Source organism: Myxine glutinosa, chromosome 1, assembly GCF_964187855.1.
Source record: "Myxine glutinosa chromosome 1, kmMyxGlut1.1, whole genome shotgun sequence".
Taxonomy (NCBI): domain Eukaryota; kingdom Metazoa; phylum Chordata; class Myxini; order Myxiniformes; family Myxinidae; genus Myxine; species Myxine glutinosa.
The window spans coordinates 19818073-19930843 of NC_136261.1; the positions used below are offsets into that span (position 1 = coordinate 19818073).

At 47.2% G+C, this 112771-nt stretch overlaps 1 protein-coding gene and 1 long non-coding RNA gene across 3 annotated transcripts; one reads left to right on the plus strand and one right to left on the minus strand.

Moving 5' to 3' along the window:
* Positions 1 to 7290: 7290 nt before the first annotated feature.
* Positions 7291 to 109859, minus strand: LOC137421662 (uncharacterized). 2 transcript variants are annotated; one of them, XM_078787148.1, is made up of 10 exons: positions 109699 to 109859; positions 95020 to 95238; positions 51860 to 52009; positions 51593 to 51688; positions 48752 to 48875; positions 43560 to 43792; positions 39544 to 39699; positions 28623 to 28711; positions 25323 to 25434; positions 7291 to 8063 (listed from the first exon to the last, which is right to left on the minus strand). In XM_078787148.1, the coding sequence occupies exons 2-10, from the start codon at positions 95084 to 95086 to the stop codon at positions 7975 to 7977; spliced, it is 1116 nt and encodes a 371-aa protein (XP_078643274.1). In that variant the 5' UTR covers positions 95087 to 95238; positions 109699 to 109859; the 3' UTR covers positions 7291 to 7974. The 2 variants fall into 2 exon arrangements, with proteins under 2 accessions (XP_078643274.1, XP_067964044.2); XM_068107943.2 differs by lacking the exon at positions 109699 to 109859 and adding an exon at positions 105723 to 105934.
* LOC137421672 (uncharacterized) lies at positions 105942 to 109843 on the plus strand. Its single transcript, XR_010983385.2, has 3 exons — positions 105942 to 105986; positions 109515 to 109618; positions 109707 to 109843. It is a non-coding gene; the product is annotated as an uncharacterized LOC137421672 (long non-coding RNA).
* Positions 109860 to 112771: the final 2912 nt, after the last annotated feature.

Below are 112771 nucleotides of genomic sequence, written 5' to 3' on the forward strand. Positions count from 1 at the left end.
CATTTTCACAGATCCCACTCAAAGTCGTCTTGACAGGGTGTATTGCTGTAGTTTGGTTAAGCGGCGCTGTGGTTCTGTTGTGTCCGTGCTGTGAGGATTTTCAATAAAAATGAAATATTAAAATAAAATTGCAGCCTTTCAGAAAAATTAATTTATTCTGTAAATAGAGAACAGAATCATTTATTTTTCCTCAACAAAATGAATGATTCAGCTTTAGATGCAATTCATATTTTTGAAATTGATGCAAAACGGGTTTCATGCAAGGTTTTCTGGTGTATGAAAAATTTCCATTGTTTTTCACATTAAATGAAATTCGCAAATTAATCTTCAAATATATTTTATAAATTGATGCAAAGAATTTATCTTCAAATGGCATAATGGTTTAGTGGCTGCTCTCAATCCAGGAAGTCGTTGGTTCCAATCCCGGCCGAGTCATGCCAAAGACAAAGTACGTGCTCCTTCCTTGGTTAAAACAACCATATGTTGGCAATCGTAGCACTGGCTTCGGGCCCAATAACTTCCTGCTTTTGAAGTTCATTGTAATAATGTAAAATAACATAATCATATTACAGTACAGTCGAGATACAGTATTAAGTACAATACAGTAGTATTCAGTCGAGTTCAGTATTAAATTATTCAGTACTGCACAGTTCAGTATTAAGTACAGTGCAGTATTATTTAGTGGCAGTACAGTATAATATTCAGTACAGTGCAGTAGGCCTTTTTTCCCCCTTTTCTTTTTTTTGTACACAAGATCGAGGCTCGTGAAAGAGCGAACATTAATCACACAAAAAGTCAAACCAACACATAAAACACAAAAAATAAGGGGAGCGGTAGACAAGATGGGGAGAGAGGGAGAAGGACACAAACACAACATTTGAGAGCAACGATTAATTTATGAAAGATAAACACCGAGAAACTTCCAAGGGACACACTTTCGGTTCACACACCGAAAGATAAATACAGTTTCCACAAAATACAATTGTGAACAGACTTAACTTTGAAAACTTGCAGACCGTGTGGAGCTTCGAAAATCCGTGACGTCGTCTCCAAGATCTCGCGAGATCTCCAATACAGTATTATGTGCAGTACAGTACCGGTACAGTTTAAACCACTATTAAGTACAGTACACAATTATTAACTACATTATTATTAAGTACAGTGCAATATTGGTAAGTACAGTATAGTGCCGTACAGTGTGTTGTGTACAGTACCGGTACAGTGTTAGGTACAGTGCAATGTTAGTAAGTACAGTATCGTACAGTATAGTATTACTAAGTGTCGTACATTACAGTGTTATTATGTACAGTGCTGGTACAGTATTATTAAGTACAGTACAGTACAGTATTATTGAGTGAGAAGGAAGTGAGAATAAAGATGATTCTTGCACCTTCTAGCGAAGGAAACCAAATTGTTTTATATTTAAAACCAAAACGAGTAATTGGCGTCCACAACCATCCTTGACCGTGTTGTTGAACAAAGGCCGAAGCCCTCACTTTGCCACCTCGATTCACATTTAAATTCGTTTTGTCCGTAACAGCTTGAGCGATCGACACGAAACTTTCAACACATGAGCATCTGGACATGGCGAATTATTTTAACAAAGTTACACCTGATGATTGGATGGAAAATGTGCCCGTTGATGCAAAAAGTCCGTTTTCTGTCGATGTGGCCGGTTGCCGTTGAAGGGTGTTACCCTTCACAGGTAAAAGACAGGTGTTTCACATACGAGAAATAAATGGCCTCAACCTCACTTTGCTCGGCCGAACCAAGGTGAAGGCCAAATGTGACCCGACTTGGTGGCCTGATGGGATCGAAGATAATTTAAAGTTGGTTCTACAGGTGGGAAAAAAAAGAGTAACGAGTAAGTGTAGGTGACCAGTGATTCTGGATTTAGGTAGTCTCACCAGAAGGGGTTGATGGTGGACCGTGTGTGCCCCGCAGAAGCTTGGGGAGGGGTTTTGGGGGGAAAGCACAAAGTGGAGGGTGCAAGACCAGAAAGGAGGCAGTAGAAGACAGAGACCACCGACGGGTCAGGTTCACCATGTTTTTTCGTTCAAAATTTTTGGAGATTAGCAAAATTATACATTTCTGGAATATTCAGAGCGTGAGGAATCCAAAAATTAATGTTGGCATTTGCGTAGACACCTTTGCAAAAATGACACTCAGGACAGTGATGAAGATCTGTAAAAGCATATTCCTGAACGGTGTAGACCTAGTAGATCCTCTGTATCGGACTTATAGTTCAATCTGATACTAACAAGGCTGCTTTCTTGCTTTATAAACCCATACCTATAACTTCAAAGGACTTGCAATATCATGTATTATGTAATACAGTTATATCACAAATATAAAGACAATGGTTTTCAATTACCTTTGTTTGTTGCTTTTCTATAATCCTGAGCACTATTTTGAGGCCTTTATTGGATTCCTTGACCCAGAAAACATAGGATTGGCATATTTAATTAAGTTTCCAGGTTGACTAGAAGCCGAGATCGCGCAAAATATCTATTTTATGGCGGCCATTTTGAAAATCCAAAATGGCGGTCATGCAGGTGTATGTGCAAATGCCAAAATTGATTTTCGGATTCTCCATGATCTGATGATTCCAAAAATGCACAGGTTTGCTAATCCCAAAATTTTGAACGAAATTATATTTGTTAACATCGTGAACCTGACTGGACCTGTCTGCGATGGCGAAGTGTAAAAGCCTTCATCGTGGGAGATTCCAATGATCTTGAAGACCTTGGTTTCCACGTCGTCGAGCTGAGCAAGGTGTGAGGCAGGAGCACCAGCCCAGAGGAGAGAGCAGACCTCCATCAAACTGGGGATGAAAGCCTTGTATGTGGACAGGCGTTCAAGTCTGCGAAGGAAGGACTTTGCACGATGGAGGATGTCCAGTCGGCGACTGGAAGTTCTAATATTTTTTGCATTTTTTATTAGTTATTATTTACATTAAAAGACAAGCTGTTGTGTTTCAGATCCAAGTGGTTGTGATCTGAATTGCTCTTCACAGGAAGCACATAATATTAGCCTGCCATTTTCACACTCACTAGAGGAGTGGGTATTGCATTTGGGTCCGTTTGTTTCTTTGTCTGTCTGTTTGTCTGTTTGTCTGTTTGTCCACACAGATTGAGTATGTTTTCTCTGCAATGGTTGGTCCGATTACCAAGAAATTTTCACCATAGGTGAACCTCCTCCTGTAGAATTTTTTAAATGATAACTATGACGTCATAGGTCACGCAGTACAGGCGCCATCTTGAAAAAACCGAAAACATTTGCACCTCTTTCTCTCCGAAACCGCTCCATGGAAAAAACTGAAACATGTCTCATTGTGAAGTACGCCCCATGGGGAACAACATATATTCATGATGATGTCATCAGTGCATTCAATATGATGTCATAATTAGACAAGTAGAACGCTTGATCCGATGACTTTCAAATTTATTGAGCATGATCGACACAAAAATGATATGGGAGAATTATATTGATGAAGTCATTGGTCACTTGTTTTGGCAGCCATCTTGCATTGAACATAAATCTACATAGTCAATAAAACACACAAACACAGCAGCACATGAACACCCCACAAAATACACCACACAAACACGTCCTGACTAGGGTCTGTAATCTCTGATTGCCCTTTTCTTGTTTATCGTTGCAACTGGGAAACCCTTTCCCAGGTAGCACACCAATGTTGCCACAACATAATTTTGTAATTTGATGTATTTTACACCATGTTGCCAACGCTAGCCAAACGTCGGATGGCTTTTACACCATATTGCCAACGTTGATGCAACGTCGGATGGCTTTTACACCATATTGCCAACGTTAGCCCAATGTCGGATGGCTTTTACACCATATTGCCAATGTTAGCCCAACGTTGGATGGCTTTTACACCATATTGCCAATGTTAGCCCAATGTCGGATGGCTTTTACACCATATTGCCAACATTAGCTCAACGTCGGATAGCTTTTACACTATATTCCCAACGTTAGCCCAATGTTGGATGGCTTTTACACCATATTGCCAATGTCAGCTCAACGTCGGATGGCTTTTACATCATATTGCCAATGCTAGCCCAATGTCGGATAGCTATTACACCATATTGCCAATGCTAGCCCAATGTCGGATAGCTTTTACACCATATTGCCAATGTCAGCTCAACGTCGGATGGCTTTTACACCATATTTCCAATGCTAGCCCAACGTCGGATGGCTTTTACACCATATTGCCAATGCTAGCCCAATGTCAGATGGCTTTTACACCATATTGTCAATGTTAGCCCAATGTCGGACGGCTTTTACACCATATTGCCAATGTTAGCCCAATGTCGGATGTATTTTACACCATATTGCCAATGTTAGCCCAATGTCGGATGGCTTTTACACCATATTGTCAATGTTAGCCCAATGTCGGATGCCTTTTACACCATATTGTCAATGTTAGCCCAATGTCGGATGTATTTTACACCATATTGCCAATGTTAGCCCAATGTCGGACGGCTTTTACACCATATTGCCAATGTTAGCCCAATGTCGGATGGCTTTTACACCATATTGCCAATTTTAGCCCAATGTCGGACGGCTTTTACACCATATTGCCAATGTTTTTACAATGTCAGACGGCTTTTGCACCATATTGCCAATGCTAGCCCAATGTCGGAGGGCTTTTCACCATATTGCCAATGTTCGCCCAATGTCGGATGGCGTTTATACCATATATCCAACATCGTCCCAACGTCGGATGGCCTTTGCACCACATTGCCAATGCTAGCCCAATGTCAGATGGCTTTTACACCATATTGTCATTGTTAGCCCAATGTTGGATGGCTTTTGCACCATATTGTCATTGTTAGCCCAATGTTGGATGGCTTTTACACCATATTGCCAATGTCAGCCCAATGTCAGATGTATTTTACACCATATTGTCAATGTTAGCCAAACGTCGGATGGCTTTTACACCATATTGCCAATGTTAACTCAACATCGGATGGCTTTTACATCATATTGCCAATGTTAGCTCAACGTCGGATGGCTTTTACACCATACTGTCATTGTTAGCCAAACGTCGGATGGCTTTTACACCATATTGTCATTGTTAGCCCAATGTCGGATGGCCTTTACACCATATTGTCATTGTTAGCTCAACCTCGGATGGCTTTTACACCATATTGCCAATGTTAGCTCAACGTCGGATGGCTTTTACACCATATTGCCAATGTTAGCTCAACGTCGGATGGCTTTTACACCATATTGTCAATGTTATCCAAACGTCGGATGGCTTTTACACCATATTGTCATTGTTAGCCCAATGTCGGATGGCTTTTACACCATATTGCCAATGTTAGCTCAACGTCGGATGGCTTTTGCACCATATTGTCATTGCCAGCCCAATGTTGGATGGCTTTTGCACCATATTGTCATTGTTAGCCCAATTTCGGATGGCCTTTACACCATATTGTCATTGTTAGCCCAATGTCGGATGTCTTTTACACCATATTGCCAATGTTAGCCCAACGTCGGATGGATTTTACACCATATTGCCGATGCTAGCCCAACGTCGGATGGCTTTTACACCATATTGCCAACGTTACCCCAATGTCGGATGTATTTTACACCATATTGCCAATGCTAGCCCAATGTCGGATGGCTTTTACACCATATTGCCAACATTAGCTCAACGTCGGATAGCTTTTACACTATATTCCCAACGTTAGCCCAATGTCGGATGGCTTTTACACCATATTGCCAATGTCAGCTCAACGTCGGATGGCTTTTACATCATATTGCCAATGCTAGCCCAATGTCGGATAGCTATTACACCATATTGCCAATGCTAGCCCAATGTCGGATAGCTTTTACACCATATTGCCAATGTCAGCTCAACGTCGGATGGCTTTTACACCATATTTCCAATGCTAGCCCAACGTCGGATGGCTTTTACACCATATTGGAATGCTAGCCCAATGTCAGATGGCTTTTACACCATATTGTCAATGTTAGCCCAATGTCGGACGGCTTTTACACCATATTGCCAATGTTAGCCCAATGTCGGATGTATTTTACACCATATTGCCAATGTTAGCCCAATGTCGGATGGCTTTTACACCATATTGTCAATGTTAGCCCAATGTCGGATGCCTTTTACACCATATTGTCAATGTTAGCCCAATGTCGGATGTATTTTACACCATATTGCCAATGTTAGCCCAATGTCGGATGGCTTTTACACCATATTGCCAATGTTAGCCCAATGTCGGATGGCTTTTACACCATATTGCCAATTTTAGCCCAATGTCGGACGGCTTTTACACCATATTGCCAATGTTATTACAATGTCAGACGGCTTTTACACCATATTGCCAATGCTAGCCCAATGTCGGAGGGCTTTTCACCATATTGCCAATGTTCGCCCAATGTCGGATGGCGTTTATACCATATATCCAACATCGTCCCAACGTCGGATGGCCTTTGCACCACATTGCCAATGCTAGCCCAATGTCGGATGGCTTTTACACCATATTGTCATTGTTAGCCCAATGTTGGATGGCTTTTACACCATATTGCCAATGTCAGCCCAATGTCAGATGTATTTTACACCATATTGTCAATGTTAGCCAAACGTCGGATGGCTTTTACACCATATTGCCAATGTTAACTCAACATCGGATGGCTTTTACATCATATTGCCAATGTTAGCTCAACGTCGGATGGCTTTTACACCATACTGTCATTGTTAGCCAAACGTCGGATGGCTTTTACACCATATTGTCATTGTTAGCCCAATGTCGGATGGCCTTTACACCATATTGTCATTGTTAGCTCAACCTCGGATGGCTTTTACACCATATTGCCAATGTTAGCTCAACGTCGGATGGCTTTTACACCATATTGCCAATGTTAGCTCAACGTCGGATGGCTTTTACACCATATTGTCAATGTTATCCAAACGTCGGATGGCTTTTACACCATATTGTCATTGTTAGCCCAATGTCGGATGGCTTTTACACCATATTGCCAATGTTAGCTCAACGTCGGATGGCTTTTGCACCATATTGTCATTGCCAGCCCAATGTTGGATGGCTTTTGCACCATATTGTCATTGTTAGCCCAATTTCGGATGGCCTTTACACCATATTGTCATTGTTAGCCCAATGTCGGATATCTTTTACACCATATTGCCAATGTTAGCCCAACGTCGGATGGATTTTACACCATATTGCCGATGCTAGTCCAACGTCGGATGGCTTTTACACCATATTGCCAACGTTACCCCAATGTCGGATGTATTTTACACCATATTGCCAATGCTAGCCCAATGTCGGATGGCTTTTACACCATATTGCCAACATCGTCCCAACGTCAGATGGCTTTTACACCATATTGCCAACGTTAGCCCAACGTCATTTTGATTTCTTCAAAATGCCAACAGGATTAGAACAGCGCACTGGATAATACCGAGTACCCCTACTAATATAATATATAGATGACCCCCTTCAAACAAACGCACACACCACGTTTTTTGGTGCAAATAATGCAGGCATTTGAAAACATTTATCTCAAGATTGGCAACTTTAAGATTCCGTTGCACAGATGTTCATCCATAAAAGGAAGCAGATGACTATTGCATGTCACAAGTAAACACAAGCAACAACAAGGTGGATTTGCGAGTTGGATGCAAAACCATCCATCGAGTTGGCAATGCTTTTGCGGTCGGATGCCGGCTGTGGTTTCACAAGTTCATCGCACAGATATTTTTTGATTGCATCGATTTTATTTTGTACCCATCACATCATCAATATCAAAATAATGTACACGTAAAGATCGAAATTGAAACTCGTATTGTGCATCTGTAGAACGTTAGTCATGATTTTGTTTCCAACGTTTTGCACAACTCGCTAAATTTACCAACAAAATATCATTTACAGTATCAATGGAAAGCCCTGTGATCGACAATGCTGTCAGACAAGCTCAGACTCTGCCTCCTGCTTTTTTCTTCCTTTCCACAGTGCCGTAGATAAGGTCACCGGAGGAGTTAAACACTGGAACGCCGGTGTCCGCTGGTGAGGGGGAGGACACAGATGAGAATACACGTAAAGTAAGTATTGTGATCCATAAGCCTTGTATCAAACATTGTCTTACTGAGCAAGTTGTTGCTAAATGTGCCAGAATTTGGGGCCTATTGACAAGACAACATATTGCTTAATAAAAATGATTTATTTATATCTGATCAACAGGGGCTCGCTGGATATCTTAGAGTTATGTACCTTGGCCTTTGAGATGTCTAGCTTAGGTTTACGGGGTACGGATTAGGATGTCGCCTGTACCACATAACCTATGACGTCATGATTATCATTAAAATATTCTACAGGAGGAGGCGCTCCGATGGTGAAAATTTCGTGCCCATCAGATCAACAGTTGCAGAGAAATTTTTTTCACAATGATCGGATAAGTGTTGTACTTGTCGAATTATGACGTCATAACGAAGGCACCGATGACATCATTAACATATTGTTGCGGATATGAGGACTGTATTTTTTTGATTGTGTGTATTATTATTAGTGTTTATTCTGCGCCTCCTGCCTCCGGAGCTGTGTAAAGGTCAAAGGGCGTCCCATAATTCGTCCATAAAGCATCCACACCACAGCCAATCATAGAATACCCCTGTTCAATAGTTATATCTTATTATGTGTTTTAGGGTAAGGCTGTGTCTCCCATTAATTGAAATACTCCATTGCACCAGTGAAAGAGATAGATTCCCTTCATTCCCATTCCCAAAAAAACTTTTCATTCCCCTTTTCGTCAATTGCCATTCGCATTGCCAACCAACAATTGCCGCCATTGGCCACGAGGCAGGGTTGGGGAAGAAAGGCGGGTCCCCACCTCGTCATAGAGGGGAGGAGTGAGTCAGCCCCACTCAACCAACCACGAACAAGGGGTTGGACTTGGAGAGGGTGTGGAGAAAAACATCGAGGAGGTTCGCGAAGGTTGAGGGGCGGGGCCTATATAACCCGCAGCTAGGGCGTTTCCTGAGGAGATGAGCTTGTACAGAGAGATGGGAGGGAGTCCAAGCAGTTGGGTCCAAGAGAGGCGCTTTGAGTTGAGTCCGAGAGAAGTCCAGAGTTGAGCTGCAGCTCGAGCCACCGAAACTGCATTTACTGCAGCTCGAGCCACCGAAACTGCATTTACTGCAGCTCGAGCCACCGAAACTGCAGCCACAGCAGCGTGAGGCCTGGACGGCAGTTTGGAGCAGGGCCGCGAAGGAGCGGCGGCTGCCCAACGAGTCGATCGGCTGCAGGACCAGTTGCACCTCCCTATCCCGCCAGCCATCCATCTCCCGCCAGTCCTATCATCATTCCCCGTGTGAGTCTGTCCTTGTTTGTTCTGTCCCTGGGTTAATTAAGACTGTAGGTAAGCTAGCGTTGCACTGTGTATCTAATATCTTCTGTAAATTATTTTCTTATCCTGCTTTCTTCCTGCTTATGTGTGTAAATAATAAATCCAATTACTCTGCTGTACGTCTTCTTCCTCTTTGCATTCGGTCGCTTTAGAGTTTTCCAGATTGAGCAGCCGCGGTGCGATACGGCCAACGTTTGGGTTGAATCGGGTTCTAGTCGGGGAATAACTGTTCGGTCGCGGTAATACCACCGCTCGGTCAAAATAACATCTTAACCGCGTCCGTAACAATTGGTGTCCGGGAGTGAGATACGAGGCCCGGAGCGCGCTTAACGCGCTCAAAATTACAAGCTGCTGGAAATTTGTTTTGTGTTGTAAAGAAAAACCCGAATTTTGAAATCGCGCCATGGCTGGTCAAGGCGATCGGATGCCGGTGGGTGAGCTAGAGGAGGGGTTAGGAGTAACCCAGGATCAGAGGGACGAAGTAGAGGAGAACTTTGGCAATGTGGTTGAGGGAGTATCAGACGCACAAAATGGCGTCCTCGCGCACGTGGGTGTAGCGGCACCAAATAGAGCCGCGCCCTTTGTACCAACGGTGGAAGACATGCAATTAATTATGGCTGAAATGAAGGCCCTTTTGGACAGGAACAGTGAGCGATTGGGAAACCAAATTGAAGCAATAACGAACGGAATGAGGGCCGATATGGAGCGAATCGGCAAGATTGGGGACAGAATGGGTGACCGCATGCAAAAATGTGGGGAGACCATGGATCGCATGGTGGGCGAAAGGGTCCCAGGGGTGCACGACGAGGTAACGCGGGTCGAGAAGCGCCGGTTGAGCGAAGCGGAGGAAAGCGCGGGTACAATGACGGGGGTAGAAATCGCGACACGGGGTTTGGAAAAGCCGGCGACCGATGAGGTAGAGGGTGTTTTATTAAAGCCAACGGTCGTCAAGGGGAACAAAGACAAAGCAGTGCTGGGAATTAAAATTGAAGAGATGACGGAGGTAGCCCGGGAATTGCAGGGAGAAATGGAAAATGTGCAAAGTCCCTGCTCACATCACGATGCTGTGCTTAACCCGAATGGAAGTTTGCAGGTTTTGGTGCGGGGAGGAAGAAGAACCCCGAAGGTGAGACGTGCTGTGTATTGTGCGGGGAGATTTTGTAAAAGGATGTTTAGCGACAAAAGAATTGTCGCGCGATTGGGATCGATATGGCACCCGGGCGTTGGTGAAGGGTCCCGTGTGAGTGGAAATGGCACGCGTGTGAGGAAAAAGTGTGCGTCGGCGAGTGGGTGTGTTATAAAGTGTGGGAGTGAAACCGAGTGCGAGCGAGAATGCACGTCGGGGTGTACGGAGTGTGACCCGGGGAGTGAGTTGGTGGTGGAGCGGGTGCGAGAATGCACACTTGGAATGGTTGAGGGTGTGCGAGGAAGCACACCTGAGTTGGTCATGGCGCGAGTGTGGGAGAGCCCATCTGAGCGCGTTAGTGGGTGGATGCCAGAGTGCACGCCCATGGTGAGTGTTACGGAGGACATAACGGGGGAGAGGTGTGGACCGAGGTGTGCGCAAGAGTGTGCGCGAGAGGTGTGGTGTGTAACAGGGAGAGCGTTGGTGGAATGTACGGACGGCGTTGGAACGCCAGGTTTTGTGAGGGTAAAAGGGGTAGCGTATGCGTGTGAGCATGCAGGTGAAGCATTGACGGTAACCGGGTTAGCGGTTAGGGCGACGGATAGCCGATGCGAGCACTCGGGGCGCGGGGTGCTTTGTTGGGTGCGAGGCCCGGCGCGGATCGATGCTGCGTCGCTTCTCTTCGAAGCGTCGTTGCCGATTCGGGCTTGGCCCCGCCCCGCACGGTCGAGTCCGGTCCGGGCCTTGTCGGGCGAGGTGACCGGTCCAGTTCAAGGGCGAGTGGGAGGAAGCGGACGGTGCCCCCTCGGGGGGACGGGGTTCCGACCGGGGGAGATTGAGCCATCGGGCCCGGGACCGCAAGGTGCCGCGCCGAGATGGTGCGTGGAATCTCGGCCCGACCAAACCACCTCCCTTGAACCGAAAGCCGGACGGATTCAACCTGCAGGCGACCAAACCACCCAAATTCATTGCTCGGCTTTACGAAGCCGAGTTTAATGATGTCACAACGCACTGAGGCTAGGATATAGTGGACTGTGATGATGGTGATAGTGATAGTGTTTTGATACGAAATTTAGAAAAGTGAATAGAATTGGCAGATGATTGGAAATTTTTGATTGGTTGGAATTTGGTAAGCAAAATTTATAGTAAGAGATGCCCCATGTGATGGGATGGCCAATCCACCATCCCTCACAAGGGGGGGCAAAGGAGCACTAGATTACGGGGTTGATGGCAGTGAAAACTAGCCCGGGTGGGTTAGGATATTGTGTGTAGGGATCTGGAAGAGATTGACATTAGGTAACGTTAAGGTTAGTTAGTGACAAGGATACCTGTAGTGGGGATGCAGGTAGATTAGTGTGGATGATAATGACGTGGTATGTGCTTAGTTTAAAGGGAAGACGGGGAGCACTAAGTTAGCAGGGCAACAGGTAGTTCAGATGATGCCGTGTGAGTGTTGGAGGTGTATTCAGGTGTATTGAGCAGTGTGTGAGGAACAGGTGTGACTGAACAGGTGTGATTGCACAGGTGTGCAACTGAACAGGTGGATGGAGCAGTGTATGAGGGAGTGATAGTGATGAGTCATGCTGACCAAATGGTCCAGGAAGAGGAGGAGGGTGCAGGTGGCACCAGGTGTGAGTGCACAGGTGTGCAACAACAGGTATGGAGAATGGTTGTGTGGAATAAATGGGAGTGCGGAATATATGGAGTATTGGCATGGATGGTCGTGGAGTGAGTATGATGGAAACAATGGAGTGGAGTGGATGGTGCGAAGGTGTGAATGGGGGAAGAGTGGACCCCCATCACGAATACCCGGGGCGGGTAGTGTAAGTGTTAGGTAGGGGGTATAGGTAAATTGTGGTTGGATATTGGCATCTGTGGTGCGGGTGGAAGAATGATGATTGGATGGGTGCATTAGTGTTGTGGAAATGGCTGGGCGTGTAGCCTGTTAGTGTGTGTAGTTGGTTTGGGCACTCCACCACTGTGAGGATGTCGGCCAGGTGAGGCCGCAGGTGGGCTCTGGGAGCCGGTAGTTGTGGATGGGGCCCGAGGATCCGGAGGACGGACCCGGGTAGCCCAATGCCAGAGGGCACCAAGGGGTGACAGAGCCAGGAGGGGCCTTCCCCAGTAGATAGGTTAGGTTAAGGAGCAGGTAAGCTCGGGTGGCAACTACAGTGGTGGAGGTGTGCAGGTGGGTAGACCTGCTGGGAGAGCTACACGCCCCAGCCCAGAAATTGTGCAAGGGCACCGGGAGATGAATCGGGGGAGTGAGACCCCAAATTGAGAAGCACCACAGTTTGGTCAATGGGAATTGGTTTTAGAACCCATAGAGTAAGTTGGCCAATGGATTGGCAGGGAGAGACCCCGGGTAGTGTAAAGTGTGTTAAAATCATTTAGAGGATAGTTAGGAAGAAGGATCTCCTCGCACCATCTGCATCCACTCACCTGAGGTGACAGGTACTCCGCACCATGCCATGTTTAATTATTTTTGATGCAAATGTTTTGGATTGTGAGACGCATCATGACGTGGGTGTGACATTGTGCCTTGATGTTCCATCTCTTCCTCCTTATGAGGATTGATGATGAATTGGGTGATGGTAAATTTTGAAATAGAGGGAGTGAAGACAAATTTGGTATTGGGGAAATATGGGGAGGACGTGACAGTAGTGACGGATTGGTAAATGTGTAGATTTTGTAAATATGGGGTAAGGGCAAGGGTAGTGTAGGTGACAGGGGGGGTGACATACGGTAGGGACGAGCTTTCTCATTTCGCTCTCCGTACGCATTTCGCCTTGCATTGCCTTATTGATGTGTACCCTTGTGACCTTACCCCTTGCTCATTTGTCTTGTCCCCCTTTTGTCTCCCACATGACCTGTGCGCCATTGGGCGCCGAGGGGAGCGTGCGTGAGTCGGCCATTGTGCGCCCGGAACTCTCAGAACCAGCTGTCTGCATCGATGCACCACATTATGGACCACATGCCTGTGGCCGAGCACCACTGATGGACCCCATGGGTTGGGGCATGGCCCCTCTGCTGGAACCGGCCATGAGGGCCCGAAATCTTGCTGGCGGACCTTGGCCACAGGGCACCGATGCCCCACAGGTGAACCACACGTAGTCAGCCCTGTGGGCCATAAATAAAATAAAATAAAAAGGACACATTGGGTGCAAGTTTTAATACAAATAGGCCGCCAGTAAGAAAATGAAAGAAAGACAACAACTGGAAGACAATAATAATAACCAGCAGAGGGAGCCGAAGAGCAAGAGACCACCTGCAGGGTTAGGGGTTGTTGAGTTTATTTTCATGCATTGAACACTGATGAACTGTGGTGACTGCACCGATTGGTGCTTGAGGGTGTGTTGGTGCGTTATAGGTGCTTTCATGGTGCATTGATGCAGAGCAGACTGTCTCCCCCCCCCCCCCCCCCCCAGAAAGAACAATTACAGGTCCTGGGTTAGTTTTGTAAATAAAAGCAGAGTCATTGTAAATAATGCTCCCCACCATCAGTGTGTAGTTTGAAGACCATTCCGCAATTCGGTTAACTGTGGGCGTAAGTCTGTTAGGCAGGGTGCAATGGAGCAGCGGGACACATTTATTTATGTTTTAAAACTGTCGCACTCAGGGTCAGGTTAAAAGTAGAGGGAACTACACCTACGTGTCACACTAAATAAAAGTTGTAGGCCCGGGACGTGCCTAAGAGGAGGAGGGTGCAGTGTTGTGGATATGAGGACTGTATTTTTTTGATTGTGTGTATTATTATTAGTGTTTATTCTGCGCCTCCTGCCTCCGGAGCTGTGTAAAGGTCAAAGGGCGTCCCATAATTAGTCCATAAAGCATCCACACCACAGCCAATCATAGAATACCCCTGTTCAATAGTTATATCTTATTATGTGTTTTAGGGTAAGGCTGTGTCTCCCATTAATTGAAATACTCCATTGCACCAGTGAAAGAGATAGATTCCCTTCATACCCATTCCCCAAAAAACTTTTCATTCCCCTTTTCGTCAATTGCCATTCGCATTGCCAACCAACAATTGCCGCCATTGGCCACGAGGCAGGGTTGGGGAAGAAAGGCGGGTCCCCACCTCGTCATAGAGGGGAGGAGTGAGACAGCCCCACTCAACCAACCACGAACAAGGGGTTGGACTTGGAGAGGGTGTGGAGAGAAACATCGAGGAGGTTCGCGAATGTTGAGGGGTGGGGCCTATATAACCCGCAGCTAGGGTGTTTCCCGAGGAGATGAGCTTGTACAGAGAGACGGGAGGGAGTCCAAGCAGTTGGGTCCAAGAGGGGCGCTTTGAGTTGAGTCCGAGAGAAGTCCAGAGTTGAGCTGCAGCTCGAGCCACCGAAACTGCATTTACTGCAGCTCGAGCCACCGAAACTGCATTTACTGCAGCTCGAGCCACCGAAACTGCATTTACTGCAGCTGGAGCCACCGAAACTGCAGCCACAGCAGCGTGAGGCCTGGACGGCAGTTTGGAGCAGGGCCGCGAAGGAGCGGCGGCTGCCCAACGAGTCGATCGGCTGCAGGACCAGTTGGACCTCCCTATCCCACCAGCCATCCATCTCCCGCCAGTCCTATCATCATTCCCCGCCAGTCCTATCATCATTCCCCGCGTGAGTCTGTCCTTGCTTGTTCTGTCCCTGGGTTAATTAAGACTGTAGGTAAGCTAGCGTTGCACTGTGTATCTAATATCTTCTGTAAATTATTTTCTTATCCTGCTTTCTTCCTGCTTATGTGTGTAAATAATAAATCCAATTACACTGCTGTACGTCTTCTTCCTCTTTGCATTCGGTCGCTTTAGAGTTTTCCAGATTGAGCAGCTGCGGTGCGATACGGCCAACGTTTGGGTTGAATCGGGTTCTCGTCGGGGAATAACTGTTCGGTCGCGGTAATACCACCGCTCGGTCAAAATAACATCTTAACCGCGTCCGTAACAACATCTTATTCCCCAAGGGGAGTACTTGACAATGAGCCATGTTTCAATTTTTCCATGGAGCAGTTTCGGAGATATGGAGGTGCAACATTTTTCCGTTTTTCCAAGATGGCGCCTGTACCACATGACCTATGACGTCAAGATTATCATTAAAATATTCTACAGGAGGAGGTGCTCCGATGGTGAAAATTTCGTGCCCATCAGACCAACAGTTGCTGAGAAAAAAAATTTCACAATGATTCGATAAGTGTTGTACTTGTCGAATTATGACGTCATAACGAAGGCACCGATGACATCATCATTAACAGATCTTAATTCCCCAAGGGGAATTACTGACAATGAGCCAGGTCTCAATTTTTTCCATGGAGCAGTTTCGGAGATATAGAGGTGAAACTTCTTTTGATTTTTTTTTCAAAGATGGCGTCTGTACCACGTGACCTATGACGTTATAATTATCATTTTAAAATTCTACAAGAGGAGCTGCACATATTCTGAAAATTTTGTGTCCATCAGACGAACAGTTGTAGAGGAATTTTTGTTTTATTCATACTGATCAGATCAAGCGTTGTACTTGTGTTCTTTTTGCTTCGTGAGCGTAGGGTAATAACAACCTCGGGTGCCCATATCATTACCCTGCGCTCACGAAGCGAAAAGCAGGGTTAGGCATTCAGTTGCATATACGTGTGGCGTACGTGTGCAGTGTCTGCATTTTAAAAAATCATTTTCTCGGCAACCGTTGGTCCGATTGACACGAAATCTTACCATAGAAGCGCCTCCGCCTGTATAATTTTTTTCTTCATAATTATGACGTCATCGGTCACGTGGTACAGACGCCATCTTGGAAAAATTTTACACCTCTTTTTCTCCTAAACCTCTCAATGGAAAAAGTTTAAACATGGCGCATTGTGAAGTACTCCCCATGGGGAATAAGATATGTGAATGATGATGTCATAGATGCCTCCATTATGACGTCATTATTCGACAAGTACAATGCTTGATCTGATCAGGATGAATTTTGTTGTATTAAGTGCATTTTATTTAACTGGGCATGTTTTTTAATTTTTTGGTTTGTGTTTATATTTCATCTCAGGATTCCCCGTCCGTGTTGTCTTGTGGTTCCTTCAACAAACCTGTTATTTCCTAAGGATACATGTCGCCCGATTCCCGGCATTCTCACGTGTGCATGCAGACCCTTTTCTGGGGAGGGGAATGTACGCCATCCGCTTGGGTGTGATCCGACCATCTGCGAAGAATATTGCTTCGGCATGGCGGATCCAAGTGAGTCCACTGGCCTTTAAGCTACTTCGCTTGAGCTTGTTGTATGTCGACCCAGCTACACTATCACCGTGGACTTTTCCATACAGGACAATGCATCAATGTTTGTTCCGTCCATCAGAAGGATCTTAAGCCAGAAGTCTTGTCTGCCAGCACTGGAGGTGTCTGTGAACAATCAGTTTTCTCCATTGTCTTTCGCGAAGAGTACTGCATATGAATTATCGCCGGCACCATGAACAAATTACAAATTCCTGCACCTTCAGTCGAATTTCAGGCCGAGCCAGCTGGTGGAATAAATACTTGGGCCACAAGCGGTCTCCCCAGCCGACCCCACATGGTGGGAATAATTATGTCAGTTAAAGGAAAAGAGGAAGATTATGGAGCAAACAAAGATTCAAATATAGATTTGCTTTGCTGTTTGCTTCATTACAGGGAGATCTGATGGCTAATCCATTTATTTACTGGCCCTCCAATCTGGAGGATGTTCTGGGAATGATTTCACAAATGTTTTTGGAGAAACACATGACTGGCAAAGGAATGTCTTGTAGACACGGAATGCTGTCAGTACATCTGGAGAGCTGTCAGAAACAGCCCGGTCATGGTAGATTTTTAAAAACCTATTCAAGAGCAATGTGAAGGCAAGGCTAGTGCAGCTTTCCAAAAATATTGCTTAAATAGCGAATGAATGACGTTCGGGGCACATTTTAACGATTTTTCCAAAAGCTGTCCGGTTTTCTCTCGCAGTCATGTCTTCAGTCTGGCTGGTTTCCCATCCTGGGTTTGGAACTTGTGCTTGATGTTTGGAACGCTCCATGTATTTAATGTTTCATTACATCAGCGCTCTATCTTGTTATCGGTGGCATTCTGTGATACCGACTTCCCTCCTGCTTCCAAACTTATGTAAACAGTTCTGGATCTGTGATTCCACCATATACACACCAACCTGTCTGAGATACAAAAGTAACAGGCCGTGACACTCGGCTTCGTCGTGGGAGATTCCAATGCTTTTGAGGGCCTCACTTTCCATGGAATCAGGAAGGGAGAGGTGAGAGGCAGGCTTGTCAAACCAAAAGGGATTACTCCATCAAGCTTTGAATGAAGGCCTTGTAGGTTGTTAAAGGTTCAGATTGTGCAAGGAACGACCTTATACGATGGAAAATTCCCAGATTGTGGCTGGCTTTGGAGGCCATCTTGCAAATATGGTCTTCCCAAGAGAAATCATGGCTGATGGTGAGGCCCAAAAAGTTTGCTTAGGAAGTAGATTGCAGGTTTTGCAAGACGCTCCTTTTGGAGAGAGTGTGTGTGTGTGTGTGTGTGTGTGTGTGTGTGTGTGTGTGTGTGTGTGTGTGTGTCATTTCTGCTCCTTATTCTAGCTCCTTATTCTAGCTCCTTATTCTATCAAAGGTCTGCACAGAGGGAAGAGGCTGCTGCTGCCTGTTTGCCTGAAGGATGTAAAATGATACGGCAGAAGATTAAATCTTCAGCAAAAAGGATTTTCCAGGGATTTCCAGGCAGGATTTTCCAGGGAGTCAGAAAAATAATTGATGAAGATGAGGAACAAGACGGGGCCCCAGACACTGCGTTGAGGCACGGCAACCTTGGCAGGGACAAAAGTGAAAAATTGAAAACTGAACACATCTTGCAATTCTCAGTTTTTCACATTTTCAGTTTTGCTTCCATTTTGTAATTCCAAAGGCCCAAATATTCCCACCTTCTGTAGTTGGCTTAGGGAACGTTTCCAGCACTGGTTGAATTCCAGTCATTCTTGAACTAGCTCGACTGAAGGTGACAAGGATTTGTTCAGGATGTCGAGGACATGTCATCACTATTCATAAAACACATGGAATTAGAAATGTTTACCAAGAACAAGTGACTTGAGGAGGTCTGTGCTGCAAACCCCACCCGAGTCATATCAAAGACTTTAAAATGGTACCAGTGTTGTTTCCTTGCTTGAAGCTCAGCATTTAAAAGGATAGAGCATGGACAATCCCTGGGATAGCAATGGCAAACCACCCAGTATAACCCTTGCTGAGAAACTGCTCCGTGAGCACCAACTCTCTATAAAGACGAGCCCCTTGACTTTACTTGTATCTGAGCAACGATGTACACATTGATGCTTCACTTTGTACGTGATACCTCAGTGTAACAGTTTATATCTGGGTCGGTATTCAAATCCAGGCCAGAGAGCTCAGTGGCGACTGCGTATACCTTCAAGTTGTCCTCCCAGCCACTGAAATAACATTTTATTTTCTCAAGAATAATCCTCCATTTTGGTGTTGTTGAATAGTTTTGAATTTCTGTAGTGTGCCTTGAATCCCAGTAAGTTTATGCACATCAATATTCAATATTCAATATTATATATATACAAGAACGTTTGACCCCAACAAAAAATTGTCAATAAAGTTGGCTCAATAAAAAATTGACCCCAGATTAAACCAGATAATGGCCCACAGGCCTCGATTGGGTCTTTTACTTGTACATTACCTGCGTTTTTATCCCCAGGAGCGATCAAGTAACATGTATTGTGAAGATCGTATGTTGTTGTTTTGATTTGTTGTCAACGACACAAATTTAATTATTATAGTGTTTACACATGCACCTGTCATTAAAAAGATTGCTTTACACAGGTTTATTATAACACCTCTGTGTTCAGGCCTTGAGTGAGTATGTTGCTTATACACTGCCTGGGTTTTTCCTGGGAGTGATCGAGTAATATGTTTTATGAAGATTGTATGTTGAGGTTGTTTTGATTTATTGTCAACGACACTAATTTAACTAGAACTGCCACTTTAAAACTGCTGGCAGTGATGACCGGTTTACTCGCACCCACTTTTGATACAACCCCACTTTTGATACAACCCCACTTTTCATACAACCCCACTTTTGATACAACCCCACATTTGATACAACCCCACTTTTGATACAACCCCACTTTCATTGGACATGCTTTGACACAACCCCCTTGGATACAACCCTGATAAACACACACACACACAAACACACACACACCGCCCCTTCACACACCCCCCCTTCACACACACTCACACACACACACACACACACACACACACACACACACACACACACACATCCCCCCTCCCCCCACACTCACACCCCTCCACACATACACACACACACATACACACATACACACACACACACATCCAACCCCCCCTCCTTCACACAACTCCTCCCCCCACGTACACACATATCCACCCCCCCCCCCACACCCACACACCCACACACAAACACCCCTCCCCCCACACGCACACCCCTCCACACATACACACCCACACACACACCCCCCACCTCCACACATACACACACACACACACACACACATCTGCCCCCCATCCATATGCACAACCCAACCCCCCCACCCACACACACACACATATTCACCCCCCCCCACCCCCACACACACACACATCCACCCCTCCGTACTACAAATCCACCACACACACCCCTCCACACATACACACACACACACCTGCCCCCCCCCCATACGCACACCCCAACCCCCCCCCCCACACACACATATCCCCCTCCCCCCCACCCACACACACAGACATCCACACACACACACATCCACACGCACACACACATCCTACCCCCACCCACACACACACCCTACCCCCACCCACACACACACCCTACCCCCACCCACACACACACTCTACCCACACCCACACACACCCCCCACCCCTCCCCCCACACACACCCCTCCAAACACACACACCCCTCCAAACACACACACACACAACAACCCCCCCCCCCACACCCCCCTCCCCTACACACACACACACACCCCACCCCCAACACACACACACACACACATATCCACACAAACACCCGCACACCCCTCCCCCCACACGCACACACATATCCAGCCAAATGCACATCCCCCTCCCTCCACCCCCCAAGACACATTCCCCACACGCATCCCCCGACACACACCCCCACCCCCCCCCCCACACACACACACCCCTCCACACATACACACACCCCCACCCCCCCCCCACACACACACCCCTCCCCCACACACACACCCCTCCACACATACACACACACACACACATCCGACCCCCCCTCCTCCACACGCACACACGAACCCCCCCCCCGCCCCCCACATACACACATATCCACCTCCCCACACACACCCACACATATCCCCCCCCCCCACCCACACACACACACATCCAAACACACACACACACACACACACACACACACACCCACACAAACACCCCTCCCCCCACACGCACACCCCTCCACACATATTCCCCCTCCCCCCCACACGCACACCCCTCCACACATACACCCCCCCCCCACATACACGCATATCCACCCCCCCCCCCCCACACACACACACACGCCCACACACACACGCCCACACACACACACACACATCCACACACACACACACAAACACACACACAAACACCCTCCCTCCCACCACACCCACACAAACACACATACCCCCACCCCTAACACACATACACACGCACACATCCCTCCCCCTCCCCCACACCCACACATCTCTCCCCCCCCCCCCCCCCCCACACACACATCCACACGTGTCAATCCATGCACTGATTGCAGAAAAAGCCATTTAAAAAAGAAATTTAACCTGAAATTGCAGACAGAATTATTTATTTTATCTGAGAAGCTAAACGATTCTTCTTCTTCTTTCGTACCTCAAACTTTAGGTGAAATGCGATCGATTTTTAAAAAATCAGAATTTGAGCAAATCTGTTTCATTCCTTTGTTAATATGCCTGCCCGATTGATAAATCTGCAATTTGAATTTCATTTGAGGTTGAAATGATCGCGGGAGATCGCGTTATAGTGATGACGTCTTGGATGGACATCTTCTTCTTCAGTCGCTCACAACTTTGAGTGAAATACGATCGAGTTAAAAATAGTCAGAATTTGAGCAAATCTGTTTCATTCGTTTGTTAATATGCCTCATCTATTGACAAATCTGCAATTATAATTTTTTTTGAGGTTGAAATGACCGCGGGAGATCGCGTTATAGTGATGACGTCCTGGATGGACATCTTCTTCTTCAGTCGCTCACAACTTTGAGTGAAATACGATCGAGTTAAAAATAGTCAGAATTTGAGCAAATCTGTTTCATTCGTTTGTTAATATGCCTCATCTATTGACAAATCTGCAATTATAATTTTTTTTTGAGGTTGAAATGATCGCGGGAGATCGCGTTATAGTGATGACGTCCTGGATGGACATCCTCTTCTTCAGTCGCTCACAACTTTGAGTGAAATACGATCGAGTTAAAAATAGTCAGAATTTGAGCAAATCTGTTTCATTAGTTTGTTAATATGCCTCATCTATTGACAAATCTGCAATTATAATTTTTTTTGAGGTTGAAATGACCGTGGAAGATCGCGTTATAGTGATGACGTCCTGGATGGACATCTTCTTCTTCAGTCGCTCACAACTTTGAGTGAAATACGATCGAGTTAAAAATAGTCAGAATTTGAGCAAATCTGTTTCATTCGTTTGTTAATATGCCTCATCTATTGACAAATCTGCAATTATAATTTTTTTTGAGGTTCAAATGACCGCGGGAGATCGCGTTATCGTGATCACGTTCTGGAAAGACAATTGGTGTGTTTCTTCTTCTTTCAACAATAAAGACTTATAGCTTCGAGACCGTACATCCAATCATCTTGAAATTTTGCACACTTGTTCCGCTTGATGAGAGCTAAATTGCATTAAAAAGTCAAGTCGATGCATGCAGTGGTTCAAGAGTTACAAGCTTTTTAAAATTTAATTTCCATTATTTATTGCGGCCAAACCATGCGACTTATCAAAACGTCTCAAGTAACGTTGAAACATACCCCCATGAGGAACATGTGTGTAAAGTTTCCACTCGATATCTCCACAAATTATGGAGGTGATTCCATTTCTAGTTTGAGCTTTAAAACGTCATAACTCTGAAACCATGTGTCGGATGACGTCGTGCTCGCTGACCTTTTTGTTCGTCATGGGTATGCGAATATGCATGCCAGGTTTGGGCTCGATCCGTTCAGCCGTTGCGGAGAAAAAGGGGTTTTTGTGTTTTTTCACGAAAAACAAGATGGCGGCCGAACCATGTGACGTATGACTTCGAAAAGTTTTGCATTCTGAGTTTTTTTAACTAAGCATCTGGGGAAAAAATCCCATTTTCGGGGGAGAAAAGTTTTTGTTTGACGAATTCTTACCTCTTAACGTTAGCATTTTTAATATACTCGATACACATGTCTTTTGTTCCCGTTGAAGAGTTCTTTAGAATGAGCCATTCCTCAAATTTTTCCATTGAGGCGTTTCGGAGATACAGAGGGGAAAAGTTGAATTTGTTTTACAAGATGGCGCCCATACCATGTGACCTATGACGTCATAATTAGCATTATAAAATTCTGGGAGCCGAGCCGATCATTTGATGAAAATTTCCTGTCAATCCGACCAGGGGTTGCTGAGAACATTAATTATGAAGTTTTCGGAGGTGCAAAATAGGGCGGAAGAATAATAATAAGAAAAACTCTAGCAGTAATAATAGGTTACTCTCCATTTCATGGAGAGTAAACCTAATTATTATAGTGCTTACACATGCACCTGTCATTAAAAAGATTGCTTTACACAGGTTTATTATAACACCTCTGTGTTCAGGCCTCAAGTGAGTATGTTGCTTATACACTGCCTGGGTTTTTCCTGGGAGTGATCGAGTAATATGTTTTGTGAAGATCGTATGTTGAGGTTGTTTTGATTTGTTGTCAACGACACAAATTTAATTATTATAATGTTTACACATGCACCTGTCATTAAAAAGATTGCTTTACACAGGTTTATTATAACACCTCTGTGTTCAGGCCTTGAGTGAGTATGTTGCTTATACACTGCCTGTGTTTTTCCTGGGAGTGATCGAGTGATATGTTTTGTGAAGATCGTATGTTGAGGTTGTTTTGATTTATTGTCAACGACACTAATTTAATTATTATAGTGCTTACACATGCACCTGCCATGAAAAAGATTGCTTTACACAGGTTTATTATAACACCTCCGTGTTCAGGCCTCGAGTGTGTATGTTTCTTATACACTGCCTGTGTTTTTCCTGGGAGCAATCGAGTAATATGTATTGTGAAGATCGTATGTTGAGGTTGTTGTGATTTGTTGTTAACGACATTAATTTAATTATCATAGTGCTTACACATGCACCTGTCATTAAAAAGATTGCTTTACACAGGTTTATTATAACACCTCCGTGTTCAGGCCTCGAGTGTGTATGTTGCTTATACACTGCCTGTGTTTTTCCTGGGAGCAATCGAGTAATATGTTTTGTGAAGATCGTATGTTGAGGTTGTCTTGATTTGTTGTCAACGACACAAATTTAACTATTATAATGTTTACACATGCACCTGTCATTAAAAAGATTGCTTTACACAGGTTTATTATAACACCTCCGTGTTCAGGCCTCGAGTGAGTATGTTGCTCATACACTGCCTGTGTTTTTCCTGTGAGCAATCGAGTAATATGTATTGTGAAGATCGTATGTTGAGGTTGTTGTGATTTGTTGTATTTAAAAAATAACATTTATAAAAAGAAGTTAAAAAGAAGGGAAACTGGTCCGGGTGCATTTTGCAACGCCCAAGATTGGTAAGTCATATGAAACCATAAGGCCAACACTCCCCAATTTGTCATGCAGGAAATATTTAAATGCCTATTTCATTGAATTTGCCTGGGCAAAGCCGGGTACTTCAGCTAGTTTTCTATAATTGTTGATTGTCCAACAATTTATGCGTGATCGAATAAAAGCTTGAAGTCTAATTAGCAATTATCTGTCGCATTATTCTATTGAGAAGCGTGATAAGTGATGTAGTCAGCTCTAAACTGTTTGGTATTAAGTTGAGCTTCCTAAAAATTGAATCTGACTCGAACTGATAATGGAGAAGTGCTAGAAAATGCAGTCGTATCATAAAGCAAACCATAATGAAGTAGGGAAAGAAGAATGAAGTAAGTGAAGTAATGAAGTAAGCAGTCCTTTCTTCAATGCGGACACAAATATATCATCTGTTTTGCAAGATGGGGTATTTGACTGGTATACTGCTTGAATTCCAATGTGTGGTTGTCTTCTTCTTTGGTTTTATGCAGGACAAGACTGTGGGGTGTCATTGGGTACTTGGGTATTGGGTACTGTGGGGTACTCAGCATCATTGGCTGAGAGCTTGGCTATGATACCTTCTGTAGGTGAGGGCAGGAATTTGGAATTTGGTCATGGTGCTGGCGATAGCTTGCCCACTCTTCAGGAATGGATCTTCAACATCCATCAACGAATGCTGGCAGACGCATTGATCAATCACCTTGCCTGTGAAACACCAGGATGATAATTTATAGCTGTGTCGGAATTCAAACCCAGGCTGGACAGCTTTGAGGTGAGTGTGCGTACCTCCAGGCAATCCTTCCATCTAGTCTGTATGAAACCACCAGATGACAAACTATCCTACCTTGCCACCTTTGACCCCTTTTCTGATGTGTAGCCATTCCGCGCTCCAACATACAACTCATGGAAAGTGCCAGACATACTCACTTAGAATAGCTTCATTGTCAGCAGAGAGACAGAGACGAAGTGGATATCCTTGTTTGTCATACACGACGTTTCCATCCGGGGTGAGGAGCACTCGATTCATGATATCCACACGCTGGGAAACAGGGAGAGGGAAGATGTGCCTGAAAAATGTTGAAGTGCTCAGTATATCCTCATGTGTCATTTTATCCACTTGTATGTTAATGTAATGTCCTTGTCTGAACATTTAAATGATACTGAGGGCACTTAAAGGATACGTGAACACTGAACAATGTTTAACCAACAGAGGCTTTAGCAAAGGAAACAACAGTAGAAATGCTGAAGTGAAAAGCTTGAATGCAGGAATTCCAGAAGCTTGCATTTTGTGATTTAAGAGCAGATCTGTGGCCTTGGAATCCTGGCACAAGATACTAATGCCGGCAAATTTCTGCAGGGCAATAGCCTACATGTGCACTTCTCTGCAATGCTTTTGTTGAAGGATTGCTACTGTCCAATGAAAAATTCCTCATACTACACGACAAAGCCACATTAACGAAGTTCATTCTTTCACATTTAACTGATAAATATACACACAACTATCTTCATTAGAAGCAAACTTGGTACATACTGTGATCATGATCACTCAAGCTATTTGTTTGATGTTTTTGATCAGTGGCTCGTGGAGGAGCTCATACATATATCAAATGCAGAACAAAGACATTAGTAGACATCAGTGTAGTTTTATGTGAATCACAAGCATCTTTGGAGACAATGGACCAACACATGATATATGGGATTTGAACCAATGTTCCCTACATGGCAGACGGGACTCTTAGCTCTACACTAGCCTCGATCTTGTATACAAAATTTTTTTTAAAAAAGATGGTGAGCCAGGATTTCAAGTGGGAACACGGAGGCCAACCTAACAGAAACATTAAAACAGGACTTTAGTACAAAGGCGCTCTTTCATGAAAAAAAAATTGTCATAAAAAAGTGTCAGTGGGATGTATAGCGGAAAAGCCTATCACTAATGAAATACTCAACACAGGCTATCTAGATAAATGAAGTAAAAAACAAAACAAAAAAACTACCGGTTATATTCATGATCTCTCATAACTCTCTCAATGAAGATAATGGCATTTCATTAATTCAGGCCAATAATTATTCATTACGATTGCAGTCGTTCAACAGATGAGTCCAGAAACCGCAGTTCTGAAAGATATCTGCGATCATAAAGCGGTCGCCAAGGGTGTAAGACTCCCCCGACCGGAGGCTTACCCTTGCCGATAGCCCGCGACTTACCCTTGGCCCGCAATCCAATAATGGCCATATTTTGTTGGGACCACCATATGACCTTGACCTTCAACATTCATGGATACAATGTAGATAAAAACAAAATAATAAAAATTTAAAATTAAAAAAAATAAAATTAATTAAATTAAATAGTTTATAATTAAAAATTTTTAATAATAATAAAAATAGAAAATCGGAGGAAAAGTATTCAAATTATGATCAAAAATGTGTTTTTGTTAATTAGGTCCCAATCCCAAAAAAGTAGGTCAAGGACGCTAATCAAATATCAAGTGCACGACTTCAGTGCAGGTACACTTATGATGCAAAAACATCTTGAAAGGCCAACCGGTCTTTGAGATTCCACATTTGAAAAAAATGAGCGATGACAAAAAAGTGTTTTTTTTCTTCTTCTTTTTTTCAGACTGCCACTTGACCTTGACCTTTAACTTGGAGGGGCATGATATAGATTAAGCATAAATGTGACTTGCTCCAGCCTATCTAGAGAGGGCCATTAACAACCATTAGTCGATTTCTGGTGGAAAATGTTAAAATGTCTATAATTGGGTCATGACCTTATAATTAGGTCAATGTCAAAAAAGTAAAAAAAAGTTAAAAAAAAAAAAGACCTTATAATTAGGTCAAGGTCAAAAAAGTTATGGCAACCATGAAATCCTTTTTTTGACATTATTAATGCAAAATTACATTTAGAAAGTCCCAGCCGGATCTGAGATACAGCCCGGACATTGGCAGAAAAAAGGAAGAAAACTCAAATGGTGGTTTTGTACTCCAAGGGGTGTAATACCTTGACCTTTACACCGGAGGGGTATGATGTCAATTAAGTTTAAAAGCGGCTTGCTCTGGGCTATCTAGTGAGGGCAATTTCATTCTGATCGGCCAAAACTTAGTCGCGTTTTGGTGAAAATGTCGAAATGACTATAATTATGTCATGACATTAAAACATAGGTCAAGGGCAAAAAAAACGTTATATTCCCATTATTGATGCAAAATGTCATTCCGAAAGTCCCAGCTGGCCCCGAGATACAGCTCAGGAATTGATACAGTTTGGAAATATGGAGTTTTGAGAGTGCAGGAAGAAGAAAAATCATAATTTTTAAATGGTGGCTTTGCACTCCTGGGGGTCCAACAAACTCCGTGTTACCATTAAAAACTGGGGGCACCAATTGTAGAAGCAAACCCTACAACAGCAATAAGCCTCTATCGGGGAGGCTTAATTAGAAGAGGCTGATATGATAGACCATATGCTGGCGAGATAGCATGGATGTATGCACACTGACTTTGAGCCTGAGTTTATATCAGCAGGGTGATGTCATCCCGGTGTTTCACATTCATGGCGACGTCTCAATGCGTGCGCCGTCCATCGGAAGGACATGAAGCTGGACGTTGGCATATGTAAAAGATCCCATGGCAAATTGTGAAGAGTAGGAGAGCTGTCGCCAGCAGCCTGAACAAATTACAAATTCTCACCACAGGTGAACGTCTGGTCTGCCAGCGGGTTCCGGAAAGATTTTGGGTATGATAGACCATTTTGGGTATGATACAATCACTCCACCCTGCCAACTCCACATCCCCACAATGCCGGCATAATTAAAGTGGATAAAGAAGGGGAATATGAGATGTACTTTTCTTCTTTTGTATGCTGCACATGGCGGCGAGTAGCATAATTTGCTCGTGGTAGCATAAAACGCAGTTGCTCATGTAGGTTAGAGCAGGAATTTATACTTTGGCCGGTTATGGCTCAGCTACTGATCGGGAAAGACACCGTGGGATATTTGATGCCCACCAACTAATGCCAGCAAACAGCACGTCCAGTTCAACATCCATCCAGAGGACGGCACACACATTGATGAATCACCCAGCCTACGAAACGTCAGGGTGACAGTTTATAGCTGGGTCGGCCACTGAAACTCACGCTGGACAGCTCGGAGGCGAGTGTGTGCATACCTATAGGATATTCTGCCACCTCCTATCGAGGTGAAATAGAGTTACTGCATTGGAGGTTTCACAAATTACCCATAAATCTGCAAATGTGGAGCTGGGTGATGGATTGTTTTTCCAAGTTGCTTTTCGAGTAACTTTGTTTCTATTTTCTTCCTGTGATTCTGTGGGACAAAAAGTACAAATGTCAGAACCTGTGCTCACACTAGTAGACACATAGAAATATTTTCATTTCAGGTGAGATCACATTGTATGTTGGAAGAAATTCCATAAGGATTTACCGATTTGTCACAAAGCTTTTTGGGGTTTTGGGAATCATGGTAAAATTATGGCATTATATTTGCCTCTACCACGTTGTGGTTTGTCTCACCCCTTCCTCTTCTGTGAGGTCATAATGTGTGGATAAGATTATGTATCCCCTCTTGGTTACCTGTGGTTTTGCGGAAGCTGTGTTGTAGCAATTACCATTTGGTCAGCCTCCGATATATATGAAATTTCTGATGTTGTATTTTTGCTTTGATTTCATGGACAGGAGATTCAATCAGTCCAAAACACAAGGCCATACAATAAACCTCAGACACAAGAGCCCATCATAACTGCAATTACCTGATCCCAGCATTCCCCCCCAATTCGGCACTGACCAGGTGTTGGGACGGCACATACAAATTTGAAATGGAATTATTCCCAATATCCATGCACACATCTTTCACACGAAGGAAAGTAGCATTAGTGCTTTATTAGCAGCGTCATCGTCATCGTCAATGTACTATATATACTCTGTGCAGAGCCTTGGCGCTGCCGATGAAGATTCTTGGCATGGGTCATGCTTGTTAGTGTGCCGTTGCCTTCCCAGGAGTCCGGCAGGAATTTAGCCAGGGTGCCGGCGATTACTCACTTGGTCTTCACAAAAAGACACCGTGGGATGTTTAACGAATCCACCACTTAATGCTAGCACATGTGACGCCCACTTTGATTCGGGGTTCATAAATATTGACATACTTTATATATATTTATACATACATATTTCTTACATACATATACAGTCATATAACATACATATTTCTTGTGTTTGTACATATTTGCATCCTGTATTGTTCCTGTAAATACGTGCTTCATAATTTCAATTGGTAAATTGTTTTCCAACCTGCTCAGTTGTCTTTTCTTTCATTGGTTTGGCATAGCACGTACATAATAAATAGACGGCAAGTTGTTCCCCACTAACTTGGTGTCCGAGATAGCCAACGCCCCACCTACAGTGTCGCTCGGCCGTACCTAATAAGTAGACAGGTGTGATGTTGAGAACATGATCCCCAGTTGAGCTGACAAGGTCACCAGGTAAGATAACGTGACACAGGGCATGGGGACCCGACTAGATCTAGCTGCACCAACCGGCGTCCGCGATTGCTTAGCAACCCGTCTGGCTGTGGCGTTATCTGTGGCTTGTCAGCTTCAGGTTCGAAGGTCAGGGAAGCGGGTCTGAGAAACCCTGTCATGAAACTCACCCCAACCGACCCCAAAACCGGAACAGTATATTATATCGCAAATGTGCAGGCCATGTGAACGTCATATCTCCCCATGGGGGAGTGGTAGAGTTTATTTTACTAGTACACCCGCAAACTCCGGGAGGGGAGGAAGGGTCATTCCTCTTTGGGGTATATAGATTACAGTCGATCTATGGTCGGGTCTCAAGAACATTGCCATTGGGTGTGTGTCTACTGTTACAAGTGGTTTAAGCATTCGAGCAAGCACTCCATTCAAAACCGTTAAGGAATGGCTGACTTGACAAGTGCTAGCTAGCTGCTTGGTAAAGGAGCACAACCTTTTGTATGAAACAGCAGGAGAAAGTTTCAAAAGTTCGCGACGAAAAATGCCACGGTAGCGGTAGAAAGGGCCATGTTATGAACACAACATTTGTGGGTTATATAGAGTACAGGAGATCTTCGCTCAGTTCTGTAAGTAAACCTTCCTTCACGGATGTCGGGATTCCTCCAAATTTCTTAATTTAGTGTTATAAAGAGCATTAGCGACTGTTTAAAGAGCTAAGCATACGTGTTTGTGGTTTATAATATTTTTACTTCCTGTAAAAGCCGTTGCTCCCACGGAAACGCCATTATAACTATAAGCTATTTATACACGTTATCACTGCAGGAAAAACGCCTTGGGGGAAGTGGGACATTATTAGTATTAAAGCGCGGCGTTACGCGCGCTGCTTGTGAGCAAGGAGGAAGCGGACAAGCGGAAACATATAAACGTCTTTATTGTAAGACTACACTGTAACACTGTACTGTCCCGGGCTGGGCGCCCGGTGTATACCATGAGGCCACGCCTACCCCTGGTGCGTGGCCACCGCCCACTTGGTGCGCGGAATGATGTCACCACGCCAGTGGGCTTTTGTGTCCGCCACACGCGCCCCCCCAGAATTCCCGCGCACCTGGAGGGCCAGTTTGCGGGGCAGACGAATGACCCGGCCGAAGCGCCCCCTGGCGATCGGCGGCGTCCGGGGTGCAGGGATGCCAGGTGGGATGCCCCTGGCTGCCCCTGGGATGGGTGCAGGACCGGGGGGCGGCGTGGCGGCGGGGCTGGGCGGTGCCGGGGGTCCGCCCGCAGGAGGGCGGCCCCGACGTGGGGGTCGGGCCACTGGCGGTGGATGGTCCACATCGAGGTGGGCCGGCTTGAGGCGGTCTACCGAAACGCGGTCAGGAGTACCGCCGATGTCCAGGGTGAAGTGCTTCGCCCCGGTCTCCAGCACGCGGAAAGGCCCGTCGTACGGGGGCCGCAGTGGTGTCCGATGGGCATCGTGGCGGACGAAGACGTACTCTGCCGTGCGAAGCTCCGGGGCGACGTGCGTCGGTGGGTGCCCGTGGCATGCCGTTGGCACCGGGGCGAACCTCTGGGCGGTCTCTTGTAGAGCGGAGCGCTGCTGTGCCGCGGACCATGGTGCCGTGGAGTCGGGGAGGAACTCGCCCGGCACCCGCAGCGGTTGCCCGAAGACCAATTCCGCCGCGGATGCGCGCAGGTCCTCCTTGGGCGCCGTCCGGAGGCCCAGCAGGACCCAGGGGAGCCTGTCGACCCAGCCGCCGTCGCGGAGGGTGGCCCGGAGCGCGGCCTTCAATGAGCGGTGAAATCGCTCACACAGGCCGTTAGCCTGGGGATGGTAGGCCGTGGTTCGGTGCAGCCGGACCCCGAGCCCCTGCGCAACCGCCCCCCCAGAGCTCCGAGGTGAACTGGGGGCCGCGGTCGGATGAGATGTCTGAGGGGGCGCCGAACCGGGCGACCCAGGTGGCGATGAAAGCCTGCGCGACATCGGCCGCCGTTGTCGACGCCAAGGGCACGGCCTCCGGCCACCGGGTGGTGCGGTCCACCATGGTGAGGACGTAGGTGAAACCCCGCGAGGGGGGCAGAGGTCCCACCAGGTCCACGTGGACGTGGTCAAACCGGCGTTCCGGCACCGTGAACGGGGCCAACGGGGCCTGGGTGTGCCGGTGCACCTTGGCGTGCTGGCACGCGAGGCACGTCCTGGCCCAGCCGCGGACGGCCTTCCGGAGGCCATGCCAGACGAACTTGTCGGCGATCAGCCTTTGGGAGGCCCTCGCGCCCGGGTGGGACAGGCCGTGGATGGCATCAAACACCTGGCGCTGCCAGCCTGCGGGCACGATGGGGCGAGGACGCCCGAGGGAGACGTCGCACAAGAGGGCCGCGCCCGCGCCGTCAAACGGCACCTCGGTGACGCGGAGGCCCGTGACGGCGGTCCGCAAGGCCTGGACGTCGGGGTCAGCGGCCTGGTCCGCTGCCATCCGGGCATAGTCGATGCCGAGGTGGACTGCGTGGGCGACGGCCCGGGAAAGGCAATCCGCCACCGGGTTGTCCTTCCCCGCGACGTGCTGGATGTCCGTCGTGTACTCGGACACGGCCGAGAGGTGACGCTGCTGCCGGGCCGACCACGGCTCGGTGACTTTGCCCATCGCAAAGATCAGCGGCTTGTGGTCGACGAAGGCAGTGAACGCCCGGCCCTCGAGCAGATGGCGGAAGTGCCTGACCGCCAAGTGAAGTCCGAGCAACTCGCGGTCGAAGGTACTGTAACGGCGTTCGGGCGGGCGAAGCTGCCGGCTAAAGAACGCCAGCGGTTGCCAAGCTCCACGCACCCATTGCTCATGCACTGCGCCCACCGCGTAGTCCGAGGCATCGGTGGTGAGGGCGATCGGTGCATCGGGCGCCGGGTGCGCGAGCATGGTGGCGTTAGCCAAGGCGAGCTTCGCGCCCGTGAACGCCGTGTCCATCTGCTCGGTCCAGGTAACGTCGCCTTTGCCCGGCTTACCTCGGAGAGCTTCGTGCAGGGGGCGCAGGAGCTGGGCGATACGGGGCAGGAACCGATGGTAAAAGTTCACCATGCCCAGGAACTCCTGCAGCCCTCTGATCGTGCGGGGGCGCGGAAACCCCTTCACCGCCTCCACCTTGGCCGGTAGGGGGACGGCTCCGTGCCTGGTGACACGGTGCCCCAGAAAATCGATTGTGGCGGCGCCGAACCGGCACTTTGCGGGGTTCACAATCAGGCCATGCTGGCCCAGGCGTTCGAAGAGCGTGCGGAGGTGGCGTAGGTGCTCTTCGCGGGACGCGCTGGCGACGAGGATATCGTCCAGGTAAACGTAGACAAAATCCAAGTCGCGCAGGACGCTGTCCATCAGTCGCTGGAACGCCTGAGCCGCATTCTTCAGACCGAAGGGCATGCGCAAGAACTCGAAGAGTCCGAATGGCGTGATGACCGCCGTCTTCGGGACGTCCTCCGGCCTGACGGGGACCTGATGGTAGCCGCGTATGAGGTCCACCTTCGAGAAGAAGGACCTGCCCGCCAAATGGGCGGAAAAGTCCTGAATGTGGGGGACGGGGTAGCGGTCGGGAGTCGTGGCGTCATTGAGACGGCGATAGTCCCCGCACGGTCGCCATCCCCCGCCGGGCTTCGGCACGATGTGCAGCGGCGACGCCCAAGCGCTCTCTGAGCGCCGAACGATGCCGAGTCGCTCCAGGGTAGCGAACTCCGCTTTTGCCACCGCCAGCTTCGTCGGCTCGAGGCGGCGTGCCCGGGCGTAGACCGGTGGCCCGACGGTGGGGATGTGATGGGCCACCCCGTGCTTGACGGCCCCCGCCGAGAAGGTGGGCCGCGTGAGGGCCGGGAAGCCGGCGAGGAGGCGGGTGAATGCGTCCGCTGCCGGAAGCGTACAGACCAACGTGGCCGGAACCGAATCGTTCGGCAAGCCGCTTGGCAAGCCGCTCGTTGAGCTGGGCAACGCACAAGCGAGCGAGCTGAATGTCTCGGCCTGGACAAGCCGTCTGCGCTTGACGTCGACCAGGAGCCCATTAGCGCACAGGAAGTCCGCGCCAAGCAGTGCCATGGGCACGTCGGCGGTGACGAACGTCCATCGGAAAACCTGCCCTCCAAACCGCAGAGAGAGGCAGCGTTTTCCGTACGTACGGATGGGCGTCCCGTTCGCGGCAAGCAGCGCGGGGCCCCCACCCGCGGCGTGCTTGTCTGACGTGCCGGCGGGAATGACACTCACCTGCGCTCCCGTGTCGCACAGGTAACGGCGCCTGGAGAAGGTGTCCGTTATGAACAGCAGGCTGTTCGAATGGCCGGCGCTCATCGCCACTATTGAGCGCCGGCCCGGGCGTTTCCCGACCCGTTGAAGGAGCACGGCGGATGACACCGCCGAGCTTCGTGGCCGAACTTGGCATGGAACCAGCACCAGGTGGTGGAGCTGGAGGAGCGCGGCTGGCTCCGCCAGGCCGGTGGAGTTGGCGGGTTTCCCCGCGGTGGCGGTTTTCGCCGCGGCGGTGGGCGGGGCGTGGCGGCGTTCACGAGGTGCGTATCAGCATGCTGCTGAACATCAGCGTGCTGTAGAAGCTGATGCTGTGGAACATGCTGCTGAACATCAGCGTCGAGGGCCGTGACGGCCACGCCGACGCTCGCCCGCATGTCCGAAGCGGCGAAGTACCTGTCCGCCTCGGCCGCCAATGCTCGGGGTTCCGTTAGCTCGGTCCCGGCCAACGCGAGGCGGACCTGCGCTGGAAGTTGGCGCCGGAAAAGCGCCCGGAATAGCGAACCGGGGGCTTCGTCGCCCAACAGTGACAGCATATGGTCCATTCGGACCGACGGGCGCGTCTCACCGAGCTCGGGGAGATCCAGGAGGCGGTCGGCCCGTGCGTCGTCCGTAAGGCCGAACGTGGCTAGGAGTAGCCGCTTGAGTGCCTCGTACTTGTGGCCGTTCGGTGGGTGGCGAAGGACGGACACAACTCGAGCGGCCGTGCCGGGCCCGAGGGAGGCGACGACGTGGCAATAGCGCGTGTCATCGCCGGTGAGGCGCCGAAGCTGAAATTGGGCTTCGGCCTGGACGAACCAGACTTCGGCCTGAGCCTCCCAAAATTCCGGAAGTTTGACGAAGTCGGCCATGGTGATGGCGTCGCGTGTGGAAGGATCGCTCCAGCAGATCCAACGTCGAGGGTCACCAGTAAAGCGCGGCGTTACGCGCGCTGCTTGTGAGCAAGGAGGAAGCGGACAAGCGGTAACATATAAACGTCTTTATTGTAAGACTACACTGTAACACTGTACTGTCCCGGGCTGGGCGCCCGGTGTATACCATGAGGCCACGCCTACCCCTGGTGCGTGGCCACCGCCCACTTGGTGCGCGGAATGATGTCACCACGCCAGTGGGCTTTTGTGTCCGCCACAGTATTAATATTGTTTTGTAATAACATTAACAATATGCGATGATCATTAATTTTGTTATTAAAAGCGTCTTTGGAAAAACTTCACGATAAATCCTCTTTTTCGGCCAAACGCCACGATAAAGCTAATTTAACATTTATATACACCTCAACGTGCAACCCCATTGAGGGCAATGGCAGGAAAACCCCGCTCGGGAGAGAAAACCCCCATGGGGAGGGTGGGCAGATGAATGCGCTACAACCTTCATTATGTAACCCTTGGTCATCCTGTCAAGTTTGGTTGAGATTGGATAAGCAAGGACGGAATGTATTGGCGTCAAAAATTCATCAGACAGACGGACAGACACAAATGGCGTATTTTAGTATGATTCAGCTACTTATGCCGCCACTGGCCCAGGATTATCTGCACGGCAGCTGGTGATAGTTACCAGCGTGTGACGTCATCACTGACAAGCAAAACCAATGATGCTGTGCTCTGTACAATGTCTACTGTTACACAGAATTTCACGTCGTACTTGTAAAATCACTATCACATCATGGTTTATTGTTGTGCCGTCGATTGCAACAGTGGTGGCTATCCCGGGGAAAAGTTCATCTTATGCTATTATCATCACATTCATCTTATGCTATTATCATCATTCGTGTTGTTGTTACCTCCACCACCGAAGGTAGATGGACGTTGTGTTTTCACCCCTGTCTGTCTGTCTGTCTGTTTGTTTGCCTGTGAACAAGATATCTCAAAAAGTTGTGGACGGATTCGGATGAAATTTGGCAGAGATGTAGCGTATGTCACAAAGAAGAAACGATTCGATTTTGGTGAAGATCCGGATTCGGATCCGGCTACTAAATTTTTTTAAAGTGATTCCTCACCATTAAGAGATCGGACCAAAAACGATACATAGCAGGATATCTCAAAACGTTGTCGACGGATTTGGATGAAACTTGGTGGACCGGTTGCGTGTCTGACAAGGACGATTCCATTCAATTTTGGTGAAGATCTGAATATGGATTCCGATATGAGAATTATTTAATTTCCTAAGTGATTCTTCACCATTGAGAGATGGGGCTAAAACCAACATATATCAGGATATCTCAAAAAGTTGTGGACGGATTTGGACAAAATGTGGCAGAAATGTAACATATGCGACAAGGACGAAATGATTAGATTTTGGTGAAGATTCGGATTCGGCTACTAGAATTTTAAAAGTGTTTCTTCACCATTGGGAGATAGGGACAAAAACTGTGTATAGCAGGATATCTCAAAAAGTTGTGGATGGATGATTTTGATTAAATGTGATTCTGTATTGTGATTTTTCTGGTCTACTCTGGGATACAAAACGTAAACTGTTCACCTCGCGGAGGTATGCTCTCTACCCAGTGCCGTTCTAGTTGTTTGTCTGTTTGTTTGTTTGTCTGTTTGTGAACAAGATATCTCAAAAAGTTGTTGACGGATTTGGACGAAACTTGGAGTGGAGGTTATGTGTGTGACAAGGACAAATCGATTTTGGTGAAGATCTGAACATGGATTCGGATACGAGAATTACTTAAATAATGGGATGCAAAACATAAACTGTTCAGCCTTGTGGAGGTACACTCCCTACTGAGTGCTGTTCCAGTTACTTTTGTTATTATAAGCGGACTTGGTAAAATGCTATGATTAGCTATCTTAACACGGATATACACCTTAACACGGATTTCGCCCAAGATGGAAACCCCCCTTAGGGAAGGTGGCAGATGCAGGCGCTACAACCCCCATTATGTGACTCTTAATCCACCTGTCAAATTTGATTGAAATTGGATGAGTAACGACCGAATGTATCACAGTTATAAAACTAAATGGTATTCATAGAATACTTACCCTGCGCAGTCAACTTGGTGCGAGCCAACTCTTCTGTTTTTGAACGTTTCTTTTTTTTTTTTTGATCCAATATGGCTGCCAGACCACGGCAGCGATGACATCACAAATTTATATTCTCCAATGTAATTGTTGCATAGATCACGCTCAATAAATTTCAAACTGATCAGACGAAGCGTTGTCCCTGTCGAATTATGACGTCATAATTATGGCACCAATGACGTCATCGTTAACAACACCTATTCCCCAAATGGAGTTCTTTACAATGAGCCACGTTTCAATTTTTTCCATAGAGCGGTTTTGGAGATATGGAGGTGCAACGTTTTTCGTTTTTTTCAAGATGGCGCCTGTAACATATGACCTATGACGTCATGATTGTCATTAAAATATTCTAAAGGAGAAAATTCCTATGGTGAAAATTTCGTGTCCATCAGACCAACAGTCGCTGAAAAATCTTTAATAATGATCGGATGGATAAGTGTTGTATTTGTCGAATTATGACATCATAACGAAGGCACCGATGACATCATCATTAACATATCTTATTCCCCATTAGAAAACACACACACATAGATAGAATTGCGTATTATAGTATGATGATGACCAGGTCTTATCTGAAATAAAATTGTTTGATGGTTCCACATGTTCTTGTTTCCAACTCCCTGTTTTTTGCTTCATCAAACCGACATGTCTACGCCTGCATGCAAAAATTGTCACATAATGTGAATATTTCTGTTGTGAACAGGCCCACACCCTTCATATGTAACTAGAACGCCACTCAGTAGAGCGCATACTCCCGCCGTGGGTTTAGTTGGAATAATACGTTTTGTTTAACATCCCCTCTCCCAAAAACAATAAATGAAAAAGAAAGTTTCACCAAAACTGTCAGATAATTTATTTTGATACATCTCGGAATTGGAGGAGAAAAACATCATTTCGGAATAAGAATAAAAGCTTTAATGCAGTAAAGCAGAAAAAATCTTTCCCAAAAAAATTCCCCCAAAAAATTCCTGGATCCGGAATAATACCCTGAGCTTCACCAAAAACTAATCAATTCTTCCTTATCCCAAGGGCAATCATCCCACCAACTTTCATCCAAATCCGTTCAGAACTTTTCCAGATATCTTGTTCACAAACACACGAACACATGAACATACCAACACACACACACACGGACGGACACGATCGAATGCGTTACTCCCTGGCGGGAGTAATAAACCTGAAAATCGCAGAGCCAGAACCAGAATTATTTATTTGGTCTGGGAAGCCCATGCGAGGTTTCTTCTTCTTCAGCCTCTCACAACCCTGGGTGAATATGCGATCTTTTTTTTAAAAGTTGGAATTTTGCCAAATCTGTTTTATTCTTTTGTTAATATACCTCAGCCATTGACAAATCTGGAATTATAATTTTATTTGAGGTTCAAATTAACCCGGGAGATTGTGTCAAACGATGCCTGCAAGTCTGTACATGTGATAAATAATTAATCGTCCACAGTCGTACACTCTTCTTCTTCTTCACGCAATAACAACTTCCAGCTTCCAGACCGTACATCCAATGATTTTCAAATTTTGCACACTTGTTACTCCTCATGACTTCTACTACAGTATGAAGTTTCACGGCGATCAATGAAGTGGTTCAAGAGATATAAATGTTTTTATTATTTGCGTTTAATTAACGATGTCTGCCAAACCACGTGCCCTATCACAAATTCAAAAAGGACATGTTAGTAGACTGATATGCTGAACAGATCTGTGAAGTTTCCCCTCGATTGGATCACAAATGAGGGAGGAGCTAGGTTTTAAATGTTTGTGCTTAAAAACGTCATAACTCTGAAACCATGTGATGCATGACGTCATGCTCACTGACTTTTTTGTTCGTCGTGGGTATGCGATTCTGCCTGCAAAGTTTGGCCTCGATCTGTTCAGGCGTTTTGGAGAAAATTGGATTTTAGTGTTTTTCACTCAAAAACAATATGGTGGCCGAACCACGTCACCTGTGACGTCATAATTACCATAAAAATATTCTACAGACCGAGTACCTCCTATGGTGAAAATTTGCACACACACGGATACGATCGAATGCATTACTCCCTGGCGGGGGTAAATATTATGCAAATTCCAAGCATGCTTTACCAATATTGCATCTGTGTCAAAAGATTAACAAACTAACATTTGCCTTCACAAACTCAAAGAGCTTTGATTCTTGGAAAAGATCTGGTTTCATCGTTTCTTTTTTTAAACAGTTGAACATGTTCTTTCAATGCATTTTCTCTATTCACAATTGCTATCTGTCTTATCAATTATGGAGCATCAAAAGGGTGTGAAGTCTGGGCCTGTGGGACAACAAAATGGTAAACAAGAGCCAAAATGGGACATTGTGTCGGCACTCCTTCAAGTTTTACTTTTATTGAGTGTTTATCTGACCTTCATCCAATTCCTCCACGATCACATTGAGCTCGTCAGCATGCATGTCGGGCGCCAGGTCTCCACTTCCTGGTTCCTCGGGAGATTGCACTAGTTCAGTCATCGAGTCAGGCTCAGTGGGTGGAGGAGACTGAATGGTGTATAATGGAGGAGACACTGCAAACATTTCCATGAGTAATCGATCTGCTGGTGCATCTTATTCATTAATATAAGCCTACTTGTTTTTATACATCCTATGAATGTGTCACAGAATCTACTCCTTTTGAATAATCTGGCAAGCTCTTCGTTTATGTTTATGGCGTACGATCAACACTAAATAAAAACTAGAGCAGACTTAGTATCTTTCTTGCAATACTTCAGAAAGATTGACTGAATTTGATTGCGGCTATCCTGCCCAAGCCCTGTCTGTTGTGAAAGTAAAACTACAAATGCTGAACATGTTTCCTGCAGCAATCAATGTCTGACAAAGCAACTGCACCTTGCTGTTTTGTATTTGCATCTCTTCAAATTATCCCTGTAGTTTTCAGACTGACATGATTGTTCTTTGTGATCCAAATGTATTCTTCTTCCTCGTAAAAAAAAAATTGGCACTGCCCAATCCAGTTATGTCAAGAAAAGAAATAAATACAAAGAAATATATATATATATATATATAAAGTGCATTCAGAAAGTATTCAGACCCCTTCACTTTTTTCACATTTTGTTATGTTGCAGCCTTATGCTGAAATTGTTTAAATTCATTTTTTCCCTCATCAATCTACATTCAATACCCCATAATGACAAAGAGAAAACAGGATTTTAGAAAGTTTTGCAAATTTATTAAAAAGAAAAAACTGAAATATCACATTGACATAAGTATTCAGACCCTTTGCTATGACACTTGAAATTTAGCTCAGGTGCCTCCCATTTCTCTTGATCATCTTTGAGATGTTTCTACACCTTGATTGGAGTCCACCTGTGGTACATTCAATTGATTGGACATGATTTGGAAAGGCACACACCTGTCTATATAAGGTCTCACAGCTGACAATGCATATCAGGGCAAAAACAAAGCCATGAGGTTGAAGGAACTGCCTGCAGAGCTCAGGGGCAGGATTGTGTCGAGGCACAGATCTGGGGAAGCCTACAAAAAAATTCTGCTGCATTGAAGGTTCCCAAGAGCACAGTGGCCTCCATAATTCTTAAATGGAAGAAGTTTGGAACAACCAGGACTCTTCCTAGAGCTGGCCGCCCGGCCAAACTGAGCAATCGGGGGAGAAGGGCCTTGGTAAGAGAGGTGACCAAGAACCCGATGGTCACTCTGGCTGAGATCCTGTGTGGAGATGGGAGAAACTTCCAGAAGGACAACCATCACTGCAACACTCCACCGATCTGGGCTTTATGGCAGAGTGGCCAGACGGAAGCCTCTCCTCAGTGAAAGACACCTGAAAGCCCGCTTGGAGTTTGCAAAAAAAGCACCTAAAGGACTCTCAGATTGTGAGAAACAAGATTCTGTGGTCTGATGAAACGAAGATTGAACTGTTTGGCTTCTGTCTGGCCACTCTGCCATAAAGCCCAGATCGGTGGAGTGTTGCAGTGATGGTTGTCCTTCTGGAAGTTTCTCCCATCTCCACGCAGGATCTCTGGAGCTCAGCCAGAGTGACCATCGGGTTGACATTTATGTTTATTTAAATTATACAATGGACTACAAAATGTAAATGTTTCATGATATTTGTTATATTATATCACCTTTACCTATCAATGTTGTTGAAATGAAGATCAAATAGCTGTATGTTGAAATATGTTGAAAAAGTCAAAACTTTACATGGGGTGTACTTACTTTTTCACGTGACTATATTCCATGCAACATCAGCAACTTAAATATCTTGCAATAAAAGTTTTATAATGGATATTTAATATCCATTGAGGACTTGAGGCCCTTGAGAGACAGACACACTAGATATTTAATAACGAGAGCTGCACTCGGTAGAGCGCATACCTCCACCAGGCTGAACAGTTTACATTTTCTATCCCCCTGATAGAGCTGACCTGGATCCTGATCTTAACCAAGGTCTAATCACCTTGTTCTTGTCACCTACCCAACTCGTCCACCTTGTTTTGTCATAACCCGTCCACAACTTTTTGAGATATCGTGCTATATATAGTTTTTGGTCTCATCTCCCATTGGAGAAGAATCACTTAAAATTCATAGGATCCAGATCCAAATCTTCACCAAAACCAAATCAAATCATCCTTGTCACATACCCTACCTCTCTGCCAAATTTCGTCCAAATCCGTCCTTAACTTTTTGAGAAAACCTGCTCACAAATACACACACAGGATGTATACATATAACCTCTGTCCACCTTCAGGATTGAGGTAATAAGTGAAATTAAGCTCGGCAATGGGTTTATTATCCCCAGAATGTTGATTTTAATGGAATTGACAAACCTTGAGAACACATATTTCCCATAAGTAATTAATCAACACTGTTGCACCATTCTATCTTGATATTAGCACTATCCCACTGTAATCCACAGCTTGAGATGCTGTTTGTGCTTCCACATCATTTTATCCATTCTTGCACTAAAAGCAGCATGTAAAGGCTAATTTCCCAGTCTGATGAGCACAAACAACATCATTCAGATAAACCCCTGGAGATTTTAATTCACACTCCCTTTGTGTTCTCATCAGAAGTGTGCAATTTCCCACCTCATATTTATTGCACTGATTTCTCTCACCATGTGCATAATTGCAAAATTCCCAGTTTAAGCCTTCTGCTGTTCTCCTTTGGAGATGCTTTGAAACTTACCTTGAACCACGCGCGTGCAGGTGTGGACCATAAACGGAATTATCAACTTAGCTTGCTTCTGCTCCTGGGAGCGAAAATGGAGTGCATGGGATGATTAATATGGGATCTTCGGAGGCATTTTGACTGATGCAGACCGACATAACCCTGAAATTGGGAAGGCGAGCGGTGAGGAAGACAGAGGGGGAATCTGCTCCAAGCTGGTGGTGACGTGTACATGGATGATGACTCCCTCGATTGAGCAGGTGAACTTTGTATTTTGCACACAAAACTTTCCTAATCCACAATCATGGGTGGAAATGATGTGCCAGAAGTTGTAGGGAGATGAAAATCTCGTTTCGTGTATTTATTTTACCTCCGCCACCGGAAATGGACAAATTTTATGTTTTCACCCCTGTCTGTATCTGTTTATTCCTCTGTGAGCAGGATATCTGAAAAAGCTATGGACGGATGCAGACAGAACTTGCTGGACAGCTTTGGTTTGTGCCAAGGATGAATTGATTAGATTTTCATGAAGATCCGGATACGGAACTGGATACAAGAACTTCTTAAGTAATTGTTCTCCATTGTGAGTTGAGGCCAAAAACGATATACACCACAATATATCAAAAAGTTGTGGATGGGTTGTGATTAATACTTGGTGGATGAGTTGGGTAGGTGACAACAACCAGCCAATCAGATTTTGGTTAAGATCGGAATAAAGATCCGGCCTATCAGTGGGGTACAAAACGTAAACCGTTCAGCCTGGCAGAGGCACGCGCTCTACCGAGTTCCCTCCTTGATAATCGGAATATCACGATGGTTCATCAAACCGTGCATTCATTCTCGGGAATACCATAAAAGAGCAACTGCAAACAAACCTTTCGTCAGTGTGGTGAATGCAAGGCATCACGTGGTTTGGTGTAGGAAATGGAGATTCTCGGACCTCAAAAAATCCAGGTTCACATTGTTCAAATCTGATGCCAAAGTATTCCAGTGCCATGTAGAGGCTTGACAACACGAAATCTGAACTAACTAGAACAGCACTCGGTGAGGTGACGGAGGTAACTAGGGTAAATGCGAAATAATATAAATTACCACCTCCAACCTATTTTAAAAAAACAGTATCAGGTGTTGGAGGTACCTACAATATCAGGTTACCACAAAGGTCCAGGCTCTGATGAGTACACAAGTTGGCATTGTCAATGAAATAATGGCTCTTGGTAAGATAGTGTAAAGACAAACTTACATGGCAGGACTGTTGTTCTTTCTTCTCTTTCCCCTTCTTCTCCAGGAAGTCTTGGAGTTCTGTGTACTATGGATTCACACCACGCTCCACTCTTCTCACCCTCAGCCACACGTGAGGAAAACTCATACATGGTGCTCGGGCGCAAGTACGATACCAGTATGCGAGGAGATGGAGCTGTACGGTATAACCACGCTCCACCACGCCATTGCTCCCGGTATCGTACCATGTACACACTGTCAAAAAGTTTATAGTTAATACGCGGTATTCTATATTGTCATGCTCATTTGCACGATATAAATATTCTACACCGACATAGCATCAATCGTAGAAGAGCTAAATGGCAAAGGGCAATAAGTTTACAGACTATCGAAGGGTTTGGGAAAAGAGGGATAGGGTTTATTTTGCGGAATGCTGTCCTGATGAGCCGGAGTAAAGAATCGTCAATGAGTTCTAAGAAGGTGTCCTGATGAGCTCTAACAAGGGCGAAATCATGGTCGATGTCATGTATGAAGGTGCAAATATTCCCCGTTTTATCCGGACACCGTGACCGCAGGTTTATTTACGTTTCTGGAAGTTACGGCTCAGCTCGGATGGTGCTGAGGTGAATCAGGCCTGTATCTGCAGAGTCAATAAACGTGTGCTACAATCATTCGTAGTCTGTCGAGATACCTAACATGGCGACGAGGATGGGATATCTAGACCATGACTTCTTTCGGCCATATCAATGAATTCACCCCACCTTACAGTCGACGACTCCATGATCCTTCACTTGTGACCTTAAATCCTCGGTCTTTAACATATACTGGAGTGGGCGTTGCTGAAGCTATATCCGGGTAGGAAGTGAAGCGGATGCATGCGCTCGTGGCATTTAACGCCATTATGCATTTATCAGCTCAGAAGGGCCTTGTTTGGATTATATATACGAGCAACGTCACCCGCCCTATGGGTGGGGCTTCAATTGGGAGGCCCTAATGAAAAGGCAAAATATCAGAAATTGAAGGATTTTTTATTTCAAACGATTCATATAAACATCCATGGAATCATATCACACCCAAATCATCAAAATCTAAACAGTACATGGCGCCCATTTTGAAAAAAGATTTAATTCTACAAAACGGAAGCAGCCGCTACACATCTTTCTCAGTCGCACGTTTATGTGTGAAGAGTGCGCGCCGAATCTGTAACACTGAAGCGGCCGCTACACCTGTTTCTCAGTTGCTTTGCACACGTTGCCATGTTACTTCGGAGCCGCACGTTTATATAGGAAGAGTTCATCGGGAGTCGATCTACTCTCTCGTGGTACATAGAATAAACAGTATTTGTAGAATTTCAACAAAAGCCACATCACTGTTCATATCGGTAAATGTTATTCTGTCGTGTTTGGAAAAACTGGAAAATTGGAAAAACAATATAGCCTATTTTACTCCCAGGGGTCCCAGGAATACCCACCCAAAATATCGTTGCGATCGGTTCAGCCATTTTTGCGGTACCTTCGAACGGACAGACGGACATTTGGTGAATTTATAGTAAGATATGGGATCGAGAGTATTGACGAACTGAAGAACCCAAACGTCCACCGCCAAACACAGTGTAATGAATCAAATGTGTGCACAATTGGTGACTGGGATGCATGAATAATTAATCACATGACGTGTTGGGATGAGGAAAACCCCGGAATGTAACAATTAATTATTTGGTGGCAATCTCTTCTCGGCGTTTTCTGTCCAAATCACTGGAACACACCTTCATACCACACACCGGGAGATTATCCTTAGCATGGTAAACAAGATTACAATGAACTGCCACCAGAAGGCCAGTTGTGTTTAGGTTTATAGACCCAAACGCTCGGCTCCTCTGTCGGCCAGACGTCGTTTGTTCTCACTGATGTAGAGCAGGTTGCAACGATCAATAGTGTTTTGCGACACAACATGGTGACACCTTTTTCATCTGGAGTGGTTACATCTCATTATCCCAAATCATTCTAATCCGCGATTATCATTCTAAAATATGCAATTTGCTGCCTGTCATGTCAAGTTCTGATGAAAACTCCATGGTCAACTTCGTCAGAGTATATCTCCAAGACTGCCCTGAGGAACAAGGTGAACAATATGGGGGTCAGCCCGCAGCCCTGTTTGAAACCATTTGCTATGATTTGGTTCGGGAAGTGATTGACTCACATACAGTCACGTGAAAAAGTAAGTACACCCCATGTAAAGTTTTGACTTTTTCAACATATTTCAACATACAGCTATTTGATCTTCATTTCAACAATATTGATAGATAAAGGTGATATAATATAACAAATATCATGAAACATTTACATTTTGTAGTCCATTGTAGAATTTAAATAAACATAAATGCAAATTTCGCATGTGGAAAAAGTAAGTACACCCTTGGCTCGAATAGGTGGCATTGCCCCCTTTGGCAGAAACAACCTCAAGTAGATGTTTCTTATAACTGTCTACCAGTCTCTGACATCGACTGGGAGAAATTTTTGCCCACTCCTCCATGCAGAATTCTTTCAGCTGTGCGATGTTTGAGGGGCTTCTTGCATGCACAGCTCGTTTCAAATCCCCCCACAACATCTCGATGGGATTTAGATCCGGGCTTTGACTTGGCCATTCCAGAACCCTCCATTTCTTTCTTTTCAGCCATTCCTTGGTGGATTTACTGGTATGTTTAAGGTCATTGTCATGTTGCAAGGTCCACCTTCGGTTGAGCTTCAACTCTCCGACAGATGGCCTCACATTATCCTCAAGCACCCTCTGGTACAATGAAGAATTCATAGTGGATTCTATGATGGTGAGCTGCCCAGGCCCTGATGCAGCAAAGCTGCCCCCAAACCATAATATTTCCACCACCATGCTTTACAGTTTGTATCAGGTTCTTGTGGTCAAATGCTGTCTTTGGTTTTCGCCAAACATGTCTTCTGGTACTGTGGCCAAATAGCTCTACCTTTGACTCATCTGTCCAGAGCACATTGTTCCAGAAGTGCTGGTCTTTGCCTAGGTGTTCATTGGCAAACTTTAGTCTTGCCCTGATGTTCTTTCTGGACAGCAAAGGTTTCCTCCTGGCACACCTCCCATGCAGATCAAATTTGTGCAGCCTCTTTCTTATGGTAGACTCGTGCACTTTGACATCAACAGTGGCAAGAGCTACCTGTAGGTCCCGTGATGACATTCTGGGGTTCTTCGAGACTTCTTTCAGCATCTTGCGGTCTCCTCTAGGGCTGAACTTGCTGGGGCGAAGTTGGCAGTTGTTTGGAATTTTCTCCGCTTGTAGATGATCTTCCGGACAGTCGAATGATTAATTTCAAATTGTTTGGAGATCTTTTTAAATCCATTCCCAGACTCGTAGGCATCTATAACCTTCTTTCTGAAGGCCTCAGAGAGCTCTTTTGATCTAGGGATGGTGACGCCACACACTTCAACATCAAAGAGCAAACCAAACTAAATTTCTGAGGTTTAAATAAGACAGGTTCCTCCAGGATCCTTTCTAACGATGTTCTAATCATTTGCACCTGAGCTGATGCACCTGATTCTAATTTTAGGTATTTGAAGTAGTGATAAATGTAGGGGTGTACTTACTTTTTCCACATGCAAAATTTGCATTTATGTTTATTTAAATTATACAATGGACTACAAAATGTAAATGTTTCATGATATTTGTTATATTATATCACCTTTATCTATCAATTTTGTTGAAATGAAGATCAAATAGCTGTATGTTGAAATATGTTGAAAAAGTCAAAACCTTACATGGGGTGTACTTACTTTTTCACGTGACTGTAGGATTTTGATCCAGACATCGCTAGATGGGCCTGCATGCCATCATAAACTTCTCACTGATCGTTACAAATTTGAAGGAAACCGTACTTTTGTAGGATCCACAGCGCCTCTCTACAGATGGAGTTGAAGGCCTTGGAGAAGAGGTCAACATCGAAATAACCAAAGGCATGCTTCGTTCTATTGCCTTCTTTTGGACTTAATGGAGGGTGAAGATCATGTCTGTTGTACTGCAACCACTACGAAAGCCACACTGAGTATCTGGTAGGTCTGTAGTCTTCTGAGAAGTACTTTTCCCACCAATAGAGAGCAAATACTTTGCTTATTGTTTGCTAATATCCTTGTAATTCATAAAAAGTGCATTGATGGACACCAACCAATGTCTTTATCCTGCCTGTGATTTATGCTCAAGCTCCTTTTTGAGCCAAAAATCCCATTTAAAAATAAATGGTAAGAATCTTCTTCGTATGGAGAACAAGCTTGCGGTGTAGCGTCTTCGGCTGAGGGCGCGGCTATGCCGCTGATGTAATTCCCTCTATAATTTCGGGCAGGAATTTGGAATTTGTCCATGGTGCGCCTACTCTGCGAAGGAAATGGGAAGGATGGGGTCAGCATAAAGAAGATATGTAAATTGATATATTTAGTTCATGGGATGTGGGTATGGATATGGCAAAGGCACTGGTGAACCAAATTGATTCCTCGTATATCTTAAATTTCCTTATATCTCCTTGAAAATCCTTGCACAACATTTTTTTTTTTTTTTTTTTTTTTTTTGTATACTGAATCGAGGCTCGTGAAAGAGCTAACATTTACTTCACAAACAAATCAACCAGACAAACAAAATATATAAAAAGAGGGAGCGGAAGACAAGATGGGGAGAGAAGGGGAAGCACACAAACACAACATTTGAGAGCAGGGAGATGTGTGGAAGGGAGAGGGCTTTGGGGGGAGGAGGCGTGGGAAGGGGGGGGGGGGTGGGGGGGGAGGGAGAAGTATAAAACACAAGGACACCAAGGACTTCCAGGACAGAAGTTGGTATTTCAAAAAAGTGGAATTGGGGTGAAATTAGCGGGGGAAGAATAGATCAAGGTTTTGGATGGGGGAAGATAAGAGATGGTGGTGAACAGCCGTTTTAGTGTGACTTACACATTTTCCAGCCTAATCCATGAATTAATCTGACCATCTTTTGGGATATACTTGAGAGTTTATAGCTCTTTTTAACATGACATTTGCATGTAATTTGGAAGCCAGCTGCACACCAAGCTCCCCGAACACTCATACTCACACCAGACACTTCCTGGCATCTCGTGAAGTGCGGTACGAGCTGCTGTCTCAGCATGGTCTACGGTTTCCTTTACACTACGCAGGAATCCTTTTCACTTTCTGATGGCACCGGGAGCTCCTTACCGGGTGATCCCATTAAACTCTCGTATTCCAGCCTCGTACACGGGATCGGTCCAGCGAATCAGGACGGCCGTTGGCGAGAGGAAGCGGAAGTTCACTCCACGGGGAGCCGAGAACCTTTCTGCCTCTGCAAATAAGCGATGTCCTTATGTCATTTTTACAGATTGTGATAACAACGTTAGATGTCACCTTTATTAAACATTCTGATTCACAAAACCTATTAACATACATTACACACCATCCATTTGTATCTGCTGCATACATTCAGAAAATCATCAACTGAAGATCAATTAACATCATCTGGAAGCAATCAAATTTGAATGATCATAATCATTATCCAAGATCATACCCAAGATGGCCAACTGGCAGACATAATGATTAATTGACCGCACACAATCAGTCAAAATTTATCTTCATCATGAATAGATATCTCTAAGCATCTTGGACACGCTCCTGGAACATTGTGCTTATTGTTCTCCTTCAGCTGCAACTGATCAGCAATTTCCATGACATGTTCGAACTTCATTGAGATTTCCAAGGGTCCTCAGTAAATCCTTTCCCTGAAGTGAATGTTAACTAAAATTACTTATATGTAATTTAACTGAACTGGCAAGTTGTCCGCGCCCGCACGGGATTCTAAACGGGGTAGGGATGGAGGCGGAAAAAATACAAATGGCGTCTTCTGTCATCGAGCCGGGAAGCTGGGAGCAACAATTCACATTTATTGCCGCATCTGATACAATCTACTGCAAATTAATAGTAGGATCCTTCTTTCTAGTACTTTCACAATAATTTTAGTATTTAATTCTTGGCTGAGATCAAACTGATGTCTAATACAGTAGACGCCATTTAATAAAACCACGGTTAATAAAAGCAATCATTTTCTAGGACCACTTCGACTCGGTCCGGATGTATCCCTGGCTAAATGGTTCCTGTGTTAGAAAACATCGGTAAATAAAACCAATCCTGTTTTTCCAGAAAATCCCGTTTTTAGTTTCTGTTTTGCTTTCTCGGTCAACACTGTGTTGTTGTTGTTGTTGTTGTTGTTGTTGTTGTTGTTGTTGTTGTTGTTGTGTAGCCCTGGACAGTTCTCTGCAACAAGCCCGCAGCACGGAGACAGCCGGTCGATGTCACAGGATCCCTAGCAAAGATTTGGCCCCCTAGCGACCTAGAGATCCGCCACATCCAGGATGGTGTACCCCCGCCTTGTAAAATTTAGGGCCACGACAGAGTTAGAAAGAAAAAGAGAAAAGAGAAAAAAAGAAAAAGAGATAAAGATAAATAGAAAGAGAAAAAGAGAAAGAGAAATAGAAAGAGAAAAAGAAAAATAGAAAGAGAAAAGAGAAATAGAAAGAGAAAAAGATAAATAGAAAGAGAAAAAGAGAAAGAAAAAAGAAAGAGAAAGAGAAATACAAAAAGAAAAAGAGAAAGAAAAAGAGAAAGAGAAAGAGAAAAAGAGAAAGAGAAAAAGAGAAAGAGAAAAAGAGAAAGAAAAAGAGAGAGAGAAAAAGAGAAAGAGAGAGAGAAAAAGAGAAAGAGAGAGAGAAAAAGAGAAAGAGAGAAGAGAAAGAAAAAGAGAGAGAGAAAAAGAAAAAGAGAGAAGAGAAAGAGAAAAAGAGAAAGAAAAAGAGACAGAGAAAAAGAGAAAGATAGAGAGAAAAAGAGAAAGAGAGAGAGAAAAAGAGAAAGAGAGAAGATAAATAGAAAGAGAAAAAGAGAAAGAAAAAAAGAAAGAGAAAGAGAAATACAAAGAGAAAAAGAGAAAGAAAAAGAGAAAGAAAAAGAGAAAGAGAAAGAGAAAAAGAGAAAGAGAAAAAGAGAAAGAGAAAAAGAGAAAGAAAAAGAGAGAGAGAAAAAGAGAAAGAGAGAGAGAAAAAGAGAAAGAGAGAGAGAAAAAGAGAAAGAGAGAAGAGAAAGAGAAAAAGAGAAAGAAAAAGAGACAGAGAAAAAGAGAAAGATAGAGAGAAAAAGAGAAAGAGAGAGAGAAAAAGAGAAAGAGAGAAGATAAATAGAAAGAGAAAAAGAGAAAGAAAAAAAGAAAGAGAAAGAGAAATACAAAGAGAAAAAGAGAAAGAAAAAGAGAAAGAAAAATAGAAAGAGAAAGAGAAAAAGAGAAAGAGAAAAAGAGAAAGAAAAAGAGAGAGAGAAAAAGAGAAAGAGAGAGAGAAAAAGAGAAAGAGAGAGAGAAAAAGAGAAAGAGAGAAGAGAAAGAAAAAGAGAGAGAGAAAAAGAAAAAGAGAGAGAGAAAAAGAAAAAGAGAGAGAGAAAAAGAAAAAGAGAGAAGAGAAAAAGAGAAAGAAAAAGAGAGAGAGAAAAAGAGAAAGAGAGAAGAGAAAGAAAAAGAGAGAGAGAGAGAAAAAGAGAAAGAGTGAAGAGAAAGAAAAAGAGAGAGAGAAAAAGAGTAAAATAAAAAGAGAAAAAGAGAAGAGCAAAAGAGAAAGAAAAAGAGAAAGAGAAAAAGAAAAAGAGAAAAAGAGAAAGAGACAAAGAAAAAGAGAGAAAGAAAGAGAAAAAGAGATAGAGAGAGAAGACAAGGACAAGAGGGAAAGGGCCGGTGCATGGGGACCGATCTGCACTCTGACTGTCACCGCGCTGCCCGGACGAATCCGAGCAACAGGGAAGAATGGGGAAGATTTGGCCCCTGACTTGCATTGGGGAGGTACAACCACCGTGAAGAGGCGTCCCCGATAGTTGTCCCAATGCTTAAGTGGAGTCTACTCTATAATTATTTTAGTATTTACTTTACGTAACATATTGGATCGACTTATCAATCCTCGTTTTCCTGTGGTTACCAAAGCACCACAATTGTATAAGTTTGTTATTTCAGCTCTTTCTGCTACGTACCTGATAAGAAGCCAACTTTACTGTTGTCTTGCAGACTCATCGATCGCTGAACAACTCTCGGTCTTCTCATAGCCCACACATACATGGGATGTACACCTGAAGGTGAGGGGTGCACAGACTATTTGTTCCTGTTAAAGTTGTGCTGATTTGTTGTTGAAATTGTGTAAGAAAATGTTCTATATATGTGCAGGTTGGCCTTCATTGTTCAAGACAGGAATGTATGTGTGAGTTGTATACAATAGTGTGTGGGTGTGTAAACAAACTTGCTTTTTTGATTCAGCATCCTGGGATGCTGATGCCTCGGAGCATGCAGGTCATTTTGTTGGCCAGTTAGGCTTTGCAAGACCTCGGCATTTCTTATGCCCAGAGTTCGCAATCCAGCTGCTCCGAACCTCAGTGTGAGCTGCTGACCATAGCCTGGTGACCCACACTTGGCTTTAAAACACAAATGCATACGAAGTACACTGATAAAGCACCGAACATAGTAACAGTTAACGTTATAGCTGAATCTGAGTTATCTATACTGTATTGCCAATATTAGAGTTACCTGAAGGAAATATGCAAAGTTATTAGCCTCCGTTGGACTTAGTCTGAAACGGCTGCTTTTGGATTCGGTCGTGTCCGTTCGTCCGTCCGTCCACACCCACATATCGGAGATGTATGGACCGATTTTGTTCATACTCGGCACAAAGACAATAGACGATGGCCAAACACAAATATGGCAATACACAAAGATTCTGATCAAAGATGGCCGACTGGTAGACTGGCGGCCATTTTAGTTGTAAAAAAAAACCTGATGTTGAACGCGTCCTCAACCATTTCTCGGACATGCATTTACCGATGTTATTCAAACTTAGCACACAGATAAACAATGATGGCTTACATACATACTTCATTCTTTCTCAAGATCATATCCAAGATGGCCGACTGGCGGCCATTTTGTTACTTTAAACTTGTCCCCAATCAAACTTGGCACACAGATAAAGAATGATGGCTTACATACATACTTCATTCTTTCTCGAGATCATATCCAAGATGGCCGACTGGCGGCCATTTTGTTACTTTAAACGTGTCCCCAACCATTTATCGGACATGCATGGACCGATTTTGTTCAAACTTGGCACAAATTTTGTGGTTTTGCGCATGCGCAAGTTGGAGGTCACGTTTTTTCGAAGCTGTCCATGCGTTCACGCTTTCGAAGTTAAGTAATTTTTCACAATTGTGTCTTTGTCGAAACTGTATCTATCTTTCGGTGTGTGTACCTATAGTGTGTCTTTAGTAAGATTCTCGGTGTTAATTTTTCATACATGTATACAAAATCGTCGGTGAATTCGTCTCGCGTATTCTGAGGCCCAGTAGGCGACCGTGTCCGACCTTGAGGCTTTGTTTTTCTCTCAGCGGTTCGTCGATTGCGCTGCAATTACTTTCGTTCTCTGTTTTTGTCCCAGTCTTTCACCCCATACTTCCTTGTTTAAAATCTCAACTCAAAAAAAAAAAAAAAAAAAATTCCCTTCTCTGTTCTTATTCGTTTATTCGTTGTTCTCATTTGTTCATTCGTTTTTCGATCACGTTGATCGTGATCAAGTGATCACGTTGTTAAAAATGTTGAAACTTTCCCCTGGAGAACTGTATTCTGTCGTATATTATAACACCTTTTTCTTCTTCTTCTATAAAAGGATGCTTTCGACTTGCTCACCAAATCTATTCAATCCAAAAAAAAAAACCATCTCTTACAGTTCCTTTTTTCTACATTCCCGAAACTCTCCTGCACTCCACCCCTCCTTCAGCGTCCTCAAACGTATTTTTGACTCGAAGGTCTCAAGAAACTCATTTTGCAATAAATGTTCGTTTCCCATTAATCGTACCCTTTTCAAAATCCAATCTCACCCCTCCCCTCCAAATCTTCCCCATCACCCCTTTCCTCCAAAACGTCCCCATCACCCCTCCCCTCCAAAACTTCCCCATCACCCCCTCCCCTCCAAATCTACCCCCTTGCCCCTCCACTCCAAATCTTCCCCATCACCCATCTCTTTCAAATATCCCCCCTTGCCCCTCCTCTCCAAATCTTCTCCGTCACCCATCCCTTTCAAATCTTCCCCCTTGCCCCTCCCCTCCAAATCTTCCCCATCACCCCTTCCCTCCAAAACTTCCCCATCACCCCTCCCCTCCAAAACTTCCCCATCACCCCTCCCCTCCAAATCTACCCCCTTTCCCCTCCCCTCCAAATCTTCCCCATCACCCATCTCTTTCAAATATTCCCCTTTGCCCCTCCCCTCCAAATCTTCCCCATCACCCATCCCTTTCAAATCTTCCCCCTTACCCCTCCCCTCCAAATCTTCCCCATCACCCCTTCCCTCCAAAACTTCCCCATCACCCCTCCCCTCCAAAACTTCCCCATCACCCCTCCCCTCCAAATCTAACCCCTTGCCCCTCCCCTCCAAATCTTCCCCATCACCCATCTCTTTCAAATTTCCCCCTTGCCCCTCCCCTCCAAATCTTCCCCATCACCCATCCCTTTCAAATCTCCCTCCTTGCCCCTTCCCTCCTAAACTTCCCCCACATCCCTCCCCTCCGAGACTCTCCCTCGCTCCTCCCCTCCTAGACTCCCCTCTCACCCCTCCTCCTCAAAGCGTCCTCCCCGCTTCTTCCCCCTTCCAACTTTCACCTTCATCTCCCCCAACCTTCTGCCTCGCTCTTCCCCCTCCTCAAATAACACCTCACTGTGCCTCACCCAATCACCATCAAACCTTTTGTCCGCCCCATTCTTCCCTTTCTCCAAGCTATTCTGAAATCTCTGACACACCTTCAACAGCTCTCCCTACCTCTTCCTCCTCTTCCACATCTTACCCTACCCCTCCCCCCCCCCCCTGTTCTGTATCCGATGCTCCCCCTTCCACTTCATTAACGGTATGGACCTCAAACATTCGGGGCCTTCGCTCAAACTTGACTGATCTCTCCATACAAGTTGCTTCTGACAAACCAGACGTGATCTGCTTAACAGAAACTTTCCTCCTTCATGATGTCTCTGATTCCTTGGTATCTCTCCCAGGTTACTCCCTCCTCCGGTGTGATAGACCTGAGCCTTGTCCTGGAGGTGGGGTTGCTATCTTTATAAAAAACTCTCTTCCTCACTCACCCTGCACTGCCCTCTCTCCACTCACCCCCAGGAATACCTTTGGCTACGGCTTCCCCTTCACTCCCACCTTTTGTTCATATGTGTGTTGTACCGTCCACCAAACTGTGATGACTCCATCTCCATCTCGCTGTCTGATTAATATGGACCAACTTCTATCTACCCATCCCAACTCTCTCTTCCTCATATGTGGTGATTTCAATTGTCACCATGCCAGTTGGCTGGGTGTGGGTACCTCTCTCACCAGCCATGGCTCTTCAGCAAAGGACTTCTGCGACTCACTGGGACTGACACAATCTGTCAATTTCCCGACCCGGATCTCAGTCAACGGAGCATCTTCTCTTCTGGACTTGGTTATGACTAACTTCCCTGAAAATGTCTGCTGCTCTTCTTCTGCTCCATTCGGCTCATCTGATCACGTGCTTGTTAAAGTGGACATCTCTCTGACCATTCCCAGAGAGTCTCCTCAGCATCGACGAGTCTGGCATTTCACTCAGGCAAACTGGCACGGTCTTCAAGCAGCCATCAATCTTCTGGACTGGTCTCCCATCTTTACCGCCTCTGACATCAACTCATCCTGGGAATTCTTCCAAAGTAAATTGCTCTCTATCATGCACAGATTTATTCCATCTCGTCTTCAGTTGTCATACCCTTCCTCCCATCCATGGTACACGTAATCTTGTGGTGAGGCTGTTGCCCAGAAACAACTTGCTACCCCCGCTCTAGTAGGGAAAATGGCCTTTAAAATGCATGTTGTGTTGTTGTGTTTCGTCTGCTGGAAAGCAAATCCAACGGAAGGGAATCTCATTTCCTTTCACAAAGCCCGAAACAAGTGTGTGCCCACCCTCAGGAGAGCCAGGAAACAATATGTCTCCATTCTCAAGACCGAACTCTCTTATCTGTCTCCCTCTTCCAAATCCTGGTGGCGTCTGGTCAAATCTGTTTCTGGTGTTTATTCCCCCTCCATCCTCTCCCTCACCTCAAATGGCTACACGGCTGACTCCGCACGTGAAAAAGCTGAATGCATCAACTCTGTGTTTGCCTCTAAATCTTGTGTCCCAAACCCATCCCTCTCTGTACCCACCATACCCAGTCGTACCCAGCTGCTCCTGGACTCTGTGTCCTTTCCTCCTGACAAGGTGGAAAAGTTTCTGTCAACCCTCGACTCTGATTCTGCAACTGGACCTGACGGCATCAGCCCACGGGTCCTAAAATCCTGTTCTTCCGCTCTTTCACTCCCTCTCTCTGTTCTCTTCACCCTCTCTTTTGCTCAAGGTCATCTGCCATCTGCTTGGAAATCAGCCAACATCACCGCTTTGCACAAAAAGGTGCAAAAACAGATCCTAACAACTACAGACCAATCAGCCTTCTCCCAATTATCAGCAAAGTCATGGAATCCATCATTGCTTCAGATATGAAATATTTCCTCTTCTCCAATGGCTTGATCTCTGATCATCAATTTGGTTTCAGACCTGGTCACTCTACTCTGGACATGCCCCTTCTGTTTTCTCAACAATGGATGGAGGTCCTCAATGCCAAACAGGAAATTAGAGCTGTCTCCCTTGAAATATCACGTGCCTTCGATACGGTCTGGCACCCCGTTCTCCTCACCAAACTCTCCTCCTTTGGTATCCATGGAAATCTCCACGCATGGCTGGCGGACTTCCTCTCTAGTCGTAGTCAACGTGTGGCCCCGAATGGGTTTCTCTCATCTCCTCTTCCTGTTCAGGCTTGAGTTCCCCAAGGCAGTGTTCTGGGCCCTGTGCTTTTTCTGGTCTTCATCAATGATCTCTCTGACTCTCTTGAAAATCCTCTCTATCTCTTTGCTGATGACTCTACTCTCTGTCGCTCCATTCCTCATCCCTCAGATCGGCAGTCTGCAGCCTCCTCACTCTCTGCAGACCTGGACAAAATCACAGACTGGGCAAACAAGTGGAACATGTCTTTCAATCCTGACAAATCTCACACTCTTACGATGTCTCTCTGAAAAGACCGACTGGACAACCCTCCCATCCACTTTCTGAATAATCCTCTCCAGGAAATTCTGTCACTCAAGCTTTTGGGTCTCAATATCTGCCATGATATTTCCTGGGAAAACCACATTTCAAATCTGGCCTCCAAAGCCAGTCGCCGACTGGGCATCCTCCGTCGTGCGAAGTCCTTCCTTGGCAGACCTGAGCTCCTCACCACATACAAGGCTTTCATCCGCAGTTCAATGGAATACTGCTCTCCCATCTGGGCTGGTGCTCCTGCCTCACACCGAGCTCGTCTTCACGCTGTTGAAACCAAAGCGTTCAGAATCATTGGAATCTCCCGCGATGAAGCTAACTCCAAGGGCCTTTCACTCCCTCACTGCAGACAGGTTGGTGGTCTTTCAGTCTTCTACCGACTCCTCTCTGGCCTTGCCCCCCCCCCCCCCAGCTCTCTCTGGGCTCTGTCCCCCAAATATTCCTTCAGGTCGCACAAGATCTGCCTGCAACCCTCTTATAGTTAAACTGCCAAAATCAAGACTCTCTGCTCACCTTCACTCCTTCATTCCTCTTTTCTCCCAACTCTGGAACAAACTCCCTCACTCTCTTCAATCCCACTCCACCCTCCAGGTCTTTAAAACAGCTGTTCACCACCATCTCTTATCTTCCCCCATCCAAAACCTTGATCTTTTCTACCCCCGCTAATTTCACCCCAAATCCACCTTTTTGAAATACCAACTTCTGTCCTGGAAGTCCTTGGTGTCCTTGTGTTTTATACTTCTCCCACCCCCCCCCCCCTTCCCACGCCTCCTCTCCCCAAGCCCTCTCCCTCCCACACATCTCCCTGCTCTCAAATGTTGTGTTTGTGTGCTTCCCCTTCTCTCCCCATCTTGTCTTCCACTCCCTCTTTTTATATATTTTGTTTGTCTGGTTGATTTGTTTGTGAAATAAATGTTAGCTCTTTCACGAGCCTCGATTCAGTATACAAAAAAATAAAATAAAATACAACACACGAGAGTACACATATGCAGAAGATTTTGTTTTTGTAACCCGACCAAAGATGGCCGACTGAAAGCATTTAACTCCATACAGCAAAATTACTAAAACCACAGGGGCTATGACCTTTTATGTCTTTTTCTCCTTGTTAATTTACGAAGGTTTATTGGCTTTCTAATCATTTCTGAGGTCACAAAGACTGTACCAAATTTTGCACCATCTCTTTGTCAGATCAAGTCCACCTTCACACACTCGCCTTTAAGCTGGCTGGCATCGGCTCGAATCCCGGCCCAGCTGCATATTGCCACCCAGGTGTTTCACAGGCAGGGTGATTCATAAATGTGTGTCATCCCTCAGATGGACGTTAAACTGGTGTCCCATCTATTGGCATTAGTTGGTGGACTAATGATCTAATTAATAAAGTGGACTAATTAAAAAAGTGGACTAATTGGAATGAGTGGACGTGGAATAAATGGAATAAAGTGGAATGAGTGGACTAATTAATAAAGAAAAGATCTCACGGTGTCCATCGCCGGCACCATGACCAAATTACAAATTCCTGCCCTAACTGTATTCGAACTTCAGGCCTGACCAGCCGCTTCGTAAAAGACTTGGGTCAAGCTTCCCCTGGCCAACCCCACAAGAAAGTTGAAATAATTGTGGCCATTAAAGAAGAATAAGAGGAAGATCAAGTTCACATTCAGTTGTTGACCATGTTATTTCGATTGATGACATTTTACAACATTCTGAGCCATCTTGGAGTGTTCAGTTGGTTTTGAAGTCTGGGTTCCTTACAGCCCATTGGATAGTTTCAACGTTTTGTTTTTTTTGTATACTGAATCGAGGCTTGTGGAAGAGCTAACATTTATTTCACAAACAAATCAACCAGACAAACAAAATATATAAAAAGAGGGAGCGGAAGACAATATGGGGAGAGAAGGGGAAGCACACAAACACAACATTTGAGAGCAGGGAGAAGTGTGGGAGGGACGTTATTGACCTTTAATCAATTCCTAACAAACACAGCAGTTTGTCTACATGCATTGTCGTACTGGTAGACATGAGGCCCTCAATATCTAAGATTGAACATTGTTGTCCAGCGAGTAGCATCATGACACCCTTATAAAACACATGCTAATTTAAAGTGCGGGGAAAATGTTCGCATTAATAATTATATAAATATAAATTTATTTATTTATTTATTTTTTGTATACAACATCGAGGCTCGTGTAAGAGCTAACATTAATCATAAAAAACATAAATGGACACATAAAACATATAATAAAGGGAGCAGGTGACAAGATGGGGAGAGAGGGGGAAGCACACAAGTACAACAGAAGAGAACAGGGACATCGGGAGATCTGTGGGAGGGAGAGGGCTTGGGGGGTGGAGGCGTGGGAAGGGGGGTGGGGGTGGGAGAGGTAAAAAAAAAAAAAACACATGGACACTGCTAGGACGTCCAGGAAAGAGGTCGGTATTTCAAAAAAGTGCATCTGGGGTGAATTAATGTGGGTAGAAAAGATCAAGATTTTGGATGGGGGAAGATAAGAGATGGTTTTGGAGTGGGATTGAAGAGAGTGCGGGACTTTGTTCCAGAGGCAGGAAAAAAGAGGAATGAAAGAGTGAAGGTGAGCAGAGAGTCTTGATTTTGGCAGTTTCACCAGAAGAGGGTTGCTGGCAAATCTTGTGCGACCTAAAGGAATATTTGGGGTCAGAGCACAGACATAGCTGGGGGAGCAAGGCCGGAGAGGAGTCTGTAGAAGACAGAAAGACCACCAACCTGCCTGCGGTGAGTGAGTGAAAGGCCCTCGGAGTTAGCTTCATCGCGGGAGATTCCAATGCTTCTGAAAGCTTTGGTTTCAACAGCGTGAAGCCGAGCTAGGTGTGAGGCAGAAGCACCGGCCCAGAGGGGGGAACAGTATACCATTGAGCTGCGGATGAAAGCCTTGTTTGTGGTGAGGAGCTCAGGTGTGCCAAGGAAGGACTTCGCACGATGGAGGATGCCCAGTCGGCGACTGGCTTTGGAGGCCAGCCTGGAAATGTGGTTTTCCCAGGAAAGATCATGGCAGATAGTGAGACCCAAAAGCTTGACTGACCGAACTTCTTTGAGAGGATTGTTGAGAAAGTAGATGTTGTTGTCCAGACGTTGTCCAGATGGTCTTTTCAGAGAGACAAAGTGAGTGTGAGATTTGTCAGGATTGAAAGACGAAGAGAATTAATATAATAATAATTAATAATCAGGAGGATTAATTTCAAGTTTGGGTGTGCTGTCCCAGTACTTTTGGGAAATATCATGTACTAGCGAAACCTACTACCCTTCGCTTCGCTGACGGACCAATCGTGGAAGGGGTTGGGGGGAGAAGGGAAGAAGGACAAATTTACCTGTGCGAAGAGTCTTTAACCTCAGTGTTGCCCAGGTAAACAATGGAATTGTAATACCCTCTGCCAGCAGCACCAGGTGGTGCTACAAGGTACACATTTACATGGAGAATTGACACCCCTCCCTCGGCCCCCCACTCCCCCGCATGTGGTATTTGTACACTGAGTAAAGTATATAAGCGTTTATAGCTGGAGTACCCGGCGTTGCTCAGGCGAAAAAGAAACATTAACAAATTTGGCGACGGTCAGGAAGAAGAAGAAGAAGAAGAAGAGGAGGAAGAAGAAGACCTACAACCAACTTCGACCGCTTCCTGGATTGTTTGATTGAATCTGATTTGTTTTATTTGTTTGATGTCATTAATCAAAAAGGCTTCGGCACTATAGAGGAATTTTTTTAATCCCCCCAAAAAACGACCTTTTTCCGTGTGGTAAATATGATACTGTGGTGCTGTGCATACACAATTCGTTTGCCAGGAAGGTAGGCCACAACGCGTTGTACAAACTGAAACACTTTATTAACAGCTCGCACGTAAGCACTGGGCGGGCGGGCTCGACTATCGAACCCGCATATATGTCCTGAGGCCACGCCTTGCCCCTGGGCGTGGCCGGTCGGCCGAAAGGCGGGGCATGTATCTCAGTTCCACCCTGCGCCTCGTGACGCCTTTGCTCCGGGCGTGGCCCGAGCTGCGCTTCCACGCCCGGACGCTCGGGCCACCCACTGGTGCGCGGAATTATTGCCCACTGACAATGTGTCCGCCACACGCGCCCCCCCAGAATTCCCACGCACCTGAAGGGTGAGCTTGCGGGGAAGCCAGATGACCCGGCCGAAACGCCCTCTGGCGATGCGTGCAGGGCTGGGGGGTAGCGGGACAGCGGGGCTGGGGGGTGCCGGGGGTCTGCCCGCCGGGGGGCGGCCTCGACGCGGAGGCAGAGCTGCTTGCAGGGGATGGTCCAGGTCGAGGTGGGCCGGCTTGAGGCGGTCCAGGTCGAGGTGGGCCGGCTTGTCCACGGAGATATGATCTGGAGTACCGCCGATGTCCACGGTGAAATGCTTGTCCCCGGTCTCCAGTATGCGGAAGGGCCCGTCGTATGGGGGCCGCAGCGGTGCCCGGTGGGCGTCGTGCCGGACAAAAACGTACTCCGCCGTGCGAAGCTCCGGGGTGACGTGGGAGGACGGGCAACCATGGTGTGCCGTCGGCACCGGGGAGAACCTCCTGGCGGTCTCCTGAATGGCGGAGCGCCGTTGCGCCGCGGACCAAGGGGCCGTGGAGTCAGGGATAAATTCGCCGGGTACCCGCAGTGGTTGTCCGAAGACAAGCTCCGCCGAGGACGTGCGCAGGTCGTCCTTGGGTGCCGTCCTGAGGCCCAGCAGGACCCAGGGGAGCCTGTCGGCCCAGCTGCCGTCGCGGAGGCTGGCCCGGAGCGCGGCCTTCATTGAGCGATGGAAGCGCTTGCACAGGCCGTTGGCCTGGGGGTGGTAGGCCGTGGTGCGGTGCAGCTTGACGCCGAGCCCTTGCGCCACTGCTCCCCAGAGCTCCGAGGTGAACTGGGGGCCGCGGTCGGACGAGATGTCCAAGGGGGTGCCGAACCGGGCAACCCACGTGGCGATGAAGGCTTGCGCGACGTCAGCTGCAGCCGTAGCCGCCAATGGCACGGCCACCGGCCACCGGGTGGTGCAGTCCACCATGGTGAGGAGGTGGGTGAAACGCCGCGAGGGGGGGCAGAGGTCCCACCAAGTTGACGTGGACATGGTCGAACCGACGTTCGGGCACCGTAAACGGGGCCAACGGGGCTTGGGTGTGGCAGTGGCCTTTCGCGCGCTGGCACGCGAGGCACGTCCTGGCCCAGTCGCGGACGTTCTTCCTGAGGCCATGCCAGACGAACTTCGCCGCGACGAGCTTCTGGGAGGCCTTCGTGCCCGGGTGGGACAGGCCGTGGATGGCGTCAAAAACCGGGCGCTGCCAGGCAGCGGGCACGATGGGGCGAGGCCGGCCGAGGGAGACGTCGCACAAGAGGGCAGTGCCCGCGACGTCGAACGGCACCTCGGTGACGCAGAGGCCCGTGATGGCGGTCCGCAAGGCCTGGACATCGGGGTCGGTGGTCTGGTCTGCCGCCATCCGGGCATAGTCAATCCCGAGGTGGACCACGTGTGCGACAGACCGGGAAAGGCAATCCACCACCGGGTTGTCCTTACCCGCGACGTGACGGATGTCCGTCGTGTACTCGGACACGGCAGAGAGGTGACATTGCTGCCGGGCCGACCATTGCTTGGCGACCTTGGCCATCGCGAAAACAAGGGGCTTGTGATCGACGAAGGCCGTGAACGGGCGGCCCTCGAGAAGATGGCGGAAGTGTCGGACCACCAGGTGGAGCCCGAGCAGCTCGCTGTCGAAGGTGCTGTACCGGCGTTCGTGCGGGCGGAGCTGCCGGCTAAAAAACGCCAGCGGCTGCCAAGCACCATTCACCCACTGCTCGTGCACCACGCCCACCGCGTAGTCCGACGCGTCGGTGGTGAGGGCGATTGGTGCATCGGGCGCCGGATGCGCTAGCATGGTGGCATTGGCCAAGGCCAGCTTTGCGCCCACAAACGCCGCGGCCATCGGCTCCATCCAGGCTATGTCACCTTTGCCCGGCTTCCCCGGAGGGCCTCATGCAGGGGGCGCAGGAGCTGGGCGACGCGGGGCACGAAGCGGTGATAAAAATTAACCATGCCCAGGAATTCCTGGAGCCCCTTGATCGTGCGGGGGCGCGGGAAACTCCTGACCGCCTCCACCTTGGCCGGTAAAGGGATGGCCCCGTGCCTGGTGATGCGGTGCCCCAAGAAGTCGATGGCGGTGATGCCGAAACGGCACTTCGCGGGGTTGATTATCAGGCCATGCTGGCCCAGGCGTTCGAAGAGGGTGCGGAGATGGAGCAGGTGCTCCTCCCGGGACGCGCTCGCAACGAGGATGTCGTCCAGGTAGACGTAGATGGAGGACAAGTCGCGCAAGATGCTGTCCATGAGCCGCTGGAACGCCTGGGCCGCATTTTTCAACCCAAAAGGCATCCGCAAGAACTCGAAGAGGCCGAAAGGTGTGATGACGGCCATCTTCAGTACATCGTCCGGTTGTACGGGGACCTGGTGGTAGCCCCGGATGAGGTCCACCTTGGAGAAAATGGTCGTTTTCGCCAACCGGGTGGAAAAGTCCTGAATATGCGGGACCGAGTAGCGGTCGGGGGTGGTGGCGTCGTTGAGGCGGCGGTAGTCACCGCACGGCCGCCATCCGCCGCGGGGCTTGGGCACAATGTGCAGAGGAGAGGCCCATGCGCTGTTGGAGCGCCGTACGATGCCCAGCCGCTCCAGCATGGCGAACTTCGCTTTCGCCACGGCGAGCTTCGTGGGGTCGAGGCGGTGCGCCCGGGTGTAGACCAGTGGTCCGTCGGTGGGGATATGGTGCTCCACCCCGTGTTTGACGGCCACCGCTGAAAAGGTGGGCCGCGTGAGTGCCGGGAAACTGGCGAGGAGGTGGGTGAACTCGTCCGCTGCCGGAAGCGTACAGACTAACTTCGCCGGGACGGAACCGCTCAGCAAGCCGCTTGGTAAGCCGCTCGGTGAGCCGCTCGGCGAGCTGCTCAACGAGCCGCTCAGCGAACAAGCGAGCGAGCTGAAGGTTTCGGCCTGGACGAGGCGTCGACGCTTAACGTCCACCAACAGCCCATTCGCACAAAGGAAGTCCGCACCGAGCAGGGCCATTGGCACGCTGGCGGTGACGAAAGACCATTTGAAGTGCTGCCCTCCGAAACGCAGCGAGAGGCAATGCTTCCCGAATGTGCGGATGGGTGTTCCGTTGGCAGCGAGCAAGGCGGGGCCCCGGCCCACGGCTTGCTTGTCGGACGCGGAGGCAGGGAGGACGCTTAGCTGTGCTCCCGTGTCGCACAGAAAACGACGACCAGACGAGGTGTCTGTGATGAACAGGAGGCTGCCGGAATGGCCGACGCTCATGGCCACAAGTGAGCGCCGGCCCGGTCGTTTCCCGACCCGTCGAAAGAACACGGCGGGCGGCACGCTCTAGCCATGCGGCCGAACCTGGCATGATAGTAGCACCAGGTTTGCGGTGGTGGCTGCTGCGGCGGCCGTGCCGGCGGTGGTGGCGGCGGCAGTGGTGGGCGGGGCGTAGCAGTGGCCACGAGGGAATCAGGGGGTGCTGTAGCCTCCGCACCGGGATCCACTACGGTAGCACCGTACACCGACCGTGTGTCACAGGCCGCAAAAAATTTGTCCGCCTCTCCAGCCAGGACGCGGGGTTCCGTTAAGTTCGAACAGGCCAGCACGAGCCGCACCTGCGCAGGTAGCTGGCGGAGGAAAAGCACGTGGAAAAGGAAATCCGGGCGCTGGTCTCCAAGCAGGGACAATATAAAATCCATCCGAACGGACGGTCGTGTTTCGCCGAGGGCGGGATGGTTCAGGAGGCGGTCGGCGCGTTCGGCCTCCGTGAGCCCGAACGTGGCGAGGAGAAGACATTTGAGCACCGCGTACTTGTGGGTGCCCGGCGGGCGCCAAAGGATGGACACGGCGCGGGCGGCAGTGCCAGGCCCGAGGGCGGCGACCACGTTGTAGTACATGGTGTCGTCCGCCGTGATGCCCCGGAGCTGGAATTGAGCTTCGGCCTGCACAAACCAAACATCGGCTTGCGCTTCCCAGAACTCCGGGAGTTTGATGGCGACAGCATTGGTAGCCATGGCGCGTTCAGGGGTCAGCTACGGCTGAACCAGTCGGGGTCACCAGTGTGGTGCTGTGCATACACAATTCGTTTGTCAAGAAGGTAGGCCACAACGCGTTGTACAAACTGAAACACTTTATTAACAGCTCGCACGTAAGCACTGGGCGGGCTCGACTATCGAGCCCGCATATATGTCCCGAGGCCACGCCTTGCCCCCGGGCGTGGCCGGTCGGCCGAAAGGCGGGGCATGTATCTCAGTTCCACCCTGCGCCTCGTGACGCCTTTGCTCCGGGCGTGGCCCGAGCTGAGCTTCCACGCCCGGACGCTCGCGCCACCCACTGGTGCACGGAATTATTGCTCACTGACAATGTGTCTGCCACAATACTATAATAATCTCTATATAATTCCAGCAATCTCTGTGTGTGTGTGTGTGTGTGTGTGTGTGTGTGTCTGTCTGTATGCGACCGCTGTTTCTCGACAACTACCGGTCCGATATACTTGAAACTTGCCAGGTATATTGCTGGGGACCCGAGGATGTGCCTTTTCAAGGTTTGAAATTAATCGGACAAGTGGTTCCCAAGGTATGGTCACCATACTCGCAAGCCGTTCGCTTTGGCTTTGCGAATGGACCAAACCATTTCATGTAAATAGAGGGGGGAGTTCTGTGGTCGTTACTGCCACGTGGTTTCAAAGTTTTTTTTTGTTGTTGTTGTTTGCACGCATGTTTTTTTGCACGCACGTACGGGCAAGCACGTACGGGCAAGCACGTACGTGCGGGCACGCCCTAGTAAATAATAAATACTGTAAATAATAAATACTGTACTGGTATTTTTACATTCACCGTGTGGTAAATACTGTACTGCTATCACCTTAGAAGTGGAATAAATACTTTTCGTTGAATATGTGCTGTGAATGTGTCGTTAATCACGTTTCTGAGTTAAGTTTGATGACGTTCAGTTAGAACAAGAAGAGGAAGAAGACAACCACCACCTTCGACCGCTTCCGGAATTATTTGTTTGAATCTGATTTGTTTTATTATTTGTGCTCAAATCTGATTGTTTTGTATTTACTTATGCGTATGTGCACTTGTATATAACTGTCATTAATCAAAAAGGTTTATGCACTTTAGAGCGATTTTTTTTAATCCCCTAAAAAGTCTACCTTTTTTTTTTTTTTTCAGAAATTTCAAATTTTTTTTTTTTTTTTGGTCTAAAACCCTCTTCGGCATTCACTGACAAACCCATGAACGTTTGACAAAGATCTGTTCAGCCATCTCTGAGAAAAATGGCGACACAGACAGACAAACATCTCTCTTTTCGTATCGATATGATCATCTTATTTCATGAGTGTTAGATCAAGTTCGATAACACTTGCCACGTACCCCTGTCCAAAAGACAAATGCTTTGTCTTCAACAGGTTCTATTTACTTGTTGACAATCAAAAATGACATTTTCAAAGCATAATTTGGTAATACACACGTCACAGTCATTCATCCAGGGCCTTTAAAGGCAAGAAAAGCCACGTAGGTTGTGAATCAAACGCATCTCCATTCATCCCTCTCTAACGTGAGTTTCTCCCAATGTGATATTCCCGCTATCGCATCTCCATTCATCATTAATTTGTGGCTGCAAGTGCAGGCTCAATTAACTGTAACAACTGAACAGGGAATGATTAATACAAGCACGCATGGTAAAACACGTGATATTCTATATCCCTTCCTTGGAGTAAAATTTTTATTGGAAAAGTTGGGATTATATCTGGTCTGCCCATTAAAATCATGCAGTGAATAAAAACATTTTTATGGCGTAGCCCATCGGGCAGAGCCGTCTAGAACAGTGTTTGTCAGTATCTATGTATGTATGTGTGTATGTATGTATATATGTACTGTATGCATGTGTGTATGTATTTATCGATGTATATTTATGTATGTGTACATGTATGTATGTTTGTATGTATGTCTGGCCTTTGTACGCGCCCTACATCTGGCAAATAAAATACTGTCGTGTTGTTCCCTCAATTAACACTGAAAGAATCACGGAAGGCAAACGAGCGTTAATGGAGGCGTTTTGAATCCAACTATATGGCGGATTATACGCGAGGAGGAAGAAGAGTACTGACTTACTTGGACGGGTCTCGCCGACGTCTTCACCCTACAAAAATAACTCGAACGAAAACGGATTGACAAATGTACAGAAAATAACAAAAGGATTTATTCAAACAGAATGTCGGGACAAAGAAAAGCGTGACGATAAACGGAATTCCTAAATGGAGCGCTCCCTCACCAGACTTAGAAACACAGACACAGGGGGATATAAAAAAGAACTGGAAAATAAATTATGTGTGTGTGCACTTAGCTCAATCGGCTTGAACCTGGTCAGGAATAGTGTCGGCCCTAAACTCGCCGTCCGGACGCTGCGGTGGTCTTGGCGGGTAGAAGGCTGCAGTCCGCTCGTTCGCGCCCTGCTAGGCCTCGCCGGGCGTCTCACTCACATGGGCCTCGTCACGCTGCAGCGGCAAGCCGCGCCCGTCCACAAGTCATACGCTCGGAGAACCGCAGTTTCCGGGCTGCGGGATCTTCCCGTTGCCTCTGCACATCTTCTGGTGGCGTCTTGGACATGGTCGGTCCAAGCACAAGAGCGTGAGGGAGAAGAACAAGGGAGCAAGAGCGACAATGGAGCAAGAGAGAGGAAAGCAAGAGCGAAGAGGAAAATGTCGGTCCGAGAGTTCTTTTAACATCGGGTCCTGACATCATCGGTGCTTCTCCTCCACTCAACACAGGCCACCTTCTGCCTATCAGCTCTCCACCAGTCAGCACGCAGTCCGCCTCTGACGTCATCGGTGGTCCTTGCCAATCGGCACTTTGCTTCCTACTCGGCCTTCCCTCCACCAATCAGCAGGTAGCTTCTTGCTCCTGCATTCCTGTTGGTCAACTCCGACCCAATAGCGAGTTGTTTCTTGCTCCGCCCTGGCCAATCACGGCTCCTCAGGGCGTGTCTTTGGCCTGCCTGTCTTCCGCGGTGATGTAGCTGGTGCGTCCAAATGGCCGTGCTCAGAACTGGCTTCCGGTTGGTTATTATTATTATTGTTTAATTAATGGGCATTTCCTCACTAGTGTCTATGGTGCGGTGCCAAAAGAGATAAAGGATAAATTTCTGAGGTTTGACGAACAGGGGAATTAACATAATCCTTATACTAGTTAACATGCCCCATTCCTCGTAATGGAGACGAAGATACGCCTTACTCCGACATTCGGCTAAACAAAACTTATTACATGGTGATGGTTCTTACCCGACATCCGAAGCATGATAATTTATACAAATCTACCTGACTACATATCTCTGCCTACCCCACAGACATAACAATACATTTACTTCTTCATGCAGCTGTATGAATCAAATTGGTGCCCCTTTATATTAACTTTTCTAGAGCATTACTTGGTTCCTCCTAAGAACACAAGGGTAGTACAGCATGCACACGACTTTTTTTTCAATGTCCCTTCTTTTCTATTGTTTGGCATTTTCTACAAGCTATGGAATGTCCCTTCTTTTCTATCATTAGCTACATGGCACATATATAAAGGGGCCTTTTCTAAGCCCTTGGCATTTTCCCCAAGAATTACTTCCGGAGTCGAAATTTTTATATTTCCAACTTTTTGGGGATCACCCCAATGAGCCAAGCAAAAATAGGACCGCGGGTCCTGAAGCTCACCTGGATCAGGAGCAACAGTCACTCAAACCCCCACAGCCCCCCTCAGAACCTGATATTTTAATGCCTTGAACAAGCTTTGGTACATCACAGGCGATGAAGGTTGTGATCAAGTTTCATTGAAATTGTGTGTGTAGTTTTTGAGAAGAGAATAAATACCTATTTTGGGTGGGGTCAAACCCCCCACAGACCACCTTAGACCTTGATTTTTTTTTTTTATGCTGTGAACAAACTTTGGTACATCACAGTTGATGAAGGTTGTGGGCAGGTTTCATTAAAATTGTGTGCGTAGTTTCGGAGAAGAGAGCAAATACCTATTTTGGGGGGTCCAAAACCCCGTAGACCAGCTCAAAGAGCGCAGATTTGGAATTTGTTTTGAAAGCCATTAATTAGACCTATTGGCCAATGCATATTCCAAGTTTCAGCGAGTTTCAATATATAGCCTTTGAGATATGAGCGCCAACACATATTGGGCGGAAGTATGGACAGGCGGACAGAAACCAACGTGAATTTCGGGGGTTTTCTTAGTAAAACCCAAGAATGCATAAACGGACGTTGATGAAATTTGGAACATATTATCCCGATGTACAAATTATTTACTTCTGAAATTTGCAGGCGATTTCGTCCATTAGAAACCGAGAAACTATTTTCAGTGCCCATGTTAAAGTTGCATACAGAGAAATGATCCCATATAAAGGGAGGGGCGCTTTGCGTCTCCCTTGCTGAGCCTTAGTATAAGGACGATGTTGTTTTATGCCTCTGCTGACGACATTATGTTTTCGGGTTGTCCGTCCGTCCGTCCGTCCGTATGGGCTAAACCTAGTTTTTCTCAGCAACCTTATGTCCGATTGAGACGAAAATTTCAGGGTAGGAGTGACACCCATGCAGAATGTTTTAATGATAATTGTGATGTCATAGGTCACGTGGTATGGCAGCCATCTTGGATTAAAAGAAAATAATTTTAAAAATATTTATTGGAAACCGCTGAATGGAAACATTTGAAACTCGGCACATTGCCAAGTACTCCTAATGGGGGAAAACGCATGATAATGATGACATCATAGGTGAAGTGGTATACCAGCCAAAAATGTTTTAATCGAATTCCTTATTCGAAAAATCTGAAATTGCATGCACATGATCTATGACCCATTTGTATTGAAATATTAAATTTATGACATCATAGGTCACATGATTTGGCAGCCGTATTGGATTGAAGGAAAGTATTAAATAATTGTATATCTGAAACCGCTCATCGATGCAAAATTTTACAAATATCATCCAACAACACTGTTGCATATGGTTTGAAAATGATGATGTCGTAGATCACGTGGTTTGACAACCATCTTGGATAGAAAAACAAACCTTATCCGATAAACACAAAACGTGACAAACATGATCCCCTCCCCATACATATGCAGAGTGTACATTTTTTGAGGTCAGATGTCATGTGCTATGGCAGCCATATTAGCTTGAAAGCCGATATTTAAAAAAATCCCTTCTCTGAAACTGCTTCACTGATCGATGTGAAACCTGTCATGTTGTGTAAAAATGTGATACTTGAGAACAGCTGAAGGGATTTAAATCAAACTTGTTTATTTTTAGGACAGTGAACGATGGCATCTACCCGTTGTGGGACTATGCGGAGGCATATTGGCGACACGGTCGCATTGTTCTCGTTTATCAGGTCTTTGTCCACTCATTTGCATTTAAAAATAAGTTGACATTACCATTCTCAGGGAGGTCAAACAAGGAAGTATTCAAAGCGTGGAAACGCCTATTTGAGCATGATGCTTGCGTGCTTCGACCCAGACCTTAGCGAGAACGTTATGGAGTTGTACCTGGCAAGAGAACCACTGGTAAAGTTCAAAACAAAGCAGCTTCTTCAGCTTCAGCCCTGTATGATGACATGGAAACAGCATGCATGGAAGTTAGTCAGGTTACTGGCTTTGCGCCCTTGGCTTGGTGGAAGCCGGCGGATTTCAGAAGAATTCTCCTGCACTGTGAAGGCGAACATTCTGCACAGAGACTGCAATTTTGTTAACCAGGGTGAAAACAACACGGTGCCATTTTGAATTCCGAGCACTGTAACAAGAACCTGCCGCCTTGCAGTTTTCTAGAAACTGTGCTAGCAAAAGGTGACCGTGGGCCCCAGCTAACCTTCGCCAGCTCTGCTTGGACACCTGTTAGTCATCGTTGTGCTTCTGTCTTTCCATGCATACTTCATTCAATCCCTCCGGGCAGACGAGAGCTGTATTGCAGTGGACGATGTGGAATAGATGTCACTCCTGTATTTTCCTTTCTCTCCCACATTTTATTATTTCCTGTCTTTTATTCTTATTCTGTTGTCCTTGACAACCAAATAAACACTGATTCTTTATTTGCTTGTTTTCACACGATTATGATTCTTTTTTATTGATGTGATGGCGGTACCTTTTGGAGGTAGATTGTGAATTGTTTTTATGATAAATGTTCATTTTTAAACTTATTGTTTCGTTAGAAAATCAAGATGTATGGTGAAAAGGAGAGTAAAAAAGATTTTGAGTTTGGAGGGTGTGTGGACACCTGTTAAGCAGGTTAGGGAAGGTAACTTTAGGTTTGAATGAGGTCACTTCTTGCTTTTCATCTTAGAGATGATTAATTTGGGAATGCTTAGCAAACGTTTTTTAGACATTATTGAGACTTATGAATGTTACAAAAATATTAGGCCACTTGGAACCAAGAGGATTGATATATAAATCAGAGTCCTTTGTACGCTGTTTATAAATGTGAAATATTTTGCATTTTACTTTATTGCATTCTCCCAAAGGAGCAGGCTGGCTTCCAAAAGAACAGGAGCACCGAGACCCAACTTCTACCAGCGACGGGCTTCATTGAGACTGCCCTTGAAAGCAGCCAGAAGTGTTGTGCTCTCTTCATTCATTTCTCTTCAGCATATGACACTGTCTGGCATTGGGGACTTTTCCTCAAGCTGCACCGTGTCGCTCAGGACTGTCAGCTAGTAAACACAATCCTGACTAACAGATGCTTTCAAGTCACAGTGAATGGCCGAACAATTCGGACAGGCATTCTGTTCTGCCTCCAGCTCCCTTCATCCTTTACACAGCTGACCACCCACAAGCCACTGGTGTAAAGGTCGCATATACAGTTGTGGCCAAAAATATTGGCACCTTTGCACTTTTTTCAAATAATGCACCATTTCTTCCAGAAGATTGTTGAAGTTAAAAAATATTTTGGCATCCACGTTTGTATTTCATTGGTTTTCAGTGGAACAAAACAAAAAAGCTGAAAAAATCACCAAATCTGAGCTTATTCCACACAGAAATCCTGAAATGGCCCGGACAATATTATTGGCACCTTTTAGAAGTTGTTAAAATTAATTAGATTTCAAGCAGTTGATTCTCCTTTACATTGGAATTGAACTCACCTGTGGTGAGTTGCAGGTGCCTGCAATATAAAAATCACTCATTCAACCAGTTTTAATAGCGAAAAGGAGTCATTCTGCTGTTTTGTGTCACTGTGTGTACCGAAATGAGCATGGAGAAAAGAAGAAAACCAGAGAATTGTCTGAGGAGGTAATCGTTGTAGCCAAATTGTAGCTAAGCATGGACAATCTCAACGCTGCAGGTCCATCTCCAGAGACCTTGATGTTCCTGTGTCCACCGTACGCAATGTTATCAGGAAGCTTAAGGCCCATGGCACTGGAGCCAACCTCCCTGAACGTGGACGCAAGAGAAAACTTGATCAAAGATTTCAGGGAAGGATTGTTCGAATGGTGGAGAAAGCACCTCCATGAACTGCCAAACAGATTCAAGCTGACCTTCAGATACAAGGTAAGACAGTTTCAACTCACACCAGCCGTCGCAAACTCATTGAAAGGGGTTTCTATGGTAGGAGACCCAGGAGGACCCTACTGCTGAGAAAGTCTGACTGGAGTTTTTCTGAAACACACCTGAACAAGCCAAAATCCTTCTGGGAGAATGTCCTGTGGACAGATGAAACCAAATTAGAGCTTTTTTGTAAAGCACATCATCTCTATGTTTACAGAAAACAAAATGAAGCCTTCAAAGAAAAGAACACCTTCCCTTCAGTCAAACAAGGAGGAGATTCAGTGATGTTTTGGGGTTCCTCTGCTGCCTCTGGCACTGGGTACCTTGAATGTGTGCATGGCATCATGAAATCAGGAGATTACCAAGGCATTTTGGAGTGCAATGTTCAACCCAGTGTTAGAAAGCTGCATCTCCGTTGAACATCATGGGTCTTGCAGCAGGACAATGACCCCAAACACACTTCAAAAAACACCCAAGAATGGTTCAAGACAAAACGCTGGACTGTTCTGAAGTGGCCAGCAATGAGTCCAGATCTAGATCCCATTGAACACCTGTCGGGAGATCTGAAAACTAGGAGGTGGGAGAAGGCACCCTTCAAATCTGGGAGAACTGGAGCAGTTTGCACAAGAAGAGTGGGCCAAACTGCCAGTAGAGAGGTGTAGGAAGCTCATTCATGGCTAAAGGAAGCGCTTGACTGCAGTTATTTTGTCCAAAGGCCGTGCTTCCAAATATTAAGTCTAGGGTGTCAATAATTTTGTCAATGCCATTTCTTTTTATTTTCTGATTTAAAAGGATATATTAAGTTCTGAATCTGAAACAAAGGTTCTGTAAAATTAACAGTGAAATAAACAATTGTGGAGATAAACAAACTTATATTTGGAGAAGATTGAGAGTTATTTGAAAAAAGTGCATAGGTGCCAATATTTTTGGCCACGACTGTATTTTTCTTGACAACCTATCCATCCTTCATACCTGCAAAATCTTCGAGGATGTTGAGCAGACCTATTTCATGGATATCTCAGTGATGCACACCTACGGCCACCAAAGGTGGCTTTGTATTGATGTGTAGCGGTTACCGCTGGATGTACATAATCGCCTTGCACCGGCCAGAACACGGCCAGACGCGCCTCTCCCGGGCATGCCCGGACTCACTGTTCCCGGGCACGCCCGAACCTCCCGGGCACGCCCGGTCTCGTCTTTCCCGGGCATGCCCGCTCTCGCCTTTCCAGGGCTCGCCCAGAGCGTCCGGGCATGCCCGCTATCGCCTTTCCAGGGCTCGCCCAGAGCGTCCGGGCATGCCCGCTATCGCCTTTCCAGTGCTCGCCCAGAGCGCCCGGGCACGCCCAGCCTCGACTTGCCAGGCCGCAGCCAAACACGCTCAGGCAGGTCCAGACTCGCCTTTCCAAGGCTCGCCCTTGATACCCGGGCATGCCCGGTATAGCTTTTGCCGGGCAAACTTCCCGACATAAATGTGTATATATATTGTTGCCCGAAAAACGGGCTTGTCAGAATACCTGAGCTGTTTTGTTTCAATAAAGCAACTCGGACGAATTCCGTCTTTGGTCGCGTCAATTCTTTCGACTCGCGTTGGAGCGCAGTTCCTTCATTGGTGACCTACCGACATGGATACGGCAGTGACGCTTAAACTGCCTACCTTCTGGGAGACTCACGCGGCTGTTTGGTTTGCCCAGGCGGACTCCCAGTTCGCCCTGCGAGGCATCACCGCGGACGACACCCGCTTCCACCATGTTGTGGCGGCGCTCGGTTCCACCACCGCGGCCCGCGCCTTGAGCCTCCTCCAGCACCCGCCGGCTGCTGACAAATACGACGCGCTGAAGACGCTCCTCCTCGGCGCTTTCGCCCTCTCACCGGCAGCACGCGCACGGCGCCTGCTTGACCTGCCCGAGCTCGGCGACACGCGCCCGTCCGAGCGCATGGACTATATGCTCTCGTTGCTCGGCGAGCATTCTCCGGCATTCCTGTTCCGGGAGCTGTTCCTCCGTCAGCTGCCTAACCCGGTACGCCTCGCCCTGGCTGGCACGTTGATCACGGATTCCCGCGCCCTCGCCAGGGAAGCCGATAAGATCTCCTCGGAGGGCCAGCAAAACAGCGGCGTGGTTAACTGGAGCCCGCCGCCGTCCGAGGCGACGCCCATGACGCCCGAGCGCCCTGCGCGGTTGGAGGCCGAACTGCCGGTGCAACTGGCGGCCGCCACGCCGCACCGCCCGCTTCCGACACGACGGCCGGGGCCTCCACCTGACCGGGCGTGGTGTTATTACCACGCCAGGTTCGGACACAAGGCTCGGACGTGCCGGCCCCCGTGCACTTTCGGCAGGTCGGGAAACGGCCGGGCCGGCGTTCATTCCCAGCCATAAGCGCCGGCCACTCGGGCAACTTGCTGTTTATTCGGGACAAAGCATCTGGACGGCGTTTCCTGTGCGACACCGGCGCCCAACTGAGCGTCATACCTGCCTCCGAGCAGGACAGGCTGGACGCAGTTTGCGGCCCCTCTTTGGTCGCTGCTAATGGCTCGGCCATACGCACTTTCGGCCCACGCGTCGTCACCCTCTGCTTCGGCAGCCAGCGCTTTCAATGGACTTTTGTTACCGCCAGCATCCCCGTGGCTTTGCTGGGCGCCGACTTCCTCTGCGCGCACGGGCTGCTGGTCGATGTCAAACGACGTCGCCTTGTCCACGCCGAGACCTTCAGCTCCCTGGCGTGCACAATGAGCAGCTCCGCACCGACCGAACTGGCGTGCGCCCTCCCGGCAACGAACGAGTTCGCTCGCCTGCTCGTGGAATTCCCGGCCCTCACGCGGCCGACGTTTTCGGCCGTCGCGGTGCGGCACGGGATCGAGCACCACATACCCACTACGGGCCCGCCGATCTACGCCAGGGCCCGCCGCCTCGACCCAGCCAAGCTCGCCGTGGCAAAGGCCGAATTCGACGCGTTGGAGCACCTCGGCATCGTGCGGCGCTCCGATAGCGCGTGGGCCTCGCCACTGCACATCGTGCCAAAGCCGGGGGGTGGATGGCGCCCGTGTGGCGACTACCGCCGTCTCAATGACGCTACCACCCCCGACAGGTACCCGATCCCGCATATTCAGGACTTTTCCGCCCGTTTGGCGGGACGGGTCATCTTTTCGAAAATTGACCTGATACGGGGCTACCACCAGGTACCTGTCCGGGCGGCCGACGTCCCGAAGACGGCCGTCATCACGCCGTTCGGCCTGTTCGAATTTTTGCGGATGCCGTTTGGCCTCAAGAACGCGGCCCAGGCGTTCCAGCGCTTGATGGACGGCGTGCTGCGCGACCTGCCGTTTCTTTTCGTCTATCTGGACGACATCCTCGTCGCCAGCACGTCCCGCGCCGAGCACCTCCTCCACCTCCGAACACTGTTCGGTCGCCTCAGCGAGCACGGCTTAATTGTCAACCCGGTCAAATGCTACTTCGGCGCGACGACCGTTGACTTTTTGGGCCACCGCATCACCAAGACCGGGGCCGTGCCGCTGCCGACCAAGGTCGAGGCCATCACCACGTTCCCGCGTCCCCGTTCCATCAAGGCCCTCCAAGAGTTCCTCGGCATGGTGAATTTTTATCACCGATTCGTGCCCCGCGCTGCTCAGCTCATGCGGCCCCTTTACGAGGCCCTCCGGGGCAAGCCGGCCAAGCATGACATTGTTTGGTCCGCGGCCATGGACGCGGCCTTCGCCAGGCCAAACGGGCCCTCGCAGACGCAACGCTGCTGGCTCACCCGGTGCTCAACGCGCCCATCGCCCTCACTACGGACGCCTCCAACTACGCGGTGGGCGCCGTCCATGAGCAATGAGTGGACGGGGTTTGGCAGCCACTCGCTTTTTTCAGCCGGCAACTCCGGCCGAACGAGTTAAACTACAGCACGTTCGACCGCGAGCTGCTCGGGCTATTCCTGGCCGTTCGCCATTTCCGACACCTCCTGGAGGGCCGCCCGTTCACGGCTTTCGTCGACCACAAGCCGTTGGTCTACGCAATGGCTAAGGTCACGGAGCCGTGGTCGGCCCGCCAGCAGCGCCACCTCTCCACCGTGTCGGAGTTCACCACGGACATCCAGCACGTCGCCGGCAAAGACAACGCCATGGCCGACTGCCTTTCGCGGGCCAGCGCGAACGCGGTCCACCTCGGCGTGGACTTCACGCTCATGGCGGCCGACCAGACCACCGACGCCTCGGTGCAGGCACTCCGCGTGGCGGACACGGGCCTCCGCCTGGCCGACATCCCCTTCGCGGGCACCGTCCTGCTCTGCGACGTCTCCCAGGGCCAGCCTCGCCCCATCGTGCCCGTTTCCTGTCAGCGCCGCATCTTCGCCTCCATCCACGGCCTTTCTCACCCGGGCCGGAAAGCTTCTCAGAAGCTGGTGTCGGCGCGTTTCGTCTGGCACGACCTTCGACGAAACATCCGCGACTGGGCCAACGCCTGCACGGCCTGCCAGCAAGCCAAGGTCCACCGCCACACCCAGGCCCCGCTGGCACCTTTCGCCGTGCCTGAACGGCGTTTCGACCACGTCCACGTGGACCTGGTGGGTCCCCTGCCCCCCTCGCGGGGGTTCACCCACCTGCTCACCATGGTGGACAGGACCACCAGGTGGCCGGAGGCCGTGCCCCTCACCTCCACCACCACCGCCGACGTGGCGCAGGCGTTCATCGCCACCTGGGTCGCGCGCTTCGGCGCACCAGCGTACATCTCGTCCGACCGCGGCCCACAGTTCACGTCTGAGCTTTGGGGTGCGGTCGCCCGTTCGTTGGGGGTCACGCTGCACTGCACCACGGCCTACCACCCCCAAGCCAATGGGTTGTGCGAGCGGTTTCACCGCTCCATGAAGGCCGCACTCATGGCCGGCCTTCAGGACGACGGTTGGGCCGACCGGCTGCCGTGGGTCCTTTTGGGCCTTCGCACGGCCCCCAAGGAAGACCTCCAGGCGTCCGCCGCCGAGCTCGTCTACGGCCAGCCACTCCGCGTCCCGGGCGAATTCGTGCCTGACGCTACCAGTCCCTGGTCCGCCGCTCGCCAGCGCTCGGACCTCCAGGAGGCCGCCCGACGATTTGCCCCCGTGCCGACGTCCCGCCACGGTGGCCCCCAGTCCTACGTCCCCCCGGCGCTTCGCACAGTGGAGTACGTTTTTGTGCGTCATGACGCGCACCGGGGGCCACTCCGGCCGCCGTACGACGGGCCCTTCCGGGTCCTGCGACGGGGCGACAAGTCTTTCATCGTCGACTTCGGCGGCCGGCCGGACCGGATTTCTGTGGACCGCCTCAAACCGGCGCACATGGACGTCGACTGACCACCACGGTTGGCCCTTCCTCCGCGGCGAGGCCGCCCCCCGTCCACAGTTCCCCCCGCTCGACCACCCACCACCACGTCAGACCCCTCCCCACGACCCTCCAGGGGTCGCTTCGGCCGGGTCATCCGGACCCCCCTTAAATTGACCCTGCCGGTGCAGGTCGATTCTGGAGGGGCGTGTGTAGCGGTTACCGCTGGATGTACATAATCGCCTTGCACCGGCCAGAACACGGCCAGACGCGCCTCTTCCGGGCATGCCCGGACTCACTGTTCCCGGGCACGCCCGAACCTCCCGGGCACGCCCGGTCTCGTCTTTCCCGGGCATGCCCGCTCTCACCTTTCCAGGGCTCGCCCAGAGCGTCCGGGCATGCCCGCTATCGCCTTTCCAGGGCTCGCCCAGAGCGTCCGGGCATGCCCGCTATCGCCTTTCCAGGGCACGCCCAGAGCGTCCGGGCATGCCCGCTATCGCCTTTCCAGGGCTCGCCCGGAGCATCCGGGCATGCCCGCTATCGCCTTTCCAGTGCTCGCCCAGAGCGCCCGGGCACGCCCAGCCTCGACTTGCCAGGCCGCAGCCAAACACGCCCGGGCAGGTCCAGACTCGCCTTTCCAAGGCTCGCCCTTGATACCCGGGCATGCCCGGTATAGCTTTTGCCGGGCAAACTTCCCGACATAAATGTGTATATATATTGTTGCCCGAAAAACGGGCTTGTCAGAATACCTGAACTGTTTTGTTTCAATAAAGCAACTCGGACGAATTCCGTCTTTGGTCGCGTCAATTCTTTCGACTCGCGTTGGAGCGCAGTTCCTTCAGATGTACAGAAGACCATCTGGACCCTCCCCCCTTCACAACAAAGAAGTGAGCAGCCAACTGGAGGTCCTACCAAATGGTCCAGAATTTGCACATCGTGGGGACATGCCAAAGGATAGAGACCGTAAGCATCTAGATAATTAAATGCAGAGAGCATTGGTGATTGGGAAGGCGGTCAGGGATCAGTGATAATTATTAATCAGTCTGAATTGCCTTCAGGGCATTTTTCTGGTATTCCTGGCTATCAAATGTTGGAGTTTCTGGACAACAATTTGTAGAGTTGGAAGAAAGGTGAAGATGCTCTTCAGGGATTGGATGATTATAGATTGATTGTGCATTCTTTGCTTGAACTGAGGGGAGAGGTTCAAAAAGTAAGACTTCAGTCTCCAAAGAACAAGGGGAGTCTGGAAGTTTCTTTCTCAGCTGATGGATTATTGGTCAGCATCAGGTAAGCATGGATTGGCTTCGGTCATTATTTATCAGGGGTTTGAAGCACTTCCTATAGTTCTACAGTCACGTGAAAAAGTAAGTACACCCCATGTAACGTTTTGACTTTTTCAACATATTTCAACATACAGCTATTTTTTTTTTTTTTTTTTTCAACATACATTTGATCTTCATTTCAACAATATTGATAGATAAAGGTGATATAATATAACAAATATCATGAAACATTTACATTTTGTAGTCGATTGTATAATTTAAAATAACATAAATTCAAATTTCGCATGTGGAAAAAGTAAGTACACCCTTGGCTCTAATAGGTGGTATTGCCCCCTTTGGCAGAAACAACCTCAAGTAGGCGTTTCTTATAACTGTCTACCAGTCTCTGACATCGACTGGAAATTTTTTCCCACTCCTCCATGCAGAATTCTTTCAGCTGTGCGATGTTTGAGGGGTTTCTTGCATGCACAGCTCGTTTCAAATCCCCCCACAACATCTCGATGGGATTTAGATCTGGGCTTTGAATTGGCCATTCCAGAACCCTCCATTTCTTTCTTTTCAGCCATTCCTTGGTGGATTTACTGGTATGTTTAGGGTCATTGTCATGTTGCAAGGTCCACCTTCGGTTGAGCTTCAACTTTCTGACAGATGGCCTCACAATATCCTCAAGCACCCTCTGGTACAATGAAGAATTCATAGTGGATTCTATGATGGTGAGCTGCCCAGGCCCTGATGCGGCAAAGCTGCCCCAAACGATAATATTTCCACCACCATGCTTTACAGTTGGTATCAGGTTCTTGTGGTCAAATGGTGTCTTTGGTTTTCGCCAAACATGTCTTCTGGTACTGTGGCCAAATAGCTCTACCTTTGACTCATCTGTCCAGAGCACATTGTTCCAGAAGTGCTGGTCTTTGCCGAGGTGTTCATTGGCAAACTTTAGTCTTGCTCTGATGTTCTTTCTGGACAGCAAAGGTTTCCTCCTGGCACACCTCCCATGTAGATCAAATTTGTGCAGCCTCTTTCTAATGGTAGACTTGTGCACTTTGACATCAACAGTGGCAAGAGCTACCTGTAGGTCCCGTGATGACATTCTGGGGTTCTTAGAGACTTCTTTCAGCATCTTGCGGTCTCCTCTCGGGCTGAATTTGCTGGGGCGGCCTGGCCTGAACAAGTTGGCAGTTGTTTGGAATCTCCTCCACTTGTAGATGATCTTCCGGACAATCGAATGATTGACTTCAAATTGTTTGCAGATCTTTTTAAATCCCTTCCCAGACTCGTAGGCATCTATAACCTTCTTTCTGAATGCCTCAGAGAGCTCTTTTGATCTAGGCATGGTGACGCCGCACACTTCAACAACAAAGAGCAAACCAAACTAAATGTCTGAGGTTTAAATAAGGCAGGTTCCTCCAAGATCCTCTCTAACGATGTTCTAATCATTTGTTCATCACCCGAGTTCAATCACCCGAGTTCATCCCCACCATACAAAGCAACATCAAGCTCACTCTGTTCAATACCCGGTCCCTCAACAACAAAAGCCACATCCTGAACGACTACATTCTGGACAATAAACTGGACTTTCTCTGTCTCACTGAAACCTGGCAACAACCTCTGGACTACTTCTCACTCAACCTCGCTACACCCAATGGATATTCATACATCAATAAACCATGCTCGGAGGGCCGAGGTGGTGGAATTGCCGTAATTCACCGAAAGGACATCAAGACCAGCCTCATCTCCATCTCATCTGCTCCATCATTTGAACACCTGGCTTTTAAACTCTCTGGTCACACACAGTCAGTCATGGCCATCGTCTACCGCCCTCCCAAACCACACCCATCATTCCTGTCTGACTTCTCCTACTTTCTGACCCAGCTCTGTTCCTTCTCCCCCTCAATCCTCCTCCTCGGTGATTTCAATATCCACATGGACTCCACTGACTCCACAATAACCACTGACTTCACTGATTTACTCACCTGCTTTAACCTCACTCAACATGTCAACTTTCCTACCCATAACCGTGGTCACATTCTCGACCTTGTCTGCTCTACTGGACTAATTTTGCACCATCTCTCGAGCTCCGACCTCACCCTCTCTGACAGGGTCTCACAATTCACTCCCAAGCCTACAAGGACCACCTGCAGCACTACAAAGATGCCCTCTCCCGTGCCCGCTCCGCCTACTACTCTCAAATTATCCACTCTGGCTCCGGAAACCCAAAAGCACTCTTCTCTACAATAAACAAACTCCTCAGCCCCCTGGACACCACCACCCAGTCATTCACAGTAGACAACTGCATCTCCTTCCTTTCATTCTTCCAAAGCAAAATTGACAACATCTACAACAGCTTAACCACCACCGCACCTGCTCCCCCTCAAACCACCTGCCCCCCCTTATCCTGCCAACCCCTGTCTCAGTTCTCCCCAGTCTCCCTTACTGACCTCTCTGAACTCCTCATAGGAATGAAAACTGCCACCTGCATTCTGGACCCCATCCCCTCCAGCTTTGTCAAGGCCTCCCTTCCTGCTCTCTCTCCACTTATCACTGCAACAATAAACTCCTCCCTGTCTACAGGCATCGTCCCACCATCCCTCAAAATTGCTGCTGTTACCCCCATTCTGAAAAAACCTGGACTCAACCTTGACACCCTAAATAACTTCAGACCCATCTCCAACCTACCCTTTCTGTCAAAAGTTTTGGAACGTGCTGTAGCCACTCAACTCAAACATCATCTCCCTGCCAATAACCTGTATGAAACATTCCAATCCGGATTCCGCTCCAACCACAGTACTGAAACTGCTCTCCTCAAAATCACCAACGACATTCTCCTCTCCTCTCACGCCGGCAACCTCAACATTCTCATCCTCCTCGACCTCAGCACCTCCTTTGACACCATCAATCACACCATCCTCCTCACCCGACTTGAAACCACCTTTAACATTACTGGCACTGCCCTCTCTTGGATCAAATCTTACCTCTCTGACAGACGCCAGTTCATCTCCATCAATAACTGCAAATCCCCCACTGCTCCCCTCCCCCAAGGTGTCCCCCAAGGTTCAGTTCTCGGCCACCTCCTCTTCATCCTGTACCTGTCCCCCCTTGGTCACTTAATCCGCCGTCATGGTCTCCAATTCCACTGCTTCGCCGATGACATCCAGCTTTTCATCTCCACCAAGTCAATCTCCACCGCCACCCACTCTATCCTGACAAACTGCATCACTGAAATAAAATCCTGGCTTCAAATCAACTTCCTCAAACTTAACTATGATAAATCTGAAATAATCATCATTGGCCCAAAAACGCTCACCAAATCCACCCATAACTTCGCCCTCAACATTGACGGTTTCCCAGTATCCGCCTCCCCTCACATCAGGAATCTTGGCATCATCTTTGCCCAAACCCTCTCCTTCGACAAATACACTAAACAAATCACAAAGACAGCCTTCTTTCACCTGAAAAACATCGCCCGTCTCCGTCCATCCCTCTCCTCCACGGCTGCAGAAACCCTCATCCACGCCTTCATCACCTCCCGTCTGGACTACTGCAACAGCCTCCTCTATGGTTCACCCTCATTAATCATCAATAAACTCCAATACATTCAGAACTCCGCTGCCCATCTACTCACCCATTCCCGGACCCGTGACCACATCACCCCCATCCTTTATAAGCTTCACTGGCTCCCCATCCCCCAGAGAATCCAGTACAAAATCCACCTCTTGACCAACAAAGCCCTCCATAACATGGCCCCATCCTACCTGACTGACCTCCTCTCCAGACACACTCCCACCCGCAACCTCCGCTCTGCTGGCGCCAACCTCCTGTCCCCCCCCCCCCCCCCCACCCCATCCAGACCAAATTCAGATCCTGGGGGGACAGGGTTTTCTCCATCGCTGCTCCCACCCTCTGGAACTCACTACCTCACACCATCAGAGACTCCTCCTCACTCACCACATTCAAAACATCACTCAAGACCTACCTGTTCAACACTGCATTTAACATTTAACCCACAGCATTTAACCCCTGACTATCTCTTCTCCTTCTCCTTCCTTTTGCTTTGATTATTTACCTATTGATTTTTGTCTTTTTGCACTTGTTTTTTGTACTCTGTCAAAGCGTCTTTGGACTTCTTGAAAAGAGCTATCTATATAATAATACCGTAAGGACTCGACTTTGTTATCCCTTTTACGCCGCACCCAGTGATCCGATGCCCACGGCACTAATGGATTTACAATCTACGAACCGCACTCTTTGTTTATCACGTACAGGCATACTCGAAAAATCTGAATTAGCCGACGTTGGGGCCCAAAAGCATCCGATTAACTGCCGATACGACGCCATCTTACGACACCATCGTATTGGCATCTGCTGGGCGAAGGCGAAGCAAGCCGTCCGCTGATTGGACAGGCGAAGGTGAAAGCAAGCCGTCCACTGAGTGGACAATCCAGAGCATGCATTTGTGCTGGTGTCGGCGATCGTTGTTCATAGACGCACTCTTCATTCTCATCTTTCTTCCTAACTCTTACTCGGACAAGCAAATCCCCTATGCCATCCATAATGGTACACTCTATCCATACACCACATCCTCCCTTCCGTGGATGTTCCACGGGTTTCGGCTAGTATAAAATAAATGTATTATTATTATTATTATTTGCACCTGAGCTGGTGCACCTGATTCTAATTTTAAGTATTTGAAGTAGTGATAAATGTAGGGGTGTACTTACTTTTTCCACATGCGAAATTTGCATTTATGTTTATTTAAATTATACAATGGACTACAAAATGTAAATGTTTCATGATATTTGTTATATTATATCACCTTTATCTCTCAATATTGTGGAAATGAAGATCAAATAGCTGTATGTTGAAATATGTTGAAAAAGTCAAAACTTTACATGGGGTGTACTTACTTTTTCACGTGACTGTATATGGAAGAACTTCCTAAAGATACCCTAATGAATGTTAATTGATGCAAAGATGCGATCGGTGTGCATCAGGTATTTTCCTTATTAAAGGAAAAGCTTGGGATCATGTTTTCTGCAGGAGATCCATACAATCCAGGAGACTGTTTTCCATTTGGGAAACCCACTGAGTGGGGTCAGTTTTTGTTCAATCACCTGACACATGTGGGGAGGCAATCCTTTTTTCATCATGTTTTCAGCCTGAAATACGTGCTCTAAACAAGGTTAGTTTGGGACAGTTATTTTGCTCCATGTGGAGGTTCGTGCTCAGCCTGTCAACGCCTCCCTTCACCAAGTGGGTCAGGAGCCACATAATCCTTCTGCTACGGTATCAGAGCAGGTGACAACAGGAGACATTTGGCATGTGCAGCATCCCACAGACACCTCATTTGCTCGTACATGTACTAATAGCAGGGGTGGCCATATCTCGCAGTTCCGTGTTGACAGAACTTATTTGTGTCACTGTTGGTGTAGCGATGTCTGTTGTTGTGGCATCACAGTTTTACATTTTACAGATCATAATCTTGCCTGGATAAAGTTTCCCCTGGCTGAGACAAGGTACGGTGATAATCCGCTACCTTTTGGCACTTTAACAACACCTTAGCACAGGATGAGGCTATTTTTTCAGCCTTTGTTTTGGCGAGCTTGGACGAGGAGGAAGGAAGACTTTGATTAGCTTGGACTCTGGTGGGATGTAGGAAAAGTAGAGTATAACTTCTAGTCAGCAATACTGGCATGGATTGAGTGAAGCACTTATGGGTGGGGATTGGGTGGCTCGAAGTAAAATTGTTGCACCTGATCGATGCCTGACCACATTTACCCCCAGTTGAATTACATCGGTATGAGGAAAGCAAGACTATCCTGCAGGTGTGTTGTACTATGAAGACAATTGGGCCACATGTGCACTCTCGCTTTCAGTCGTTCTTTGAGGATGGCAAAGCCCTGAGCTATCTCAAAGCTTTGGGAAAGCGTAAAGGTCGATTGAGGGCTATAACCTACGTTTCGCAGAGGATGTCTCTTGCTGAAAATTTTTCGAGAGTGTTCATGAGCAGATTAAAACTTTTTATACTCATCTTTATTAACTCAACTGGACTACCCTCCAGTTGAGTCCATCACATACTGAACCCTCCGGCGTCCGTCGTCTGTCGTCCGTTAACTTTTCGACGTTAACACTCCAGCGTCCACAAATATCAACCGATTCTGATCAAACTTGACATGCAGCATCCTTACGCCAAGGACCAGGATGGTATTACATTTCAGCCCGATCCGTTGTAAAATGGCGGACTTAGGCGACCATTTTGTTTTTGGTCATGAAAACGACGTTAACACTCGAGCGTCCACAAATATTAACAGATTTTGATCAAACTTAGAATATTTAACCCTTACCCCACAAGGTAGGTTGCTATTGCATTCCAACCCGATCCGTCACAAAATGGCCGCCATAGGCCGCCATATTGTTTTCAGCTCCGAAACGACGTTAAGACTTTAACGTCCACAAATATTTATAGATTTTGATCAAACTTGGTGTTTGAGACTCTTACCACACAAGGTAGGTTGCTATCGCATGTCAACCCGATCAGTCACAAAATGGCCGCCATAGGCCGGAATATTTAATTTTTAGCTCTTAAGAAAAGCACAAGAATTTAGGACTTTAAAGTTGTCCAGTCAGTTCAGTTGAGTTCTGCTTCCCTGGAAGCTCTAGTTAAAGGAAGTATTTTGATGCAGAGGCTTGTAGATCTTTGTGGGACATTCTCTCCGTGGCTGCCCCAGAAGATATAGAGCGATTAGAGGCTCCACTGTCTCCAGATGAATGACAGCTACCCTGCTTATTCTGTCGCTTGATAAGTCTCCTGGAATTGATGGCTTATCTTGCAAATTTTATAATAGGGTATGGGAACTAATTGGACTCGAGCACCAACGTGTTACCCAGAAAGCTTGTGAAACAGGCCAAATACCTCTCTCTCTCTCCCTTGGCTTCGGGAAATTTTTGCTTTAATCCCAAAGGTGGGAGAATAAACGGACATGAGGGAGTATCGCCCAGTGTCTCTGATGTGCATTGACTACAAGATTATGGGGAAAAAATGTCAAATCGTCTGCGAGCTGTTTTGCCTACATTGTTATTCCCTGGCGTATGCACTCGTATGCACCAGTCCTATTAATATGCACTCTGCAGACATGTACAGCATCTGCAGCATGCTCAGGTATCTCCTTTAAGGCCAGATGGTAACCGGGTCCATATATGTGATAATATGGTCATAGGATTTGATGCACCATGTGAAAGTAACACAGTGATGTTCCTTTCATTCCATCTGCCTAGATGCGGATGATGTTCTCATGTTTGCAGGGAGTCTGTGAGTGTTTGCAGGGAGTCTGTGAGTGTTTGCAGGGTGTCTGTGAGTGTTTGCAGGGAGTCTGTGAGTGTTTGGACGGAGTCTGTGAGTGTTTACAGGGAGTGTGTGAGTGTTTGCATGGAGTCTGTGAGTGTTTGCAGGGAGTCTGTGAGTGTTTGCAGGGAGACTGCGAGTGTTTGCAGGGAGTCTGTGAGTGTTTGCATTGAGTCTGTGAGTGTTTGCAGGGAGTCGGTGAGTGTTTGCAGGGAGTCTGTAAGTGTTTGCAGGGAGTCTGTGAGTGTTTGCAGGGAGTCTGTGAGTGTTTGCAGGGAGACTGCGAGTGTTTGCAGGGAGTCTGTGAGTGTTTGCATTGAGTCTGTGAGTGTTTGCAGGGAGTCTGTGAGTGTTTGCAGGGAGTCTGTAAGTGTTTGCAGGGAGTCTGTGAGTGTTTGCAGGGAGTCTGTGAGTGTTTGCAGGGAGTTTGTGAGTGTTTGCAGGGAGTCTGTGAGTGTTTGCAGGGAGTCTGTAAGTGTTTGCAGGGAGTCTGTGAGTGTTTGCAGGGAGTTTGTGAGTGTTTGCAGGGAGTCTGTGAGTGTTTGCATGGAGTCTGTGAGTTTGCAGGGAGTCTGTGAGTGTTTGCAGGGAGTCTGTGAGTGTTTGCATGGAGTCTGTGAGTGTTTGCATGGAGTCTGTGAGTGTTTGCAGGGAGTCTGTGAGTGTTTGCAGGGAGTCTGTGAGTGTTTGAAGGGAGTCTGGGTGTCTTTGCCGGGATTCTGGGAGTGTTTGCAGGGAGTTTGTGAGTGTTTGCAGGGAGTCTGTGAGTGTTTGCAGGGAGTCTGTGAGTGTTTGCATGGAGTCTGTGAGTTTGCAGGGAGTCTGTGAGTGTTTGCAGGGAGTCTGTGAGTGTTTGCAGGGAGTCTGTAAGTGTTTGCAGGGAGTCTGTGAGTGTTTGCAGGGAGTCTGTAAGTGTTTGCAGGGAGTCTGTGAGTGTTTGCAGGGAATCTGTGAGTGTTTGCAGGTAGTCTGTGAGTGTTTGCAGGGAGTCTGTGAGTGTTTGCAGGAAGTCTGTGAGTGTTTGCAGGGAGTTTGTGAGTGTTTGCAGGGAGTCTGTGAGTGTTTGCAGGGAGTCTGTAAGTGTTTGCAGGGAGTCTGTGAGTGTTTGCAGGGAGTTTGTGAGTGTTTGCAGGGAGTCTGTAAGTGTTTGCAGGGAGTCTGTGAGTGTTTGCAGGGAGTTTGTGAGTGTTTGCAGGGAGTCTGTGAGTGTTTGCAGGGAGTCTGTAAGTGTTTGCAGGGAGTCTGTGAGTGTTTGCAGGGAGTTTGTAAGTGTTTGCAGGGAGTCTGTGAGTGTTTGCATGGAGTCTGTGAGTTTGCAGGGAGTCTGTGAGTGTTTGCAGGGAGTCTGTGAGTGTTTGCATGGAGTCTGTGAGTGTTTGCATGGAGTCTGTGAGTGTTTGCAGGGAGTCTGTGAGTGTTTGCAGGGAGTCTGTGAGTGTTTGCAGGGAGTCTGGGTGTCTTTGCCGGGATTCTGGGAGTGTTTGCAGGGAGTTTGTGAGTGTTTGCAGGGAGTCTGTGAGTGTTTGCAGGGAGTCTGTGAGTGTTTGCATGGAGTGTATGAGTGTTTGCAGGGAGTGTGTGAGTGTTTGCAGGGAGTCTGTAAGTGTTTGCAGGGTGTCTGTAAGTGTTTGCAGGGTGTCTGTAAGTGTTTGGTGGGAGTCTGTGACTGTTTGCAGGGTGTTGCGAGTGTTTGGAGAGAGTCTGTGAGTGTTTGCATTGAGTCTGTGAGGGTTTGCAGGGAGTCTGTGAGTGTTTGCAGGGAGTCTGTGAGTGTTTGCAGGGAGTCTGTGAGTGTTTGCAGGGAGTCTGTAAGTGTTTGCAGGGAGTCTGTGAGTGTTTGCAGGGAGTCTGTGAGTGTTTGCAGGGAGACTGTGAGTGTTTGCAGGGAGTCTGAGTGTTTGCAGGGAGTCTGTGAGTGTTTGCAGGGAGTCTGTGAGTGTTTGCAGGGTGTCTGTGAGTGTTTGCAGGGAGTCTGTGAGTGTTTGCAGGGAGTCTGTGAGTGTTTGCAGGGAGTCTGTGAGTGTTTGCAGGGAGTCTGTGAGTGTTTGCAGGGAGTCTATGAGTGTTTGCAGGGAGTCTGTGAGTGTTTGCAGGGAGTCTGTGAGTGTTTGCAGGGAGTCTGTGAGTGTTTGCAGGGAGTCTGTGAGTGTTTGCAGGGAGTCTGTGAGTGTTTGCAGGGGTCTGTGAGTGTTTGCAGGGAGTCTGTGAGTGTTTGCATGGAGTCTGTGAGTGTTTACAGGGAGTCTGTGAGTGTTTGCATGGAGTCTGTGAGTTTGCAGGGAGTCTGTGAGTGTTTGCAGGGAGTCTGTGAGTATTTGCATGGAGTCTGTGAGTGTTTGCAGGGAGTCTGTGAGTGTTTGCAGGGAGTCTGTGAGTGTTTGAAGGGAGTCTGGGTGGCTTTGCCGGGATTCTGGGAGTGTTTGCAGGGAGTTTGTGAGTGTTTGCAGGGAGTCTGTAAGTGTTTGGAGGAAGTCTGTGAGTGTTTGCATGGAGTCTGTGAGTGTTTGCAGGGAGTCTGTGAGTGTTTGAAGGGAGTCTAGGAGTCTTTGCCAGGATTCTGGGAGTGTTTGCAGGAAGTTTGTGAGTGTTTGAAGGGAGTCTGGGAGTCATTGCCGGGATTCTGGGAGTGTTTGCAGGGAGTTTGTGAGTGTTTGCAGGGAGTCTGTAAGTGTTTGGAGGGAGTCTGTGAGTGTTTGAAGGGAGTCTAGGAGTCTTTGCCGGGATTCTGGGAGTGTTTGTAGGGAGTATGTGAGTGTTTTCATGGAGTGTATGAGTGTTTGCAGGGAGTGTGTGAGTGTTTGCAGGGAGTCTGTAAGTGTTTGCAGGGTGTCTGTAAGTGTTTGCAGGGTGTCTGTAAGTGTTTGGTGGGAGTCTGTGACTGTTTGCAGGGTGTTGCGAGTGTTTGGAGAGAGTCTGTGAGTGTTTGCATTGAGTCTGTGAGTGTTTGCAGGGAGTCTGTGAGTGTTTGCAGGGAGTCTGTGAGTGTTTGCAGGGAGTCTGTAAGTGTTTGCAGGGTGTCTGTAAGTGTTTGGTGGGAGTCTGTGACTGTTTGCAGGGTGTTGCGAGTGTTTGGAGAGAGTCTGTGAGTGTTTGCAGGGAGTCTGTGAGTGTTTGCATTGAGTCTGTGAGTGTTTGCAGGGAGTCTGTGAGTGTTTGCATTGAGTCTGTGAGTGTTTGCAGGGAGTCTGTAAGTGTTTGCAGGGAGTCTGTGAGTGTTTGCATTGAGTCTGTGAGTGTTTGCAGGGAGTCTGTGAGTGTTTGCATTGAGTCTGTGAGTGTTTGCAGGGAGTCTGTGAGTGTTTGCAGGGAGTCTGTGAGTGTTTGCAGGGAGTCTGTGAGTGTTTGCAGGGAGTCTGTAAGTGTTTGCAGGGTGTCTGTAAGTGTTTGGTGGGAGTCTGTGACTGTTTGCAGGGTGTTGCGAGTGTTTGGAGAGAGTCTGTGAGTGTTTGCAGGGAGTCTGTGAGTGTTTGCATTGAGTCTGTGAGTGTTTGCAGGGAGTCTGTGAGTGCCGGAGAGCTCTGGGGTCCTGGTTAGGCTTAGTGCCCCCGCTGTTTCTGCGATAGACATGGAGCAATCAGCAATTTAAATATTTGTGGGTTCGTCTATCACATACATGACTTCATCACATGATACTCTGTTCATCACTCTGGAGGATGGAATCTCTGCTGAGTCGAGAGACTGAATTTGGCCATTGAAGGTTCTCTCGCTGCATGGAAGAACATGTTTGATCAAGAAGTTTATCATTCCGAAGCGATGTTCAAGCTTCCCTGTATCAGTATTCCAGACCAGTTTCTGGCTCATGTGAAAAGGAAGTTTTCGGATTTCTTTTGGAGTGTCCTTTTTTGGACTGCTGCAGGTGGCAATGTACTTCCTCGTTATGTTTTTCTCCCTCCCTTGCCCATTTGACCACATTAAGGGCCTATCTCCCACCAATACCCATAATTTGGGGTAACCTGTGTTTGTGTTCTGGGGCTTTATTGCCACATTTTACTAATTTTCCTTGTGGATGTTGTTTCTGTGCTGCATTGAAACCGATCTTTCATGCATGTGCAATGCCCTAGTTTTCGACCAATAATTATCTCGCTGGTTAAGAATATGCACCCCATGCGTGAAGCGCACAACAGGGTTAAGCATTAGGTTCACTGCGACTGTCTGTCCACAGATGTCATTTTATGATCCAGTAACTATCCCCGCTAACACAACACCGTTGGGCCGACGTTGGCCCAACGGTGTTGTGTTAGCGGGGATATCATTTAAATTGAATTTTATGGATTGAACATTTTCAAATTTCTTAAATCCTCAATTTTCATCCGATTGACTTAAAATTTGAATAGGATTTACATATCGGCTTACTGAATTCAACTACCAACTATTTTTGAGATCAGCGTAGGCCAAAAGGTCAACGTAGGCCAAAGGATAACCACTTTTTAAATTTTTTTTCTAAAATCCTCAATTTTTATCCGATTCACGTGAAATTTGAATGGAATTTACATATCAGTTAACTGAATTCAACCAACAACTATTTTTGAGATCAACATAGGCCAAAAGGTCAACATAGGCCCAAGGTCAACTGCTTTTTTCAAATTTCTAAAAGCCTCAATTTTCATCCGATTGACTGGAAATTTGAATCGGATTTTCATATCAACCAACTGAATTCAACCACCAATTATTTTTGAGGTTAAAAGGATTCTCTACTGAGTGCCATTCCACTTTGTTCTGTTTTGCCAAGTGACGCTCTATGAGTGATTTTTCATCTGTTTGTCTATCAGTTTGTCTGTTCGTTTGTTTGTCCCAACGGAATAAATATGATTTTCTCTGCAACTGTTAATCCGATTGACAGGAAATTTTCACCATGGGTGCAACTCCACCTGTAAAATTTTTTATGATAATTATGACGTTATATGTCACGTGGTTTGGCCGCCATCTTGGGAAAACCAAAAAATTTGCACCTCTATATCTCCTAAAGCGCTGAATAGACAAAATTGAAACATGGCTCATTGTAAAGAACTCTCCATGGGAAATATAATATATTAATGATGATGTCATAGGTGCCTCCATTATGACGTCATAATTCTACAAGTAGAAAACTTCATCGATCAAGATGAAATTTCTTGAGCATAATCTCGGGATAAATTGGTGGAGAAAAAATAATAATAACGTCATCGGTCAGGTGGTTCGGCCGCCATATTTAATTTAACACAAAAGCTTTAAAAACCACTGAAAACACATCCTGGCGAGGGTCTGCAATCTCTGATTGCTTATTCTTGTTTGCTATGTTTCTCGCCTCACTTCACCAACACTTTATTTTCAGACATCCTGTCCAGAAGGAAAGGAACTCACTGGATCTTCTTGTGATTTTCATTTTGACATCTGCAAAACTTGCAATTTACAAAGCGAGAAAGGCGAAGATTGGTAACATATAGTATAAAGATGCAAGATAGCTCTGCAGGCCTGAAAGCTTTGTTGTGCTCACGGATTGTTTTGGAGTTCAAGGCGGTGCAATACTTTGGGAATGTTCAGAGGTTCGTGGCAATTTGGACATTGAACGATGGGCTTTGGTGTAATTCGCCTCCAGGCACTTTGCTTTTGCTGGTATGATTACCAGTTTTGTTCTTCTTTGTTTGATGTGTTTTCTGTTTCTTCTTCATTATATCTATCTTGTTCGTGTTTTATCCCTTAAAAGGCTCTGCCTTTGTCCACTGCATTTATGGCCATGGATTTTCAGTGGATGAGCACTGTTTTTGAGCGACACTAAGCAAACAGTTTCTGTCTGCCTGAAGTTTCTTGTGCCTTGAGCACTCATTCCAACCTTCTTGTGGGGTCAGTTAGGGACAGATTTTGGCCCAAGTCTAACAGAAACTGACTTACAAGCCCTGACGGCAACTTCTGCTATGATCAATTGGCGGAAGATATTTTGATATTTTAGGTCCACCCTGTAAGGCTAGCAGACAGGACATCCAGCTTAATGTCCCTCCGAGGGACGGCTCATGAGAGATGCTGCTTGCGAAGCACCCAGCCAACCGTTAAAAGTCGTGCCGAGAACAAAACCCAGACTAGACAGCTCAGAGGCCAGTGTGAATATACCTTTGCACCATCCTGCTGGGTCTTTAACAAAACAATGCCCTCTGTCAATTGAAGTTGTGAAAAGAATCATCAATGGATGTTTTGTCTGTCTTGCAGTTCCGTCTCATCAAGGTAACAATTGAGTTCTTTTTGTCCCCCGTCGCACCGCGGAGCGAAAGGGGGACTATGGTTTTCCTCTCCGTCCGTGTGTGCGTGCGTGCGTCCGTGCGTGCGTCTGTGCGTGCGTGCATAAGCGAAGGACCGAATTCTAATTTGGTGTGTGCGTGCAACTCGGCATATGGAAGAACCCTATTGAAAATTAGGTCGCCACGTCAAAATCCAAGATGGCCGCCGCCATGTATGTCTGACACCATGTATGTCTGAACCTTGTGAGCGGAATATCTTGAAAAATAAGCGAAGTACCAACTTCTAATCTGGTGTGTGTGTGTATCCAGGCATAAGGAAGAACGCTGTTGAAAATTGGGTCGCCATGTCAAAATCCAAGATGGCCGCCTTGCGTCTTCCACTTTGTCAACTCACATTACTTCAACGACGGGGGACCTAGGCGTAACGCTTGTTCTAATGTTTATGCAACGCAACGACATGCAGTTGCACCCCACATTGAACTAGATTGTATTCATAGAATACTTACCCTGCGCAGTCAACTTGGTGTGAGCCAACTCTTCTGTTTTTGAACGTTTCTTTTTTTGTGATCCAATATGGCCGCCAGACCACGTGAGTGATGACATCATCAATTTATATTCTCTTATATAATTGTTGCATAGATCGTGCTCAATAAATTCCAAACTGATCAGACTAAGCGTTGTCCCTGTTGAATTTTGATGTCATAATTATGGCACCAATGACGTCATCGTTAACAACAGCTATTCCCCATATGGGGTTATTTACAATGAGCCATGTTTCAATTTTTTCCATAGAGAGGTATTGGAGATATAGAGGTGCAACGTTTTTCGGTTTTTCCAAGATGGCGCCTGTAACACATGACCTATGCCGTCATGATTGTCATTAAAAAAAATTCTAAAGAAGACGCTCCTGTGGTGAAAATTTCATGTCCATCAGACCAACAGTTGAAATATTCTAAAAGACCAACAGTGAAAAAAATGTAATGATGATCGGATGGATAAGTGTTGTATTTGTCGAATTATGACGTCATAACGAAGGCACCGATGACGTCATCATTAACATATCTTATTCCCCATGGGGAGTCGGTGACAATGAGCCAGGTCTCCATTTTTTCCATGGAGTGGTTTCAGAGATATAGAGGTGCGAAGTTTTTCCAAGATGGCGCCTGTACCACGTGACCTATGACATCTTAATAATCATTAAAATATTCTACAGGAGAAGGCCCTCCTATGGTGAAAATTTCGTGTCAATCGGACCAAGAATTGCAGAGAAAAAATTCATACTGATCGAAACAAGCGTTGCACTTGTCGAATTATGACGTCATAATGAAAGTACCGATGACATCATCATTAACATATCTTATTCCCTAAGCGGAGTACTTGACAATGAGCCATGTTTCAGTTTTTTCCATGGAGCGGTTTCGGAGATATAGAGGTGCAACCTTTTTTCGATTTTTCCAAGATGGCGCCTGTACCACGTGACCTATGACATCATAATTATCATTAAAACAATTTCACAGGAGGAGCCGCTCATATTCTGCAAATTTCGTGCCAATCGGACTAACAGTTGCAGAGGATTTTTTTTTTTCATACTGATCAGATCAAGCGTTGTAATGGTCGAATTATGACGTCATAATTAAGGCACCGATGACATAGTTATCAACATATCTTATTCCCCATGGTGAGTAGTTCACAATGAGCCATGTTTCCATTTTTTTTCCATTGAGTGGTTTGGGAGATATAGAGGTGTAACGTTTTTCAAATATGGCGCTTGTACCACGTGACATATGTCATCATAATATTCATTAAACTATTCTACAGGAGGAGGCCCTCCTATGGTGAAAATTTCATTTCAATCGGACCAACGGTTGCCGATAAAATGAATTTTAAAAATGCAGGTACGACACACTGTAACAACTGCTGACACGCACGTACCTGAATGCTTAACCCCGCTTTTCGCTTCGCGAGCGCAGGGTAACTAGCTGAAGACACAGTACACTTTGATCTCTTCTTTTCCATTCATGTTTAGAACAAGAATTCATGACTTAGTATAAGTGTGCTATATGAGTTCCTTACGAGGGACTTCAATGCAAGAGGAGGCCATGAGGCCTGCCGATGTAGACTACATGCTTGCCAGATATGGCTGCTTGTGCACCATGCTCTAGCTCTAGCTTTTAAAATTCCGAGCGTCAAGCAAGGAAGCAGCACATACCATCCATTTTTTAGGTCTTAGGTTTGAATCGCCAACCTCCCAGACTCCCAGGCAGACGCCATAAAGATTGAGCTACCGAGTCTGGTGTAATCATCAAAATATACATATATTAAACTCGTCTTAAATTGTCTCCTGTTGCTGACACTTTATAAATGTTATGACATCTAAAAGTGCCTGAGATGAACAACTGCACATACAATTCACTGCTTTGGAAGCGCTTTTGGAAATGCCCGACATCTAATATTCAATGATATACGGACGGATGGGTTTATGAATGGATGAGTACACAGACTGATTATAAATATATGTATCGACGGATGGATAAACATATGGGTGGATGGATCGATGAATGAAATTGTCATTTTATTCATTGTAAAAAAAAAATGGACTCACCTATCCGTGCCTTTCCGATTGCGATGAGAAGCAGGAAAAGGCAGGTGTGTACCTGGGGAAACTCCATCACGCGAAAAATGTAGAAAACTGGAGAATTGCTTCGACTTCGACTGCAAAAGGTCTCAGAGACAGAGGTGGCTGTAGAATGTGGGAGTGGATGGGGGCTGCAGGGAGTGGATGGGGTCTGCAGGCTTACGCCTTGATTCACACTTCAATCCTCTGCCAGAAAAGTAAAGAAAATATTCTTTCACTTTTTGTTGCTTCTTCTCTTCCCCTCTCCATTTATTCCATTCTCCCATGTGAAACATCAGTTATCTGGCTACTTGTACGTCAAAGCCAAGCCAAGTTTGCATTCACTTGCTATCAACTGCGTTTTTTTTCTCTCTGACCAATCGAGACGAAGATCTATGGAGCTGTCCTAGACTGGTTGTCGATGTGAGCCTTTTTCCACTACTGGTTGTACAAGTTCGTTTGTTTTTTTTTGGATGGAGAAGGTTTTTTATGGTTGGATAAGTTTTTCGTTTTTTTTTTGGTTGGAGAAGTTTTATGTTTATTTTTAGTTGGAGAAGTTTGTTTTTTTTGGTTTGAGAAGTTTTGGGGGGGGGGGGGGGGGGTGGAGAAATGTTTGTATTTTTTTTGATTGGAGAAGTCTTTATTTCTTTTTTGGGGGTTGGAGAAGTTTTTTTTCATTTTTTTGGTTGGAGAAGTTTTTCGTTTTTTTTGGTTGGATAAGGTTTTTGTTTATTTTTAGTTGGAGAAGTTTTTTGGGGGGTTTGAGATGGGGTTTTTTTTGAATGGAGAAGTGTGTATTTTTTGGTTGGTGAAGTTTTTTGTTTATTTTTAGTTGGGGAAGTTTGTTTTTTTGGGTTGGAGAAGTTGTTTTTTTTGGATGGAAAAGTTGTTTTTTTTGGATGGAAAAGTGTTTGTATTTTTCTGATTGGAGAAGTTTTTCTTCATTTTTTGGTTGGATAAGTTTTCGGGTTTTTTTGATTGGAGAAGTTTTTTGTTTGTTTTTTTTGGTTGGAGAAGTTGTTTTTTTTGGATGGAAAAGTTGTTTTTTTTGGATGGAAAAGTGTTTGTATTTTTCTGATTGGAGAAGTTTTTATTTCTTTTTTGGGGTTGGAGAAGTTTTTCTTCATTTTTTGGTTGGATAAGTTTTCGGGTTTTTTTGATTGGAGAAGTTTTTTGTTTGTTTTTTTTGGTTGGAGAAGTTGTTTTTTTTGGATGGAAAAGTTGTTTTTTTTGGATGGAAAAGTGTTTGTATTTTTCTGATTGGAGAAGTTTTTATTTCTTTTTTTGGGGTTGGCGAAGTTTTTCTTCATTTTTTGGTTGGATAAGTTTTTCGGGTTTTTTTGGTTGGAGAAGTTTTTTGTTTGTTTTTTTTTGGTTGGAGAAGTTGTTTTTTTTGGATGAGAAGTGTTTTAATTTTTTTGGTTGCAGAAGTTTTATTTTTATTTTTTTGGTTTGATAAGTTTACTTCATTTTTTTGGTTGAGAAGTGTTTTTTTTTTGTTGTTGGAGAAGTTTTTATTTCTTTTTTTTGGGTTGGAGAAGTTGTTTTTTTGGTTGGAGTTTTTATTTCTTTTTTGGGTTGGAGAAGTTTTTTATTTTCTTTTTTTTGTTGGAGAAGTTATTTTTGGTTGGAGAAGTTTTTTTGGGTTGGAGAAGTTTTTTTAAATTTTATTTGTTGGAGAAGTTATTTTTGGTTGGAGAAGTTTTTTTGGGTTGGAGAAGTGTTTTTATTTTTTTGGTTGGAAAAGCTTTTATGTTTTTTTTGGTTGGAGAATTTTTTTTTTTTTCTTGGTTGGAGAAGTTATTTTGGGTTGGAGAAGTTTTTTGGGGTTGGAGAAGCTTTTTTCTTTAATTTTTTGTCAGAGAATTTTTTTTTGTTTTGGTTGGAGAAGTTTTTATTGGTTGGAGAAGTGTTGTTTTTTTTGGTTGGAGAAGTTTTTATTTCTTTTGTTTTTTGATTGAGAAGTTTTTTTTTGTTTTTTTTTTGGTTGGAGAAGCGAGGGCCACTGTTTGTAATTTCCACCGACTGCCAAGCATTCGTACATCGTGGCGAGCACGGGATGATTTTTTTTCACAACAGATGTTCCTGACACTTTCTCAGCCAAATACTTTTGTTTAAACTGTTGCTGTGGTAATTCTGCACATATACTGCATCTTAGAGATACCTGCGACGTTCTTTATTCCCCTAAGTGTTTATATACAGTACATAGTTGAAATATATTTACCTCCATCATGGAGGTTATGCTTTCACCCCTGTCTGTCTGTTTGTCTGTGAGCAGGATATCTCAAAAAGTTATGGACAGATTCGGACGAAACTTGGTGGACAGGTTGGGTGTGTGACAAAAAAGAATTGATTCGATTTTGGTGAAATCCAAATCCAGATCCGGACACGAGGAGTTTTTTTAAAAATTTTTAATGATTCTTCACCATTGAGTGATAGGGCCAAAATCAATATATAGGATGATATTTTTAAAAGTTATGAACGGATTTGGACGAAAACTATAGTTTTATGAGTTTGTTACCTGACAAGAATAAGCCGATTCGATTTTGGTTCAGGTACAAATCCAGGTCCGGCCTATCAGTAGCTGAACAGTTTACAAAACGTAAACTGTTCAGCCTGGCGGAGGTATGATCTCGACTGAGTGCTGTTCGAGTTTTGCTTTGTAATTACAAACCGAAATTAATTGCTTACTTTTTTCCGAGTACACCAGTTAACCTGGTTAAAATTCATATTATTAGTAAGTACCGCTTCCTCCAATGGCGAAATATGGTGTCAGTGAAATATCTTGCACCCAACCATTATAAAAATTGAGATTATGTCCCCTCCCCACAACACCTTCCCTGTTATAAAAAAATATGGTTGCACCCCTTCAACCTCACCATAGTATTCAAATTTGACTTGGACTAAAATGCGTAAATTAATCTGCCTTTTGCCTGGGTCATCAACTGTGCACTAAGTGAGTAAAGTTGGTCACAGCACCCCGAGCATATGCGCAAACTTTGGTGGAGATCAACCAAGCCGTTTTCGATTCCACAAGTACATACTTACATACATACAAACATACATACATACATACACACACACACACACACACACACACACACACACACACACATACATACATACATACATACATACATGCATATATACAGTCACGTGAAAAAGTAAGTACACCCCATGTAAAGTTTTGACTTTTTCAACATATTTCAACATACAGCTATTTGATCTTCATTTCAACAATATTGATAGATAAAGGTGATATTGAAGGAGCTCGGGCTCCCACGTCGATCGGAAGAATGGACGCGACAAAAAGCTGGAATTCGTCCGAGTTGCTTTATTCAAACAAAACACTCAGGTACTCTGAAAAGCCCGTTTATCGGGCAGCAATATATATACACACATTATCCCGGAGCGTTTGCCCAGGAAAGGCGAGAGGGGGCGTGGCCGAGCGTCCTGGCTGCGGCCTGGCAAGTTTCATCCATGACCCTGGAACGCAGATTTTTCGGGATCACGACACGACATCCCCAGAGTAGGCAACCATTTTCCACGCTGAGTTCGTTTTTACGTGCTTTAAAAGCCGCAAAATCTGGGTCACCCTCAGGTAGCAAATGCCATCCAAGCTGTACAGCCTGGACAGTTCTGGACAGAACGGGGTCTCGTCGAGTATGAGTGCGGATCTGGCCGGAATCGACAGCACAATCTTCCAGATGATCCATCAGTGCGATAATGGATCCTGGTGTAGGCGAATCATCAACGGATTCTGGAAGGGGTAACCGACTCATGGCATCTGCATTTGTGATAGACGAACCGGGCTTATAACATATGGTGTAGTCATAAGCAGCGAGAAACAGGGACCAGCGGATGATCCTGGGCGGTAGTGTGTCAGATGTCGCCTTAGTTGGACCAAACAGACTGATCAGCGGCTTGTGATCAGTGCGAATCGTGAAATGATGTCCAAGAAGGTACTGGCGAAATTTGCCGACGCCGAAAACGATTCCCAATCCTTTCTTGTCAAGTTGGGAATAGTTTTTCTCTGCCGGGGACAACGTTCTGGATGCAAATGCAACCGGTCTTTCCGTACCGTCAGGCATCACGTGTGATAATACACTCCCCACTCCATACCGACAGGCATCGCATGTCAGCACAAGATCCTTCTCTGGATCAAAATGAACGAGAACATTGGACGATTTGAGCAGATCCTTAGAGGTCTGGAATGCTGATTGTTCAGTAAACCCCCAGCTCCAGGAGACTCCTTTCCTCAAAAGCCGATAAAGGGGGCCCAAAACGTCGGTCACATTCGGGATGTAACGACCATAGAACTGAAGCAAACCGAGGTATGACTTCAATTCGGTCACATCTCGTGGAGCAGGAGCATCCTTGATAGCTCGGACTTTCTCATCTGTCGGGTGTAGACCCTCGGCATCAATCGTATGACCCAGGTACGTGACTGATGGCACCATAAACTTGCACTTGTCTCGACGCAAACGTAGGCCGGAGTCCGAAATCTTCTTCAGAACTCTCTCCAGGTTCTGTAGATGTTCCGCGTCCGTACGACCAGTAACCAGAATATCATCCTGGTAACAAACGACGTTGCGTTCGGCGGCAAACAAACTGTCCATGACACGCTGATAAATTCCAGGTGCAGATTTCACTCCAAAACTAAGTCGGTGGTACCTGTACAACCCACGATGCGTGTTGATGGTAAGATACTGTTTCGAATTCTCGTCCAAGCAGAGCTGTAGATAGGCGGATTTGAGATCGAGTTTCGTAAAAGTCTTGCCTCCCGTGAGACGAGCATAGAGGTCTTCGATCCTCGGGATTGGATATTTATCCAATGAAGAACACCTGTTCACGGTCATTTTATAATCTCCACATATGCGGATGGACTGGTCCGATTTTATGACCGGAACGATGGGCGCCGCCCATTCGGCATACTGGATTTGCTCGATGATCCCCAGATTTTCAAGATGATCCAGTTCCTTGACAATCCGCTCACGCAGGGCGAAAGGAACTGGGCGAGCCCTGCAAAATATAGGATTGGCATCCCGGTCAACCCTGAGTTTAGCCGTATGTCCTTTCAAGGTTCCAAGCTCATCCTTGAAGACATCCGGGTACGTATCCAGCACATTTTTGAGTGTGTATGCTGCGGTAGGAGAAACGTTGGCTGCCCGGAGTTGATGAATGCTTTCCCACTTCAGTCGAATTATGCTCAACCAGTTCCTGCCGAGTAAGGAAGGGCCCTTTCCAGGAATGACGATCAGGGGTAGGTGAAACTCACGGTTATCGTAGCCCACCGTGACGTCACATGTACCGCAGGGAACAATCTTCTCACCTGTATAGGTGGAGAGTCCATAGGTAGTAGGTTTCAGATGGGGTCGGTCAGCATCACTCCACAGGTTTGTGAAAACAGCATGGCTGATGAGCGAGATGGCCGCACCAGTGTCGACCTCCATTTGCAATGGTCGATTGTTGATGACAACATTGGCAAGAAGAGGGTCCCGCCTATGGTGAGAATCAATATGAAGCAGGTCATACGATTCTGAGTTGTCGGAAACAGAGCTCACCTGGTCAAGCTCGGGTTCCTCCGAACCGATAAACTGATGAATCTTGTCAGCAGCTTTTCCTTTTCCCGATTTGCGAGTGATGCAAGCTGGAGCAATATGGCCAGTTTTCGAACAGAAATGGCAGGTGGCATCTTTGAACCGACACGTCTCCGGAGGGTGCTTTCCGTTGCACCGAAAACAGTTGTTGTGGGTTTGAGACTGCACTGGCTTCTGACGAGGAGCCTTGTTCCAACGTTTTGGCTGAACATGATCCAACCGATTCACAGCAGGGCTGGTACCAGACGAGCGAGTGGCACCGATGCTTGTAGCGTTGCGTTCAGCACTTTCCATGGAAATGGCGGTGTCTCTGGCATTTTGGAACGTCAGTCTTCTCTCAGCAAGCAGGCGTCTACGAGTGCGGTCATCGGACATGCCAACCACCAGCAAATCACGAAGCATGTCATCGATCGTGTCCCCAAACTCACACAGATGTGACAGTTTTTTGAGGTGTGCAATGAAGTCTGCGATCGACTGACCTTGCTGCTGTCTGCACATGTAAAAATTAAACCGACACAGGATGACTGAAGGAGATGGGTTGCAATGTTCCTTCAAAGCGGCCTTGAGCTCTGCATACGTGAGCTCCTGGATTGTCCGAGGCCGAATCAGGTTTTTAACAAGTGTGAACGTCTCACCTCCGCAAACGGACAGGAAGACGGCCTTCATCCGGCCTTTGGTCGCGATGCCGTTCGCCTCGAAGTAGAAAGACAACCGCTCAGAATACGTGTCAAAATCCCCCTCATGAGGGTCGAATTTATCGATATGGCCGAAAGAAGTCATGGTCTAGATGTTTATCCTCGTCACCATGTAAAGTATCTCAACAAACTGCGATCAATTGTCGTACGCGTTTATTCACTCTGCCGATCAAGGCCCGATTCACAGCAGCAGCATCCGAGGTCTGGCGTAGGGATACAACCTGGTCCCGGTGTAGGGATACAATGGTGAATATTTTACACTGCATACATGACAGTTCAGGAGAACTGTGCTGGGTTCAGGAGAACTGTGCTGGGTTCAGGAGAACTTTGCTGCGTTCAGGAGAACTGTGATGGGTTCAGGAGAACTGTGATGGGTTCAGGAGAACTGTGATGCGTTCAGGAGAACTTTGCTGGGTTCAGGAGAAGTGGTGCTGGGTTCAGGAGAACTGTGATGGGTTCAGGAGAACTTTGCTGGGTTCAGGAGAAGTGGTGCTGGGTTCAGGAGAACTGTGATGGGTTCAGGAGAACTGTGCTGGGTTCAGGAGAACTGTGATGGGTTCAGGAGAACTGTGCTGGGTTCAGGAGAACTGTGATGGGTTCAGGAGAACTGTGCTGGGTTCAGGAGAACTGTGATGGGTTCAGGAGAACTTTGCTGGGTTCAGGAGAAGTGGTGCTGGGTTCAGGAGAACTGTGATGGGTTCAGGAGAACTGTGCTGGGTTCAGGAGAACTGTGATGGGTTCAGGAGAACTGTGCTGGGTTCAGGAGAAATGTGCTGGGTTCAGGAGAAGTGGTGCTGGGTTCAGGAGAACTGTACTGGGTTCAGGAGAACCGTGCTGGGTTCAGGAGAACTGTGCTGGGTTCAGGAGAACTGTGCTGGGTTCAGGAGAAGTGGTGCTGGGTTCAGGAGAACTTTGCTGGGTTCAGGAGAACTGTGCTGGGTTCAGGAGAACTGTGCTGGGTTCAGGAGAACTGTGCTGGGTTCAGAACTGTGATGGGTTCAGGAGAACTGTGCTGGGTTCAGGAGAACTGTGCTGGGTTCAGAACTGTGATGGGTTCAGGAGAACTGTGCTGGGTTCAGAACTGTGCTGGGTTCAGAACTGTGATGGGTTCAGTACTGTGATGGGTTCAGAACTGTGATGGTTTCAGAACTGTGATGGGTTCAGATCTGTGATGGGTTCAGAACTGTGCTGGGTTCAGAACTGTGATGGGTTCAGAACTGTGATGGGTTCAGAACTGTGCTGGGTTCAGGAGAACTGTGCTGGGTTCAGGAGAACTGTGCTGGTTCAGGAGAACTGTGCTGGTTCAGGAGAACTGTGCTGGGTTCAGGAGAACTGTGCTGGGTTCAGGAGAACTGTGCTGGGTTCAGGAGAACTGTGCTGGGTTCAGGAGAACTGTGCTGGGTTCAGGAGAACTGTGCTGGGTTCAGGAGAACTGTGCTGGGTTCAGGAGAACTGTGATGGGTTCAGGAGAACTGTGATGGGTTCAGGAGAACTGTGATGGGTTCAGGAGAACTGTGATGGGTTCAGGAGAACTTTGCTGGGTTCAGGAGAACTGTGATGGGTTCAGGAGAACTTTGCTGGGTTCAGGAGAACTGTGATGGGTTCAGGATAACTGTGCTGGGTTCAGGAGAACTTTGCTGGGTTCAGGAGAACTGTGATGGGTTCAGGAGAACTTTGCTGGGTTCAGGAGAACTGTGATGGGTTCAGAAGAACTGTGCTGGGTTCAGGAGAACTGTGCTGGGTTCAGGAGAACTGTGCTGGGTTCAGGAGAACTTTGCTGGGTTCAGAAGAACTGTGATGGGTTCAGGAGAATTGTGCTGGGTTCAGGAGAACTGTGATGGGTTCAGGAGAATTGTGCTGGGTTCAGGAGAACTGTGCTGGGTTCAGGAGAATTGTGATGGGTTCAGGAGAACTGTGCTGGGTTCAGGAGAACTGTGATGGGTTCAGGAGAATTGTGATGGGTTCAGGAGAATTGTGATGGGTTCAGGAGAATTGTGATGGGTCCAGGAGAACTGTGATGGGTTCAGGAGAATTGTGATGGGTTCAGGAGAACTGTGATGGGTTCAGGAGAACTGTGATGGGTCCAGGAGAACTGTGATGGGTTCAGGAGAACTGTGCTGGGTTCAGGAGAATTGTGATGGGTTCAGGAGAACTGTGCTGGGTTCAGGAGAACTGTGATGGGTTCAGGAGAACTGTGCTGGGTTCAGAACTGTGATGGGTTCAGGAGAACTGTGCTGGGTTCAGGAGAACTGTGCTGGGTACAGAACTGTGCTGGGTTCAGGAGAACTGTGCTGGGTTCAGGAGAACTGTGCTGGGTTCAGGAGAACTGCGCTGGGTTCAGGAGAACTGTGATGGGTTCAGGAGAACTGTGATGGGTTCAGGAGAACTGTGCTGGGTTCAGGAGAACTGTGCTGGGTTCAGGAGAACTGTGCTGGGTTCAGGAGAACTGTGCTGGGTTCAGGAGAATTGTGATGGGTTCAGGAGAACTGTGCTGGGTTCAGGAGAACTGTGATGGGTTCAGGAGAACTGTACTGGGTTCAGAACTGTGATGGGTTCAGGAGAACTGTGCTGGGTTCAGGAGAACTGTGCTGGGTACAGAACTGTGCTGGGTTCAGGAGAACTGTGCTGGGTTCAGGAGAACTGTGCTGGGTTCAGGAGAACTGCGCTGGGTTCAGGAGAACTGTGATGGGTTCAGGAGAACTGTGATGGGTTCAGGAGAACTGTGCTGGGTTCAGGAGAACTGTGCTGGGTTCAGGAGAACTGTGCTGGGTTCAGGAGAACTGTGCTGGGTTCAGGAGAACTGTGCTGGGTTCAGGAGAACTGTGCTGGGTTCAGGAGAACTGTGCTGGGTTCAGGAGAACTGTGATGGGTTCAGGAGAACTGTGCTGGGTTCAGGAGAACTGTGCTGGGTTCAGGAGAACTGTGCTGGGTTCAGGAGAACTGTGCTGGGTTCAGGAGAACTGTGCTGGGTTCAGGAGAACTGTGCTGGGTTCAGGAGAACTGTGCTGGGTTCAGGAGAACTTTGCTGGGTTCAGGAGAACTGTGCTGGGTTCAGGAGAACTGTGCTAGGTTCAGGAGAACTGTGCTGGGTTCAGGAGAACTGTGCTGGGTTGAGGAGAACTGTGCTGGGTTGAGGAGAACTGTGCTGGGTTCAGGAGAACTGTGATGGGTTCAGGAGAACTGTGATGGGTTCAGGAGAACTGTGCTGGGTTCACGAGAACTGTGCTGGGTTCACGAGAACTGTGCTGGGTTCAGGAGAACTGTGCTGGGTTCAAGAGAACTGTGCTGGGTTCAGGAGAACTGTGCTGGGTTCAGGAGAACTGTGCTGGGTTCAGGAGAACTTTGCTGGGTTCAGGAGAACTGTGCTGGGTTCAGGAGAACTGCGCTGGGTTCAGGAGAACTGTGCTGGGTTCAGGAGAACTGTGCTGGGTTCAGGAGAACTGTGCTGCGTTCAGGAGAACTGTGCTGGGTTCAGGAGAACTGTGCTGGGTTCAAGAGAACTGTGCTGGGTTCAGGAGAACTGTGCTGGGTTCAGGAGAACTTTTCTGGGTTCAGGAGAACTGTGCTGGGTTCAGGAGAACTGTGCTGGGTTCAGGAGAACTATGCTGGGTTCAGGAGAACTGTGCTGGGTTCAGGAGAACTGTCCTCGGTTCAGGAGAACTGTGCTGGTTCAGGAGAACTGTGCTGGGTTCAGGAGAACTGTGCTGGGTTCAGGAGAACTGTGCTGGGTTCAGGAGAACTGTGCTGGTTCAGGAGAACTGTGCTGGGTTCAGGAGAACTGTGCTGGTTCAGGAGAACTGTGCTGGGTTCAGGCTATGCCAACCTGAAGATATACAGAAAAATATTATAGGTTATAACCTGAAAATGTATAGATACTATTAGCATGATATGAATTCCAAACTTTATACATTCTTAAAATATATACACATTGCATTTAAACATTTTAGCATCAAGTCATTAACTCTCAGCACGGAACCAGCACGAAAAATTGCAATGCCGCGTGGAAATTTTTACTTAAAAATTCATAGCTTGGTCAATTTTCATCCATTTTAAATAATTTTAAGTGCATTCTAAAGCTCTTTTTATGAGAAATAATATTCTACAATAGTTGTATTGAAACAAAAATACAGAAAAATAATAATTTATGATCACTCGAAATCACCCATCATGGACTAATGTAATTGGACCACGTGTATAACTGAAAATCCTGACGTGCTGAGAAAATTCTGACTTCAGATTCAGAATCAGAAAACTCGATTTGGTTTAGAACATGTTTCTACCCCTGTAGTAAAATCTTTGTTGTCCAGTGTCGTGAACAAATAAACAAAATGAGTACTTATACAAACAAATTATTATCACCGCTACTACCTTAACGGCTCCAGTTTCTCCCACTTACTTGTGATAAATTTACGCCAGGTCATTCACGAACCGGCTGGCTAGCGCTGACATTCGATTGAAGCTGATTTGGTTGGAATTTGTTGGAGAAAAATCTATGAGAGGAAGAAGAACCGCAGATCAGTAAAAGAAGCAGTAGTTTTGAGAGGAAGAAGAATCTCGGTTCCTTAAAAGAAGCGGGGCTAGGGAGAGGAAGAAGAACCTCGGTTCATTAAAAGAAGCGGAAGTGTTTCCGTAGTAACTGAACTGGAAGTTTTTTTTATAGGTAAGACGACTTTTGCTACGAACAGCAGGCACTATGATTATTGTTAATATTGTTATTTATAATATAGTTTATATTATTAGATAAACTCCCTTTGTTAAATAAGGCTTTTTGCCGCTAAATTGCGTATTGACGTTTGCATTAGGCGCTACTGAAGTCTGAAGTGATTCGACCGCCCATTGACGTGAGGAGATTTTTCTTTAGTTTCTCGTAAAGACGCAAAGGCGGGATTCCTCATGTGGAGTTGTTTGGTGAATGAATCCCCACGGGGCCCGACGTAACCGGCAAGGGAGGCGTTCTCCTTCAATGGGGAGTGACTGTTATTTACTCGTCGCCGTCCATATAATACGTACCGCCGTACCGGTAACTCATGCTTGGCCCAGTCGAAGAACGGACGGCGACCTGCAGACGTGAAAGGCATCTTTAGAAAGGAGTAGGCCATTGTGTGGTTCACTAGGTCAGGGCCAAATTCCCGGGTTCATCATCATCATCATCCTGCTTTCGGTCCACTGTAAGACGAAGACCTCCCTGCACACCTTGGGGGTATTCTATGGGCACACTCTTCATACATGCTGAGTGCAGGTTCGTGAAAGAATTTCACACCGAAGGAAGTCAGCTTGTAATGGAAACCACCATGAACTGTTTGGCCAGTGTAGCACAGGCCATGGTGGTGAGATGGGCTGTAGAACTCTGCTGAGGGCAAGACACTTTTTCGAGTGTCCGCCCCGCAGGGTGGGAAGGCCCAAACAAAAGTTCCACTCGCACTAGCGTGGGCCAATAATGAGGCCCACCAAACACGAAGGCGGTCGTCATCCGCGCAGGAAGGACTTGTTACGGAGAGACGTCACAATCCCTTGCCTCCAATGACAGCATCGCTCTTGCCTTCCTGCCCGCCCCAGGATCCAGGAATTTGAAGACGGGGGGGGGGGGGGGTGGGGTGGGGGTGGGGGAGTGCATGAAACTAGTGCTTAAAGGGGGGCCTGGGGGTACTCAGGAAATTAAAAAAAAATTGATCGTCAGAAACGGCATTTTGTGCGTTCTTGGAAGTTTCTGCAGTTCCTTGCGTTCTTCCCTGGTCCAACAGCTCAGCAGATTTGCACCCCCTGCACCCTCACCCTGGATCGAAGGGGGGGGTGCGCACCCCCTGCACCCCCCACCCCCTGGATCCGCCCCTGCTCGCAAGTCACACGGTGATCGAAACGCCACACATCAGCTCACGCCTTCCAGAAGCCCTCACCTGCTCCTTTGTTACTTGTATGAGTCTGGTATTTTGGTGCCTTTTGGGGATTAGTTATTTATTATCTTGTACATAAGTTTGGCTGTTTTGTGTCTTACCTTGCCCATTTGTTTGGCCTTTTGCGCCACATCTGTCCGAGGATTGTTGTCTCAACTCCTTGTGTCTCATTTCATTTGATAAACAATTTAATCATAAGAAGCGTTTTTCTGTCTTTTTACTTCCCGTGCGTTTCACCGTAAAGTTTGACTTTCGTTTGGGTGATCCTTGGGGAACGTAATATCAAGAACAATTAATTAAGAACGCAGTGAATTAAAATGTCGTTTCAAATTCAGTGGATTTGTTTCAGACTAGATGGCTCCGACGGTCCGTCTGTGTTAACGTACCCCGTCTGACGTGACAATATCAATCTTAGTTATTTATATAATAAATAGGCCAAATGAGTATAAGAATATGTCACTGTAATCTGCATCATTAATACAATTGTGTTCTAATATTTTGAAGGATGGAGAAATATTTTGCCATTTGAACACCGTCAAACAGATATTGTGTGGCCTTCATTAACAAGCATTCCCATCGTTGATTCCATGAATAACTAGAAAGGCACTCGGTATAGCGCACACCTCCGTCAGGCTGAAATGTTTATGTTTTGGCTCCCACTGATAGGCCGGATCTGGATTCGGACTTGAACCAGAATCTAATCGGCTTGTTCTTGTCACCTAACGAACGCATCCACCAAGTTTATTCATAACTCGTCCATAACTTTTTTAAATATCATGTTATATATCACTATTAAACCGATATCTCATCATTATCCGTCCACAACTTTTTGAGATATAAAAATATATCATTTTTGGCCATATCACTGAATGGTGAAAAATCACTTAAAAAATTATACTAGCTGGATGTGGTTCTTCACCAAAATTGAATCGATTCTTCCTTGTCACACACACATCCTCTCCACCAAATTTCGTCCAAATCCATCCCTAACCTTTTGAGATATCCTGCTATGTATCGTTTTTGGCCCTATCTCCCAATGTTGAAGAATCACTTAGAAAATTAAATAATTCCCATATCCGAATCCATATTCAGATCTTCACCAAAATTGAATCGATTATTCCTTGTCACACACACATCCTCTCCACCAAATTTCGTCCAAATCCATCCCTAACCTTTTGAGATATCCTGCTATGTATCGTTTTTGGCCCTATCTCCCAATGTTGAAGAATCACTTAGAAAATTAAATAATTCCCATATCTGAATCCATATTCAGATCTTCAGCAAAATCGAATTTATTTGTCCTTGTCAGACACCCAACCTGTCTATCAAGTTTTGTCCTAATCCGTCCACAACGTTTTGAGATATCGTGCTATGTATCGTTTTTGGCCCTATCTCCCAATGGTGAAGAATCACTTAAAAAATTAAACAAGTCCCATATCCGAATCCATATTCAGATCTTCACCAAAATCGAATCTATTTGTCCTTGTCAGACACCCAACCTGTCCAACAAGTTTTGTCCTAATCCATCCACAACGTTTTGAGATATCCTGCTATGTATCGTTTTTGGCCCTATCTCCCAATGGTGAAGAATCACTTAAATAAATAAATAAGTCCCATATCCGAATCCATATTCAGATCTTCAGCAAAATCGAATCTATTTGTCCTTGTCAGACACCCAACCGGTCCACCAAGTTTTGTCCTAATCCGTCCACCACGTTTTGAGATATTCTGCTATGTATCGTTTTGGCCCTATCTCCCAATGGTGAAGAATCACTTAAATAAATAAATAAGTCCCATATCCGAATCCATATTCAGATCTTCAGCAAAATCGAATCTATTTGTCCTTGTCAGACACCCAACCGGTCCACCAAGTTTTGTCCTAATCCGTCCACAACGTTTTGAGATATCCTGCTATGTATCGTTTTTGGCCCTATCTCCCAATGGTGAAGAATCACTTTTTAAAATTCTAGTAGCCGGATCCGAATCCGGATCTTCACCAAAATCTAATCATTTTTCCTTCTCACTACATGCTGCCTCTCTGCCAAATTTCGTCTGAATCTGTCCACAACGTTTTGACATGTCTTGTTCACAAACGGACAAACGAACAAACAGACAGACAGGGGATGAAAACATAACCTCCACCCACCTTTGGTGGCGGAGGTAACAAGATCCACGAACCAGATTCATTTATGCCTTCAGGTCGCTTGATGTAATAATTAGATTATGTAAACCACGTTATTCACGACTCTTAAGTAACGATGTCCGTCCTCCCCTCCCTCCCTGGATTTCGTTTTTAGAGCGACGTTCTTTCTTGTTGATCGACGTGAAAAGGAAATGCCGGCAAAGCGTAAGAAAGGATCAAAAGTCAAGAGGGCGTCTCTTGCAAAAGATGAGAATATTGGTAAGTGATGCATTTAATAAATGTTTTAAAAAGCATAAAATTGTAGCGGCTACCGCTGGGTTTTCACAATCGCCTTGCACCTATCAAGGACGCGGAGCGATCACCATGCCGGGCTCGTCCAGGACGCCCGGGCAGGCCCGCGCTCAACTTGCCAGGCCTCGGTCGGGACGCCCGGGCAGGCTCGCCCTCAACTTGCCAGGCCGCAGCCAGTACGCTGGGCCACGCCCCCTCTCGCCTTTCCTGGGCAAACGCTCCGGGATAATATGTATATATATTGCTGCCCGATAAACGGGCTTTTCAGAGTGCCTGAGTGTTTGGTTTGATTAAAGCAACTCGGATGAATTCCAGCTTTTTGTCGCGTCCATTCTTCCGATCGACGTGGCAGCCCCAGCTCCTTCATTGGTGACCTACCGACATGGACACGGCAGTCGCCCTTAAACTGCCTACCTTCTGGGAGGCTCACGCGGCGGTTTGGTTCGCACAGGCGGATTCCCTGTTCGCCCTGCGAGGCATCACGGCCGACGACGCCCGCTTCCACCATGTGGTAGCAGCGCTCGGTTCGGCTACCGCAGCCCGCGCCCTGAGCTTCCTCGAAAGCCCGCCAGCCGCTGACAAATACGGCGCGATTAAGAAGCTTCTCCTCGACGCTTTCGCCCTCCCATCGGCGGAACGCGCACGGCGCCTGCTCGACCTGCCCAAGCTCGGCGACACGCGCCCTTCCAAGCGAATGGACTACATGCTTTCACTGCTCGGCGAGCACTCTCCGGCATTCCTGTTCTGGGAGCTGTTCCTCCGTCAGCTGCCTAACCCGGTACGCCTCACCCTGGCAAGCACGACGATCACAGATCCCCGGGCCCTTGCCAGAGAAGCCGACAAGATCTCCGCCGCAGGTCAGCGCATCGCAGCGGCGACATGGGACCCACCGCCGTCCGACGCAACACCCATGGCGCCCGAGCACCCGGCACGGTCGACGACCGAACTGCCGACGCAATTGGCGGCCGCTACACCGAGCCGACCACCTCCAGCACGACGACCGGGGCCTCCACCTGACCAAGCGTGGTGTTACTATCATGCCAGGTTCGGACAGAAGGCCCGGACATGCCGACCCCCGTGCACCTTCGGCAGGCCGGGAAACGGCCGGGCCGGCGTTCATTACCAGCCATGAGCGCCGGCCACACGGGCAACTTACTGTTCATCACGGATAAAGCGTCCGGACGGTGCTTCCTGTGCGACACCGGCGCCCAACTGAGCGTCATACCCGCCTCTGACCAGGACAGGCAGTCCGCGGTTTGCGGCCCCTCCTTGGTTGCGGCCAACGGATCGACCATCCGCACATTCGGCCCGCGCAACGTCACCCTCTGCTTCGGCGGCCAACGCTTTGCTTGGACGTTTGTAACCGCAAACGTGCCCATGGCTCTGCTAGGCGCCGACTTCCTCTGCGCACACGGACTGCTGGTGGACGTCCAACGGCGTCGTTTAATCAATGCCGAAACCTTCAGCTCCCTGGTATGCACATTGAGCAGCTCCGCGCCGACCGAGCTGGCATGCGCCGTCCCGGCGGCGAACGAGTTTGCTCGCCTGTTCACGGAGTTCCCGGCCCTCACGCGGCCGACGTTTTCGGCCGTCGCAGTACGGCATGGGATCGAGCACCACATACCAACCACGGGCCCGCCGGTCTACGCCAGGGCCCGCCGCCTCGACCCAGCCAAGCTCGCCGTGGTGAAGGCCGAATTCGACGCGTTGGAGCACCTCGGCATCGTGCGGCGCTCCGATAGCGCGTGGGCCTCGACACTGCACATCGTGCCAAAGCCGTGGGGTGGATGGCGCCCGTGTGGCGACTACCGCCGTCTCAATGACGCTACCACCCCCGACAGGTACCCGATCCCGCATATCCAAGACTTCTCCGCCCGTCTGGCGGGACGGGTCATTTTTTCAAAAATTGATCTCATACGGGGATATCACCAGGTACCTGTCAGGGCGGCCGACGTCCCTAAAACGGCAGTCATCACGCCGTTCGGCTTATTCGAATTCTTGCGGATGCCGTTTGGTCTCAAGAACGCGGCTCAGGCGTTCCAGCGCTTGATGGACGGCGTGCTGCGTGACCTGCCGTTCCTTTTCGTTTACCTGGACGACATCCTCGTCGCCAGCACGTCCCGGGCCGAGCACCTCCTCCACCTCCGAACACTGTTCGGGCGCCTCAGCGAGCACGGCCTCATCGTCAACCCGGCCAAATGCCACTTCGGCACGACGGCCATTGATTTTTTGGGCCACCACATCACCAAGAACGGGGCCGTGCCGCTGCCAACCAAGGTCGAGGCCATCACCACGTTCCCGCGTCCCCGCACCATAAAGGCCCTGCAGGAATTCCTGGGAATGGTGAATTTTTATCACCGCTTCGTGCCCCGTGCTGCTCAACTCATGAGGCCCCTCTACGAAGCCCTCCGGGGCAAGCCGGCCAAGCACGACATCGCCTGGTCCGCAGCAATGGATGCGGCCTTCCAAAGCTCAAAGCGGGCCCTCGCCGACGCAACACTGCTCGCTCACCCGGTGCTCAACGCTCCCATCGCCCTCACCACGGATGCCTCCGACTACGCGGTGGGCGCCGTACATGAGCAATGGGTGAACGGGGTTTGGCAGCCACTCGCTTTTTTCAGCCGGCAGCTCCGGCCGAACGAGCTCAAATACAGCACGTTTGACCGGGAGCTCCTCGGTCTACACCTGGCCGTCCGCCATTTCCGCCACCTCCTGGAGGGCCGACCTTTCACGGCGTTCGTCGACCACAAGCCGTTGGTTTACGCCATGGCCAAGGTCACGGAGCCGTGGTCAGCCCGCCAACAGCGCCACCTCTCCGCCGTGTCGGAGTTTACCACGGACATCCGGCACGTCGCCGGCAAAAACAACGCCGTGGCCGACTGTCTTTCCCGGGTCAGCGCGAACGCGGTCCACCTGGGCGTGGACTTTGCGCTTATGGCGGCGGACCAAACCACCGACACCACGGTGCAAGCCCTCCGGGCGGCGGACACGGGCCTCCGCCTGGCCGACATCCCCTTCGCGGACACTGTCCTGCTCTGCGACGTCTCCCAAGGCCAGCCTCGCCCCATCGTGCCCGTCACCTGGCAACGCCGCATCTTCGCCTCCCTCCACGGCCTTTCC

Coding starts and splice junctions, on each gene's coding strand:
- LOC137421662 (XM_078787148.1), bottom strand. CDS start 95,086: ATGGAGTTTCCCCAGGTACACACCTGCCTTTTCCTGCTTCTCATCGCA. Junction 48,876..51,592: donor TAAAGTTGGCTTCTTATCAG/GTACGTAGCAGA, acceptor GCTTATTTGCAG/AGGCAGAAAGGTTCTCGGCT. Junction 28,712..39,543: donor CGTGGAGGAATTGGATGAAG/GTCAGATAAACA, acceptor TTTGTCCCACAG/AATCACAGGAAGAAAATAGA.